At 47.7% G+C, this 144,179-nt stretch overlaps 1 protein-coding gene across 5 annotated transcripts; it reads right to left on the reverse strand.

Moving 5' to 3' along the window:
- Positions 1-3,249: 3,249 nt before the first annotated feature.
- On the reverse strand, positions 3,250-95,170 carry TMCC1 (transmembrane and coiled-coil domain family 1). 5 transcript variants are annotated; one of them, XM_040408367.1, is made up of 8 exons: positions 95,042-95,170; positions 82,746-82,788; positions 77,174-77,282; positions 76,314-77,025; positions 10,204-10,464; positions 8,826-9,520; positions 6,301-6,436; positions 3,250-4,918 (listed from the first exon to the last, which is right to left on the reverse strand). In XM_040408367.1, exons 4-8 carry the CDS (start codon positions 76,827-76,829, stop codon positions 4,604-4,606), a joined length of 1,923 nt encoding a protein of 640 aa, XP_040264301.1. In that variant the 5' UTR covers positions 76,830-77,025; positions 77,174-77,282; positions 82,746-82,788; positions 95,042-95,170; the 3' UTR covers positions 3,250-4,603. The 5 variants fall into 5 exon arrangements, with proteins under 5 accessions (XP_040264301.1, XP_040264302.1, XP_040264304.1 ...); XM_040408368.1 differs by lacking the exon at positions 82,746-82,788; XM_040408370.1 differs by lacking the exons at positions 76,314-77,025; positions 77,174-77,282; positions 82,746-82,788; positions 95,042-95,170 and adding an exon at positions 51,538-51,812.
- Positions 95,171-144,179: the final 49,009 nt, after the last annotated feature.

The following is a 144,179-nucleotide window of genomic DNA, read 5'->3' on the forward strand; positions in this document are numbered from 1 at the left end:
GTAACTGAACACTAGGTGGAGCCATACTATGTAAGTAAATGAAGACCAGGAGGAGCCATACTATGTAAGTAACTGAACACTAGGTGGAGCCATACTAAGTAAATTAACACCAGGTGGAGCCATACTATGCAAGTAACTGAACACCAGGTGGAGCCATACTATGTAAGTAAATTATCACCAGGAGCCATACTATGTAAGTAACTGAACACCAGGTGATGCTATACTATGTAAGTAAATTAACACCAGGTGGAGCCATACTATGTAAGTAAATTATCACCAGGAGCCATACTATGTAAGTAACTGAACACCAGGTGATGCTATACTATGTAAGTAACTGAACACCAGGTGGTGCCATACAGTGTAGGTAAATTAACACCAGGTGGAGCCATACTATGTAACTGAACACTAGGTGGAGCCATACTATGTAAGTAACTGAACACCAGGTGGAGCCATACTATGTAAGTAACTGAACACCAGGTGGAGCCATACTATGTAAGTAACTGAAAACGAGGTGGCGCCATACTATGTAAGTAACTGAAAACCAGGTGGAGCAATACTATGTAAGTAAATAATCACAAGGAGGAGCCATACTATGTAAGTAACTGAACACCAGGTGGTGCCATACTATGTAAGTAACTGAACACCAGGTGGAGCTATACTATGTAAGTAAATGAAGACTAGGTGGCGCCATACTATGTAAGTAAGGGCTGTTTCACACGAGCGGATGCCGTGCGTGACATCCGCTCCGTGAATGACAGCCAAGACCCGATGCAGACTGCAGAGGCACGGAGCATTAACATGATTGATAATGCTCCGTGCCTCTCTGTGATCTCTTTACTACGAAATCACAGTGAGATAAAGTTGTCACTGTGATTTCGTAGTAAAGAGATCACAGAGAGGCACGGAGCATTATCTATCATGTTAATGCTCCGTGCCTCTGCAGTCTGCATCGGGTCTTGGCTGTCATTCACGGAGCGGATGTCACGCACGGCATCCGCTCGTGTGAAACAGCCCTAACTGAAGACCAGGAGGAGTCATACTATGTAAGTAACTGAACACCAGGTGGTGCCGTACTATGTAAGTAACTGAACACCAGGTGGTGCCGTACTATGTAAGTAACTGAACACCAGGTGGCGCCATACTATGTAAGTAACTGAACACTAGGTGGAGCCATACTATGCAAGTAACTGAAAACCATGTGGAGCCATACTATGTAAGTAACTGAACACTAGGTGGAGCCATACTATTTAAGTGCTGAATACTAGGTGGAGCCATACTATGTAAGTAAATGAACACCAGGTAGAGCCATATTATGCAAGTAACTGAACACCAGGTGGAGCCATATTATGTAAGTAACTGAACACTAGGTGGAGCCATACTATGTAACTGAACACCAGGTGGCACCATACTATGTAAGTAAATGAACACCAGGTGGCGCCATACTATGTCAGCAACTGAACACCAGGTGGCGCCATACTATGTAAGTAACTGAACACTAGGTGGAGCCATACTATGCAAGTAACTGAAAACCATGTGGAGCCATACTATGTAAGTAACTGAACACTAGGTGGAGCCATACTATGTAAGTGCTGAATACTAGGTGGAGCCATACTATGTAAGTAAATGAACACCAGGTAGAGCCATATTATGCAAGTAACTGAACACCAGGTGGAGCCATATTATGTAAGTAACTGAACACTAGGTGGAGCCATACTATGTAACTGAACACCAGGTGGCACCATACTATGTAAGTAAATGAACACCAGGTGGCGCCATACTATGTCAGCAACTGAACACCAGGTGGCGCCATACTATGTAAGTAACTGAACACTAAGTGGAGCCATACTATGCAAGTAACTGAAAACCATGTGGAGCCATACTATGTAAGTAACTGAACACTAGGTGGAGCCATACTATGTAAGTGCTGAATACTAGGTGGAGCCATACTATGTAAGTAAATGAACACCAGGTAGAGCCATATTATGCAAGTAACTGAACACCAGGTGGAGCCATATTATGTAAGTAACTGAACACTAGGTGGAGCCATACTATGTAACTGAACACCAGGTGGCACCATACTATGTAAGTAAATGAACACCAGGTGGCGCCATACTATGTCAGTAACTGAACACCAGGTGGCGCCATACTATGTAAGTAACTGAATACCAAGTGGAGACATACTATGTCAGTAACTGAACACCAGGTGGAGCTATACTATGTAAGTAAATGAACACCAGGTGGAGCCATACTATGTAAGTAACTGAACACCAGTTGGCACCATACTATGTAAGTAACTGAATACCAGGTGGAACCATACTATGTAACTGAACACCAGGTGGCGCCATACTATACAAGTAACTGAACACCAGGTGGTGCCATACTATGTAAGTAACTGAACACCAGGTGATGTCATACTATGTAAGTAAATGGACACTAGGTGGAGCCATATTATGTAACTGAACACCAGGTGGCACCATACTATGTAAGTAACTGAACACTAGGTGGAGCTATACTATGCAAGTAACTGAACACCAGGTGGAGCCATACTATGTAAGTAGCTGAACACTAGGTGGCACCATACTATGTGAGTAACTGAACACTAGGTGGAGCTATACTATGCAAGTAACTGAACACCAGTTGGAGCCATACTATGTAAGTAACTGAACACCAGGTGGAGCCATACTATGTAAGTAGCTGAACACTAGGTGGAGCCATACTATGTAAGTAACTGAACACTAGGTAGAGCCAAACTATGTAAGTAACTGAACACCAGGTGGAGCCATACTATGTAAGTAAATTAACATTGTGGCAAAATTTATTGCAGAAATCCCTGCACCTACTGCAAAAAAAAAAAAACATTCATGTATGTAACTGACATTCAGTGGAAATTTCTGCAACAAATTTGCTGTGTGTGAACAGAGCTTTACGGCCCTTTCAAAAAGGGTTAATCGGCCATGCATTTGCTGGAATCATTGTTTGCAGGCCATCTTCCCATGAAAACAGGGGCTTGCTTCCGACAATACACACACTGTTTGGGGACTCCCAGCTAGTCTGCATTGGTCTGTGTATAAGGTCCTTTTGGGCTGAAGTCGTCCCCTTTGTTCAGTGCACCCCTCTCACAGGAGTGCACATACTTTATGCTAACGTCCAGCTTCATCCTTTATAGTGATGGCTGAGGTCACACACATACTTTAGTACGACGGCAGATTAAAAAGACGATTTACAAAAGACGACAAAAGGTTTGTTTAAAAACAGGACTTTTATTCATCGAGACCCCCCCTCTCCAAATAATATTAATTAAAATATGAAACAGGATATAACAATCCTCCGTACACACAGCAGAAGGGAACACTGTACCGAGCGAGTGCTGCTTCCAGACAGACCCGCTCCGCGTCTCCCACAGACACCACTAGTGCCCTCTAGTGGCTCTCAGCAGCACGGACATCTCTTTAAGAAAAAGTGCGGCAATCGATTTCATGCCTTTCTCTGCCGGAGGGGCCTAGATAGTGCTGCGGCTGCCCCTCTGGCAAACAATGGCGGCTTCACTGCTACCGTAAATATAAAAAACAAAAGAAGAGTTCAAGAAACGACAAATAAAAACAACCAGAAATACTGCGCTGACGTCTTTGTACAAGGGGTGAGGAGGGCAGATGCCGAAAAGACGACATCCTGAGCAGCTGAGGGGCGGACAGGACTTCTTTTTATCTTGTGAAGAAGCATCAGTCACCCCTCTCCTCACGCCCGCCGGAGTCATCACCACCTACCGCCTGGAGGAATGTGTAGCTGTAGGCGTTTGCAATGCATTACGTGGGGCGCTGCCTTTCGGGCTCTGCTCCAGCCAAGAAAGGTTTAATTAAGGGGGCTGAGAGTGGAAAGGCAGCTTGGACCCCCTCCCCCCCTATTGACCTCAAAGCTTTGTTGCAAGGTGCAAAAATGTACCCCACTCCCCGAGAGATGGATGTAATAAGGCACTTGGGAGAGCTGATGTTGCCCGGGTCGGGAGGATGGCAGACGTGGGTCGGAGTGCCTTTACTGCCAACACTCGGCGTCCACATCGGAAGTCCAGGCATGCCTTGCTGCAGTCAGAGCTGCCCCTGGACACAGACCCTGAAGGCACAGAACTGGGTTACAGGGGGAGGCAGGGGATGGTGCTTAGCAGAGCTAAAACATATGGCAGCCGTTGTCCTTCAGTAATAGAGCCCCCCCCCCCCCCCCCCCCCCCCCCCCCCAAAAAAAAGTAAAAACACATAAAAGTCCAAAATTCTCTTGTACAATGTAAACAGTACACTCTCACATCTGACTGCCCCCTTCCTCCCAGTCCAACCCAGAAACTACAAGTCAAACATGTTGGGGGTCGGGGTGCTGCAGAATGCCCACAGTGACCCTCCTGGATTTTAAGGCGTGAGGAGGACGGGGCAGTGTGAATTGGCAGGTATCCAACTCAAAATGGCCTCAATTTGGGGACTATCCCTATAATCAGAAAAGTTATAACCCCCTAGGCACAAGCCAGATGGGCTCTCCCAGTGTATCTAAATAAAAAGACTGTACCATCCATGTCCCAATCTTGGAGGGATTAAAAAACAAAACAAAAAAACAAGTCTGGTTATCTGGGTGGCGATAGCAGTTTCTCCAGGTACCCAGAGAATGTATCCGAGTGTTTGTAGAGGAGCGCAGCCAGCAGGACCAGGAGCAGCGTCCCCAACGTCCGGCCGCGGGTCTTCAGTAACGGGACAACGCAATTAGCCACAGTGGACACAAAGACCAGGACCACGGCCATGAGGGCCAGCAGGATGTTGATGAGCTTGCCCAGAAGGTTTCGAGCGGTTGCATTCTCCAAGCCCTCCAGCTGGACCACCTGCTGCTGCTGCTGTTGTAGCTCCATCTTGGAGATCCTGGTCTGACAAGCTTCTAGCGCCTCCTAGAAGGCGAAACATACAAAGTCAGCTCAAATGCAGAGAAGCTACAGCCGTGGTTTCCAATTGGTGGCTCTCCAGCTGCTCCAAACTGCAACTCCCACTGCCGCTGTACAGTCATGCTGGGAATTGTAGTTTGACAACAGCTGGAGAGCCACAGGTTGCAGACTATGGACCTACAGGTTCAGTTTCATTTTCTGTGTCCGTTTTTTGCTCTTTATGCGTCATCTGTGTTTCACGGGCACTGTACACTGAAAATTAATTTTCATAGCATCTCCTCCTAATGATCCGTGAAACACGGATGGCATCGCTGTTGCATCCATGTTTTTCATGGACCCATAGACTATAATAGGCATGATGGATCCGTGAACATGGACAAAATAGAGCATTCATCCGTGGTAAAACACGGATGTGTGAATATACACATTAAAATTAATGGGTATGTGTGCTTTTCGTGGAGAACACGTACAGCACACATCCGTGAAACACAGACGTGTGAGTGAGGCATTACATTGTCCAGACTGGATACATTTGTAGCAAATGCTCAGCTGTGATAAGTATTAGGTCAGGATCAATTTTCAGCCTCTGGATGTAAACAGAAATGTTTGCATTCACTGACTGGAAGCAGACTTCTTGAAAATCACAAGGAACTGACACACAAAGTCTATTAAAAATTGCAAAAACTTTCAGTCAGCAGATTTGTACCTATGACACAGGCTGACCTGTACCATGTGCGCTTGGCCGCTGAAGGCCTCTGTGTTGGTCCCATGTTCATATGTGCTCGCATTGCTGAGGAAAATGATATTTTAATATATGCAAATGAGCCTCTAGGAGCAACGGGGGCGTTGTCGTTACTCGTCAAGGCTCTGCTCTCTCTGCAACTGCCGCCCCCTCTGCACTTTGAGTGATAGAACCAGGTGTGATGATGTTTTCACTGCCCGGTCCTGTTGAAGTACAGAGGGTGCGGCAGTTGCAGAGAGATCAGAGCCTCTCGGTGTAATGGTAATGCCCCCGTTGCTCCTAGAGGTCCATTTGCATATAATAAAATCATTTTTCTCAGCAATGCGGGCACATATGAACATGGGACCAACACAGATGTCTTCAGCTGCCAAGTGCACATGTAACAGGTCAGCCAGTGTCATAGGGACAAAACTGCTGACAGATGCTAATGAAGCTTCACGTCTATAAAAAAAGAGTGAAGAGTTCTCTATATTGAATGCAATCAAGACGAGCAGCTCCCAAGCGCAGACATGGAGTGGACTGGGAATTATGGAGGAAAAGTAATGCAACAGAATGTGATGAGATAACTGCAGAGCCGGATCAGTGACATCAGATCCCTGAGACAACCTAGAGGTGTCCAGGCCCAGGATCACACAGAACCGCTCACCTGTATGTCTCGCGCCCTCTCGTAGGACTGGTAAGCGATTTTCTCTTCCATACTGGCCAATTCCTGCTTTAAGTTGAGAATCTCGTTCTGGTGGAGCTCGGTGAGGTCATTCAGTTGCTCTTCCAGCCGCTCACATCTGACAGGAAAAAGAACATACAAGATATTAGAGATGTGGTTTCTGGTAAAAAAAAAAACAAAACACAAAGGGCAAGAGCCTTCAATCCGTTTTTTTTTTTTTTTTTTTTCCGTTTTTGGAAAAAGTGGCAAATTTACTGTGTCCCAAACATACGAATGGTGGCACCCACATATCAACTTACATATCAACTTGTTCATCATTGATTTGTCATCAGTACATGCTAGGAGTTGGTTTCACAAAAGCTAGAGCCCATACCTTCTATAATGACAAATAATTGGTCATACCAATAAATCACCACTAGATGGAGCTCAAACTACACATTAACAAATCTGTCATTCCTAAACAATCACCACTAGGTGGAGCTCCCACCCATAGTATATCCTGCTGCACCGTGTAATTCACTGCATGTTCAGTCAAACGAGGATTTAATACATAAAAATAATTAAAAAAATATCTTAGCTTAAAATAAAACCCCAGGAACTTCCCATCTGTGAACCCAGGGATATTCTTTCAGTATCTACAGAAAATCTATTTGTGCATAATAAATATAGCTGAGAACTGATCCCTTTAAGCAGGACACATGACCGGCTCCTGAATCTGAGCGGGAGATACAGGACGTGTGCTGACGGGGACATCGTGTAGGATTTCTGCTCCCGGAGACTAGGTTTTTATGAACGTGGGTACAGCCCGGCACCAGATTACACAGAACATCATGTGCCGGAAGAAAAAGCATAAAAACAGGACGTTCTGTAACGTTAATGATGGATTAATCACACAGCGCAGCGTTTACTGCCTCATTACTACACCGCTGATGAGCCGCAGAGATGACGAGCGGCACCGTACACACCATGTATGATATACAGCTCATCTACTGCTAGGAATGTACAGCACACTCATCTCCTGAAATCCTCTGTGCTGATGGGGGCCCTGCTACTTCCACTATGTAACATTCAGTCTGTGACCTACTACAAGATCAGCACACTCCTCTCCTGAAATCCTCTGTTCTGATGGGGGCCCTGCTACTTCCACTATGTAACTTTCAGCCTGTGACCTCCTACAAAATCAGCACACTCCTCTCCTGAAATCCTCTGTGCTCCTGGGAACCTGTTCCTTCCACTATGTAACATTCAGTCTGTGACCTACTACAAGATCAGCACACTCCTCTCCTGAAATCCTCTGTGCTCCTGGGAACCTGTTCCCTCCACTATGTAACTCTCAGTCTGTGACCTCCCACAAGATCAGCACACTCCTCTCCTGAAATCCTCTGTGTTGCTGGGAGGACCATGCTCCTTTCACTATGTAACTCTCTGTGGCCTGCTGTCTGTCTCCTCTCCTGAAACACTCTGCGCTGCTGTGGACCCTGCTCTTTCCGCTAGGCAGCTGCTGCCAAGGCCAATAAGATGATGGGTTGCATCAAAAGGGGCATAGATGCCCGTGATGAGAACATAGTCCTGCCACTTTACACATCACTAGTCAGACCACACATGGAGGACTGTGTACAGATCTGGGCTCCTGTGAACGGGGCAGACATAGCAGAGCTGCAGAGGGTCCAGAGGAGGGCAACTAAAGTAATAACTGGAATGGGCGGACTACAGGACCCTGAAAGATTATCAGCATTAGGCTTTATTCACACATCCGCAATTCCATTCCGCATTTTGCGGAACGGAATTGCGGACCCATACAGTTCTATGGGGTCGCACGACGTGCGGCCCCGATCGGAATTGCGGACCCGCACTTCCGGGTCCGCAATTCCGTTCCTGAAAAAAATAGAACATGTCCTATTCTTGTCCGCAATAGCATATTCTCTTAGTGCCGGCAATGTGCGGTCCGCAAAACACACACAGATGTGTGAATGGACCCTTAGGGTTATTCACTTTACAAAAAAGACGACTGAGGGGAGATCTAATTACTATGTATAAATATATCAGGGGTCAGTACAGAGATCTCTCCCATCATCTATTTATCCCCAGGACTGTGACTGTGACGAGGGGACATCCTCTGCGTCTGGAGGAAAGAAGGTTTGTACACAAACATAGCAGAGGACTCTTTACGGTAAGAGCAGTGCGACTATGGAACTCTCTGCCTGAGGAGGTGGTGATGGGGAGTACAATACAGGAATTCAGGAGGGGCCTGGATGTATTTCTGGAGCGTAATAATATTACAGGCTATAGCTACTAGAGAGGGGTCGTTGGTCCAGGGAGTTATTCTGATTGGAGTCGGGAAGGAATTTTTTTCCCCTAAAGTGGGGAAAATTGGCTTCTACCTCACAGGGTGTTTTTGCCTTCCTCTGGACCAACTTGCAGGATAACAGGCCCAACTGGATGGACGGGGGGCTTTTTTCGGCCTTATATACTATGCCACCCTTTTCATCATGTGCTCCGTTACTGACCTGTACCTTTCCTCCTGCAGGGACTGGAGGATGAAGGAGTAGTCACTTTGATACTGCTTCCTGAGTCCTTCCAGAGACTCCTCCAGTTGGTTTTGGGTTTCCCGCATTTCCTGGATCTCCTGAATCACCATTTCAAACCCCATCAGTCCTTGCATATCCAAGGTGTTTGTTCGTGAGCTGCCCCCTCCACCCCCGCCAGGCCCCCCACTAGTACTGTTGGCGCCCAGTGAGCCTGAGGTGGCGCTGGAGCAGTCCTCCTCGCTTCCGTACTTGGGACTCGCCTGAAACATGTTCATAGGTGCCAGGCTCTTCCCATGCTGCGCTCCGTCCTCCCCTTGGGTTGGGGGCAGGCCGGTGCCATCGTCCAGGGAGGAAATGTTGTCACTGCTGCCAAAGCGGTTCCGTAACAAGGAGGCGATCTCCCGGGGCTTGGACACTACTGCCCCTGCGGCCGAGTGGGTGGCCTGGGAGAAGCTGGAAAGTCCACCCCTAACACTGTCCACCACCCCCTCACTGAAGCCGCTAACCCGGGCCCCCACGCCCTTCAGGCCTTGGTGCATATCCCGTAAGACGTCCTTGGGTTGACGCGCGATTCCGTTCTGTTCCACCTCGCGAAGCTTGCGGTGATAGTGCTCCAGCTTCCTCTGCAGGTGGAGGATGTTCTGAGAAGACTTCTGGTTCTTCTTCTCAAACACCTGAGGAGCACAGGAGAGAAGGTCAGGAAATGATAACGGATACATTTTACCTGCACTGATACATTGTAACAAAGCGTCAGAGATGCTGCTGATGTCATTAGCATGGTCAGGACATGGCTGAGGATGCTGGATGCCATGAACAGCCTTCAGCAACCTGCAAAACCTGCTCGACCAGCGGCCATATCCTGACGGCTCCTCTTCCATCCAGTGTTCCAGGATTCCCGCCTGGATCTATTAACCCCATCATAGACCGGATCGGATGACAATGGGCGTTGCACCTGATATGGGCTATGCATCTGATACCTGAGGGGCCCCAACTTCCAACTCATCTATAGGATCAAGGGGACACTATCTGGACATTGAGGGATCCGACAGAAAGGATTGGGCAGAGTGACTGTTCATTGGACAGGGCACAGATGTGCAGTGTGAACTGGCGCCGCGAGGGGGCGAATCCCCGACTTTTCCACAATAACCGTATACATTTTTTCGGTGATGTCAATGACGATCTGCTCAATGTTTTCTGTAACAAAATGTGACACGCCATTCACACATGTGACCGGATCTGATGTGGATGTTGGCGTGGAACATCCGTGTCAAACCTGACCGGTGTGAACAGGGCCTTCCCCAGAGAGACTAGCGGTGCCAGGGTCATGTCGGCCCGTGCCCTCCCGTCTATTCCTCACCTGCTTGATCCGTGCGCCCTGCTGCCGGTCCGCATTGTTCGCCAGCTTCAGGTACTCTGCCACATTGTCGTCTCGGGCCGTCTGCTCGATCTTGATCTGTTCCGTCAGCTTGAGGATCTTCTGCTGCAGCTGCAGGATGGCCGCCTTGGTCCGCTGGGGGTCAGGAGTTCCGTCGACCATGTCTGCGGCCAACATGCCGTCCGCCCCCGAGGCCACCATACTGGATGCCTGTGAGAGGCCTCCGCCTTCCAGCCGATCGAGCTGCAAAAGACAAAACAGTCACAATGCGTCATGTGAACGGTTTCCAAAAATGATATCCAGCCAATATGACAGCCCTGCCCGGTGATGCCGTCCGACCCCCTGCAGCCATATTGCCTTTCAGGGGCCTAGAAAAGCTGAGTGAGCCGTACTGATTGGCGTACATTCATAGATGATACGCAACTACAAATCCCAGCAACATCCGCTGGGACCTTCAGTTCCCCAGTGATTGGACAGGCCTCCGGCACTTCCAGAACATGAATACATGAGGGTGGTCATTAGCAAAAGGAAAGCATCTATTTAAAGCCGGGGCCCCTCCCCCGCAGCCAGTCATTGTCAGGAATGTGAGGGAGATTCCGCAGCCGGTGTCCAGTAGGGACGGGGTTAATAGTGCCTCGGTAATTGTATTAGTGGCCCCGGGGTAATCCTGTAAATCTCAAGAGTAGTCAGGAGGAAGCAGGGAGGATTAGAGGTGTCAGGCCCCGGGTGAACAATGGACCAGTCTTATGGTCAGGAGGGTCCCTTACAGAAGCCCCCGACAGGAGGGGCAACAAACTGTCACTTAACTCTTTGTTTGCTGTCATTACTCGCTCATTACAGTTTTTTACATCTGAAATCAATGGATATAATCAGTAATAAAACCTGCACTCAGCGCGGCATAAACTATTTTCACCCGGACACAATCACCGCACACCGATCAGCGTCACCCAGGTACAGTCACCGCACACCGATCAGCGTCACCCAGGTACAGTCACCGCACACCGATCAGCGTCACCCAGGTACAGTCACCGCACACCGATCAGCGTCACCCAGGTACAGTCACCGCACACCGATCAGCGTCACCCAGATGCAATCACCGCACACCGATCAGCGTCACCCAGATACAGTCACCGCACACCGATCAGCGTCACCCAGATACAGTCACCGCACACCGATCAGCGTCACCCAGATACAGTCACCGCACACCGATCAGCGTCACCCAGGTACAGTCACCGCACACCGATCAGCGTCACCCAGGTACAGTCACCGCACACCGATCAGCGTCACCCAGATACAGTCACCGCACACCGATCAGCGTCACCCAGATACAGTCACCGCACACCGATCAGCGTCACCCAGGTACAGTCACAGCACACCGATCAGCGTCACCCAGATACAGTCACCGCACACCGATCAGCGTCACCCAGGTACAGTCACCGCACACCGATCAGCGTCACCCAGGTACAGTCACCGCACACCGATCAGCGTCACCCAGGTACAGTCACCGCACACCGATCAGCGTCACCCAGATGCAATCACCGCACACCGATCAGCGTCACCCAGATACAGTCACCGCACACCGATCAGCGTCACCCAGATACAGTCACCGCACACCGATCAGCGTCACCCAGATACAGTCACCGCACACCGATCAGCGTCACCCAGGTACAGTCACCGCACACCGATCAGCGTCACCCAGGTACAGTCACCGCACACCGATCAGCGTCACCCAGATACAGTCACCGCATACCGATCAGCGTCACCCAGATACAGTCACCGCACACCGATCAGCGTCACCCAGGTACAGTCACAGCACACCGATCAGCGTCACCCAGATACAGTCACCGCACACCGATCAGCGTCACCCAGGTACAGTTACCGCACACCGATCAGCGTCACCCAGATGCAATCACCGCACACCGATCAGCGTCACCCAGGTACAGTCACAGCACACCGATCAGCGTCACCCAGGTACAGTCACAGCACACCGATCAGCGTCACCCAGGTACAGTCACCGCACACCGATCAGCGTCACCCAGATACAGTCACCGCACACCGATCAGCGTCACCCAGATACAGTCACCGCACACCGATCAGCGTCACCCAGATACAGTCACCGCACACCGATCAGCGTCACCCAGGTACAGTCACAGCACACCGATCAGCGTCACCCAGATACAGTCACCGCACACCGATCAGCGTCACCCAGGTACAGTTACCGCACACCGATCAGCGTCACCCAGATGCAATCACCGCACACCGATCAGCGTCACCCAGGTACAGTCACAGCACACCGATCAGCGTCACCCAGATGCAATCACCGCACACCGATCAGCGTCACCCAGGTACAGTCACAGCACACCGATCAGCGTCACCCAGATGCAATCACCGCACACCGATCAGCGTCACCCAGGTACAGTCACAGCCCATCGATCAGAGTCACCTGGACACAATGGCAGCACACTGATCAGCGTCACCCAGGTACAGTCACAGCACACCGATCAGCGTCACCCAGGTACAGTCACCGCACACCGATCAGCGTCACCCAGGTACAGTCACAGCACACCGATCAGCGTCACCCAGGTACAGTCACAGCACACCGATCAGCGTCACCCAGATACAGTCACCGCACACCGATCAGCGTCACCCAGGTACAGTCACAGCACACCGATCAGCGTCACCCAGATGCAATCACCGCACACCGATCAGCGTCACCCAGGTACAGTCACAGCACACCGATCAGCGTCACACAGGTACAGTCACCGCACACCGATAAGCGTCACCCAGATGCAATCACCACACATCGATCAGCGTCACCCAGGTACAGTCACAGCACATCGATCAGCGTCACCCGGACACAATGGCGGCAAACTGATCAACATCACCAAGGTGCAATGGTCACCCCCTGATCAGAAGCGACCTCTGTACCCGGGTGATGATGATCAGCGTCACCCGGGTACAATCCCAGCACACTGATCAGCATCACCCGGGTACAACTGTGACACTGACTGATCACTGCAATCCTGGATTGTGCCAGTGACCTGGGCACAATCACTACATAGTAGCTATTCATGCAATGCTAATTACTGCGCCCGGGGCATTAACAAGGCACAATCATCAGTAGTTACCCGGGCCGCACTCACAGACCAATACTACCTGTGGGATCCTCACACACCGGCCATGCCCTCCCATCACTGACCCCCTGTTCCCATGGCATGCTGCCCCCGCCGCTGGCACTGCCCGCTCCTCACCTCCTTTTTGTGCAGTCTCAGTATTTGGTCCCAGTGCATATCTGGTCCCTGCCGCCTCCTTCATACCCGGCGCTCCGCTGCTTGTGAGCTCAGAGGTATCTCACCACCTGAGAGTGTCAATCAGGGGATGAGCTCATGGCCCCTCCCCTATGAGGCGGGACCGCCCCCAGGCGAGAGGTGACCTAACCCTTTACTTGCCAGAGAGATTGCAGGGAGTTTCACTATCACCTATGTGTCAGATCACAGCTCATCAGAAACATCCACAGGGAACACAGGTCATTCGTCTGCGGAGCTTACATGCCAGGACACAGCACGCGTTTCAGTTGATTACCAATTTCAAGATCTCTGCTTGCTGTTTGTAAATCTGACCATTCTTGTTTCCATCCAGAGACTAAAAACCTGTGCAAGCCTAGGGGCTACCTAACTTGCGATGTGTGAATAAACCTGGAGTTGTTGGCACGTGGCCGGAAAAAAAAAAAGAACGCATGTGGTTCTTTTTGCAAAATGCGCAGCTAGCACGTGTCACTCGATAAACCGTTAGGCGCTCTATTAGGCCATAGTCAGATGCCACGATTACGCAGCTGGCACAGATAAATCTGATTACTGGTAGGGTAGCATGTTTTTGCCCCAAAATACATGTGAAATCCACAGATAAAAAACAGGGACGCTGATTTTGCCGCAACTTAAAAATCGGTTCCATTCATTTCTGCAAGCCACATCCAGGGGAATATAACGGATTTCCAGGCACAGAAATTTCTGCTATGAAGGGGGTCATTTACAAAGATCATCTTTTTATGCCTGGCTTTGTCCCTCCCCCTGCGCTGCCAGAGGAGTCGTCTGATATATGGCGAGTCGTGCACCTCAACATAAAGTAGACGGACCTCCGGCCACCCAGCCCCTGACTGGAGTAGTTTCTACTCTGCTTTATGCCTGTAAAAATTTGTAAATATGTCGGGCCCAATCTCCCCCGCCATTCCCAAGTGGTGAGGGTGGCGTAAAAACACTCATGCAACAAAATAACGTGTAATGGAGATTTAAAAAGTTGCAAAACAGGGTCTTTTTTGTGCTCGTTGCAAATGACCCCCAAAATCCGCAGAGTATAAGTGACCCTCACGCAGTGCAGCTCATATCGTGCGTCATTTTCCATAGGTGGATTTGAAGCATTCTGCGCAGAAACTGCAACAGGAAAAAAATCTGGAGCACGCAAAGTCCAAATCCGCGGAGGATTTCACCTGACGCAAAAAAAAAGTTGTAGTTTTACAATGTGTTTTTCTGTCATGTGAACAGCAGCAAGTCATGGCTCCTCAAGGGTCTCGGCGCAACTGCACCACTTGTATATGCCGTAAGGTTGTGTTCACATGCCATGCAACATAACCATGCTCACTTCAGCACAGATCGCCACCATTTCCGGATCACGCATTTTACTGGTAAAACAAATCCTTTTATCTTGTTTTACCTATAGAGGGGAAACGGCTCGAAATTCACCGAAAAAATAAAAAAAACACAATTCAGCAGAAAAAAAAAAATGTGAAAGCAGCCTAAGGCCACCTGCACATGTTGATGAATGCGTGTGGTTTTTCCGCGTGGATTCCCGTACGGAAAAACTACAGGGTATTGAAGTACCAGCAAAGTGTATAATTTCATGGAGACTTTGCAGATTTTGACCTGCAATGCGGATTTCAAATTTTGGTGCAGATACGCTGCAGGAACACACATAAATCCACACGGAAATTTGTGAGGATCTTACGTGTGTTCAAACGCACTTGTGTGCAGGTGGCCTAAGGGTATCTGGACATGGGTGAAGGTTTACAAACAGGCCTCTCATGCACATCGTTGTATCCATTTTGTGGTCCAAAAATACGTATACCGGCCGTGTTCATCCTGCACTTTCCATGGGCCACGTAGAAATAAATGGGTCCACATGAGTTCTGCAAAACATGCGGATTGATTGCGGACAGAAAATACGGTCGTGTGCATGGGGCCTATTTGCGCGTTTCCGAACCAAATCTGCACCAAAAACTGCATGTGTTACTTGCGGTTTTTGGTGCAGATTTGATGTGATTTTGCTGCAGATCTCACCCTCGCATTGAAAATGGTGAAATCCACACAAGAGATACCGCGGAGAATTGACACGCTGTACATTTCTAATCCCTCACTGCAGGTCAATTTCCGCACGGATAAGCAAAGTGTGCATGAGGTTTGTTAAGTCACATTGCTGGTACTTTATGTGCATAATCCGCTAAATGTGTGCAGGTAGCCTTAATGGTTCTCACAGCTGGGGGTTTGTTACAATTGAATCCCCTGTTAGCAGCAGCACAAACCTCTCTCCAGTCCTGACAGTTTGTTACAATGTACCAGTGCAGTTTGAAATGTATCAGTCTGGGAATTATTCTAAATATTTACCTCCAGAGGATTGTCTAAACTGGATACAATTGTATCAATCGGTCTGTGTGTTTTGGTTATGATTGCTCCCATTCACTGACAACAAGTGGAAATTTTGAAGATGCAAAACTGGGGCACAAAGTACAGTATATTAAAAAGCTTCAGAACTTTATTACACAAATCTTCTCCCACGACTGTATAACCGCTCGTGCCACCGCAGATTCCAGAAGCGTCCCTCAGTCTACGGTGCGGCCCCAGCCCTCCTCGCTCTCTCTCGATTAATCCGATCCATCTATGTTCCCGTGTGATAGCGGATTAATTCTGGGGTATAATCCAGTTACGCAAAGTGCGATAAAACAATGTCTTCTTGGTATAGGGTTATATAACGCACAGGAACAATGCGTCCAGTATCCCGAAGCCTCAGCCCATACACAATCTGCCTGCTGACCCACACAGAGCTACGGTCTGCAACCAATGGTTCTCCAGCAACCAGCATACTGGGAGTTGTAGTTTCACCAGCGCTGTTGAGTCACAGGTGGCAGATGGGGGTTATTATAAAAAAAACATTGTGGGACACATGGCTGTGCCATAAGTGGGCTGGAATTCAGAGCGTTCTGACCCCATTCACTCAAATAAAGGGTTTATTTTCATCCGGGGGGCCCTGATGTGGGCACAGACCGTCACATTCTCGTGCGTCTGCCAGCTCGCTCTCCATCCTGTATTATGCTTTTTTTTTCTTATTGCATAACTGGTCATTACAGTTTATGGACAGAAGAAAAAAAAAGAAATCCGTCTCTGGCATCCCTTCCAACCTTACATGGTGAAGTGTGAACGCTGCCCTGTGCTCACAGATTGGGACATTTAAGACGATACTACAACCCCCAGCTGTTGGGAAGTTTCGCCCTGGTTCACAATAGCTTTTTTTCATGAGAAGGCCACGAGCCTCAAGTTCTGCAGCAGCTGCCATCCCTTAAAGGGCCATGTCACCAAAAGTATTCAGCTCAGAGGTGGGGGTGGGGGGGGGGGGGATATTCACACGTGGCAGATTTGTTGCAGAAAGTTCTGTGGCTGTCCCATACTGGTCCGTGTAAATTAACCAGTGTAATAGGAGGAGCGGCTGATATCAGCGAGACATATGGCTGTAAACATTTCTGGAGGTTAATCAGCTTTTTTTTAAATTTTACATATACTTTAGCTGGAGACATGCTGAGACTTGTAGTTCAGCTGCAGCCCAGGGCCGCTTGGTCTCCAGCCTGGGGATGACCATTTCCTTTGTGTCAGCAGCAATGTGTATCATGGCAGGAGACTTCCATGTAATCAGGAATTTGCATAGCAACACAAATGAGATTAACTTCCAGGTCACTAATCACATTCTACAATATTTTCTTGTAAAGGTTGTGGATTGGAAATGGCTGGATGGGTGGTGAAGGGTTAACAGTGTCTGCCCTGAAGACAAAGGGTTAAAAGAAACTACTTCTCTCATGACATCATGGTGACAGGGCGCACAGCTCATGTTTATGGCATGAAAAGAGCAGCTTGGGGAGGGACTGGAGGACACAGCTGATACAAGGGCAGGAAGTGACTCTACCCCCAGTATACAGTACATGACGGCTCAGCGCCCCGGGCAAACAGCAGGATCCTGCCTGTGTACATCCTGGGGCCCGGACACCTACCCGAGAGTGAGCGCACCCTACACACGTGCAAAATACCTGCCCTGCCATAATACAGGGACACTGCCACAGCCCCCCCAATACACACACCAGCTCATTATCATCAGCCAGTGATAATACACAACCCCCTGCCTGAACCCCATATATACACAGATCCCCTGCCTGAACCCCATATATACACAGATCCCCTGCCTGAACCCCATATATACACAGATCCCACTGCCTGAACCCCATATATACACAGATCCCCTGCCTGAACCCCATATATACACAGATCCCACTGCCTGAACCCCATATATACACAGATTCCCTGCCTGAACCCCATATATACACAGATCCCCTGCCTGAACCCCATATATACACAGATCCCCTGCCTGAACCCCATATATACACAATCCCCTGCCTGAACCCCATATATACACAGATCCCCTGCCTGAACCCCATATATACACAGATCCCCTGCCTGAACCCCATATATACACAGCTCCCACTGCCTGAACCCCATATATACACAGCTCCCACTGCCTGAACCCCATATATACACAGATCCCCTGCCTGAACCCCATATATACACAGATCCCACTGCCTGAACCCCATATATACACAGATCCCACTGCCTGAACCCCATATATACACAGATCCCCTGCCTGAACCCCATATATACACAGCTCCCACTGCCTGAACCCCATATATACACAGCTCCCACTGCCTGAACCCCATATATACACAGCTCCCACTGCCTGAACCCCATATATACACAGCTCCAACTGCCTGAACCCCAAATATACACAATCCCCTGCCTGAACCCCAAATATACACAACCCCCTGCCTGAACCCCAAATATACACAACCCCCTGCCTGAACCCCATATATACACAGATCCCCTGCCCAAACCCCATATATACACACACACACAACTCCCTGCCTGAACCCTAAATATACACAGCTCCCCTACCTGAACCCCGAACATACACAGCTCCCCTGCCTGAACCCCAAACATACACAGCTCTCTGATCAGGAAATGCTGAGACTTGCAGTCCTACATAGGACAATAACACAGGAATAGAAGCCATGTAATCCCATTATGTACAGGAGGATGGGAGTACAGCTGGCAGTCAGGACATGCCGGCAGCGAATATTTACTTTAGAGAGTCAACACCTGAGCCAGATCCCATTACAGCCTAATCTATGGCAAACATCCAACCTCAGCGCCATAAATCACTGCAGGGCGCACAAAGCAGGTGCCGCCGTCTGACCGGACCACAAAAAAAAACCAACAAAAAAAACAAGTCCTTGAACTTTTATTTTTTAGGTGAAATATGAGTAACTACGGTGGGCTTAAGGGGCCCCAGAAAACGTGTACGGCCGATGTCTCCACTTTAAAGATGGTGCTCGCTTCACTCTGGGGTGGGCACCATCATTAAATTGCAGATATTCGCCGTACATGTTTTCTGGGACCGCGATCGTTCCACAGGAGCTCCATGGAAACGTACTGAATGTCTCATAGGCTGCAATGGTAATTTATTGCAGTCTATGGGACAAGTGATCGCATGCGATGACACGTTCAAATATAAGTGAAAAAAAAAGTGGAAAAAAGGTTTAAAAAAATATTGTTAAAGAATATATCAAAATTTCATTCAAAATCAAAAAGGCCGATTTGCTGTTTTGTCGTCGTTTCACCTCTCAAAAAAATAAAATAAAAAGCGATCAAAAAAAATCATACGCATGATATCGATAAAAACTACAGATCGCTCCGCAAAAAATAAATCAGCCCTCACACATCTCCGTAGATGTAATATAAAAAGTCAGAATAGGGCAATGTAAAGAAAAAATTATTTTATTTATTTAATTTTAGTTTTTAATATTATTAAAGGGGTTCTGCAGTTTGTTTAAACTGATAATCTATCCTCTAGATCAGGAGTCAGCAACGTTCGGCACTCCAGATGTTGTGAAACTACAATTCCCAGCATGCTCCATTCATTTCTATGATAGTTCTTAGAAGAGCAGAGCAAGTATGCATGCTGGGAGTTGTAGTTTCACAACAGCTGGAGTGCCGGAGGTTGCCTACCCCTGCTCTAGATAGATCATCAGCATCTGATCTGCGGGGGGTCCTACACCCAGGACCCCTGCCAATCATCTGCTTGAGAACGCAGCGGCGCTCCAACAGCACCGCGGCCTTCTCACTGTTTCCCGCAGGCCCAGTGACGTCACGACTAGTATCAATGGTCTGGGCGCAGCTAAGCTCCATTCAAGTGACCCCCGCCGATCAGATGCAGATTATCTATCCAGAGGATAGATCATCAGTTTAAACAAACCACAGAACCCCTTTAAGTATTAAAACACATATTAGTATAAAACTATATAAATGTGGTATCACTGTAATCGTACGGTCCTGGAGAATGACAGGTCAGTTTTAACGCATTGGTAATGGCATAAAAACAAAACTCATAAAACTATGGTGGAATTGCATTTTTTCCCCCCAATATCACCTAGTTTGTTATTTTTTCTCCAGCTTCCCACTACTTCATATGCAATATTAAATTGTGCCATTAAAAGTAAAACTTGTATTTGAAAAAACAAGCTCCTCATACGTCTATACGAATGGAAGAAAAAAATAAGTTATGGCTCCGGAAAGGCAGAGAAAATGGAAAAAACGCAAAAATGGAAAATCACTCCTGTCCTCAAGAGGTTGAAGGAATACTCCCATGTCCTATATCCACAGGATACGCCATAAATGTCTGCTAGATAAAAGTCCCAACACATCCAGAGACAGGTGGGCATCCCTGAGGTGGGAGCTGCATCCAGCAGACATCTATGCCATACCCTGGACATATTTAGGACATGGGAATTCTCCATCAATGGTTGTGGTAATTTTCACAGTAAGAAATATGAGGCCTAGGCCTGCCAAACAACAAATCTACCTCAGAAGAGACCCTGTTGCCCATAGCAACCAATCAGAGATCAGCTTTCATTTTCTAACCAGCCCTAGAAAAATGAAACTGGGGCTCTGATTGGTTGCTATGGGTTACCACATTCTCTGAGGCCTAGACTGTCAATATTGCTGACAGCTGGTCCGGCCATATTTTGTCAGCTGAGACAAACTCTATGAGAATACGTCTCAATAAACTTAAGCCTCACGCGTTCAAGTAGGGTTAGCTCCTAAAATGGCATCCTCTGCACGACAGCGCACTTTAAGAAAAGAAAATAAAGCAGAAAAAAAAAAAAAAGAACATATTCTATAAAAGCAGTGAAAGAGGAAAATGGAAGGCTACTGAGATGTGCGTTCACGGCTGGGCACATGCCTGTAATCTCACGGATGACACGTCTGTGAAGGCAAGCACAGCGAGCGGAGATGGACGCCGATGGAAAGCCTGCGGCTCTATTACTGACAAGTTAATCTATAAGAAAGTAATACCTCAGAGGATTCATGACGGAAATGAGATAGGGGGGTAATTAAAATGAGAAAAAGAAAAAAACATACTGCCTTCACTACTGTGCGGGGGAGGGGAAGTGACAACCACTAAGCACAATTCACCCAGAGCTGCTGTTGTCACTTTACCGTCACGTCCACATGGGAAAGATACGGATTTGCGACCGGTAAATCTGTAGCGTATTCCCATAATAGCAATGAGGATGAGATTTTAGCAAATCCCATCCAAACATGGCGTCGATTAACCCGTGTTGAATTTATGGTGTGGATTTCAAGTCGAATCCACCGTAAAATCACACAAGTATTTTTCTGCAAAATTCTGCCCCGTGTCGCCTTCCCCACAGGGAAATGTCAATTAAAGCATACTTACCAACATTTCAGCTGACAAAATCGGGGCATATAAGCCCTGCCTCAGGAACACCCTAAACCTCCCCAGAAACACCCACTTATGGGCGGGATTTGTGTTAGCCCAACCCATTGTCGACCCAAAACAGCGCAAATTTGGCGAGACTGTCTCTGAAAATCAGGGACAGTCCCTGCAAATTTGGGACAGCTGGAAACTATGTTAAAGACAAGAACAGTTCTGGTCAGATCTGCATGGGACCAATCAGGCGCCTCTTTTGGGGGGCAATTAGATGGTCATGTAATGCGGTTTTTGTTACCCCCTCACTGCCTATTAATAGAGGGTGCCAAATAGGAGCATTTAAAGGGGTTTTCCTATCTCGTCATTTCCATGGCTGACATGCCACTAAGTAGGGGCCACGATGGTCGGAGTTACTCTAGCCTACTGTGCTATGCTGGTTGCGAGCTTGGCTGTTTCCGTAACTCTGCTTCCCCTGGTGAGCGCTAAGTCGAAGGATGGGATGAGACCTTTAAAGGGGGTTTTCCAAGATTTTTTTTTACGGATGACCCTGCCGATCAGCTGTTCGAGAAGGCAGTGGCAGGAGCGCTCCTGTGAGTGCCGCGGCCTTCTGTCTGCTTTTCCTAGGCCGAGTGACAACACATTCATGTGAATGGGGCTGAGCGCGATACCAAGCACAGCCATTATACAACGTACGACGCCGTGTATGCTTAGCTGAGAGTAGTCCGCGGACCCCCACGATCAGATACTGATGACCTGTCCAATCAGTAAAAAAAAAAAAAAAAAAAAAAATCCTGGAAAACACTTCTGACACCCTCACGGCCGCTCTGTCAGGGGCGCCCTACAGGACAGATTTCGGCCCCATGATGCCTATCAGTTTACACTTTGGAAATTCAGTCTCGGTCTGGGAAATCTTGTAGCAGGCAGACACCGCCTGAAGCAGAGATGACTTCATTGGGTAGATCGCTGACACCTTGAAACGTACAAAGACACCTTGGTATTCAGCGCTGTCCCTATCTAAAATATAAAATATTGGAGCAGGCGCACGCCCTCAGATTATATACATTTATTAACCAGTAATACACCACAAACAGGAATAACAGGATAATGAACAATGGAATCGATTCCTAAAACGGACAATATATTAATGAAATACCAGATATTATGTAATCAATCCTTCCTAAGAAGTAATAGACCACTTATTATTATGCAATTTTCCACATAAAAAAAAAAATATATAAAAAATGATAAAATAAGTCCAGAATTGTAGATGAACATTTATATTGAATTCCATTACTGATACTATTGCTTTATCCGATATACCAGAGATCAGCGGCCTCTGGCACTCCAGCTGTTATAAACTACAACTCCCAGAATCCTCCTTTTACTTCTATGGAAGTTACAAGAACAGTGGAGTAAGTGTGCATGATGGGGGTTGTAGTTTTACAGCTGCTGGAGTGCTGAAGCTTGCTGATCCCTGCGATATACCACTGGATATGCACATGTTCTAATCATCATCATTTTTTATATACATATATTATTATTATTTTTTTTATGTGGAAAATTACATAATATCTGGTATTCCATTAATATACTGTCAGTTTTAGGAATCGATTCTATTGTTTATTATTCATTTTAGGGCTCATGCACACGACCGTTGTTGTTTTGTGGTCAGTTTTTGACTGATCCGTTGTTCCGTACCTGAGGTTTTTTTCTCTGATTTATGTCCTCTTACGTTCAGTTATTGCACAAAACATATCCGTATGGTTTCCGTATTTGATCCGTTTTTTGCGGATTGTATACAGAAATAGTAACTTATTAATCACCAAACACATGAGCAATATGGACTGGGCATAGCAATTCTACAGTATGGATCCGCAAAATACGGATGTGCTCCTTGTGCGTTCCGTATTTTTTTGCAGACCAATTGACTTGAATGGGGCCTCAGACCACGATTTGTGGACAATAATAGGACATACACTACTTTTTTGCGGAACGGCCATGCGGACAAACGGAATGCGCACGGAGTAACTTCTGTATTTTCTACAGCCCTATTGAAGTGAAAGGTTCCGCATAAAAAAACAAAAAACGAAAGCGGAAAGAAAATACGTTTGTGTGCATGAGCCCTAATCCTGTTTGTGGTGTGTATTAAATGGATACAATCTAGCTACTATTGCCTAGATCAGGGGTAGGCAACCTCCAGCAGAGTGAAACTACAACTCCCAGTATGCATCCTTGCTCTTCTAAGAACGCTCATAGAAATGAAAGGAGCAAGTTGAGAATTGTAGTTTCACAACAGCTGGCGGGCCGAAGTTTGCTGACCCCCTGGCCGAGCTCTATATTTCTATTTATCCATTATTTTACGGATAGTCTATAAGCTTCAGCGCCCACATTGTCCGCGTTTCAATCACAGTGTGCCGCTAGATATTTTAAATTCCAAAAAATAAAATACCTGGGAGGAACGTTCTCAGAGCAGTGTACAGCGACGTTACTGAACCCCAAACCTTGACGTAAACCCAAAAAGGGGCAAAAATGAAAATGGCTGCAGTCGCCTGCATTTTCTCGAAGTGTCGCACACCTGTGTGTAACAAAGGTCAGAGCGAGAGCGGCGTTATCAGTACAGAGAGGACTTGAGTCCATCAAACATCCAGGTTATTACCGTACGCAGCAACATCGGGCATAATGGAGGGCCCCCCCCCCCATGTAGACCATATTACCAATGCGGGACAGCAGCCACATACAGAGATACGTGATCAGCCGGAGACGGCGGCAATGTGGCGGGCGGCAACATCCGCGTGAAACCCCTAGAGACACAAATGAGTGCGATGAAAAGTAATCAACACTTGTCCCCAGCTCCCATCACACGCGGATCCTCCGGAGGCTCAACCATCGCCACCTACGCATTCTTATGGTTTTTAGACAAATTTAATTCGCATAACTGAAAGAGGCGGCGACTGACATTGACCCCCGCAATATCCGACAGGCGTGAGCTGCCTCATGTCAGAGATTCTGAGTGATGGAGGAGACAAAATGGCTGCTGGACTGGCCCAACAGTCCTGCTTGGTCATGTAAAAAATAAATAAAATAGAAAAGCAAATTCAGCGGCTTCTGGGAAAGTAGGGTAACGGCCATAACGGTTGTCAGCTTTGGCGTGCAACCCCTCTGGGAGCTGAAACGGTGGCCATATTGGTCATCACCCAGCTTTCCCAGAAACAGATATAACGAGGGTAAGCAGAATGTTAAAAATTTGAGGACAACTTCTGACGGTGGGCACATGGGTCCTGGCCCACTGCAACCACGTGATCGCATAAACGGCGCCCTGTCATTTCCCGCCCGCGTTCTGTGTAAACTATTATTGGAGCAGTATAAATAAGTGAACCCTCGTATAGCGTGTGCATCACCTCGGCCGATTCATTCTGAGGAATGGTGATGTGTACATGGGCCGGGTTTCTGCCAACTGCAGCGCACAGACAGGACGGGGCGGGTGAGATTCATCTCTGGTAATTGCTTTGTCAGGACACGTAATATTCAGAAGTCACTTAGGTCGTTCCTTGTAATTGGCGCTGTGAGAACCTCGACATACTGTACACAGAGTGACCGCCGTGTGCCTCACGGACAGCAGTAGACAGGTCCGGAGTGACTCCATAAGGTCCAGGTATCTGGAGCCATGCTGACTGCAGTGCATCCCACAGCTGCTGGAGGGGGTGCGGGGGGGACAGGACCATCGAGGTGGTCCCACAGATGGTTCAAGTCTGGGAAATTAAGGGGCCAGAGTAGTACTTTGAAGTCTTGGTCATGTTCTTCCAACCAACGTCGAGACATTTCTCTCCGTGTGACGTGTCGCATTGTCTTGCTGGAAGATCCCATCCACCCCATGGAGACAATCAGCATGTCTGGGTGTACGTGATCTGCAAGGAGGGATTCATACACAGATCAGTTAGCGAGCAGGGGCGGATTGGCCATAGACCTTATAGGGAAATTTCTCGGTGGGCCGATCCCCAGGGGGCCGCCTGAGCCCTCCTCACTGCCGACCAGTGGAAGTTTTTGGAATTGTGCTGCCGGCAGTATTTTGTGATGGACTGTGGTATTTGGCTCTGTTGGGGCGGTATAATGTACTGCATTATGGTATTGCTGGCCCTGCCTTCCATCAATTTGGACCCAACTACAAAACGGGGCCACTTTAAGTTCCAAGTCTGCCCCTGGTTGAGAGCGCCTTCCACATGGATGAACGGCCCAGAGAATGCCAGGAAAACCTCACCCAGACCATAACGCTGCCCCCACCAGCCTGTGTTCTTCCAGCAATGGCTGCAGGGTGTTCCCTCTCCGATGTTTCTCTCCTGACACCCCAACGTCCATCCGTTCCATGAAGCAGAAATCGTGACTCATCGGAGAAGACGGCCCTTTACCAATCAGCGGAGTCCGATACTGATGCAGCTTCTTTAGCAGAGGAGCAGTGACCGCCCGTCTGCTCCGGAGCCCCCCGTGTTGGACACACGTCTGGTGCCCCCGGGTCATTTTGGGGCGAGCTGCTCCCCTGTAGGGTGTCCTCCGCCCTCGAGCACCTTCATAGCCAACGTTCACCTCTCACATCAGTGGCACGTGGTGCTCCGCAGTCTCCATGTCGCTTATTCACAATGGCGCCATTTGTCCACTCAAGATACACTTTCACCACAGCATCAGAGAAAGGTTCACACTGCGCAGGTTCAGAAATACCGCCACCCGGGGCCCGAAAGACGATAATCAGCCCTTCCTGCATCTCTGATAAATCACCCCTTTTACCCATGACAGTAATGAGGGATATGTGTGCAGACAGCCTACCACACCTTATATACCCACCGAGCCAGCTCACACCTTATATGCCCACTGAGCCAGCTCACCACACCTTATATGCCCACCGAGCCAGCTCACAACAGCTTATATACCCACCGAGCTAGCTCACCACACCTTATATACCCACCGAGCCAGCTCACTACACCTTATATACCCACCGGGCCAGCTCACCACACCTTATATACCCACTGAGCCAGCTCACCACACCTTATATACCCACTGAGCCAGCTCACCACACCTTATATACCCACTGAGCCAGCTCACCACACCTTATATACCCACAGAGCTAGCTCACCGCACCTTATATGCCCACCAAGACAGCTCACCGCACCTTATATGCCCACCGAGCCAGCTCACCACACCTTATATACCCTCCGAGCCAGCTCACTACACCTTATATGCCCACCGAGCCAGCTCACCGCAACTTATATACCCACGAGACAGCTCACCGCAACTTATATATTGTTTCCATATTGCAGCCCACGTCATGAGGCGACACGTCACTACTTAATGCAGGAATCCACGCAAAATCCATGCAGAAAACGTAGTTGGATGGCCACAGGCGGATTCGCCCGAAAGAATGTGGCTCATCTGTGGTCAGATCCATGACATGAGAAATCCGTGGCAGAAATCAGAAGATCATCCTCTGCAGTAACACCGCAATTCCTGTAGACAGCGCTAATTATTCCCACACGTGATCGCCGCGCCCGCTCATCGCCTGTACGGGTCTATTCACGTGATGTGGTCAAATCGCAGTTTATTGCCACTAAATGCTGCAAGTTTACATTGATTTCTAAAAGCTGCCATTTGTCCGCACTGTGCGAATAGGCCCCAGTGACGGACGCAGATACTACCGCGCCTCCACATGGCAGCAGTGGGCACAGGCCGTCTACCCAATTAACGGCGCGCTGCAGATGCCTCATCCCGTCCCAGTTGTGTAAACAGATTTCTTGCCAAAGTAAGCGGCGCGATGTTTACGGACCTGGACCTGTGCGCTCAGATACTTGCTTAGGTAAAAAATACTGAAGGGGAAGGTGTAGGCAGGCATCGATGGCGTGACGCGACCTCCGCGCAATTTAAGACATGCAAGTTACCCTTCTGTCATGCTCCGTGTCCGCCACGAGCTGCTCGGACCTGTAACGGGAAGATGCTGGTAATTACAGGCTCGCTATGGCGGCCTATGGACTGGTCGCTATGGCGATAAGGCTAGTATTAAGCCTCAGACGGCCGTAATGTGGGGGCCAACCCGACCGCGGGTCTAGCGACAAGCTTCGGTATGCGAACTTGCTAGGCCCATAGTGTTCTACGGGCACAAGATTTGGATCCTAACATGGCGGCGTGCGCGGGGCTTACACCAGTTTCTGCAGGTTTATTCGAATCTTTCCGTTTCTCGTCTAATAACCGTTAACCAGGCACAATCCATATTCCAGTCAGATAGGAAAGCGGTATTCGAAGGAAAGCCGACACCGGTCATAGTTTGGGGGATTTGGGTTTAACATGCACAAAATGTTTGAGGGCTCATGTACACGAGCGCGTGTGCCCCGTGCTGCGGACCTCAAATATTGGTCCACAATGCACAGGCACCGGTGAGGTGCACGCCGTTTGCAGATGCGAACCCATAGACTTGAATGGGTCCACGATGTGCAATATACGGTCCGCACCACAAAAAAATACACGTTCTATTTCTTTGTGGTGCAAAGGCACAGACCGAAATCCCACGGATGCGCTTCATAGTGCCTCCGCACCGCAAAAAGCGGTCGTGTCTGGCAGATGCGGACCCGTTCAAGTCAATGGGGCACATTTATTAAGCTCCCATTTTTCTCCATCATTTCCTGTCTCCCCCCCCCCCCCCCCCCATATGTGCTCACATTTAGGGCTCGTTCACACAAACGTTTTTTAAAGTTCCGTATACGAAACCATTCATTTCAATGGTCCCGCAAAAAAACCTGAATGTATTCTGTATGCATTCCGTTTCCGTATTTCCGTTCAAAGATAGAACATGTCCTATTTCCTGTAAATCACGTTCCGTGGCTCCATTCAAGTCAATGGGTCAGCAAAAAAAAACGGAACACATACGGAATGTACTCCGTTTGTCTTCCGTATCTGTTCTGTTTTTGCTGAACCATCTATTGAAAATGTTATGCCCAGACCAATTTTTTCTATGTAATTACTGTATATGCCATACGGAAAAACGGGACGGAACCAGAAACACTACTGAAACTAAAAACGGATCCGTTAAAAACGACCCGCAAAACACTGAAAAAGCCATACGATCGTGTGAACGAGCCCTAAAACGTTACGTTTATTAAACAAAAAGCTGTTTGGAAAAGGTCAAACATTACATTGTAGAACACATCTGAAAAAGTGCACAAAAAAAAACACGCCGCCCCAAGGGTAGTCGTTTTAAGCCACTCTGTACACCGAAAAAAAGGACGGACAAATAGGTGCACATGTTAAATATGTCCTTAAAAAAAAAAAGACGTACATAAGTGCGCCTTAGGAATGTGTCGTCAGAAAATGGCGCAGGAATCACAAAACAGGCGCAAAAATGTTAATTATTGTGCGGACACACAAAAAACAAACAAAAACAAGGCTATCAAGGATAGAATACGACAAAAAACGTGGCGCAGACACTTTAGTAAATAGGCCCCAATGGGTCCACAGCACGGAGAGTACATGGCCAGTGCTCATATATTGTGGACCAGCCGTGTACGGTCCGCAATACGGGCACTGACCGCTTACACTCGTGTACATGATGAACCCTAAGGGCACAGCCACACAGCATGGAGTTTTTGCAGCAGAATATTTGCCAAGAATCCACAGGATGGGGGGAAAACAAAAAAAACGGGGGAGATTTATCAAAACTGCTGGAGGGGAAAACTGGCGCGGTGCCCACAGCAACCAATCAGAGTCCACCGTTCATGTTTCAGAGTTCCTTTGGAAAACGAAAGGTGGAATCTGATTGGTTTCTATGGGCAACGAAGCCAGTTCTTATCAATCTCCCCCCAACATCTTCATTTACATCCGCAGCAAAACGCAAGTGCATACAAATCCGCAGCAAAAAAACTAACTTTTGCAATCGAATTTGCAGCAAAAAAACACATCTGCGTACGAATCTGCATGTAAATCTGCAGTAAAACATTTCATCCTCCTATTGTAAAGGGTGGAAATACGCAGCATACAACGACATGATCCGCAGGCCAATTAACGCCACCCTCAATTCTGTGGTGCCCGGTCTGCAGCATTAGCGCCACGTGTGCACAGGCAGTGGCAGGGCAGTCCAGGCGTTTGTATAACGGGCAGAACACTTAAATGGACGTATATGAACCGGCTGAACATTGCTCCGAGACCTGCATGGGAATTCAGTGCAACGTACCCGAAACACAGGTGCAGCTCACAGGTGTCGGGGGAGGGGGGGCAGGATTTGTGGATCTTTCCACCGCCGAGCTGTTTGCCGACTCTTCACTGCTGAGGATTCATCCCTGCAAACAAAAGCTGGGTGCGGCCGAAATGAGGAGAAACGGTGCGGACACCTGAGCCCCTATCAGCACAGACAGGAAGCCGGGCTGCTGATCCCGCACAGTCCAGGCTCGTGGGATATGCTGGTACACGTGGTCCCAACAGTGCTGGAATTAGGCTGAAGTCACCCTCGCAGCAGTGCTATAATAAATGCTGAGGGGAGGGGGTGCGCCGGCCAGGCCTGTATCTCGGATCCGCTATATACGAGCCCCAGCTGTTTTTGCACCGCATCACGGATGCGGACCCCTTCACTTGAACAAGTCCGCAATCTGGAAGGTGCAATGCAGAATGGAGGCACGGAACCCCATGGAGGCACCACTGAGCGCTTCCGCGTGGGGCTTCACTCAGCGCCGCCGCACTGCAAAAAAATAGAACATGTTCTATTTATTTTTATTTATTTATTTATTTTTTGCGGTGCGGACGGATAACCGACCCGTTCAAGTTGAATCTGTCTGCAAAAAAGCTACGGCCATGTGCACGAGCTCTTAAGGAACGACTGCCTTAGGCCTCTTTCACACAAGCGTGACGCATTAGGTCCGGGTGCATTCGGGGAAACGCGCACCATTTTGCAAGCAAGTTCCGTTTTTTCCGCGCGGGTGCAATGCGTTTTGATGCGTTTTTCAAGCACATGATAAAAAAACTGAAGGTTTACAAACAGCATCTCTTAGCAACCATCAGTGAAAAACGCATCGCATCCGCACGTGCTTCCGCATGCAATGCGTTTTTCACTGAAGCCCCATTCACTCCTATAGGGCCAGGGCTGCGTGAAAAACGCAGAATATAGAACATGCTGCGATTTTAAAGCAACGCAGAAGTGATGCGCGAAAAACTGCGCTCATGTACACAGACCCATTGAAATGAATGGATCAGGATTTAGCGCGGATGCTATGCCTTCACATCACGCATTGCACTCGCTCGCGTTAAAGGGGTTCTCCGGGCTTTTAATGTCGATGACCTATCCTCAGGATAGGTCATCAATACCAGATCAGCGGGAAGGCACTCGCAGCATGCTTGCCATAGACGGCACGTGCGCCTTCCCTTCATACAGCTGATCGGCGGGGAGTGCCGGGTGTCGGACCCCCGCCGATCTGAGACTGATGATCTATCCTGAGGATTGTAAAAGCCCAGACAACCCCTTTAATATCAGTCTGTTATCAGAATCACCGATTGCCCCCCACGTTAGATCACATAATGCGTACCTTTTTGGGGCTGATGTGCAGAAATTTTGGGACGCACGGCCTAACATGAGCCCAGTAGATAAGGTGCTCTCGGGTCGCACTGTGAACGGTTTTCACCACCTCCAGCGAGCTGGTCCTCTATGGGTTAATGGTGCGGCATCTTGAGAACATATAAGCTCTTATCACCTGTGTGTGAGGGGCGGGGGATGGGAGCCGCAGGTGGCTGACTGCACAATTACCGGGACTTGAGAAATGTTGTCTGGCTGACACTACTGAGGTCATGGGCGTCCCCTCCGGCTTTCCTAATGTATACGTTACAGTCCATGGATGCATCCGGGGCGTATTGTCCAAAACTGGCAGTCTGTTCCAGCACTTTGACATGTCTGGAGGCGGCGAGCTGTGAGGTATAAGCCGTCCTGCCGCCGCCTCCTTATTTATTCTTTTTCCGACAGGTCAATGCCTTTAACATGCCCTGCAAGTCTGGCAGCCAAGATCTGCTGTGACCTGTAGTTCCACTAGCGGTGCCCTTATAACCGCTATAGCTTCAGAATCCCTGTGCGTGGCCATGCTCGGTTTGGCTGAGGATGCGTGCAGAGATTGCAATAACGCCATTTTACTCCCATGTGTCAATACGTAGACTCTTCCCTGCAAAGCTCCGTACGGTAAGGAGAGTGGTTACTGGTCAGTTTGGGCGGGCGGCAGCAGCAGCGCACACCATCTGCGCGGGGCAGCTCTAGCAGCAGGTGGTGCCCACACTCTACAGCCCCAGAACTGTAGCGGTGCCCGACCTCCTGCCCCACTACCAGTGAACATGGCTGCTGCGCGGTAAGTTAGCTCCCGTTCTCATGTAGTGAGGGGCACCAGCCTTCAGTGTGTGTGCGCTCTGAGGAGGGGGCATGCCCTGGCACTGCTCATATGGAGGGCAGTGGGATTTGTGCCCCATGTCTGTCTGCAGTACTATGGCTGGAAGAGAAGGCACGGTCTGGAGCTGGTTCCATGTTACAGGTCATATGTGTCGCGGGATCCGCCGGGGCGGACAAGGAGAGGGTCCCAGTGCTAATGGAGTCTCGGCGCACCCAGAGATCTCTGTGCAGCCGCATGTCACCGGTAAGGCCTCATGCACACAGCCGTTGTGCGGCCATTCCGTGCATTGGGGACCGTGAATGGGTCCGTGATCCGTCTGCACAGGAGAGGAGGCACGGAAAGAAACGCCACGGAAGCACTGCAGCTCCGGATTGTGGACCCATTCAAGTAAATGGGTCCGCATCCGTGATACGGGGAGCGCGCGGCCGGTGCATGAGGCCTAAGGCTGAGCTCGCACATCAGTTATTTCCAATATTTAGGCATCTTGCACATGAACAATACGGATTAGGTCCAGATACGTTCAGAAAAACTCGCACCATTTCGCAAGCAAGTTCAGTCAGTTTTGTCTGCGATTGCGTTCAGTTTTCTCCGCGCGGGGGCAATGCGTTTTGATGCATTTTTCACGTGCATGATAAAAAACTGAAGCAATCATCAGCGAAAAACGCATCGTATCCGCACTTGCTTGCCACTTGGAACTGAACCCGAGTTCGGGAAATAGTTTTTTACAGTACAAATACATTTCTGAAGTTATTACCCGAAGTCTCGTGAGACTCCACAAAGCAATAACTTCGGCTCATCGGAGCCAATACATTCTAGTGCTGTACGGAGCTCCTGCTGCGTACGGTATTGGAACGAAGGTTTATGCGAATCGACTTTGGATGTTTCATCCGAAGTCTATTCGCTCATCCCTACTACGGTAGTAATAGTTCCTTTGCATGAATACCCACCTCTTAGGGCACGTTCACACCACTGATATTTATTTCAAGTGCTGGATCGGGCACATAACTGACCTGTACGGAGCTAAACAGCGTCCATTAAGGCCTCATGCACACCGCCGTTGTTTTGGTCTGCAGCAGAGCCGCAGTTCGGATGCGGACCCATTCACTTGAATGGGGCCGCAAAAGATGCGGACAGCGCTCAGTGTGCTGTCCGCATCCGTTGCTCCGTTCCGTGGTCCTCCAAAAAAATATAACCTGTCCTATTCTTGTCCGTTTTGCGGACAAGAATAGGCAGTTATATCAATGGCTGTCCGTGCCGTTCCACAAATTGCAGAACGCACACAGACGGCATCCGTGTTTTGCGGATGCGCAATTTGCGGACCGCAGAACACACAACGGTCGTGTGCATGAGGCCTAACTATGATGGAGTCTGTTCAGTTTCCGTTCGAGATCTTGTCTTTTTTAACCAGACAGAAAAGTCCTGCATGCGATGCTTTTTTTTGTCAGTCTTTTTCACAGAATCTGTGACAGAGGCCCAAACACGGCCTCCAACGCGGATGTGAACAAGCCCTTAACATTACGTAGGCCTGTGAAGAATGTATTTGTATTACTGCAACTGCTCAAACATGGTAAGAGTATTTTTACTCTTCCGGAAAAAATGTAGTGCAACCTCTGCATGCCTGTGTTTTTGATGGCAAGAGCGGAAAAAGCTGCTGCGAGTAAAAAATGAAAACGCGCCATAAATCCTTGATGCATTGGAGATTGATGCAATACCCACATCTCACCAGCAGGTGGCAGCGCAGAACTGTACATTCCGATGCAGGTTACTGTATATGTTACCATCAAGAGTTAATTATCCTTCTCTGGGAAGGAATCCGTCTGATATAACCATGTAAACGTTCTGCTCTACCCTTGATCCGTCTGCCATAGGATCGAACTAAGGGCTCATGCACACGACCATATGTATTTTGCGGTCCGCAAAAAATACGTATGATGTCCGTGTGCATTCGGAACAGCTGGCCCCTAAAAGAACAGTCCTATCCTTGTCTGTAATGCAGACAATAATAGCACATACAGAAACGGAATGCACACGGAGTAACTTCCGTTTTTTTTTTTTTGCGGACCCCTTGAAATGAATGGTTACGCATACGGTCTGCAAAGGAACGGACACGGAGAGAAAATACATTCATGAGCCCTAACTGCGACCAATGCAGGGAAGGTCACGTTTAACCATTGTTCTGCCATTGACTTCTCTGTGTTTTGTAGTGTCTGTCGTTGGTTGGCACATGCCGCTGTATGAGCGTATGCCCCCCATAGGCTCCTGTGTAAAAAAACAAAAACTGGATGCCTTTGTTCCAACTTTAGGGAACAGCATGTGAAGAAAGATGGCAGCCTGTATTCCGCTGCATAGGAAGAAGCATATGCCCCCATCCTCCTCCGTATTTATGTAGCGCAGGGTACACCAGAATAAAGTGCGGTCTCTTGTGCCCTTCCTGTCACCTCGGCGCCAGCTCGCTCACCCTGCGGAGGAAATGGTGAGGTCTGCGGCAGGAAACCGCCCTGAATGTCATGAACGGCTGGATGGACACGTACGGATAAAAGTTATGGCGGCTTACAAAGCCCGATGGTTCTGCTACTTAACTGTTTCAGTGCTGAGATGCCGCCGTCCTGACTTGTAGTAGGTGGAACTATTTTTCTGCGACAAACACAAAGTTGATGTTTTTTTTTTTTCACCCCCGGTCCCTTCCGGCACCTTTTCAAAATCTACCATGCACCTCCGGAGTTAACAATACCATACTGCTCAGATATGGCATCCGGGTGTGCAAGGACGGCGGCGGCGGCGCTGTGCAGAGAGTCCTGGAGGGTCTGTGATTAGTGGGGTACGTGAGACCCCCCCACTGAGACCTGCAATATGCAGTCACCGACCCTGACTGGAATACCCCTTTAAGCCTCATTTACATAAGGCCGGCAGACCCCTGTAATCCAGGTCTGGGGTCCTGCTCTATTATACATACACACGCCGTGATAAGATTTCTGCTCCCGCCTCTCCCTGTGAGGTCGGTGCAGCTTGGCACCTCTTGTATACAGATGTCTACGAGGCGCCTGGACGGCCATGACACGTGGCGCTGGGGATAAGGCTACTTTCACACTAGCGTTTTTTGCGGATCCGTCATGGATCTGCAAAGACGCTTCCGTTACAATAATACAGCCGCATGCATCCGTCATGAACGGATCCGGTTGTATTATGTCTTCTATAGCCATGACGGATCCGTCTTGAACACCATTGAAAGTCAATGGGGGACGGATCCGTTTTCAATTGTGGCAGTGAAAACGGATCCGTCCCCATTGACTTACATTGTGTGCGTTTGGCTCCGCTTCGTCAGGTGGACACCAAAACGCTGCAGGCGGCCTCCAAAGCGGAATGGAGACGGATCGGAGGCAAACTGACGCATTCTGAGCGGATCCTTTTCCATTCAGAATGCATTAGGGCAAAACTGCTCCGTTTTGGTCGCTTGTCAGAGCCCTGAAACGGATCTCAGAAACGGAAAGCCAAAACGCCAGTGTGAAAGTGGCCTAAACAGAAGGGGGGCACAAGGAAATATTTAGGGCAGATCACACTGATTCCAATGTACGCCTGTGGCATAAGACTGCTGGTCGGTTTCACTCAGCCTTGTCATATCCATATCTGGGAAAGCTGGGTGACAACCTCTAATGGCGTGGTCATCCACCTCCTGCTCCCAGAGCTGCGGAGCTGGCACCTTAGACCTGGACGGCTCGGGGATTGATTTTTGGTGAAACTACTACCACCATCCTCCCTGCCCTCTACAAGGCTCACTGGCATGTCACTACTTTATGGGGGAAAGTGGTCGTTTTGGCAGGATTTCCCCAGTTAAGGCTACCCCCACCCTCCCATGCCCATACAGGGTCACATACGTTTTCGGCTGAGGCTTCCATCCCGTCTGTGAGCGCGGCGGCTGGTGTGGACCCGCATGCTGCCGCCCGGCTCTGCTCACTCATTCTAGAACACAGTTTGCACAATTGTGGCGGGAGGGACCAGCTGACCGGTCACATGAGATCGCAGGCAGCGCTATAAATACTGCCGGCGACTGCTGCCCTTGTGAGCGGACGGGGGTCACTTCCCGAGCCCTGCTGTCCTCTCTCAGGTCAATGAACTCTAGTTAAAGGGACAGTCTGCTGTCTCTCCGTGTGCTGTGCTACCGAAAGTTCTCTGTTATCAGCCACGGGACTACTGCCCCCATCATCATTAGGGCTCATGCACACAAACATTTTCTTTCTGTATCCGTTCCGGTTTTTTGCAGACCGTATACAGAAATATTAATTTCAATGGGTCTGCAAAAAAAAAAAAAAAAGTGTCCGGATTTCCGTTCCGCCAAAAAATAGAGCATATCCTATTATTGTCTGCATTACGGACAAGGATAATACTGTTCTTTTAGGGGCCAGCTGTTCCGTATGGAATGCACACAGACGTCATCCATATTTTTTGCGGACCGCAAAATACATAGTCGTGTGAATAAGCCCTTACTCTTATAAAGCTGTTGCACCATTAGGTTATATTCACACGCAGCAGATTTATAGCAGAACAGTCCGATTTCTGCAGCAGGTGCACAGATTTCTGCTAATCCCAATTCACATGAATACGACAGGTGCATAAACTTCTGCAACAGCCACATGTGATCTTGTGCTTGCAAGCTGCAGGTGTTAGGTGAACTGGCCCTTTAAATAGGCGACGCTCACTCCTGACATCTGTTGTGGGACTACTGCCCCCATGCAGGAACAATGCTGATGCATTCCTTTCTTAAAATGCTGCATTGTGTAGCGCCTCTGTTATCCCTCCTGGAAATGTATGAATGGACAACATCTGACAAGGAGAAGAGTAACTCCTTTCTAAGATAGTCATACGTTTTCAGAAGGAATAACGGAGGAACAGTATTGTATTCAGAGGAAAGGCCGCCATGTAAAACTGGTAAGATCAGGGGGACCATGTGGCGGCGCGCTCTCTACATGGATCCTTAGAAAAACCAAACCATAAAGTAATTCCATCATAAAACCAGTCTCAAAGTCTCTCATAACAGTTATATAACAAGCTCAGCGGCGGCGCCTGAATATACGCAAACGCTTCCTCTCTGGCCATTACAGCGGCGGGAGGAGGATTTTGACCCATTTGAGTTTCTCGTAAAACGCGCGTTATCTTTATTTCTTAGAAAAATAGAAGATAAGGACGGTAATCGCTACTTGCGCTGCTCTGCGGGTGACACGGCCGCGTGGACCTGCAGGAGGGCAGGAGTTTCACTCTTCCCAAAGGTCAAAAGGGCCGAGGATGATAATGAGCAGAGATACAGAACTGATGCAATTCCTCTGTGGAGCCGTCGTGTAGTCACAGGGTCACCCAGGCTTCGTGGACGGGCACAGTCCCTGCGGCTAAGTTAAAGGGGTTTTCCGGGATTTTAATATTGATGACCTATCTTCAGGCTATGTTATCAATATATAAGATTGGCGGGGGTACCGTCACCACCGCCGATCAGCCGGTTGAAGGAAAGGACCCGCTCCGTGCGAATGCTGCCTTCTCTTCACGATTTACCTGCTCACCGTCGGCAGTGCAGCGGTGTGCGGGTGTAACTACAAGGCGCCCCGTTCACTTCAATGGGACGGCTTCTTGTAGTTACACCCGCACACCGCTGCACTGTCGACGGTCAGCAGGTAAATCGTGAAGAGAAGGCAGCATTCGCACGGAGCGGGTCCTTTCCTTCAACCGGCTGAGCGGTGGGGGGGGGGGGGGGTCCGTCCGATCTGATATTGATGACTAGTGTTCAGCTTCGGATGCTGCATCTGAAGTCGCTTCGTTCAAAACTTTGGATTAATACTGTACGGAGATTCGTCTCCATTAGGGATCGACCGATTATTGGAAGTACCGATATTAAGGATTTTGCACATTATCGGTATCGGCATCTAACCTTGCCGATAATGTGTATAGAGAGAATACCAGTGAGCGCTTATGGAAGCATGCATCGGGTGCCGGGAGCAGGGAAGGAGTGCAGCAAGCGCTCCCGATACTCGCCCTTCCTGGTCTTCTTTGAAGGGGGCCCACGCTGCACTGTCCTGACTCCGTACAGCGTCGCGCGCACTATGACCTGACACTGCACGCTGCAGCACAGGCAGGGGAGCGCGACACCAGACCCGGAGATGAAGAGGAGCCGCGGCACAGGAGAGGTGAGGAGTTTTTTTATTTTATTCATCTGAGGTCTGATAGGGGTTAAATAATGTCTGATCTGAGGTCTGATAGGGGTTAAATAAAGTCTGATCTGAGGTCTGATAGGGGTTAAATAATGTCTGATCTGAGGTCTGATAGGGGTTAAATAAAGTCTGATCTGAGGTCTGATAGGGGTTAAATAAAGTCTGATCTGAGGTCTGATAGGGGTTAAATAATGTCTGATCTGAGGTCTGAACGGGGTTAAATAATGTCTGATCTGAGGTCTGATAGGGGTTAAATAAAGTCTGATCTGAGGTCTGAACGGGGTTAAATAATGTCTGATCTGAGGTCTGATAGGGGTTAAATAAAGTCTGATCTGAGGTCTGAACGGGGTTAAATAATGTCTGATCTGAGGTCTGATAGGGGTTAAATAATGTCTGATCTGAGGTCTGATAAGGAATAAATAAAGTCTGATAGGGGTTAATAAAGTCAGTGAGGAGGGGGGATGGTGTGGAAATTGGCATTTGGCACTAGTATATTATAAATGTAAATTATAAATTGACTACCAATTAAGGCTACTTTCACACTAGCGTTCAGAGCGGGTCCGTCTGGTATCTGCTCAGACGGATCCGCTCCGATAATGCAGACGTTTGGATCCGTTCAGAGCGGGTCCGTCTGCATTATAGTTTAAAAAAAATTCTAAGTGTGAAAGTAGCCTGAGCGGATCCGTTCAGACTTTACATTGAAACTCAATGGGGGCGGATCCGTTTGAAGATTGAGCCATATTGTGTCATCTTTAAACGGATCCGTCCCCGTTGACTTACATTGTAAGTCTGGACGGATCCGCTCGCCTCCGCACGGCCACGCGGCCACCCGAACGCTGCAAGCAGCGTTCAGGTGTCCGCTCACTGAGCGGAGCGGAGGCTGAGCGCTGCCAGACTGATGCATTCTCAGCGGATCCGCCTCCACTGAGAATGCATTAGGGCCGGACGGTTGCGTTCGGGACCGCTCGTGAGCCCCTTCAAACGGAGCGCACGAGCGGACACCCGAACGCTAGTGTGAAAGTAGCCTAAGGGATTTATTAATTTATAATTTACATTTATAATATACTAGTGCCAAATGCAAATTTCCACCACCTCAGTGACTACCAACTAATATAATATATAAATTATTGGCCTGAAAGTTCACTGATTATCGGTATCGGCTCTAAAAAAAATAACAATCGGTCGATCCCTAGTCTCCATACAGTATTAGAATGTATGGGCTCCTGTCAGACTTTTCTCATGTGGATGTGTCCCTCGCGAGGTGTGTGTGTGTCTAGGATGCTGCTGTCTTCACTAGCTTTCCTGACTGATTGCTCCTTTTACAGCTCATGAAGCATCTCCTCTCACTGAGGAGTGATGAGTCCCCCCCCTCCCTCTCCTGCAGAATCTAATGGCAAATGAAGAAAACCCACAGCACTCTCTTTTTTTTTGCAAATCCTTTGTGTGGTTTATTTCAAGACTTGTGTAAATAAGTTGTTCTCCATCTTTTCCAGGGAAGCTCAGCTCCTCCGACAGGTAAGGAATGGCATGAATAGCGATCTCCTTACATCTAGTCCATATATTAGAGAGAGGAGAGCTGCGGTCTATGGCAGTCTGACATACTCCTCCGGCCTGATTGTTTGGGCAGAAGTGCAGGTGACACAATATTAGGATCATTCTCCCGTTGGCTGAGTCTGTCCCCAAACCGGTTTCCCTTGAGATTAGTAACCAGGGTGTGGGGACACAGCTCTGTATAAACAGCTTCGCGGTCCGTGTGCCTGCGTCACAGTGAAGGAGGAGAGCGGCCGCTGCCCGAAGATCACCCCATGGACGCATCACTTCATGCAGCAAATCTGATCAAGAGCCGCGCTGGCACCATATCAAAATAGGTTGGGGTTAGACATTGGGGGGGGGGGGGGGGGGGGATGGAGCGGTTACCCATATCGGATCCGTGCGGGTTCCTCAGCTTCTTCTGCCCCTCCGCTGGTGTTGGGTTAAGGTCGGGCCGTCTGTTTGCTTCTCTCAAGGCTGATGTTTATTTTGGGGCTCTGCCAACGTAAAAAAAACTGGAGGCTCCTGATCCCCGTGAAGTATCTCCTAACAATGACTGTCACCCGGTTACCAGAGAAATGGCCGCCCGTCTGTGCGACGGACCTCAGGGTTATATGGGCTCTCTGCTTTGGATAAGGTCTTTCCATATGTTCTATTGCAGTATATGGCGGTAATGGATATGGGGGAAGGGGGGCGGTTCTGCCCTTTAAGGGCACCTGTCTTGTGTGGAGAAAAACTCTCCAAGGTATAAAGATACAGGTGAACTTAAAGGGGTACTCCCATCTTATAAAATGACGTTATGATCGGTGGGGGATGACCTCTGCAACCCCCCTCCTCCAATTCAGAGAAAGAAGGGGCCACAAGGATAATCCAGCACTGTGGCCCCTTCACTGTTTTTGATTTCCGGATCGGCATCACCTGTGAAGCGTGCGCAGCGCTGCAGTCTTCCTGGAGGTCAGACCCCCCACTTATCACTGTAATGGCCCACGGGAATACCCATTCAAAGCCAGAAACGTGCTTAGAGCAGTAGTCCGTTCCCTTCCCCCACAGTATATTATGCAACAGGGGGCAGCACTGAGCACAGGTGAAGAAACCTCTCCAAGGTCTATAGATGAACTTAAAGGGGTACTCCCATCTTATCAAATGATAGGACAGGTTTATGATCGGTGGGGTCCGACCTCTGCAAACTCATCTAAAATAACGGATCTCAGACGGAAATGGCCAAAACGGAGGCCAACTGTGCATAACTGATGCTGAGGATCCGTTTTTATCTTTATTTTTGTGTTCTTCTGATGGATCACAAGAACGCAAAATAAACTGTGATGTGGACCCGGCCTTACCTGGGTGGTCTCGGTGCGAGCGTTGTTCCGAGAGGCACCATGAATAATGGGGAGGGGGGAACACTGCTGTCAGCCATGACTGTATGAAAGTAATATAGTATTCCCCTTTAAATTTCATGGCTTCACTAATGACCTTATCATTAGCATTTGATTAAATCCAACCCGAGAGCTGCAGGAAGTGTTGCGTATATCTGTGCTCCCCGCACAATAATCATTTTTTTTTTAATCATCCGGTGCAGAACGTGTCCCTCTCGCCCGCACTCCATGCATCCTGTCCGCTCCGTCCCCCGGGGGTCCGGCCTTTCCACAAGTTCCTGATGCCGATTCTTGATGAAGCTGCTAAATAAACAACCAAATCTCGAGTGGAAAGCAACGCCCGCAGCGGCTGGAGGACTTAACCTGAATTACGATACGTCGCAGAGACGCCCCCCCCCCTTCTGATCCTTGATCCCTTCATCTGATCTGGGGTGTCAGATTGAGTTGGCGCCGCAAAGACGCACGTCTCCGGAAACTTGAGTGCAGGGGATATTGTTCTAAGGCTGAAGCTCTGCGAAATGAGGCCGAAGAAGCCAGGAGGGCATCGCCTGAGCTATCGGAATACACAAGTCATGGTGGCACGGGTTGGGTAAAGGAACAACTACTTTCGCGTTGCCAAAGCCTCGTCTATCAATGACTAAGGCTACATGCACACGACCGTTGTGTGTATTGCGGATCCGCAAAACACGGATGGCGTCCGTGTGTGTTCCGCAATTTGCAGAACAGCATGGACAGCCATTAATATAACTGCAAAACAGACAAGAATAGGACAGGTTATATATTTTTTTTTTGCTGTCCGCATCTTTTGCGGCCCCATTGAAATGAATAAGTCCGCAATCAAGCTGCAAAAACTGCGGCTCAGATGCGGACCAAAACAACGGTCGTGCGCAGGAGGCCTCATGGAGGTGCAATGTTCTGGGATGGTTTTCCAGTAGATAACTTACTTCTGGCATGGACCACTACTGCCTGCAATAGATGGAAAGTTGTCCCTTGATCCCCTAATGATCAGTTCATGGATCACTGCATTGCCCACACAGCAGTTGGTTTACATGGAGTAAGTTTCCAGCCGTTGGCATAAACATATAATTCGCTTTTAGGACTGAAAATAACATTTAATAAAATGGGTCAAAGTTGGAAGGGGGTGCAGCTGAAGTGGTTTGGACACCTGCTATACACAACCTGGCCAGTAGATGGTGCCACATGCACTAGTCTCTAGCTGTACAGTACAGGTGAACCGTACGTGGTCCCAGGTGGAAGTGACCACTTTTCATGCATCTGATTGGCTGAGAAAGCGACCATCGCTTTGTCAGTGTGGGGGCCAGAGCCATAGGATGTTTCACGGTAGGCTTGCTCCATGGACACAACATGGAGTATTATGTTTAATTCGGAATTAAGCAGTTAGGGTGCACTCACACAAACGTATGACGACCATGCCCGTTTTGTGGACCGCAAACCGCACCGACTGTGTGCACCCCGCTTTCACAGTGCGGACCCCACTGACTTCAATGGGTCCACAATCCGCAAGATGCAGCCAGAGATAGGACATGCGCGCTTACGGGTCCACGCCTTCGCGCCTTAAAAGATAGGACGTGTCCGATCTTTGGCAGTATCTTGTGGATCAAGAAGCAAGGTGCCAGTGGTCTGCAGTCCACAAAACGGGCTCAGCCATTGCACGTGTGAACTTCCATTTTTACTACACATCTGATAACATCACTGTAGAAGGGTGAATTCACACGTGGCAGATATTTCTACGACTGGTTTACTCATCTGAACGATGCTTGCAGAAATCCATAAGAATTCACCATAACGGGACGTCCCCTTTTGGGGAGGGGGGGGGGGGGGGGGCTGCATCGTTTTGGAGTAGCAGTAATAATTTAATCTACATGATGAGAAAAGCTGCAGCACAAACTGATTGCGGATTGTACATGCCGATTTACGCTGCAGATGCCACTCTTTGCGATGCACAGCATGAAATCCACAAAAATGAAGCTGTAGGAAATCTGCACCCTAACGATGCATTCATACAACTGTAATTTCGGTCTGCTCCCACTCTGTATTTTTTGTGGACCGCATGCAGCATGGGGCTGCAAAAAAATAAATAAATCAGACTCAACTGCGTCTACATCCGTGCAGTGGAGCCGAAAATTATAGCTCATGTCTTATTCTTCCCCGCTTTGTGGACAAAAATAGGCATTTTTTTCAAAGGGCCCGGAGAAAAGTGCAGGATGCACATGGACCGCAAAACGGACACGATCGCGTGAACGCCCCCGAAGGACGGCAACAAAATCCACATGAAATGACATGCAGATTTCACACCGTGCACTGCATAAATTTGCTCTGCATGTCGCTCTTTGCAGTTTTAGGCCCCTTTTACACGAGCGAGTTTTCCGCGCGGGTGCAATGCGTGACGTGAACGCATTGCACCCGCACTGAATCCGGACCCATTCCTTTCTATGGGGCTGTGCAGATGAGCGGTGATTTTCACGCATCACTTGTGCGTTGCGTGAAAATCGCAGCATGTTCTATATTCTGCGTTTTTCACGCAACGCAGGCCCCATGGAATTGAATGGGGCTGCGTGAAAATCGCAAAGCATCCGCAAGCAAGTGCGGGTGCTGTGCGATTTTCACGCACGGTTGCTAGGTGACGATCGGGACCCGATCATTATTATTTTCCCTTATAACATGGTTATAAGGGAAAATAATAGCATTCTGAATACAGAATGCATAGTACAATAGGGCTGGAGGGGTTAAAAAAAATAAAAAATAATTATACTCACCTTAATCCACTTGTTCGCGCAGCGGGCATCTCTTCTGTCTTCATCTTTGATGACCTGGGAGGAAAAGGACCTTTGGTGACGTCACTGCGCTCATCACATGGTCTGTCACATGATCCATCACCATGGTAAAAGATCATGCGATGGACCATGTGATGAGCGCAGTGACATCATCAAAGGTTCTATTTCTCAAAGAAGAAGACAGAAGAGATGTCGGCTGCGCGAACAAGTGGATTAAGGCGAGTTAAAAAAATTTTTTTTTCTTTTTTTTTTTTTTAACCCCTCCAGCCCTATTGTACTATGCATTCTGTATTCAGAATGCTATTATTTTCCCTTATAACCATGTTATAAGGGAAAATAATACAATCTACACAACCTTGAACACAAACCTGAACTTCTGTGACGAAGTTCGGGTCTGGGTACCAAATTCAGTTTTTTATCACGCGCGTGCAAAACACATTGCACCCGCGCAATAAAAACTGAACAACGGAACGCAATCGCAGTCAAAACTGACTGCAATTGCGTACCTACTCGCGCAGGTTTGCCGCAACTTATCCGGACACGCTCGTCTGCAAGGGGCCTTACACAGCACAAGATCTCCTCCACTTTGCTGCTGCTGGGGATGTTCCACTATACGATTCTGCAGCAGAGAATCCGTAGGGTAGACCGCCTGTGTGAACGTACGCTTACTCTCCGTCCGATGTGGTGGCTTGGCGGTGTTATTTTGCAGCACTGGGGTTCTAGGTTCAAAACCAACTATGTGAATGAGCAATGAGGTCTGCAAATCTTTGTCTGGTTGGACCAGATCAGTAATACGGTCCGGGGTGTAGACGCGCTCTCGCTATGAACGGCTATGTGTGACTACGAGTCTTATCTACAGCCACTCACAGCTCTGAAGCCGCAGAAAACTAAACTCTCACCCAACACTTCCTGCAAAAATATTTTATCAGTAAAAAACATGTCCGTAAGTGGCTGTGCGTATGGCAGAGAGAGGGCGGCTACGTTTAGCACATTGGCCGCATACATACCCGGGTACAGAAGCTGACCAAGGAGGCTGTATGGACGCACAAAGCCGAAGTTCGGGAGTCTGCACCAAATGCTATACAGCAAAGAGAGAGTTAAACCATCCTCTGGACATTTGAAAGGATGATGCACCCATCCATTGCACATTTAAATTGTATGTAAATGAAGCTTTGCAACTTTGTAATCTACTTTGTGCTTGCTGTCAGTGAATGGTGACATTCCAGGAGCTGAACACATCACAGCTACTGATTTGTTACAGTTGTATCCAGTGTAGACAAGGCTCTGAGGTGATACATTGTAACAAACTATGGGTAGAGGAGCAGATTTGTTGCTATTTCTTCAGCTCCCGGACTCAATTTGATAGAACCGACTTCAGTCCCAGAGCATGCTGGGAGTTGTAGTTGTGGCCACATCTATCATACCAAAATGGCAGTGTAAAAAGTGACATTACGGCGCCGCCCTTCTTACCACAAGTTTTTGGCTGACTTTTTTACCGATGAACTTTGCCCTGTTTTCGCTCTGCAGGAAGGAGCTGGTCACACAGATTAAGCAGAGCCGAGGCAGCTGATTAGGGGAACAACCAGTTATCTGGAGCTGCAGAGACATCTGTGAGGGGACGAGGGCAGAAGGGAAGGACCAAGCGATGACTTCGCGGTGAGGTCACTGACTAACAAGGTGGATGGTCAGGGAGCTGCTGGGTGTGAAAGTAATGACCCCCTCCCCCACTCAATCACAGCACCGGGCCACGGCAAGACCACAGCCCTCCAGGACAATGGTCACTTTCTATAGATGATCGGCCTATAGAAATAAAGACATGAACGCAGCCCGGCCCGACACAATAGTGACACCCTGTATCACCCCCGAGCTCCTCGCCCATCGCTGCATCCATCCCATAATCCTCCTGTGATCCAGACAATGGGGATTTATATACAGATTGTCCGGCTGGTGACAAACAATAAAAAGAAGGGGGCGATGACCGGTCTCCGCTTTCTGAGGAAAAGGGCATCTTGACCAGTTCTAGACCCGGTTTTCCCAGTTAGGATACGGACACACAGTGTGGATTTAGCGCCAGATCCACCAAAAAGCAGGGGGCAAAATCCACGTCCTACTTGCAGATTTCACTCACTGCATTGCAAAAAGCGAAATCCGTGGGGGAAATCCACAGGTTTCTATTCCACGCCTGAGGTCAGTTTATGCTGCAGATCCCTTCCGCAGCGCGGGGATAAAACTCATCCTCTTGGCTGCTGCCGTCATACGCTGCAGATTGTTCCCCTGCAATGGATATCAGCCCTGTGTGAACAGACGCCAGGGCAGTGATGGCTAACCTCCGGCACTCCAGCTGTGGTGAAACTACGACTCCCAGCATGCTCCATTCATTTCTATGGAGGTCTGAGAACAGCCAAGCAAGTGTGCATTGTGGGAGTTGTAGTTTTACCACAGCTGGAGGGCGGGAGGTTAGCCATCACAGCCCTAGGGGGTTTTCTCGGACACGCTCAGGTGTCCTCCCCTAAGGGTTCGTTCACACGGGCACCTTCCGTGGGGCAGGCGCATGGGGATCGCAGACCCATTCACTTGAATGGGTCCGCGATCCTTCCGTTCCGCAAAAAGATAGAGCAAGTTCTATCTTTTTGCGATGCAGAAGCACGGAACGGAACCCCAGAAAGCACTCCGTAGTGTTCCGTATCTCTGGATTTGTGGACCCATTGAAATGAATGATGCGGTATGGTCATGGAACGGTGCCCGTGTATTGCGGATCCACAATACGGCAACGGGTTTTACACGTTCGTGTGAACGAGCCCCAAGGTTGGTTTCAGACCTTGCATTTTTGCAGACAGTCAGACCATGGTTTGAAGACCAAAACCGCTAGGACAGTGTCACGTAGCCATAAGGATGGATTCACAAGTAGCGTAGAGCTTTCTGCATCCGTATGTCCGTTCTGCAAAAAGATAGAACATGTCCTATACACGGCTGCAACCTGTAGACCACGGAGCCACTGAAGTGAATGGGTCCACAAACCCTGCGCATGCGCCATGGGCGGGATTTGCAATTTGAGGCCTCCAGCCACCACTTTCAGGGCTCTGTTACCAGCGGTGGGATCCGCACCTATATTGGGAACAGAGCCCCGCAAAGTGGTGGCTGGAGGCCTCCGGTCCGCCACCACCAAGCGCTCTCCCTATAGAAGTGAAGTACAGCGCATGACCGGCCACCGCTCCCATTCACTTCTATGAGCCCAGTGCTCGGCTATTTTCGGCGGCCAAATATAAAATGAATGGAGGGCGGCGGCGGCTCACGCGCAGTGTACTTTTAGAACTCTGTTCTTGATATAGGTGCGGGTCCAAGTGGTGCGACCCACACCTATCAGACAATGGGGGCATATCCTAGCGATATGCCCCTATTGTCTCAGACGAGACAACCCCTTTAAGATGGATGTAAAACGCACAGCATGCTCCTTGGTTCTACTGTGATCCTAGTTCTGGTTCATTCTCTCCAATTCTACACACGGTGAGGGCTGACGACCGACCGCCCGGGGTCAGCGTGGCCCAGACGGACTATTACAGCTCTGCGAGGAAATGTTAGATCCGAATTGCAGTAATGAAGCCTTACGCTTTCTCCTGTACGGCACCAGGGCAAAGGCCATTGTGCAACAGGACAACTAGTGTCATTTAGAGGGAAAGTTCAGCTGTGCGGTCAGGCAACTGGTCTGTAAATTGCAACTTTATAAATGTTCTTTCTCCATCAATGAAACTGCTTTCTCAACAGCCTCCCTGAGTAGGAAGCTAAGAGGGTGGAGGGGCCGTCGTGCTTGGTACTCGGGCATGTTCAAGATGTTGTCCTGCTCCGGCCATTTCAGAAATGAAAGGATCATTATGTACAAAAAGGGAAATACTATGTATTGTCCGACGCTGGGGCTAAGGGGGTGGAGCATGACACCGGGGTTCTCTGGGGATGTTTGAATTTCTGGGTCCTGCACTAAATATGACCAGGGGAGCAGCAGAAGCAGTCGGGCCCCAGGCCCTGGACCCTTAGAGACCAGTATAATACATTATAAGGGTCCATTCACAGGTCCGCATCCGTTCCACAATTTTGCGGAACGGGTGCAGACCCATTCATTTTCAATGGGGCCGGAATGTGCTGTCCGTATCCGCACTTCCGCATCCGTGCTTCCGTTTCCGCAAAAAAATAGAACAAGTCCTATTCTTGTCCGCAATTGCGGACAAGATTAGGCATTCTCTATTATAGTGCCGGCGTTGTGCGGTCCGCAAATTGAGGAATGCACATTGCCGGTGTCAGTGTTTTGCGGATCCGCAGAACACTTACGGACGCGTGAAGGGACCCTAACTCTCCAGTACTAGCATAAGCTGGTAATTTTAGGGGGCGTGGCCCTTTAAAGGCAACGCCCTAATCCAGTTGTCTTGCTAATCACCTTGGCGGATGGAAATCCCACAGGGCCAGTACTGATGTCCAGGCAGAAAATGGCGACAGCCTAAAATGGCTGCACGCGCAGCAAGTCTTCAACTCCCGTTACGTGAGCAGCTTCATCCACTCCTGGGAGCAATCAGCCAAAAATACCTGATCACAAGTTTTAGGGCTTCACCCCTGGAGCCGGTGCATTGCAGCAGCACAAATCATTATGCCTCCGCCACGGGACCTGGCTCTGTGGCTCCTTAAAGGGCCGCACCAAGGCTCTATGACCCCCCTACAGATAACCAGGAGATCCCCCAATTGTACTTCCATTTCCTGCAGACCTTGGTGCACTACAGGTGGGCTATCATGTGGATGTCCTCTCTAAGCAGGTACAAGTGTGTGGACGCACAAAGGGTGACAGTGGGGGCTACTTGGAGAGAAGAGACGCTCTGGAGAGCAAACTGCTGCGCTGAAGAAGTGAAGTCCGGTACACAACAAGAGAACACAGGAAAGTTTCACTGGGTCTCATTAAAACCATACACCTTCAGCACGCATAGTTATGCCTTTTGTGTAAGGGCTCATGACCGTGTGCAGCCCGCAAACAGCAGGCCCCGGCCGTTCTGGCACTGCATCACGGATGCGGACCCATTCACTTGAATTGGGTCCGCAATCCGGATGGTTGGAACGGAAGCACTACGGAGTGCTTCCATAGTGTTTCTGTCCGTACCTCTGCCCCACACAAGAAGTAGTGCATGCACTACTTTTTTTGCAGTGCAGACCCCATTCAAGTGAGTGGGTCCACGATCCGCATGCAGCGGCCCCATAGCCGGTGCATGTGCATTGCGGACCACAATTTGGGGTCCGCAGCACGGGCCTGGCCGGCACGTGCCTGAGCCCTTAGGGTCCATTCACATGTTCGTATAGGTTTCGCGGATCCGCAAAACACGGACACCGGCAATGTGCGTTCCGCATTTCGCGGACCGCACATCGCCGGCACTCTCATAGAAAATGCTGTTTCTTGTCCGCAATTGCGGACAAGAATAGGACATGTTCTATTTTTTTGCGGAACGGAAGTGCAGATCCGCAAATGCAGATAGCACATTCCGGCCCCATTGAAAATGAATGGGTCCACACCTGTTCCGCCAAAATGGGGAACGAATGCGGACCCATTTTGCGGACGTGTGAATGGACTCTTGGGCTGATAAGCTGCTACCTGACACTGACATGGCAGCTGCTTCTCTCCTGGCACAGGAACGGATCGGGCATACGGAAATGCCGAATGTCCATTCCTTGTTTTCCTGTGTTAACAAGCATCAGGTGTTAATAGCTGAGGCTCCATGAGCATGCACTAACCATGATAGAAACCCTCCAGCCTGCTTGTTGATGGTTTCCATCTATGTTTCCACCCGTAAAAAAAAAAGGAGAAACGTTGCAGAAGTTTTTTGTTTTGTTTTTGGTTTTAAAGCTGGAGCCGCTGCTGCAGAATACCACCCTCTCACAAGGCGCGGAGCAGTAGCTCCATCATCTTAAACACAGGCTTACTTAAGGTTCGTTAGAACGGATCAGTTTCTTAATGAAAATGTCATTATCCCCGCTGGTGGCTTCCGTTTTAATTACAGCAGGACAAGGTTTGTGCCGGGTAAAATGAGGCTAAGAAAGCAGCACAGTGAATGAGGGAGGGACGCCCAACAGCCAGACACGTATGGGACATCTACAGTAACTATTCGGGGGAGGGTCGCCCCCGAGTGTGGACAAAATCCGATATTCTAGATCTATTGAAGAGGATATTCCTTATTACAAATACCACACATTGCGTTTCTCTTTTTTATTTGTATTTTTTATTATTTTTTTTATCTACTTTTGGAAAAGCTGGGGGGTGAATCGCTTCATAGGCAAACTGACCCTTCATGACTATAGAAAAGTTGGGTGACAACCTCAGTCAGAGCCATATGGCACCCAACTTTTCTATAGTCATGAAGGGTCTGTTTGCCTATGAAGGGATTCAACCCCCAGCTTTTCCAAAAGTAGATAAAAAAAATAAAAAACTACAAATAAAAAAATAAAAATAAAAAAGAGAAACGCAATGTGTGGTATTTGTAATAAGTAATATAGTCTTCAATAGATCTAGAATATCGGATTTACCCGAATATATATATATATAAATGCAGAGCTGAAAAAACGTGAAATCAAAAGACGTAAGGGTAAGAATTGACGAACAGCAAGATGAGCAGCGGAGGACGCACAAAACAAAAAAAGAGAATGTAACACAGAAAAGGTAAAGTGCATAATGCCTCTATAGAACAGCGAGGAGAAGGGCACGGAGCGTACAAGATCCAGAACAGTGAGAAGAGATCCGAGCGGATGATCTAGATCCAGCTCTGAGAAGTTGAGCAGCGATGGAGGAGGCGACATGGCTGGAAGGCACGGGACGAGCTGCGGGGGGCGACACATCGGGTCGCCCTGAGGGATGACTGCACCTCGGCTCAGCGGAGGGCAGGAAGCCGGATGATATCAGCCACTGCTGAAGGAACTGGGCAGGGCTCGGGAAACATTCCTGGCATTTGACAAAGCAGGAACTCCGCTGATGCCGGAATGTGCGCCCACCTGATGTCAGGGACCCCAAAGTCGTCCTCTCCTGTCAGACTTTCTATAGGTCTGTTTCTGGGAAAGTTGGGTGACATCCCCAGTATGGCCGCTAGTGCAGCTCCCACCCAGCTTTCTCCGACTCCGGAATGGTAACCTTACCTAGATAGGCTACATGCACACGAACGTTGTTTATTTCCGTGTCCGTTCCGTAGCCCCGCAAAAAAAAAAAGGAAAATGTCCTATTCTTGTCCGTTTTAGGCATTGTTACAATGGATCCGCAAAAAAAAAATATTAAAAAATAAAACGGATGGCATACGGTAATTTTGCGGATCAGCAATTTGCAGACCTCAAAACACATACGGTCGGGCGCATGTAGCCTTATCCTGTAATTGAGCACAAACCGGATCACTTATTTACAGGAGTCTGGGAAAGCTGGGTGACAACCAATATGGCTGCTGTTCCGGCTCACACAGGGATCACTGCCCGGCTTCCTCTAACTCCTGAATGCCGACTGTACCTAGTTATTCAGTAATACAGCACAAATAGGAATTAAAGGAGCCTGGAAAAGCTGGGTGACAACCAACATGGCTGCTTATTGTGCCAGGCACCCAGCTCTCCTGGACTCCTGAATGGCCAGACTGTCTAGTAATAAAATGACACCTTGACACTTAATTGCTGGGTGACAACCCCCATAGGAGGGGAAATGGCACGAATATTAGCGGTGATCCGGAGGAACAGAGGGCGGCGCGAGGACTTTATCGACTGGGGATTATTGTGCGAAAACTACTACTGAAATATAAAAGACAAAAAATAAAAAATAATAATAATTTTTTACAAATTGCAGGTGCTGCAGCACAGAGGTGACAAGGACAGAGAACCCAGATGCGCCCCAATCACCCTGAACGCACAGGAGGAGCGCGGCGGCGGCGACCTGCCCCGTACCCACCTTAGACAGCTGCCTCCTCAGGCTGAACCGCTGGACCATGGTGAACCCTTCTTTACACAAAGAGACAGGAGGGCGTGGTGGCTGCCGGCCACTAAAATGGCATGCTCCAGATGTCAGGGAGCAGGATAAGTCGGGGTGGGCGGAGGGGGCCCCCGGATCAGGAGCTCAGGACGGAGGAGAAGGCAGAGAGCAGCGCAGCCTGAAGTTCATGGCACCTCATTGTTCGAGTACTCCGCTGCCAGGGAGAGCAGGAGGGAGGGGCGCCGCTGCTCTCCACATTTCCTGTGAGTCAGCTGTGAAAGGGTATGAGACAGATGGACCCTGAAGACAATCCCCCTGATACACTATCCCCCTCCTCTTCCCCCGGCATCCACCTGACCCCCCCCCCACTACCACAATTTCATTAGCTGCAGAAATTAAAGCAAATGCATTTAGCCTGCGGGGTTCACTTACTTACAGCAGACCCTACGTGCAGCCGGGTGCATATAGTCCAGAAGCCCCTGCACAGCACAGTTCCTCCTCCTAGCAACTATCTACATTTCCCTGCGAACTGCATAAATAGCAATTCCATAACACACAACTTATGGGGAATCCCCCGTCCCGCAATCTCAGTAGGAGAGGCAGTTGCCGTTTTTGGCAGCCATGTCTAGGGAGGCAGCGGCAAAGACATCGCCCCCGGGGGGGGGGGGAAGAAGCAGCGTCCCTTGCACCCACTTGCTCCAGTTAGTAAAGGATGACATATGAAAATGTTGGGGAATTGTTAGTTAAGCGATTGCTGTATTCAACTTTAAAAAAAAAAAAAAAAAAACTGCCCCACTGCAGATATACGGAAGGTGTCAAGAAAAGTGCTCCAATAGCTATTCCCATTAATAGTTATTGTAAGCGGGCATGATGGGAGTTGTAGTTTCACAGCAGCTGAAGGTTGCTGATCCCTGCAGTGGAGAATACCCTCACCGCACACTTCATACCAATAGTTATATAGCATCTTATTATGGAGTTGTTACTTAAGCCATTTCCTTGCATTTTCTAAATGTTCTCCAGGGCGGGAATCAGAGTAAGAATAACACAGTGGCCGTGCTGTTGGGAATGTGCAAGACTTTCCCACCTTCTCTCTCAATAGAGATGAGCGAATTTCATATTTAGAAATTCGTTCATGCTTCGTTTGTTGGTAAAAGGTAAATTGCGTCATGGATTCCCGTTACCGCGGACCATAACGCAATTCGATGACGGAATGCCTTTAGAGGCAGGAGAGGACTCTCCTGCATAACGGAAACTGGAGGGATCCTTTTTGCAGCCCATAGACTTCTATTATGACGGAATGAATAACGGAATGCCTCTAAAGGCATGCAGTCAGAGAATTGCGTTATGGTCCGTGGTAACGGAATCCATGACGCAATATCACCTTTTACCAACAAACGAAGCGTGAACGAATTTCATAAGCAGAAATTCGCTCATCTCTAGTGACAACCGCCCTTTTTTCTTGAAGGGTTGTCACAGCCACACCCCTTTAAAGGAACATTAACCCTCAAATCTGCGACTTGCTAAAAGCGTATCAGCATTAGAAGAGCAGCAGCGGATATCAGTCACACGTATGATGTACATGTCTCTGGAGACGTGGTGTAAAGTAGTGTCCGGGAGGGGGAAGCGCGGTGCACCTCCTGAAGAACACAGCCGGCACCGGAAATGGCCGATAAAGCAGAATACAGTCTATTGCCCCCTGTTATCAGCCATTTCAGGGGAGAGGATGACTGTAGGACTGGAGAATACAGTCTATTGCTCCCTGTTATCAGCCATTTCAGGGGAGAGGATGACTGTAGGACAGGAGAATACAATCTATTGCTCCCTGTTATCAGCCATTTCAGGGGAGAGGATGGCTGTAGGACAGGAGAATACAGTCTATTGCTCCCCGTTATCATCCATTTCAGGGGAGAGGATGACTGTAGGACAGGAGAATACAGTCTATTGCCCTCTGTTATCAGCCATTTCAGGGGAGAGGATGACTGTAGGACAGGAGAATACAGTCTATTGCCCCCTGTTATCAGCCATTTCAGGGGAGAGGATGACTGTAGGACAGGAGAATACAGTCTATTGCTCTCTGTTATCAGCCATTTTAGAGGGGAGGATGACTGTAGGACAGGAAAATACAGTCTATTGCTCCCTGTTATCAGCCATTTCAGGGGAGAGGATGACTGTAGGACAGGAGAATACAGTCTATTGCCCCCTGTTATCAGTCATTTCAGGGCAGAGAATGACTGTAGGACAGGAGAATACAGTCTATTGCTCCCTGTTATCAGCCATTTCAGGGGAGAGGATGACTGTAGGACAGGAGAATACAGTCTATTGCTCCCTGTTATCAGCCATTTCAGGGGAGAGGATGACTGTAGGACAGGAGAATACAGTCTATTGCTCCCTGTTATCAGCCATTGCAGGGGAGAGGATGACTGTAGGACAGGAGAATACAGTCTATTTCCCCCTGTTATCAGCCATTTCAGGGGAGAGGATGACTGTAGGACAGGAGAATACAGTCTATTACTCCCTGTTATCAGCCATTTCAGGGGAGAGGATGACTGTAGGACAGGAGAATACAGTCTATTGCTCCCCGTTATCATCCATTTCAGGGGAGAGGATGACTGTAGGACAGGAGAATACAGTCTATTGCCCCCTGTTATCAGCCATTTCAGGGGAGAGGATGACTGTAGGACAGGAGAATACAATCTATTGTCCCCTGTTATCAGCCATTTCAGAGGAGAGGATGACTGTAGGACAGGAGAATACAGTCTATTGCCCCCTGTTATCAGCCATTTCAGGGGAGATGATGACTGTAGGACAGGAGAATACAATCTATTGCCCCCTGTTATCAGCCATTTCAGGGAAGAGGATGACTGTAGGACAGGAGAATACAGTCTATTGCCCCCTGTTATCAGCCATTTCAGGGAAGAGGATGACTGTAGGACAGGAGAATACAGTCTATTGCCCCCTGTTATCAGCCATTTCAGGGAAGAGGATGACTGTAGGACAGGAGAATACAGTCTATTGCCCCCCGTTATCAGCCATTTCAGGGGAGAGGATGACTGTAGGACAGGAGAATACAATCTATTGCCCCCCGTTATCAGCCATTTCAGGGGAGAGGATGACTGTAGGACAGGAGAATACAGTCTATTGCCCCCTGTTATCAGCCATTTCAGAGGAGAGGATGACTGTAGGACAGGAGAATACAGTCTATTGCCCCCTGTTATCAGCCATTTCAGGGGAGAGGATGACTGTAGGACAGGAGAATACAGTCTATTGCTCCCTGTTATCAGCCATTTCAGAGGAGAGGATGACTGTAGGACAGGAGAATACAGTCTATTGCCCTCTGTTATCAGCCATTTCAGGGGAGAGGATGACTGTAGGACAGGAGAATACAGTCTATTGCCCCCTGTTATCAGCCATTTCAGGGGAGAGGATGACTGTAGGACAGGAGAATACAGTCTATTGCCCCCTGTTATCAGCCATTTCAGGGAAGAGGATGACTGTAGGACAGGAGAATACAGTCTATTGCCCCCTGTTATCAGCCATTTCAGGGGAGAGGATGACTGTAGGACAGGAGAATACAGTCTATTGCTCCCTGTTATCAGCCATTTCAGGGAGAGGATGACTGTAGGACAGGAGAATACAGTCTATTGCCCCCTGTTATCAGCCATTTCAGGGGAGAGGATGACTGTAGGACAGGAGAATACAGTCTATTGCCCCCTGTTATCAGCCATTTCAGGGGAGAGGATGACTGTAGGACAGGAGAATACAGTCTATTGCCCCCTGTTATCAGCCATTTCAGGGAAGAGGATGACTGTAGGACAGGAGAATACAGTCTATTGCCCCCTGTTATCAGCCATTTCAGGGGAGAGGATGACTGTAGGACAGGAGAATACAGTCTATTGCTCCCTGTTATCAGCCATTTCAGGGGAGAGGATGACTGTAGGACAGGAGAATACAGTCTATTGCCCCCTGTTATCAGCCATTTCAGGGGAGAGGATGACTGTAGGACAGGAGAATACAGTCTATTGCCCCCTGTTATCAGCCATTTCAGGGAAGAGGATGACTGTAGGACAGGAGAATACAGTCTATTGCCCCCCGTTATCAGCCATTTCAGGGGAGAGGATGACTGTAGGACAGGAGAATACAGTCTATTGCTCTCTGTTATCAGTCATTTCAGAGGAGAGGATGACTGTAGGACAGGAGAATACAATCTATTGCTCCCTGTTATCAGCCATTTCAGGGGAGAGGATGACTGTAGGACAGGAGAATACAGTCTATTGCTCCCTGTTATCAGCCATTTCAGGGGAGAGGATGACTGTAGGACAGGAGAATACAGTCTAATGCTTTCTGTTATCAGACATTTCAGGGGAGAGGATGACTGTAGGACAGGAGAATACAGTCTATTGCCCCCTGTTATCAGCCATTTCAGGGGAGAGGATGACTGTAGGACAGGAGAATACAATCTATTGCCCCCTGTTATCAGCCATTTCAGGGGAGAGGATGACTGTAGGACAGGAGAATACAGTCTATTGCTCTCTGTTATCAGTCATTTCAGAGGAGAGGATGACTGTAGGACAGGAGAATACAATCTATTGCTCCCTGTTATCAGCCATTTCAGGGGAGAGGATGACTGTAGGACAGGAGAATACAGTCTATTGCTCCCTGTTATCAGCCATTTCAGGGGAGAGGATGACTGTAGGACAGGAGAATACAGTCTATTGCCCCCTGTTATCAGCCATTTCAGGGGAGATGATGACTGTAGGACAGGAGAATACAATCTATTGCCCCCTGTTATCAGCCATTTCAGGGGAGATGATGACTGTAGGACAGGAGAATACAGTCTATTGCCCCCTGTTATCAGCCATTTCAGGGGAGAGGATGACTGTAGGACAGGAGAATACAATCTATTGCTCTCTGTTATCAGACATTTCAGGGGAGAGGATGACTGTAGGACAGGAGAATACAATCTATTGCCCCCTGTTATCAGCCATTTCAGGGGAGAGGATGACTGTAGGACAGGAGAATACAATCTATTGCTTCCTGTTATCAGACATTTCAGGGGAGAGGATGACTGTAGGACAGGAGAATAGAGTCTATTGCCCCCTGTTATCAGTCATTTCAGAGGAGAGGATGACTGTAGGACAGGAGAATACAGTCTTTTGCCCCCTGTTATCAGCCATTTCAGGGGAGAGGATGACTGTAGGACAGGAGAATACAGTCTATTGCCCCCTGTTATCAGCCATTTCAGAGGAGAGGATGACTGTAGGACAGGAGAATACAATCTATTACCTCCTGTTATCAGCCATTTCAGGGGGGAGGATGACTGTAGGACAGGAGAATACAGTCTTTTGCCCCCTGTTATCAGCCATTTCAGGGGAGAGGATGACTGTAGGACAGGAGAATACAGTCTATTGCTCCCTGTTATCAGCCATTTCAGAGGAGAGGGTGACTGTAGGACAGGAGAATACAGTCTATTGCTCCCTGTTATCAGCCATTTAAGGGGAGAGGATGACTGTAGGACTGGAGAATACAGTCTATTGCCCCCTGTTATCAGCCATTTCAGGGGGAGGATGACTGTAGGACAGGAGAATACAATCTATTACCTCCTGTTATCAGCCATTTCAGGGGGGAGGATGACTGTAGGACATGAGAATACAGTCTATTGCCCCCTGTTATCAGCCATTTCAGGGGAGAGGATGACTGTAGGACAGGAGAATACAGTCTATTGCCCCCTGTTATCAGCCATTTCAGGGGAGAGGATGACTGTAGGACAGGAGAATACAGTCTATTGCCCCCTGTTATCAGCCATTTCAGGGGATAGGATGACTGTAGGACAGGAGAATACAGTGTATTGCTCCCTGTTAGCAGCCATTTCAGGGGAGAGGATGACTGTAGGACAGGAGAATACAGTCTATTGCTCCCTGTTATCAGTCATTTCAGGGGGGAGGATGACTGTAGGACAGGAGAATACAATCTATTGCCCCCTGTTATCAGCCATTTCAGGGGAGAGGATGACTGTAGGACAGGAGAATACAGTCTATTGCTCCCTGTTATCAGCCATTTCAGGGGAGAGGATGACTGTAGGACAGGAGAATACAGTCTATTGCTCCCTGTTATCAGCCATTTAAGGGGAGAGGATGACTGTAGGACAGGAGAATACAGTCTATTGCCCCCTGTTATCAGCCATTTCAGGGGAGGATGACTGTAGGACAGGAGAATACAGTCTATTGCCCCCTGTTATCAGACATTTCAGGGGAGAGGATGACTGTAGGACTGGAGAATACAGTCTATTGCCCCCTGTTATCAGCCATTTCAGGGGGAGGATGACTGTAGGACAGGAGAATACAGTCTATTGCCCCCTGTTATCAGCCACTTCAGAGGAGAGGATGACTGTAGGACAGGAGAATACAATCTATTGCCCCCTGTTATCAGCCATTTCAGGGGAGAGGATGACTGTAGGACAGGAGAATACAGTCTATTGCTCCCTGTTATCAGCCATTTCAGGGGAGAGGATGACTGTAGGACAGGAGAATACAGTCTATTGCCCCCTGTTATCAGCCATTTCAGGGGAGATGATGACTGTAGGACAGGAGAATACAGTCTATTGCTCCCTGTTATCAGCCATTTCAGGGGAGAGGATGACTGTAGGACAGGAGAATACAGTCTATTGCTCCCTGTTATCAGCCATTTCAGGGGAGAGGATGACTGTAGGACAGGAGAATACAGTCTATTGCCCCCTGTTATCAGCCATTTCAGGGGAGAGGATGACTGTAGGACAAGAGAATACAGTCTATTGCCCCCTGTTATCAGCCACTTCAGAGGAGAGGATGACTGTAGGACAGGAGAATACAATCTATTGCCACCTGTTATCAGTTCTGACATGGTTGATAGAGCCATAGTCTGCACTCCTCAGTCCTACAGCCTCCGGCCATTCTTCTCTCTGCACCTTTCAGTTCACAAAGCAGCAGATTTCACACTAGACAAACCATGTAGAATTTATTTTTTAAGCTATTAAAAATCCACAACTGAACATGCCCTAAGAGCCACAATTTGTGACAGCATGCTGGGAGTTGTAGTTTCAGAACAGCTGGAGAGTCATGCAGCATTAATAGCTCAACGCAAAACATACTGATCCAGTTATCAGCCTAGAAAAATGGCGCAATCCTGGCACAGATCTAAACTAAAGCGCCGGATGTATAATGAACGGGCGCCATCACATGCAAAGGAGGGAGACGTCTGTTATGCCGCAATCTGCTCCCACCGTATCACACTGCAACATTTTGAGGAATGTGGCGATCGTTGTTCTAGCCATGAACTCGGCGCGAAGTTTCCAAGGTGAAATAATCAGATAATCAATAGGAAACCTTTTTTTGGCAGCTCGGGGCAGGAGAGGTTAAGTGCGATGTGGAACCGGTTGGAGCGGGGAGCGGCTGCACAGTCAGTGACTAAAGCTTATTGTTCTCCTGCGCTGATATTCAACTGCTCAGATTTCTATAGAGAAGGAGTCTCCAGCCAGTGGCAAAACTACAACTCCCAGCATGCAGGCTGTCAGAGCATGCTGGGAGTTGTAGGCTAGAAACATACAGAAAGCCACAAGTTAGAAATCATTGCGAGACAGAGACGTCTCATTGCTAGGGGTGCAGTAAAGGCCTCGGGCTGCGCAGGAGGTGACACAAGATGATCTCCGGAGGGAGGTGCAAAAAAAATCATTTAAGGCCCGACTCACGACGTCATCGCACAGGACGACACAGACGACCTTAACGATTCCGCTGCTCCGGTGACGTCTCGAGTGGAGGTTCTGAGATCTGCTCAATGACTGACGGGTTTCTCGCAGGTCGCATCGTTTTGTGTGATTCCTGACTGAAGACTGCATGCACTCGACCATTTTTTTGATGGTCATCACACCACCAGTTTCAAAACCACTGGAGTCTATGGAGCTATTCACACGGGTGTTTTTTTAACAGCCAGTGAATAGAGGCTGTCAAAAAATAAATAAAAATAGGACTCGTCCGATTTTTGGCCGTTTTCACGGCCAAATGGAGCCCATTGAAGTCAATGTGACCGTTTTTAACAGCCGTATAGACAGGACTGCAGCTGTCTTAACGGCCATTAAAAAATAAGTACGCTGGTGCAATATGGCCTTTTAGGGGTTAAAAAATAAATAACTCACCTCATCCACAAAAAAAGAAACCACGCTCAGTTTTTCATGACCACTTTTCAACAATTTGTGCATCCATTTTCTGGCTGGCTGTCTTTAATGCCTGTTTTGCATCCGTTTTTCATGCATGTTAAAAACGGATGAATTTCATAGCTTTTTTTTATAAAATCCCCTCCCCTGCAGTATACATAATGTCCCCCATAGTGGTCCTGTAAGGTTTGTTTTTAGCAGTTGGGGGGCATCTCATCCACTTGCACACACAAAGGCGGTAGCTTCTCCCACGCGATCACGATGGGTGGACGTGATGACATCACCACACTCTGCGCAGGTCCTTCGGAATCACGAGAAGAGTGACTGCCTCTACGCGTGCAAGTGGATGAGGCAAGTGATTATATTATATTTTTTTCGTGCTAAAAACAAACATAACAGGATCACTATAGGAAATGTATACTGCGGGGGATGGGATTTTATTTATATATAAAAAAAAAAAGCAAATGAAATTCACCCATTTTTAACGTCCATGGAAAACGGCCATTAAAAACGGACAGCCAGCCATAAAATGGATGCACAAATGGTTGAAAAAATGGTCATGAAAAACAGAGTGTTTCCGTTTTTAACTGCGTCGTAAGGTTTACACTTTTCCTTGTATGTGAATGGTCCTATTCACTGAACGCAAGCAGGTATTTAAAAAATGGTGAAAAGCAACGCAGCCTTGTGGAAAAGACAAACAACGGGTCAGATTTTGTAGCTAGAAGTTGATGCCTTTTTATGACTGATCCAAGTCCTTTCCCATCGCCTCTGCAGGACGCAGCGTCTCTACGGAGAACCCCTTTAAACCCAGTCCTGAAAACATCTGGGTGACACCCACCATGGCTGCCATTCCAGCTCTGACAGTGGACGCCACCAACAGCCTGGCATACACCCCTCTGCTGTTTTATCTAGACAGATTTGCCGCCCAGAACAGCTGTGTGATCTTTATTAGCGGACATATTGATTGTTTTCCCAGGGACAGATTAGAGCTATTTCACGAAATAGAAAAACACGGATGCCTTTTTCCAAAAAACAGCGCCACACCTGTCCAGAGGCGGTAGGTGGTATTGCAGTTCATCCCCTTTCCCTTCCATGTGTCTGAGCTGCGATACCAGATCCTGCACTGGGGTGGCGCTGTTTGTTTTACTGCTGTAGATTCCGTTACGGTCCTAAGAGCAGCGCAGACCGGGCACGAGCCGCTCCGGCATCCAGGCGGGAGGCAGCAAATAGCCAGGATTCTTGGCATGTCTTGGGTATTAAGAGACGCCCGGTTTAATCAGCCAGGATAACAGGCCTTAAACAAGGCGGACATCTGGAACAGATTAATCTTTTGGGCAGATCAGGTCATCATACCCCTTCCCCCCAACCAGTTGTAGAGGGCATCTCAGTATATGCCACCAGACGCAGGCAGCTGCCGTTATTTACAGTCATTTTAGGCGCAAAACATAAATAAAAAGTATTCAGAACGATTTCTGCCCCTGAGGGCATCCTTTCACGACAAGGCCCCTTCCATTCTGTGACAGCAAGCAGGGATCTTGAAAAGGTAGTAAAGCGCTTTAACCACCTGTGGCCAGTTGATATCACTCCACTAGGGGGCACAAGAGCTGGCACAGGCTACGCCACCGTCTGGCAGACTCTGCCTTGAAAGACCAGGGCAAGTTTCTCCAGCAAGGAACTGGTTAACCTCTAAATCAACACCAATTATGGTGGAAAATACCCACTTTAACGTTAATCGCGGCTTCTCTGGTGACCGCGACCTGACAAATCTCCTCCAAATCGTCTGGGGTTTCAGTGAAACACAAACATTTGGAGGGGGATGGGGGTCGTGTGACACGTCTGGGCGCAGAGGAGCGGGCGCACTGCCAGGGGGAGCAGAGCAGGCGCCGCGGGGTGTAACCAGGAGTTATGGGACAATGATGATGCAGCGGCTCGTGTGAGGGTTGTAGTACGGTCTGATCCACACTGCTCGCATAAATAGCAACTCCCTAAACGACAGGCCTGATGGCTTTCAAGAATAAAAGAAAAAGAATTAATAAAATCCCTATTGAAATCAGTGTCACACACCCAGAGCAATTTAACTTTTACTTTAGTCGCATTCAGAGCTGCATGCACAATTCTGCCTCACATGACCTAAAAGGGGTTCTCTCACTTCAGCAAATGGCATTTATCATATAGATATTGTGAAAACAAGGCCCTTACTGAATGTATTGGGATTCTCCATATTGCTTCCTTTGCTGGCGGGATTCCTTTTTCCATCAGGGTTGGTTTCCATGGTTACGACCACCCTGGAATCCAGCACTGGTGGATGTGTTTGCACACTACAGGAAAATCCAATGTCCACTTTAATGGACTCGACCAACAGAGAAACCGACGCTTTTTCCTATAGTGTGCAAGCACGACCACCGCTGCTGAATTGCAGGGTGGTCGTTACCATGGAAACGAGCGGTGTATAGTATGATGGAAAAAAGGAACCCAGCCAGCAAAGGAGGCAATATGGAGAATCACAATACATTAGGAAGGGCCTTGTATTAACTTTCTCTACATGATCAATGCCCTTTGCTGAAGTGAGAGGACCCCTTTAAGCAATAGGCAGTGTGCAGCTTAGGCTACTTTCACACTAGCGGTTTTGCTGGATTCGGCAGGGTCCAGCAAAAACGCTGCCATTACTGATAATACAACCGCCTGCATCCGTTATGAACGGATCCGATTGTATTATCTGTAACATTGCCAAGACAGATTCGTCATGAACTCCATTGAAAGTCAATGGAGGACGGATCCGTTTTCTATTGTGTCGGAGAAAACGGATCCGTCCCCATTGACTTGCATTGACGGATCAGTCTTGCTCCGCATCCCAGGACGGAAAGTAAACAGCAGCATGCTGCTCTCCGGTATGGGAACAGAACATAATGCATTTTGGAGCGTTCTGTTCAGTTACATTTTGTCACCATTGACAATGAATGGGGACAAAACTAAGGATTTTTTTCCGGTATTGAGACCCTATGATGGATCTAAATACCGGAAAATATTAAGGCTGGTGTGAAAGTAGCCTTAGGCTGTCAGTAACAGACTTCTGAAACTTCATTCCAGTTCTAAATGCAGCTCTGGACGTGACTGGAGTACAAGACGCCATTCTAAGGTAAGAATTATTGGGGTGCAGATAGGTGTACCCCCACGATCAATCATAAGCTAGCCATACACATAAGGCCTCATGCACACGACAGTATCAATTTTGTAACATAGTATATAAGGCCTAAAAAATCCCTCCGTCCAGTTATCCTGCAGGTTCCTCCAGAGGAAGGCAAAAAAAAAAAAAAACTGAGGTAGAAGCCAATTTTCCTCACAAAATTCCTTCCCGACTCCAATCAGGCATCAGACTAACTCCCTGGATCACCGACCCCTCTCTAGTAGCTATAGCCTGTAATATTATTACACTCCAGAAATACATCCAGGCCCCTCTTGAATTCCTTTATTGTACTCACCATCACCACCTCCTCAGGCAGAGAGCTCCATAGTCTCACTGCTCTTACCGTAAAGAATCCTCTTCTATGTCTGTGTACAAACCTTCTTTCCTCCAGACGCAGAGGATGTCCCCTCGTCACAGTCACAGTCTGAGGATAAATAGATGATGGGATAGATCTCTGTACTGACCCCTGATATATTTATACATAGTAATTAGATCTCCCCTCAGTCATCTTTTTTCTAAAGTGAATAACCCTAATGTTGATAATCTTTCAGGGTACTGTAGTTGCCCCATTCCAGTTATTACTTTAGTTGCCCTTCTCTGGACCCTCTCCAGCTCTGCTATGTCTGCCTTGTTTACAGGAGCCCAGAACTGTACACAGTCCTCCATGTGTGGTCTGACTAGAGATGTGTAAAGTAGTAGGACTATGTTCTTATCACGGACATCTATGCCCCTTTTGATGTAACCCTTTATCTTATTGGCTTTGGCAGCAGCTGCCTGACACTGGTTTCTACAGCTTAGTTTGAAGTTCACCAAAAATCCTAGATCCTTTTCCATGTCAGTGTTACCCAGTGTTTTACCATTTAGTATGTACGGGTGACTTGCATTATTCCTACCCATATGCATAACCTTACAATTGTCAGTGTTAAACCTCATCTGCCACTTATCTGCCCAAGCATCCAATCTATCCAGATCCCTCTGTAGCAGTATACTGTCCTCTGTAGTATATATACAGTATACTGTCCTCTGTAGTATATATACAGTATACTGTCCTCTGTAGTACACACACAGTATACTGTCCTCTGTAGTATATATACACACAGTATACTGTCCTCTGTAGTATATGTACACACACAGTATACTGTCCTCTGTAGTATATATACACACACAGTATACTGTCCTCTGTAGTATATATACACACACAGTATACTGTCCTCTGTAGTATATATACACACACAGTATACTGTCCTCTGTAGTATATATACACACACAGTATACTGTCCTCTGTAGTATATATACACACAGTATACTGTCCTCTGTAGTATATATACACACACAGTATACTGTCCTCTGTAGTATATATACACACAGTATACTGTCCTTTTCAGTGTTAATTGATATTTTACTATGCAAGCTTTCTACAAGATCATTAATAAATATATTGAAGAGAATAGGGCCCAATACTGACCCCTGAGGTACCCCACTAGTGACAGTGACCCAATCTGAGTGTGTACCGTTAATAACCACCCTCTGTTTTCTATCCCTCAGCCAGTTACTTACCCACATACAGACGTTTTCTCCCAGTCCGAGCGTTCTCATTTTATATACTAACCTTTTATGTTGTACAGTGTCAAATGCTTTGGAGAAGTCCAGATATACGACATCCATTGATTCGCCGCTGTCAAGTCTAGAACTTACCTCCTCATAGAAACTGATTAAATTAGTTTGACATGACCGATCCCTCACGAAGCCATGCTGATATGGCGTTATTTGCTTGTTTTCATTGAGATCCTCCAAGATAGCATCTCTACGGCCTCTTTCAGACGGGCGTTGCGGGAAAATGTGCGGGTGCGTTGCGGGAACAGGCGCCATTTTTCCGCGCGAGTGCCAAACATTGTAATGCGTTTTGCACTCGCGTGAGAAAAATCGCGCATGTTTGGTTCCCAAACCCGAACTTCTTCACAGAAGTTCGGGCTTGGGATCGGTGTTCTGTAGAGTGTATTATTTTCCCTTATAACATGGTTATAAGGGAAAATAATAGCATTCTGGATACAGAATGCATAGTACAATAGGGCTGGAGGGGTTAAAAAAATAAAATAAAAGATTATTTAACTCACCTTAGTCCACTTGATCGTGCTGCCGGCATCTCCTTCTGTCTCCTCCTTTGCCGATGGTAGGAACAGGACCTGTGGTGACGTCACTCCGGTCATCACATGATCTTTTACCATGGTTTACCATGGATCATGTGACGACCGGAGTGACATCACCACAGGTCCTGTTCCTACCATCAGCAAAGAAGGAGACAGAAGGAGATGACGGCAGCGCGATCAAGTGGACTAAGGCGAGTTAAATTATTATTTATTTATTTTTTAACCCCTCCAGCGCTATTGTACTATGCATTCTGTATTCAGAATGCTATTATTTTCCCTTATAACCATGTTACAAGGGAAAATAATAATGATCGGGTCTCCATCCCGATAGTCTCCTAGCAACCATGCGTGAAAATCGCACCGCAGCCGCACTTGCTTGCGATTTTCACGCAACCCCATTCACTTCTATGGGGCCTGCGTTGCATGAAAAACGCAGAATATAGAGCATGCTGCAATTTTCACGCAACGCACAAGTGATGCATGAAAATCACTGCTCATGTGAACAGCCCCATAGAAATGAATGGGTCGGGATTCAGTGCGGGTGCAATGCGTTCAACTCGCGCATCGCATCCGCGCGGAATACTCGCCCATGTGAAAGGGGCCTTAGAAAACCTTCAGTTTACCCACGACAGATGTTAAACTTACTGGCCTATAGTTTTCGGACCCTTTTTGAATATTGGCACCACATTTGCTATGCACCAATCCTGTGGGCAGAGGTCGCAATAACGCCTGTACAAGCGTCATAGACACCTGTTCAGGCCATTTTACTCCCTAGAAAAAGTCTAAGGCGTACCGATACGCCTTAGACTTTTCCCTGCCATTCATAAGTGTAGTGAATGCTGTGAACGGCGCGGGCAGCGCAGCGATGCTGCCTGAGACAACCAATAACAAGGCTCTTTACATTAAGGAGCTTTGTTATTGGTCAGTTTGAGCGGGCTGCCGGAGCTTAGGACACACCGCTCTGAAGAGGGAGGAAGGATGCGCGCGATCCTTACTGGCGGGGTAAGTGGTGGTCTGAGCACCTACCCTATAGTGATGAGTCTGAAGCGCTCAGCCGAGCGCTCCTCCCTGCTGAGCGCGGTACTGAAGACGGCCTCAATAGAAGGTCTAGGGGACCGTCTCCACTACCGCAGTCAGCAGTGAGGAAAAGTGGCTGAGCGCTTCAGACTCCTGCTTATAGAAGTCAGCGGGGGTCCCAGCTCTGGACACGCCAGCAGGAGACCTCCATAACGACAGACCTGTCACCCGTAGACCTCTGTCGCCTGTCAGCTTTCTTATGAATCCATCAAGGATTCATTGCAGCATGTTCCATCAGACGCTTATAAGGATCTCTTCTGTAATGCGGTGCTGCATGTGGCCATTTACAGCCTCCAGGACATAGTCCCTCTGCCAAGTGCATGAAGTCCTCACTGTAAAACTGTATAATCCAATAACCACAGCGGTGGTGGCTTTTTTGTGGAATGAGATAGGGCAATGGGTCATGGAAGACAAACTCCCCTTTATAGCAAGATCAAGCATAACACAAAAAGATAAGCCTCTAGACCAGGGATCAGCAACCTCCGGCACTCCAGCTGTGCTGAAACTACAACTCCCAGTATCCTCCTTTCACTTCTTTGGGAGTTACAAGAACAGCTGAGTAAGTGTGCATGCTGGGAGTTGTAGTTTCACAGCAGCGCTGGAGTGCCAAAGGTTGCTGCTCCCTAGATCAGTGGTTATCACTGCGTGATGTCATCATCCAGATCCACAACATGTGCCCGGGTCTTTCGCTTGTGCCCTTGGCACCAGCATGCACCACCATCCAGCCATGTCTCACCATCCATTGTGCCTGTGTCCTGCTCCGCCAGTGCCTCAGGTCTCTTCAGAGTCTACCAACAGCCCCGGTGGCACGACATACTCACCTGAGAGCTCATCTACAAGGACGTAACTTTGGTGGGCAGCAATGGCCACGTTATGGATGGCAAACCCCAGTGACCACCGGCACAGAAACAGCAGCAAAAATTAAAGGGATTGTCCCAAGATCAACACTATTTACCTATCCATACTTGACCCAGAGAACACTAGAACCTGGTAACCAAGGTGGGACCCCCAGCGATCATGTACTTTAAGGGGACATGTCTGTTTTAGTAACTACTTGCATTTCCCATACAATAACAATTCTGGGGAGTCAATTCTTGTGACTCTATATTGTACCATTACTCTATTATTCCTACTAGAACTTATGAACTAATTGCTAGTAGTCTGCAATAAAGGTCCAGCTGGATGTTACCAGTTGACAGCACTGATTGAATAATATCAGGCTGTGCGGTGACACCCCCATCTGGACCTTCACTGCAAACTACCAGCAAGTCATTCATAACTAATAACAGGAATAACAGCGGAATGGTGCAACATAAAAAGTCATAAGAATAGATCCTCCAGGATTGTTATTACATGTGGGGGTGCAAGTAGTTACCAAAACAGACAAATCAGGAGAGGTGAGGGGTCCTCTATAACGACAGGTGATAAATATCGATCTTAGGAAAAACCCTTAACCTCATAAAATCACTGCAACAGGGACCTCAGCGGTGCCGACCCCCTCAGAGCAACAGGGACCTCAGCGGTGCCGACCCCCTCAGAGCAACAGGGACCTCAGCGGTGCCGACCCCCTCAGAGCAACAGGGACCTCAGCGGTGCCGACCCCCTCAGAGCAACAGGGACCTCAGCGGTGCCGACCCCCTCAGAGCAACAGGGACCTCAGCGGTGCCGACCCCCTCAGAGCAACAGGGACCTCAGCGGTGCCGACCCCCTCAGAGCAACAGGGACCTCAGCGGTGCCGACCCCCTCAGAGCAACAGGGACCTCAGCTAAATGTATAATGGTCTAAATTTGCCATTTATGCATGGAAGACAGTTCTAGAGTACTAGTTTTCATGCATAAATAGCAACCCCTTAATGTTATGTAGGCCTTCGTATTAACCATTTGAATTACTGTAACTTTCGTACTCCTCATCGGCTGAAAATACTCCTCAAAAATGGTAAGAGGAGTATTTTTACTCTTCCAGAAAAAATGTAGCGCAACCTCTGCCTGTGGGACATTCCCTGTCAGTATAGAGTCCTTAAAGGGGTTATCCCATCATAATGATCACTGTTAAATCTGTTAATGATTTGACAGTGATCATTTTTGTAAATATACTTTATTAACAAATTCCCACCGATTAGGAGAAAATTCATCCCCACTTACCTCATTGTTGTGACTCGGTCTCCCCTGGTTACGACCACCGCTCTTCCGCAAAATCCCGATGGTCGCGCTTGCCCAGAAGACTTCTTCTTTTCTCCCGGCCGGGCCACTCGCTGTCCTGAACGCGCACGCTGCCGCGCATGCACGACGGTGACTTCTTCCCGGCCAGAATAGTACAGAGCTGCGAACGCGCACGCCGGCTCTGTACTATACTGGCCAGAAATAAGTCACATTGCGCATGCGCGGCAGCGTGCGCGTTCAGTCCAGCGCGCGGCCCGGCCGGGAGAAGACTTCAATCAAGATGAAGCCCGCCCCCAGCCAGAATCCAGGAAGTGAACGCGCGGTGGCAGCAGGTAAGTATGAAACTGCTAAGTGGGATAACCCCTTTAAATATCAGAAAAAGGGTCTGGCTATGACATTACTTAATTCTCTTAGGATACGGGGGTATATGCCATCTGGTCCTGGCAATTTGTCTATTTTAATCTATTTAAAGGGAGCCTGTCACCGGGATTTTGGGTATAGAGCTGAGGACATGGGTTGCTAGATGGCCGCTAGCACATCCGCAATACCCAGTCCCCATAGCTCTGTGTGCTTTTATTGTGTAAAAAAAACGATCTGATACATATGCAAATTAACCTGAGATGAGTCTTGTCCCTGACTCATCTCACGTACAGGACTCATCTCAGGTTAATTTTCATATGTATCAGATCGTTTTTTTTACACAATAAAAGCACACAGAGCTATGGGGACTGGGTATTGCGGATGTGATAGTGGCCATCTAGCAACCCATGTCCTCAGCTCTATACAAAAAATCCCGGTGACAGGTTCCCTTTAAAAGGGAGTCTCATCAGCATTTCACTTTTTTAACCCTTCCCATAGCTCCCTAGCATGCTTACATTTAATAAAAACGTTACCTCTGGCATCAATCCTGGACTTATAGAACCATCAAAAACGATCTTTATAACTTATGCAAATGAGGGCTCGCAAGTGCCCAGGGGCGGCGTTACTCTCGTAGGTGCCCTGCTTGCTCAGCCTTTTCATTGCGTCCCCCCGCCCTTTCCTTTCCCTCTGACCGCCTTTCTACTAACTTGTTATTCCGCCAAGATCCCGCGCCTGTGCAGTCAGTCCGTCGGTTGCATGCGCACTGCGATGCCCATTCCTTCTATGGCATCACAGTAATTAATGCGCATGCGCCGGCTTCGCGCCGTTAGTAACTATTGCGCATGCGCCGGCTAACAGCGCGAAGCCGGTGCATGCGCATTAATTACTGTGATGCCATACAAGGAATGGGCATCGCAGTGCGCATGCGCCTGACGGACTGACTGCGCAGGCGCAGGATCTCAGCGTAATAACAAGTTAGTAGAAAGGCGGTCAGAGGGAAAGGATGGGCGGGCGGAGGGTAGGAAGGGGCGGGGGGATGCAAAGAAAAGGCTGAGCAAGCAGGGCACCTACGAGTGTAACGCCGCCCCTGGGCACTTGCGAGCCCTCATTTGCATAAGTTAAAGATCATTTTTGATGGTTCTATAAGTCCAGGATTGATGCCAGAGGTAACGTTTTTATTAAATGTAAGCATGCTAGGGAGCTATAGGAAGGGTTAAAAAAGTGAAATGCTGATGACAGACTCCCTTTAAGTCGCTGTTGTACTTCTTCCTGGGTCAGACAGGGCACTTTTAATGGGGAATTTACCTTTACATTCTGCATGTCATTTTTTTTTATAGCTTTGCTTTCTCCTCGTCGCTCTCTGCGACTCCCCCCTCATTGCTCTGTAGAGGGCCGACACCTTCAGATTTATACTTTTTACCATTTATATAAATGAAGAACATTTTAGGGTTAGTTTTGCTCTCTTTGGCAATTAATCTCTCGGTCTCTAGTTTGGCTGCATTTATTTGTTTTTTACATATTCTATTTTTTTTTCCTTATAGTTTTTCAGTGCTTCCTCGCTACCCTCCCGTTTTAGTGATTTACGGTAAATGCTTTCTTTGTCATTTATTGCCTTCTTTACAATTCTATTTATCTACACTGGTTTCTTCTTGTTCCTTAACCTTTTATTCCCATAAGGTATGTTCCTCTCACAATTAGATTTAGGATGCTCTTAAAAATATCCCATTTTGTGGCTGTATTTTTATTTTTGAGCACTTTGTCCCAGTTAGTTAGGCCGATGGCCTCTCTTAGTTGGCTAAATTTAGCTTTTTTGAAGTTAGTTATTTTTATTCCTCGCTGTAGAAACGCTCTTTTGAATGATAATTGGAAGGTCATTACTTTATGGTCACTTTTTTCCAGGTGTCCCCCGACCTGCACGTCTGTTCTGTAGATTTTCTGTGGACTCCGGTATATTAGGTGGTTTATAGTAAACTCCTATTAGTAATTTTTTATTGTTTTTAGCTCCATGTATCCCTACCCACAGTGACTCCACGTGTGAATGTCCCTCACTTATATCCAGGGCTGTGGAGTCGGAGTCGGGGGAAATTTTGGGTACCTGGAGTCGGAGTCGGCAAACAATGCACCGACTCCGACTAAATTTAGATTGGAATAAAAAAAAAAAAATGTTTAAATGTCCCAATTCACAAAAAGTTATAATTAATGACTTCTCTACTGTAAGAATAAAGACCAATGCATGCAGTGCCTCACGTAACCGCAAAACGAACACGTTAAGTGACCGTGAAGAAGCATGCTTTTCATGTGCTTCACTATATGGCACGCAACGCACAATTAGGAGCTGCAATACTTATACTTTCCATAGTGTTGTGTTCTGCTTTTACAGGGAACGCAGCGTCCATGTGTAACCTCGCCTCTCACTGATAAGGGAATAAATAAATATGTTTTTTGCAGGACTAGAGAGTGAGACACTTGTATAAGTGAAGGGAATGGAGGGCCAATAGCTCAAGACTGAAGCTGTAAACCATTGGAAAAACTGCTGTCATTTAGCTAAGGCTATAAAAACTTGTAAACTCTGATTGTTAGCTTAAACTTTAAACATGACTATGGGATTCTCCTAGGAAAATCATGTTTTAGAATAAATGCCCCTTCCTGGATCCTCCTTTGTTTTCACTGTGTTTGTCTTTTGCTTAAACTGTGCAATACAGTAGACTGTTGGCTTCCCGGCCAGTAGTCCTGTGGTAGGTTGCGTTTCTTTCCCTCAAGGAATGTATAAAATACATTCGCATATTAATACAGAGGAGTCGGAAGTACATAAAACTGAGGAGTCGGAGTATTTATCTACCGACTCCACAGCCCTGCTTATATCTTCTCGGACTGTGGGCTTTAGACAGGACTTTACATAAAGGCAGACCCCTCCCCCTCTCCGGTTTTGACGATCCTTTCTAAACAGACTGTAACCTTGTACATTAACTGCCCAGTCATAGCTATCATCCAGCCGTGTCTCAGTTATTCCCACTGTCATAGCTATCATCCAGCCATGTCTCAGTTATTCCCACTGTCATAGCTATCATCCAGCCATGTCTCAGTTATTCCCACTGTCATAGCTATCATCCAGCAGTGTCTCAGTTATTCCCACTGTCATAGCTATCATCCAGCCATGTCTCAGTTATTCCCACTGTCATAGCTATCATCCAGCCATGTCTCAGTTATTCCCACTGTCATAGCCATCATCCAGCAGTGTCTCAGTTTTTCCCACTGTCATAGCTATCATCCAGCAGTGTCTCAGTTATTCCCACTGTCATAGCTATCATCCAGCCATGTCTCAGTTATTCCCACTATGTCATAGCTATCATCCAGCCGTGTCTCAGTTATTCCCACTATGTCATAGCCATCATCCAGCTGTGTCTGTTATTACCACTGTCATAGCCATCATCCAGCAGTGTCAGTTATTCCCACTGTCATAGCCATCATCCAGCAGTGTCAGTTATTCCCACTGTCATAGCTATCATCCAGCTGTCTGTTATTGCCAAAGTCATAGCTATCATCCAGCCATGTCTCAGTTATTCCCACTGTCATAGCTATCCTCCAGCCGTGTCAGTTATTCCCACCGTCATAGCTATCATCCAGCCGTGTCTCAGTTATTCCCACTGTCATAGCTATCATCCAGCCGTGTCTCAGTTATTCCCACTATGTCATAGCCATCATCCAGCAGTGTCATTTATTCCCACTGTCATAGCTATCATCCAGCCATGTCTCAGTTATTCCCACTGTCATAGTCCTCCTCACTCATCACTAATTCCAGTTCCCCAGTTTTATTAGTCAGGCTTCTGGCATTAGTATACATACAAGAGGTTTATGTATATTTTTTACCCTACACCTTTCCTTCTGAACTGTCCTAGTCCCTCCTTCCATTCCTCCCCCAGTCCCACTACCTGCCCCCAGTCTCTATCTTCCCCTTCTATAGTGTAATTACCCTCCCCCCCCAGTCTAAAGACTCCTCCAACCTTCTAGCCATCTCCTTCCCCAATGATCGTGCCTGTACAGAGAAGATCACGGCCGTTCGCGCCCCGCACTTTTCCGTTCCATACCATTGTAAAAAATGTCTATTCTTATCCGCAAAACAGACAATAGGACATGTTCTATCTTTTTCTGCGGGACTGCGGAAGACACATACAATGCGGACAGCAAGCCGTGCTCTGTGGGCATTTTTTTCAGCCCCACTAAAATGAATAGGTCCGCATCAGATGCAGACCACAAATACGGTCATGTACCTGAGGCCTTAGATCAGGGATGGCCAACCTGCGGCCCTGACTACCATCAGCCAACAGCAGGGCATGGTGGGAGTTGTAGTTTTACAACAGCTGCAGAGCTGTAGGTTGGCCATCCCCGCCTTAGATAAATGATTTCGGCAGGTGCGGCTGACCATCTAATGCGTACGGCGACCTCCAAATGCTCCCCCATGGCCGACGCTGGCAAGATGTTAGATTTCTACTGCCCGATCCCTTCGTTCTCAGGGAGATGAGCTACTGCCAGTGGTGCAACAGCGACTTTCTTGGTTGGCTCATGTGTATGGGGGGGGGGGCACACAACACTGTTCACTTGAATGGGACTGTGCTGAACTTACGAATTGCCGGGAAGACCATAGAAGGAATGGCCGGGGACTATGGATTAAAAGGTCAGCTGGGTTCACAGATGTTGGACCCTCACAATTAGAAGGTCTCGAAGATATACCAACACCTTCAATGCAGGGAATGGCCCTTTAATACAACATATTCAAAGTATCTGCAAACTTTCTGAAACTAAATTAAGATTTCAACAATTTCTGCTTCAACCGGGAAGTAAAAATCTGACAATTCTGTTCCTTTTTTTAAAGGGGTTGTCCGGGTTCAGAGCTGAACCCGGACATACCTCCATTTTCACCCAGGCAGCCCCCCTGACATGAGTATCGGAGTAGTTCATGCTCCGATGCTCTTTTTTGCCCTGCGCTAAATCGCGCAGGGCAAAGGCATTTTCAGGAGATCCGGTGACATATTGGGCTCTCCACTGGGCTGCCAGGAAGCCCGGGGACATCACCGGCACTGATGGGCGGGACTTAGCGCTGCCCTAGCCAGTAAAACGGCTAGGGCAGCACTAAAGCCCTCCGCCCATTAGAGCCGGTGACGTCACCGAACACACTGCCGTGTGGAAGCCTACCCCGTGAAAATACCATACCCCACATGACTTCCGGTGAAGCAATTAGCTGGAGAAGGGGGAGTGTGCCTCAGCGCAAGGGATCCCTCGCACAGCGAACCACCATCCAAACTCCCTACCCCTCAGTGCGCACGAGTGGACTCACGGACACCGCGCGTGCGCCCTTAGGGGTAAGGAGATCTGATGGTGCGCAGAGGGGTAGGGAGTTCGAATGATGGTTCTCGGTTCGCTGTGCGAGCGATCCCTGGCCCATATTGCACTTGCGCACCCGTGGTAGTGCGCTTGCGCTGAGGCACACGCCCCCTTCTCCAGATAATCGCTTCACCGGAAGTCACGTGGGGTATGGTATTTTCACAGGGTAGGGATTTTTTGATAGAACACCGGCAGTGTGTTATGATAAACCAAGAGCCCATGCCCTGCGTGATTTAGCACAGGTCAAGGGAGCGCATGAGATACACCGATGCTAGCCTCAGGGGGGCTTCCTGGGTGAAAATAAGGGTATGTCCAGGTTCAGCTCTGAACCCAGACAACCCCTTTAATGTTTCTGTAATAGGATGACGCTGCAGTGCTGGTGGACGGAACAGGCAGAACGTGAGCAACACCTAGTGGTGAAACTGTAACACGACAGCGACACATGGAAAGATTACGCTGGTGTCTTGTCCTAATGTAACACCGCATGCATCGATCAGCTTAACCTAAGCCAAATATGGCGCAACTCATCACAGCTGTACAAACCCGGCGGGTGTTACAACCATCACAAGTTACCACAGTAACATGTCGTCAGGTGCCCAGACTGGCAAAGCGCGACAACCCACAGAACAGGGGCGGCGGGGGCGGCACTTTCTGCTATAACAAGCAGATCATGAGGTGACGAGGTGTAATCTGATCAGGAATTGGGAACGCAGCGTCCAGCGCCAAGCATGGGTGGCAAGACGTGGAGCCAGGAGCTGGCAGTACCAGACACCGAGCGTCCCTGAACTTTGTACAGACTTGTCTCAGGAACCCTTATCAGATCTGCATTAACCCCTTGTCTTACAAGGTGGCTTGCATGTGAAGTCCACGTTCCAGCTGGGTCAGTAACGGCTCGCGGCCACTAGCATTATCTGATGTCCTTGGCATCGGCACAGAGACCGTACGCTTTACGTTCTTAAAGAGACAATGACCCGAAAAGTGCAAGAAAGGTCGGACATCTATTAGGAGACTCAGAGGCGAAAGCTGCGGCGGGCGATATATTACACGGAATCATTAGGTCTCTTGACTGCAACAGGACAGCTGCTGATGTCCTCTATTGACCTACATAGGATCGGTGTATTGATCACCCCCTAGTGGTGGCAACAGGAAGCTGAGGGTTTTTTGCTGCTGGTTTCTTTAACCCTTTCAGCACCAACCTATTTCAAGCCATCTGGACAGGGCATTTCTATTGTTTTTTTTTTTTTATTGCCGTATTCCAAAAGTGTAGACTTTATTATACAGTGTTGCCATACAAGGGTTTTGTTTTTTTTGCGAGACAAGTTGTGTTTTTCTAAGGCGCTATAATATATTTTTAAAGGGGTTCTGCAGATGCTGATGATCAGTAAAAAGAACTGCATTTCCTATTTACACCATTGGTTGCATGGCGTACACACATGTTGGCACGATTACTCCGATACCCAATACGTATAGGATTTTAAGTTTTTTTTATTTTGCATGTCCTAATAGCCATTTAGCAGGCCCAGATGCCACCATTGGGTCCCCAATAACCATAACTGTAGCAAAGGAAACAAAAGCTTCCCTTCTCTGCCGAACCCCTTCAGCTGTCCACACACCCCGAATGTATGGCAGCCAAACCAGACCGTGCTGGGACCAGCTGACCACTGAACGTCTATTGGGACCCCCCTGGCCCTCCACATAAAGGATGTCAGAGACCAGAGTCAAGCAGGTTGGTTACCAACATGCCCAATCTTTTTGTTCTGGCAGACACTTAGCCTCCTACCACTATTCTGAACACATGCATGCTCAGCAGCACAGTGTGCATGCGTGTGGGGTAGTTGAGCCATCAGCTATCCAATATGTAGGGTCTGGCTTAGATATGCAGTCGCTACTAGCTGCAGCATCTAAGGGGCTAAAGGGGTTCCCTGGAAGGAAAACACTGATGGCTAATCCTCAGGTCATCAATATCTGATGGGTGGCACCCTCGCCGTTCAAGTTGTATACTGGCTGTGCTTGGCGTTGCAGCCCAGGCCCATTCATATGAATAGAACTGAGCTGCAAATTGGGCATGTGACCGATGAACATGGCGTCACCGGCCTAGGAAGAGGTCATGGTGAGGTGCAGAAAGGGTTAATGAGCAAATTCAAAGCGTCATGAGACCCGAGGGTCCAGAAGGGACAAGATGGAGACAATCACAAGAATCTACAATTGAAGATCCACACTCTGTAGAAACGCCGTTCATACGATTGTTCGGAGTCAAAGCCTCTCACCTTTTCTGACGATTCCTCTCCAGACAGATAGGAGGCGCTGGACATCTCCAGGGCAGCAGAAGCCATGTAGGCATCTGTGGTGGACGAGGACCGTGGGCGACCTGGATGGGAAAGGACGGCCATGATATCCTGAGCAGAACGCCGGCCGATCTGCGGACTCCCCCGCGTCTTGCCTTTGCGGTTCTGCTGCAGGCTGCTCCCCCTCCTCACTTTTGGAGGGGCGCGGATCTGCTGCAGGACGCGATTCAGGGCTGTGGGCTGACCACTCCCATCGGATTCTTGCGCCTGATCCGGTTCTGGTTCCGGCTCGGGCTGGACTTGCTGCACATCGTGGGGGGAGACGGAGGAGCGACGTCTCTGATGCTGAAACAAGTGCTTCAGGCCCTGGCCAATCACGTTGATGTTGTCGAAGTGCGAGCCTTTGGGGGCCTTCTGCTCCCCGTCCACCAGCCTCTTGTATTCGTTACCCCCAGGGTCATTGTCATCGCAGAGGCTGTCGCTGCCAGGCGCCTCCATCAGAAAACATCAACCATGCCCCCCTCTCCCCCGAATCTTCAGTGCACAGATCACTGCAGAAGTTATTTTAACTTGAAATGGATAGAGTAGGCCCCCGAAACGCGCTGGGATGGGCGTAGGTAAGTCATAAGAGTGGAGAGGCAGTGGCAGGAGGTCAGTGCTCCTCAGTGCGACGTCCTTTTAGATCCTCAAAAACCTGCAAAAAGAGATGAAAATACATGTTAGAAGGTGGGAGTGGGAGTGGGGGGCAGACCCCCAGAATTCCCCAAATTCTACCTGACCCACCCTATAACATCCTTTTCACCCCACCCACCTTCCACAACATGTTCTTGCGCGTCTCTCACATATGGCCGGTGACTGCGGCTGGGCGTCTAGTATCGCTCCTGCTGACGGTTTCCTTCCCAGACATCAGTAGTGATGAAGTTTGCAGCCATCACTGACTTGACAGGTGAGCTGTGTACGAAAGAATCATAAGCTGGCGTGAGAAAAGCGACCCTATGACAACACTTCCTGTCTTGCCACCACTGTCCACTTCCCAGCAGGCAGGAAATGTAGAAATTAGGTTGTGGCCGCTGACACGGAGGGCGATTTGAACGCACACGATGTCCCTGTGACAAGGGCGCATGGTCAGGGCACAGGACAGGAAGTGTTGTCACAGGGACAGTTTGTTTTTATAAAAACCCTTAAATGTAACCCAACCATTTCTAATGACCGTTCTCATGAAGGATTAGTCAGCGACTAATGAGTACTGCAGCAGTGGGAGCAGCAGCGATAGTCGGGCGCCGCTTATTCCAAGGGCACTGCTTTCCCTGCCTGCTATATGGAGCTAATAACACAGGACAGATCTGGCACACTCCTCCGGGCGATGCTCACATGCATATTTTATGCTATATTTATACCCTTTATTACGTGACCACCGTTCTGCCAACAGTTAACCCTAAACTGGCCAGGAGCTGACGCCTTAAAAGGTGGGCAGAGACCTATGCTGCCAAATTGAGTCTGCAGCGGAATGACCTGCTCCACTTTTTCACAAACCTAGTACACACCAGCCTCTAGTTGGGGAAGGGGGGGGGGACTTTCTACCAGTGTACTGCAGCGCCACTCTCGTGCACAGGCTGCGACTGGTACTGCAGCACAGGTCACTTGAATCCCGGACACGGCCATGAACAAGAGCGACGCTGTTTCCGTAATCCTGTCCGCCTCCTTTAAGTCAGCATGTTAAGGAGGTGCTCTTACACCACGGGTTCTGTTCCTTCATGAAGTAACCGGGGTGCAAAGCAGGACAAAGCACTCACTGTAATTAACAGAAGTCACACCTAATGATGTAAGAGGGGGAGGGGCACATGTACGGTATATACAGGCAAGGCAGAGTTCACACTTCCGTTATTGTCAGCCAAAACCAGTAGTGAAGCCTCCGCAGAGATCAGGTGTAATGGAAAGATCTGCACCTGTTCTGGGTTTTTGACCCGCACCTGGTTTTGGCTCTGACGGAAATAACAGAAGTGTGAACTCAGCCTAAGGCCTCATGCACACGACCATTGTGTGTTTTGCGATCCGCAAAACATGAATGGCATCAGTGTGCGTTCCGCAATTTGTGGAACGGCGCAGAAAGCCATTACTATAACTGCCTATTCTCGTCCGCAAAATGGACAAGAATAGGACAAGTTATATTTTTTTTTGCGGACCACGGAACGGAGCAACAGATGCAGACAACACACGGAGTGCTGCCCGCATCTTTTGCGGCCCCTTTGAAGTGAATGGGTCTGCATCCAAGCCGAAATACTGCGGTTCGGATGCGGCCAAAACAACGGTCATGTGCATGAGGCCTAAGGCTCCATTCAGACGTCCGCACTTTGGGTCCGGATCAGTTCAGCAGTTATGCGGAACGGGCGCGGACCCATTCTTTTTTAATGGGGATGGAAAATATGTCCACATCTGCATTTCTGGTCCGCAACGCCGCAAAAAAAATAGAACATGTCCTATTCTTGTCCGCAGCTGCGGACAAGAATAGGCATTTCTATTGGGGTGCCAGCAGACCCGCAAAACACTGCGGACGTGTGAATGGACCCTAACCTTGTTACAGCTGTACTGACAATGACACAGGAACTTCCCAACATCCTTCTAATCCAATTCTGTAGGACGGAGATTTCCTCTGCACACGCCGAGCACCGTAACGTAATAAGCAGAGGTTTATCAGATATAATGTAGCAGCATGTCATCAGACGGAGGCATCGGCTTCAGGGCTACGGGCGCCTCTGCTTTACCTTTTATTGTTCACTTTCCTCCTAGATGCAGAATGAAGCAGCCTGCTAAATCTTCATTAAAAGGGGTTGTCCAATTATTTTCTATTGATGACCAATCCTCAGGATGGGTCATCAATATCAGATCGGTGGGGGTCCGACACACGGCACGATCAGCTGGTTGAAGAGAAGGCACTCACCGTGGCCTGCGAGCAGGTAAACAATGAAGGGAAGACTGCGCTGGCACGGCGTGTGCTTTCTCTTCAACCAGCTGATCGGCAGGGGAGTCGGACCCCGCCAATCATATATTGATGACCCATCCTGAGGATATATGATCAAGATAAATAACTTTGATAACCCTTTTAATAATTTCCTATTGTTTTACTTTTGCAGAGTGCATGCAAGTCCTTCACTTAGCTGCTGGTGCTGCTGAACCGGACACAGAATCCATCAGAGCTCTGAACCTCTTTCCGACAGCTCTGCTCCTCTTTCTGTGTTACAGAAGCAGCAGGGATGGGGAGGAGGCGATGCATGACAGAGAGGGGGGGGGGGGGGAATATCCAAAGAGGAGGCCAAATCACACAGGCTGTAGATAGGGAGGAATGCACACACATGGCAGTCTGCAGGGATAGAATCACAACGATCTTACAATACAGAGCAGGAACTGGCCAGATGGGAGACGGACTGGAGCGCAATGTGTCAGTATACCACCAGAGGTTATGTGGACGCAGTGGGCACCCCCCCCCACTATAGACCCATACATAGTCATCAGTCACAATATTAAGAGGAGTACTCCGTTTTATTCTCCATTATGGCTGACTGACCCCACCTACTACATGAGGCCACCTTAAGATTTTCTATTCCTCCCTCCAGGGTAACTAAGTTCCTAAGGCCTCTTGCACAGGAACATGTGAGCCCCGTGGGGCAGCCGCAGCGGATCGCAGACCGATTCACTTTAACGGGTCCGCGATCCGGCCGTTCCGCCAAAAAATAGGACGTGTTCTATCTTTTTGCAGAACGGAAGTACGGGACGAAACCCCACGGAAGCACTCCGTAGTGCTCCTGTAGGGTTCCGCATCTCCGATTTGCGGACCCATACGTGATGCGGAATGCCCAAGGAAACCGTGCCCGTGTATTGCGGGTCCGCAATACGGCCACGGAATGCACACGTTCGTGTGAAAGAGGCCTAATTCGCAATCGCTGGACACAGAGACCTCACCTCCAGGATGTATTATGGGAGGCACACCCCCACATCCCGATCCTCCTGTTTCATGAACGCAATGCAAAACTACAGTAAAGCCTGACACACAGGCAGGGGAGTGGGTGACACTAAAGCGGCCACTATGCCAGAAATGATCTCAGCCATAAGATACACATTACATACGTCTCTATAGATACAGTAGCAAATCCGTGTAGATGGATGGAGGCCTCACCTCGGCATCAGGCGGCGCGCACAAAGACTCTGCTGCAAGCTTTACCAGCCAGGGTGTTAAAATGAAAGAAAACCGTAAATTAAAAAGGACACAAAAAAAAAGGGTTTTGTGCCAGTTGAGTGGGCCTGCAGCTCCAGCGTCCCCCTCCCCCCCCCCCGCCGTGGAGCAGTGAGTAGGAGAGAATGATTAGAGGAATGTGGAGGCAGGAACAGACGTTGCCTGAGCATCAGTAAGGAGGCAGCGGGATCCGTGCGGCTCATGAAAGGCAGGAGAAGAGAGCGAGCAGGAGAAGAGAGCGAGCGGGAGAAGAGAGCGAGCGGGAGACGCCAGAAAAACAAGGCGATGAGGAGTAACACCATCAGCCGGCAGGTGTATGAGAGGGCGGCACTACAAGTCCCAGGATGACTAGTCAGACCCCAGTACACAGCCAAGCACAGACTGATGATTTATTACGACATCCAGCAGTGCGATAGTTACGGAGGCTTCACACAGATAAGTTCTGTGACTTTCTAATCTGCTTTGCCTTTCAATTACTGACTTTTTTTTTTTTTTCGATCTCTGCTGGCTGTCAGTGAATAGGAACATTCTTGCTTGCATTTAGAGGCTGAACACCATAGCTGATGATTTGTTACATCTGTATCAATCTGTGGACTTCAATACACTTTAAGTGTACCGATACATTTTTACTTGTGCAGATAGTTTGTTACAATGTATCATTCTGGAGTGGAGCCTATTTAGCTCAGAGGACTGTTGAGACTGGATACAACTGTAACAAACCCTAAGGGCTCTTTCACACTTGCGTTCTTGTCTTCCGGCATAGAGTTCCGTCGTCGGGGCTCTATGCCGGAAGAATCCTGATCAGTTTTATCCCAATGCATTCTGAATGGAGAGAAATCCGTTCAGGATGCATCAGGATGTCTTCAGTTCCGGAACGGAACGTTTTTTGGCCGGAGAAAATACCGCAGCATGCTGCGCTTTTTGCTCCGGCCAAAAATCCGGAACACTTGCCGCAAGGCCGGATCCGGAATTAATGCCCATTGAAAGGCATTGATCCGGATCCGGCCTTAAGCTAAACGTCGTTTCGGCGTATTACCGGATCCGACGTTTAGCTTTTTCAGAGTGGTTACCATGGCTGCCAAGACGCTAAAGTCCTGGCAGCCATGGTAAAGTGTAGCGGGGAGCAGTATACTTACCGTCCGTGCGGCTCCCGGGCGCTCCAGAGTGACGTCAGGGCGCCCCAAGCGCATGGATCATGTGATCACATGGATCACGTCATCCATGCGCATGGGGCGCTCTGACGTCACTCTGGAGCGCCCCGGGAGCCGCACGGACTGTAAGTATACCGCTCCCCCGCTCCTACTATGGCAACCAGGACTTTAATAGCGTCCTGGGTGCCATAGTAACACTGAACGCATTTGGAAGACGGTTCCGTCTTCAAATGCTTTCAGTACACTTGCGTTTTTCCGGATCCGGCGTGTAATTCCGGCAAGTGGAGTACACGCCGGATCCGGACAACGCAAGTGTGAAAGAGGCCTAAGCTGTAAGACTCCAGCTGCCTCCCTGCAAGTGTCAGTGTTCACTGCAGCTCTGGCATTTTATTCACAAGACTGAAAGATCAGTATGATCAGAGTTAAATGCTTAACCATGGTGGAGGATCATAACTGGGTATAAAGGGGTGGCATGATACAGATACCTCCATTAGGGTCCGTTCACACGTCTGTGGAACGGATCCCCATCCATTCCGCAATATCCGGAACGGGTGCGGAGCCATTCATTCTCAATGGGGCAGGAATGGATGCGGAGAGCACACTATGTGCTCTCCACATCCGCATTTTTTTTATTTTTTTTAACATGTCCTATTCTTGTTCTATAGGGGTACCGGCCAGGTGTATTGCAATATCCGCAATACACTACGGACGTGTAACTGGACCCTTATGTCCGTTTATATAGAGTGGCCTCCTGCAACTGCTGCACAGCTACAATGTCTGAATATCACTTCCTGACTGATCAGAGGCATCCCCTATGCTTTACAGTGCAGCGCTACTCTCTCACACTGGCCACTATACATAAAGCACAAACTCAGCAGGAAATCTGTTCTTGGAGAGATGATTTTCTATTACCAGGCAGAATGATTAAAAACAACTAAACCAACGGGGAAAGAACTCGGAGGTCCACTTTAAACAATGGAGCATCGGCCGCTGACGTCTGGAATGAAAAAATTAAAATAATAGAAAGTCTCTCACCTGAAGAGCGCGCGGCCTGGAGACGCAGACGACGTGGAGACACCTGCAGAAACAACAGGAACATCGCGTCACCAACAGCACTAAATAAAGTCAACTCCACCTGACAACCACCGCTGGCAGGAACTGCTCTGACCCGGGTCAAAGTCAACAGATGGTTCCGGGAAACAGATGATTTAGAGAAGCAGAAGGCGGTCCGACGAATTATTCCAGCACCGGGGAGCCCGCCAAAAAAATTAAATAAATAAAAAATAATCTAATGGAGTGGCAGATGCCCTCAGATGGTGTCGCCATGTGGAGGGTGAGCGCAGACCTCCAGAACCAGGCGGGATGTGACTAAACCTCCACACAAAGCCCGGGAGAAGCAGCAGCGCCTCTCATGGTACGCGGAGTACGGAGCCTATGAGCTCTGTAGGGATCTGCACTCCGCATGCTGCAAGAGCAGAGGCGATGCAAGCACAAGGTGCAGATTGGTGCAAAGGTGCTTTGGGTGAAGGTTTAGGTACCCTGTAGTGTGAACCAGGCTGGTCAGCAAGGAAAGGGTTAAAGAGAACCAGAAGACCAAAGGGGTTTCACAGGAATTTATGCAGTAGGAGACGACGCAGCACTGTCTGCAGCATGTCCGACTTGGGAGACACGTGGACGGAACGTTCAAGTGCAATACAGTTTTGCTGCTCTTTAACTCCTTAGGCTGGGTTCACACGGGCGTTGCGGGAAAATGTGCGGGTGCGTTGCGGGAACACCCGCGATTTTTCCGCGCGAGTGCAAAACATTGTAATGCGTTTTGCACTCGCGTAAGAAAAATTGCATATGTTTGGTACCCAAACCCGAACTTCTTCACAGAAGTTCGGGCTTGGGTTAGGTGTTCTGTAGATTGCATTATTTCCCCTTATAACATGGTTATAAGGGAAAATAATAGCATTCTGAATACAGAATGCATAGTAAACTAGCGCTGGAGGGGTTAAAAAAATAAAAAATTTAACTCACCTTAGTCCACTTGATCGCAGCCCGGCATCTCCTTCTGTCTCCTTTGCTGAACAGGACCTGTGGTGAGCATTAATTACAGGTAAAGGACCTTTGGTGACGTCACTCCAGTCATCACATGATCCATCACATGATCTTTCACCATGGTGATGGATCATGTGATGACCGGAGTGACGTCACCAAAGGTCCTTTACCTGTAATTAATGCTCAACACAGGTCCTGTTCAGCAAAGGAGACAGAAGGAGATGCCGGGCCGCGATCAAGTGGACTAAGGTGAGTTAATTTATTATTTGTTTATTTTTTTAACCCCTCCAGCCCTATTGTACTATGTATTCTGTATTCAGAATGCTATTATTTTCCCTTATAACCATGTTATAAGGGAAAATAATAATGATCGGGTCTCCATCCCGATTGTCTCCTAGCAACCGTGCGTGAAAAATCGCACCGCATCCGCACTTGCTTGCGATTTTCACGCAACCCTATTCACTTCTATGGGGCCTGCGTTGCGTGAAAAACGCAGAATATAGAGCATGCTGTGATTTTCACGCAACGCACAAGTGATGCGTGAAAATCACCGCTCATCTGAACAGCCCCATTGAAATGAATGGGTCGGGATTCAGTGCGGGTGCAATACGTTCACCTACCGCATTGCACCCGCGCGGAAATATCGCCCGTGTGAATGCAGCCTTATGGGCATACTGTATGTCAGAGGTCGCAATAACGCCTGTTCAGGCCATTTTCCTCCCTGCCCCACATGCATCACACCCTGCACCCCATACACCTCACCCTGATGTATGGAGTGAATGCAGGCTATCATGGCCAAGTGATAACGTACAGGGAAGACCCAGTATATTGGACTGGACTTCATCCCTTAGCTAGAATTGCCTGCTGTTATTTAGGTTAGTAATGGTTCCCCCACATAAATACCCACCTCTTAGGCCACGTTCACACCACCACTATATATTTCTGTTGTTCTGCTCTGTTAGATGAGCAGAACCACGAATATAATGGAAGTGCTGGATCGGGCACGTAAGGCTGGGTTTTTGTCATAAGTTCAACATACAGAAAAACCGTAGATGGTAACGGACGCCTCAGACAGACGCCGTACTGTGGAATCCGTTACCATAGAGTTCCATTGTAAAAATAAAAAATAAAGTTTTTTTTTTTTTTTGCAGGACTCTGCAGGATGGGAAAGTGTAGTGTACCATGTTCTTCCATCTTGTAAAGTCCAGCAAAAAAATGTATAGGCCAACACATGGATGCCCAACACATGGATGCCCAACACATGGATGCCCAACACATGGATGCCCAACACATGGATGCCCAACACATGGATGCCCAACACATGGATGCCCAACACATGGATGCCCAACACATGGATGCCCAACACATGGATGCCCAACACATGGATGCCCAACACATGGATGCCCAACACATGGATGCCCAACACATGGATGCCCAACACATGGATGCCCAACACATGGATGCCCAACACATGGATGCCCAACACATGGATGCCCAACACATGGATGCCCAACACATGGATGCCCAACACATGGATGCCCAACACATGGATGCCCAACACATGGATGCCCAACACATGGATGCCCAACACATGGATGCCCAACACATGGATGCCCAACACATGGATGCCCAACACATGGATGCCCAACACATGGATGCCCAACACATGGATGCCCAACACATGGATGCCCAACACATGGATGCCCAACACATGGATGCCCAACACATGGATGCCCAACACATGGATGCCCAACACATGGATGCCCAACACATGGATGCCCAACACATGGATGCCCAACACATGGATGCCCAACCTGCGACCCTCCAGCTGTTGCAAAACTACAACTCCCAGCATGCCTGAACAGCCTACAGAAGGGCATGGTGGGAGTTTTACAACAGCTGGAGGGCCGCAGGTTGAGCATCCCTGGGCTAACAATGGAATTCTATGGTGACAGATGCCACAGTATGGCGGCGGCTGTTAACATATATACGTTTTGTGTGTGTACATTAGTCTACACTGGCGTTTTGGGCTTTCCGTTTGTAAGATCCGTTCAGGGCTCTCCGCTCAGAATGTATCAGTTCCGTCTCCGTTCCGCTCTGGAGGCCGCTTGCAGCGTTTGTGTCCGTCTGATGAAACTGAGCAAAACGGATCCGTCCTAGCACACAATGTCAGTCAATGGGGACGGATCCGTTTTCTCTGACACAATAGAAAACGGATCCATCCTCCATTGACTTTCAATGGTGTTCAAGATGGATCCGTCTTGGCGATTGTTACAGATAATACAAACGGATCCGCTCTGAACAGATGCAGACGTTGTATTATCTCAACGGATGACGCATCCGCACAAAACGTGAGTTATGACAAAAACTTGATGTGAACCCAGCCTAGCTGACAGGGAAGAAGCTGAACAGACCCCCCCCCCCCCCATGATGGGATCCGTTCAGTTTCCGTTTTGGATCCGTCTTTTTACAAGACATAAAAGTGCTGCATATCAGGCTTTTTTCTCTGGTCTTTTTAACAGAATCTGGAGGCCTATATATTATGTATCTGAATTACTGCAAATTTCATACTCCTCCTCGGGTAAAAATACTCCTCAATAATGGTAAGAGGCGTATTTTTACTCTTCCGGAAAAAATGTAATGCGACCTCTGCAGTATGTAGAAGCTTTAGGTGACGACCTTTCTTCCCTTCACCAAATGCATAAATCAAACATCTGCCCGGACACGTGTTCCATTAAATAAAATGGAAAGTGTCATAAGATGATTAGCCGTTAACCCCGCGGTGATTGGAAGGGGGGGGGGGGGGGGGTGTCCTGGCAGCTTTTGCTGTAGATCTGGACACGGAGGATGCACAACATGTGCCGATACCGCAATCCCACGCTCTACCACGGAGCCGTCTGCTCCTGGCGGGTCCCGTCACTCTTCGCTGCGCCCGAGCTCTGCCATCTACTGAGAATGGAAGGACATGTGCTTGGCTGGAGCTGCAGATCCCACATACCACCGGCTGTCCACCTACTGCTCTCTGCGCCGCTTGTCCTCACAGAGAGGAATGTTCCGTTTTTTTAGGCAGCGCAGTTACGATCCCTTTGCACTAATCAATGTTTTATAACGATGACATCACATCCACTGCTACATACCGGGCTGTAGGCAAGGCCTAGTACAGCGATTGCTTACCTCCGGCACTCCAGCTGTGGTGAAACTACAACTCCCAGCATGCTCCATTCATATCTATGGAGTTCTGAGAACAGCCAAGCAAGTGTGCATTGTGGGAGTGCAACTGACAACTCCTAGCGGTCACCATTACAGCGGCAAACGGCGTTGTCACCCAGGTTCCCAAAGAGCCCAGAGGACATATACTACTGCGCTATGAACCAGCACTCCGGCTGTTGGGAAAGTGCGACTCCCTGCAAGCTCCATTCACATCTATAGAAGTTGCCAAGCAAGTTTCCATGCTGAGGGTTGTAGTTTCACAACAGCTGGAATGCTGTTACATAGCCCAAAGCCCTGACTCTACCCTTACGCCTTTGTAAGCTGTGACAATAGTTCTGGGATGAGCTTTGTGAAGCGGGAGGATCAGGATGAACAAGGCTTTAGGTTTCTGCATTTGTAGCAGGAAACAGGAAAAATGACAGCAATAACAGCGACCGCAGAGCAGGAGCTTCATTACACCGCCGGCTAATAATGGCACAAACGACCCTGGAGGAAACGCGGAGGAGAAGGAAGAGCAAATATTATCCAGGTCTGGAGGATAATGACCCGAGGAGTCTAAGAACGTCACTGCACCCAAGGAAAGACGGCCGAACCTTTAAAGGGCATCTGTCAGCAGTTTTGTACCTATGACACCGGCTGACCTGTTCTATGTGCACTTGGCAGCTGAAGACATCTGTGTTGGTCCCATATTTATATGTGCCGTCATTGCTGAAAAAAGGGATGTTTTATTATATGCAAATGAGCCTCTAGGAGCAACGGGGGCGTTACCGTTACACCTAGAGGCTCTGCTCTCTCTGCAACTGCCGCTCCCTCTGCACTTTGACAGGGCCAGACATGATGATGTTTTCACTGCCTGGCCCTGTCAAAGTGCAGAGGACGCGGCAGTTGCAGAGAGAGCAGAGCTTCCAGGTGTAACGGTAACGCCCCCATTTCTCCTAGAGGCTCATTTGCATATTTCAAAACATCAGTTCTCTCAGCAACGCAGGGACATAGGAACACGGGACCAACACGGATGCCTTCAGCTGCCAAGCGCACATGGAACAGGTCAGCCGGTGTCATAGGTACAAAACTGCTGACAGATGCCCTTTAAAGGGCTTGTCTATAATAAAGAAAACCCCAATTTCTACACATCTGTAATGCGTGTGGGCGGGGGGGGGGGGGGGGGAATCCTTATCTTTTACAAAGGGCCTGTATTGCACAGACATCGAAATTTGCCCTGTGGAGGCGCAACAGAGAAACTGAACACTTACATTATAGGAGATTGCTGGGATTTTCTCTAGGGCCCTCCTAACAAGCAAGGACAGTCAAAAGCAGACAACCCCCTTTAAGGCCATGTTCATCTTAACATTTCATATAGGCAGACAGACTACCCTGATCATGGGTCCTGAATGGGTTCTCTTTACATATTGATTACTTATCCTCCGGACACCCGGCACTCCTGCCAAGCAGCTGTTTGCGGAGGCTGCAGGGCTCCCGTAAGTGCTGCACCCTCCTCGCTGCATACTAAGCACAGCGCCATCCATTTTATAGTGGCTGTGCTTGATATTGCAACCCAGGCCCATTCACCTCAGTGGGACTGCGCTCCTCCCCGATGAGGGTGACGTCACCGGCCTAGGAAAAGGACGCAGCGTTCATAGAATACCACAGCCTCTTCGTACCGCTGATCAGTAGGGGTCCCAGGAATCCGATCGCCACTGATCTCATATTGATGACCTATCCTGAGGATAGGCCATTGATACGTAAATCTTTGAGAACCCCTTTAATAGGAGAGACTCCCATTTTCAACTATTTCCACAAGACTATTTGCCGGCATAAAGTCATAACGTTTGAGAAATCCTCCAAGAGCTACAGCAGATAATTTGCTACAATGCATCAGTGCAGGTAAAATGTTAGCAAATCAAGTGCTATAAGTAGTATACGATCTCTACAGGATCTGGATGTAAATAAGGATGTTCCCCTTCACGGACAGCAAGCAGGGGTCTTGACGATCATGAGGAATCAACACATGAGGTCTATGCAGATGGTTTCATTAATTTACTTTAAGTAAAACCAATCAGGGAAAGATATACGGAAGAACTGGAAATCAATCTCATCAGCAGTAGTCCCCGGATCACACCCTCATCATCCGTCATGAAGGTCCTTGTGTTAATCAATAGATTAAGAGGAGAGTTTATGGAACATTAAAAGGAAGGAGAACCCCGGGGAGAGGTTTGGCCCCAACTAATTGAATGCTAGAGGGTCGGAGAGTGCGCCGATGTCAAGGAGGCGCAACACTCAAGGCTTTATGGGAAACACAAGTCTTCGTTTAAAGGGCCAGCACCTCGAGAATTAGCAGAAAATTCCTGAGCTCTCCTCTGACGTCAAACTCCTAAGTTTGTTTAGAGGAAAGCTGGGTGACCACCTACCGAGCTCTGACAGAAGGGGACGCCCATACGCAGGGTCTGCGAGACATAGAACTCCGAAAAAATAGGCAGGCTTGGAATTGAGGAGTCTAGAAAAGCTGCATGACGCTCCCAGTGAGATCCTTGGCTGCCATACAGGAGCCTGGGAAAGCTGGGTGATGCTTCAAGTAAGAGCACTGTGTGCCATATAGGAGCCTGGGAAAGCTGTGTGACGCTCCTAGGGAGACCCTTACGGGCCATACTGGTGCCTGAGAAAGCTGGGTAATGCGCCCAGAGAGATCCTTGGCTGCCGTACAGGAGCCCGGGAAAGCTGGGTGACGCTCCTAGTGAGACCTTTAGGGGCCATACTGGTGCCTGAGAAAGCTGGGTAATGCGCCCAGAGAGATCCTTGGCTGCCGTACAGGAGCCCGGGAAAGCTGGGTGACGCTCCTAGTGAGACCTTTAGGGGCCATACTGGTGCCTGAGAAAGCTGGGTAATGCGCCCAGAGAGATCCTTGGCTGCCGTACAGGAGCCCGGGAAAGCTGGGTGACGCTCCTAGTGAGACCTTTAGGGGCCATACTGGTGCCTGAGAAAGCTGGGTAATGCGCCCAGAGAGATCCTTGGCTGCCGTACAGGAGCCCGGGAAAGCTGGGTGAAGCTCCTAGTGAGACCTTTAGGGGCCATACTGGTGCCTGAGAAAGCTGGGTAATGCGCCCAGAGAGATCCTTGGCTGCCGTACAGGAGCCCGGGAAAGATGGGTGGACCCCCCCCCCCCCCCTTCCAGGTGACCACAAAGGCTGTACTGAGCAATAGAATATTCCAAGGGCAGCTTTAGTATTTTGCAGTTTTTCACACCGGACCCGGCAGGACGAGATCCGGGTTTATAATAATCCTGTTTACACAGCAATTTATCTTCCTGGACCTGAAGAACAGATATAAACTTAAATCAATCCCTGGCAGGCGCGCTGCCAGCCGCCGGCTATTAGACGGCCTGGTAAAATGGAAACAGCTGGAAGCCAGACTGGGAAAGCAGGTGAAGCGGTAGCAGATTGGATGCGGGGTCGTCAGGACCCTGCAATGATAGATGGCAGTGCAGGGGTTAACAAAACCTGCCCATTCGCCATTACATAGAGGTTACCTGCGCGCCTCTGACATATCCAGCCACGTGGCACTGCTCTGACATATCTGTAGCAGAAGTCTCTGCGTGGTGCCAAAGGGGCAGGGAATCGGGGGTGGTCCGGGATCACATCATCTCTCATGTAGCTATGATATGTCAGGGGATCATTCTGCTTTTAAGGAGTACACGTCAAATTGACATGGTCATATTCCCACGTTGCGCCAGCCGTGCACAAGATGCTCTTCTTACAGGGACGGTGGCGAGCTATCAGAGCACACAGAGGGTGGCGCTGTTTCTGGATGAAAGTAGCCACGTCTTGCACATCGCCCCTCAACAAGCAGCACGTGTCCGTCCACATCCATCAATGCACAAAAGAGAAAAACGCGTCCAACCTCCATGGCCGCGTCCGCTCCCACAGGGCCCGCCACCCGGATTCTCAGGCATTCCATAGTCAGCATCGCTGTATACTGGTAGAACTGCTTTCCTGATCTCTAGGAACGCTGGGTGACAGTGGCTATGAGAGCTGCCATGATGGACATACTGGAAATGTTTCTCGTTCGCGTCGCTTGGCGGCGCGGACTCCTACGGGGCTCGGGCGTGATAACGGATCTGCAAAATATGAAACCTCCTTTGAGGAGGTAAATGGATTTTCCGTCCAGGGCAACAGTAAATCTGCCGTTATCTGCTCTGTGAACGCGGATTTAATGGCTCTCGCTGCAAGACAGGAGATGGATAAAAATAGACCAGAGCGAGCGTCCTTCACGCTGGGAGACGAGAAAGCGCTGGGAAAATGCAGCTAAAAGCAGGCAGCAGCCCAGGGACATGGAGGAGCGTGACCCCAGCGAGGCACACCTACCGGACTCCCTTTCGAAAATCCATCCTACATGCAATCTACCCACAGCGGGCACCGGGGGGGCAAGAGGTCTTTGGCAGCGATGCGGTAGCGCGTTACAGATTTCTGACAGGTTTACCTTCACGCTGAATTTTTCACACTCCCAGATTGCTGACAGGTGACCACATTAAGACAGTGAGGGGTCCGTCTTCTGGGACCCCAGTGACCCCACAGCACTACTACTGCTCAGGATCAGTGGGGGTCCCAGAAGTCGACCCTCCACCGATTATAATCTGACCAAATATGGTAATAGGGACACCCCTTTAATTACTGTACAATTAAAAGATTTCCAACTGTCTAGTAGAATTTTTGCTTCCTTTTCTGCCTATTTTCAAGACCTTTGCTTGCCTTCAGTGAATGGGACCCATAACCGACCTAATCCTCACAGCTGATGATTTGCTATAATTGTATCCAATGCAGACAATCCTCTGTGAACTAAAGGGTGCAGATGGTTACATTGCCCTGATACATTGTAGCAAACTATAAGCACAGGAGACACAAGTGTTCAGTTCACAGTGGATTGTCTGGACTGAATACAACAGTAACAAACCTTCAGCTGTGAGTAGTAGCAGCTCAGGACAGATTATTGACCATTGGATGTAAAGAAAACTGGTCCCATTCACTGACAGGAAGCATAGTCAGGACTAGAACACAAGAATCTATGACTACATAGTGACATTAGCATCAGATACTGTAGGAGGGTGAGTGGTGCATCATGAAACATTTGGGGGGGGGGGGGAACATTTAAGCTACAATTTTAGAATAAAAATAGTTAAATTTAAACTTTTTATATAAATCCACTTCCCATTTTCCCTTCCTGCTGTAAATCCCTCGGCTGAAAAAGCCGCACAGATGGGTATTAATAATTATGCAACATACTTGAAGGGGGAGAAGTGCAAAGACCCCCAGCTGGTGCACATGAGCCGAGACCACGGGCTCCCCCGGGCACATGGCCCCTGATGATTTGCACCGTGCAGCCGTAACGAGAAGCCGCTAATTTATACAAAGGAGAAAGGAAACGTTAATACAGAAACAAACTAACGTTGCAGACCTCAGCGGCCGATTTATTAAAGAGTCACATTTAGCGGATGACCCCCACCCCGTCCCCAAAAGCTAGTGCTGAGAAAGAAGAAGGGGGGGGGGGGCACATACAGCCACTAAAAGTTACTAAACTTTCTAGCAGACTATGTTCCAGTTCCTCAAGATCTCTGCTGGCAGTCAGTGAATTGTTCCCAATCTTGCCGACATCCAGATGCTGACTGGATCCTGCTCCTACCGCTCTATAAGTCAGCTCCTGGGAAAGATTGAGGACAACGTGAACGGTCCCTATGACAGTTCTGGCGGCACTGACATGCAGCTGTTCTGGGATCCTGAATAGCAGGTCAGTCTAGTTATGCTCAGCAGGAACTCCTGCGTACCTGGGTCAGCAACCTCCGGCACTCCAGCTGTTGGAAAACTACAACTCTCAGCATGCCCACTTGCTCTTCTATTCTCGGCAGTCCCATAGAAGTGCATGGAGCATGCTGGGAGTTGTAGTTTCACAACAGCTGGTGCCATACGAAGCTCAATGCTATCCTGTACCATACCTAGCTCTGCTGTCCTGTTAGGGGGCGCATGGGAAGGAAGCAGGGTACGGGTGCAACGGCTAGCTCTGCTGCCCCTAAAAGCTGTGATGGTTAACCTCCGCCACCCCAGCTGTGGTAAAACTACAACTCCCAAGATGGACACTTGCCTGGCTGTTTTTAGAACTCCACAGAAATGAATGGAGCATGCTGGGAGTTGTAGTTTCACATCAGCTGGAGTGCCGGAGGTTAGCCATCACTGCCAAGCAATCCGATAGTGTGCTATGGGCAACGGCGCCAGTCCAGTCATTACCTACTCCACTGATTTATGGACAATGCCTTTTAAAAAAAGTTGCTAAATAAACAGTCTTCAAGTTTCTTAGTCACATGACCACTGTGTCCCACCCCCTCTTTTACCAAAACCAGTGACTCCCGCACCCCTATAATGTAAACCATAACCAAATAAAAAAAGCCGCACATGCCAACGTGTGCCACCGCGCAGCTACCAGCCCCTTGAGAAAGGCAGCTAACGTGTCTCTAAGAGACGGATCCTGGCGAAGTCCCAGATCTCAATTTGTCATCTGAGCAGATTCGGTGAGAGGAGGAGGAAGAAGGGATCTACAGAACAAAAGAAGAAAACTGCGGTGACAACCGGGCGCCGCTCACAGCGAGAGGATGGCGGAAGAGAAAACGCAGAGACGTTTATTTCATTAGTGCAGATCCGGACCGAGGGAGCATGCAAGATTAACCCCTCCATTCCGACAGCCCGGGCAGAAAGTTTGTTTTTCGCACCTCTGGACGAGGCTCCTGGGAGAACCACCTGCCGCTCCCAGCCGGGCATGCACGGATCTGCCAGCACCCAGCCCGTGACCAGTGACATGCCAACCTGCGGGGGCACGGGAATATTAATATAAACCCCCTGCAGGATAGATACATCGCTACAGGGGGGCCCTGCGGTGAGCATCACTTATATAACTTCCGGAGAGCCCCCGCCCCCTTAAAGGTGTCACCCTAACAGGCTTTGCTTTTCAATCCTGCAGCATTACAAAATCTCTGCTTGCTGTTAATGAAGGAGGAAAAAAAATGCTTGTTAACATCCAGAGACAGAAAAATCAGTACAGAACTAATACCTCTCATGGCCCGGGCGGCAGACTGATACATTGGAGCAAAATGCAGATGTGTTAGGTGACACACAACTGGATGCAATGGTAACAAACCCTCTGCTGTCAGAAGTATTAAGACCGCCAGCCTTTTCCCATGTTAACAGAACCCTTTGGAGAGGAGATGGTTCAAATATGGGACACTGGGAGCTCCCCAATACAGGGGTATGAATAGTTTTGCTGGGGACACTGGGAGCTCCCCAATACAGGGGTATGAATAGTTTTGCTGGGGACACTGGGAGCTCCCCAATACTGGGGTGTGAATACTTTTGCTGGGGGCACTGGGAGCTCCCCAATACAGGGGTATGAATACTTTTGCTGGGGACACTGGGAGCTCCCCAATACAGGGGTGTGAATACTTTTGCTGGGGGCACTGCGAGCTCCCCAATACAGGGGTGTGAATACTTTTGCTGGGGGCACTGGGAGCTCCCCAATACTGGGGTGTGAATACTTTTGCTGGGGGCACTGGGAGCTCCCCAATACTGGGGTGTGAATACTTTTGCTGGGGGCACTGCGAGCTCCCCAATACTGGGGTGTGAATACTTTTGCTGGGGCAATCACATCCCATCCCAATGATCCCTATTATACAACACCCCAAGATCCGATCACCCCCACATCTGTACCCTATAACTACACTAAGAGGTAACCAAGCAACAATAATAATAATGGCTCACCATGGTGGTCACCAAATGTCGCAGCCAGCGTTGTCACCCCCCGAAGTGAATGGAAGCCCCTGACGCCCACAGAACTCGTCTCTGAGGTCTCTACCAACAATCCAGAACCGCACAAATATCGCATCATTCACACGGCACTGCACACCACAGGCTCCAGCCTTACAGCCACAAACTACAAGCCCCAGCATGTCTTCCTAGGTCATTCAATGGCGGGCATGCTGGGACTTGAAGTCCCACAACAGCTGAGGAGCCTCATCTTTGCCTGGACACGCCGGTCATTCACAGAGCCGTTACCTCCGGATCTTGGTACCGCAGCTGACGGGCCGCGCGGCTCCTCACAGCGGCGACACCCGCCGGGCTGACAGAGAGCACCGAGCGGCTCCTCACCCACGGCTCCTGCCGGGAGAAATCACACCCGCTCTCCCTTCAGCCGGCGTCTGCGTCATGACGTAAAGGCGTGGCCTGCAGCAACGGGGCTTTCCTTTCAGAAACGCCACACCCAGTAAGAAGATAAACACGCCCTTTCTCAGTCAAACAATCGGAGAAAGGGCGGGGCTTAGAGCTTGGTACAAAAACAAGCAGCACAGCGCTGCAATACCAAGAAATACCGCTAGAGGCAGTGGTAGTTATCTTGTGTGTTGCACCTGCAGTCACCGATATAGAAGACGCAGCCATCCATATGTTACATGATGTGACACCTCCAGACTCCAGTATCTGCTCTGCACCCCTATAGTATATGATGTGACACCTCTAGACCCCAGTATCTGCTCTGCACCCCTATAGTATATGATGTGACACCTCCAGACCCCAGTATCTGCTCTGCACCCCTATAGTATATGATGTGACACCTCCAGACCCCAGTATCTGCTCTGCACCCCTATAATATATGATGTGACACCTCCAGACCCCAGTATCTGCTCTGCACCCCTATAATATATGATGTGATACTTCCAGACCCCAGTATCTGCTCTGCACCCCTATAGTATATGATGTGACAACTCCAGACCCCAGTATCTTCTCTGCACCCCTATAGTATATGATGTGACTCCTCCAGACCCCAGTATCTGCTCTGCACCCCTATAGTATATGATGTGACACCTCCAGACCCCAGTATCTGCTCTGCACCCCTATAGTATATGATGTGACACCTCCAGACCCCAGTATCTGCTCTGCACCCCTATAGTATATGATGTGACACCTCCAGACCCCAGTATCTGCTCTGCACCCCTATAATATATGATGTGACACCTCCAGACCCCAGTATCTGCTCTGCACCCCTATAGTATATGATGTGACACCTCCAGACCCCAGTATCTGCTCTGCACCCCTATAGTATATGATGTGACACCTCCAGACCCCAGTATCTGCTCTGCACCCCTATAGCATATGATGTGACACCTTCAGACCCCAGTATCTGCTCTGCACCCCTATAGTATATGATGTGACACCTCCAGACCCCAGTATCTGCTCTGCACCCCTATAGTATATGATGTGACACCTCCAGACCCCAGTATCTGCTCTGCACCCCTATAATATATGATGTGACACCTCCAGACCCCAGTATCTGCTCTGCACCCCTATAATATATGATGTGACACCTCCAGACCCCAGTATCTGCTCTGCACCCCTATAATATATGATGTGACACCTTCAGACCCCAGTATCTGCTCTGCACCCCTATAGTATATGATGTGACATCTCTAGACCCCAGTATCTGCTCTGCACCCCTATAGTATATGATGTGACACCTCCAGACCCCAGTATCTGCTCTGCACCCCTATAATATATGATGTGACACCTCCAGACCCCAGTATCTGCTCTGCACCCCTATAATATATGATGTGACACCTCCAGACCCCAGTATCTGCTCTGCACCCCTATAGCATATGATGTGACACCTTCAGACCCCAGTATCTGCTCTGCACCCCTATAGTATATGATGTGACACCTCTAGACCCCAGTATCTGCTCTGCACCCCTATAGTATATGATGTGACACCTCCAGACCTCAGTATCTGCTCTGCACCCCTATAATATATGATGTGACACCTCCAGACCCCAGTATCTGCTCTGCACCCCTATAGTATATGATGTGACACCTCCAGACCCCAGTATCTGCTCTGCGCCCCTATAGTATATGATGTGACACCTCCAGACCCCAGTATCTGCTCTGCACCCCTATAGTATATGATATGACACCTCCAGACCCCAGTATCTGCTCTGCACCCCTATAATATATGATGTGACACCTCCAGACCCCAGTATCTGCTCTGCACCCCTATAGTATATGATGTGACACCTCCAGACCCCAGTATCTGCTCTGCACCCCTATAGTATATGATGTGACACCTCTAGACCCCGGTATCTGCTCTGCACCCCTATAGTATATGATGTGACACCTCCAGACCCCAGTATCTGCTCTGCACCCCTACAGTATATGATGTGACACCTCCAGACCCCAGTATCTGCTCTGCACCCCTACAGTATATGATGTGACACCTCCAGACCCCAGTATCTGCTCTGCACCCCTATAGTATATGATGTGACACCTCCAGACTCCAGTATCTGCTCTGCACCCCTATAATATATGATTTGACACCTCCAGACCCCAGTATCTGCTCTACACCCCTATAGTATATGATGTGACACCTCCAGACCCCAGTATCTGCTCTGCACCCCTATAGTATATGATGTGACACTTCCAGACCCCAGTATCTGCTCTGCACCCCTATTATAGGGGTGCAGAGCAGATACTGGGGTCTGGAAGTGTCACATCATATACTATAGGGGTGCAGAGCAGATACTGGGGTCTGGAGGTGTCACATCATATACTATAGGGGTGCAGAGCAGATACTGGGGTCTGGAGGTGTCAAATCATATATTATAGGGGTGCAGAGCAGATACCGGAGTCTGGAGGTGTCACATCATATACTATAGGGGTGCAGAGCAGATACTGGGGTCTGGAAGTGTCACATCATATACTATAGGGGTGCAGAGCAGATACTGGGGTCTGGAGGTGTCACATCATATACTATAGGGGTGCAGAGCAGATACTGGGGTCTGGAGGTGTCAAATCATATATTATAGGGGTACAGAGCAGATACCGGAGTCTGGAGGTGTCACATCATATACTATAGGGGTGCAGAGCAGATACTGGGGTCTGGAAGTATCACATCATATACTATTGGGTGCAGAGCAGATACTGGGGTCTGGAGGTGTCACATCACATACTATAGGGGTGCAGAGCAGATACTGGGGTCTGGAGGTGTCACATCATATACTATAGGGGTGCAGAGCAGATACTGGGGTCTAGAGGTGTCACATCATATACTATTGGGGCGCAGAGCAGATACTGGGGTCTGGAGGTGTCACATCATATACTATAGGGGTGCAGAGCAGATACTGGGGTCTGGAGGTGTCACATCATATACTATAGGGGTGCAGAGCAGATACTGGGGTCTGGAGGTGTCACATCATATCCTATAGGGGTGCAGAGAAGATACTGGGGTCTGGAGTTGTCACATCATATACTATAGGGGTGCAGAGCAGATACTGGGGTCTGGAGGTGTCACATCATATATTATAGGGGTGCAGAGCAGATACTGGGGTCTGGAGGTGTCACATCATATACTATAGGGGTGCAGAGCAGATACCGGGGTCTGGAGGTGTCACATCATATATTATAGGGGTGCAGAGCAGATACTGGGGTCTGGAGGTGTCACATCATATACTATTGGGGCGCAGAGCAGATACTGGGGTCTGGAGGTGTCACATCATATACTATAGGGGTGCAGAGCAGATACTGGGGTCTGGAGGTGTCACATCATATCCTATAGGGGTGCAGAGAAGATACTGGGGTCTGGAGTTGTCACATCATATACTATAGGGGTGCAGAGCAGATACTGGGGTCTGGAGGTGTCACATCATATATTATAGGGGTGCAGAGCAGATACTGGGGTCTGGAGGTGTCACATCATATACTATAGGGGTGCAGAGCAGATACCGGGGTCTGGAGGTGTCACATCATATATTATAGGGGTGCAGAGCAGATACTGGGGTCTGGAGGTGTCACATCATATATTATAGGGGTGCAGAGCAGATACTGGGGTCTGGAGGTGTCACATCATATACTATAGGGGTGCAGAGCAGATACTGGGGTCTGGAGGTGTCACATCATATATTATAGGGGCCCTATAATATATGATGTGACACCTCCAGACCCCAGTATCTGCTCTGCACCCCTATAGTATATGATGTGACACCTCCAGACCCCAGTATCTGCTCTGCACCCCTATAATATATGATGTGACACCTCCAGACCCCGGTATCTGCTCTGCACCCCTATAGTATATGATGTGACACCTCCAGACCCCAGTATCTGCTCTGCACCCCTATCATATATGATGTGACACCTCCAGACCCCAGTATCTGCTCTGCACCCCTATAGTATATGATGTGACACCTCCAGACCCCAGTATCTGCTCTGCACCCCTATAGTATATGATGTGACAACTCCAGACCCCAGTATCTTCTCTGCGCCCCTATAGGATATGATGTGACACCTCCAGACCCCAGTATCTGCTCTGCACCCCTATAGTATATGATGTGACACCTCCAGACCCCAGTATCTGCTCTGCGCCCCAATAGTATATGATGTGACACCTCCAGACCCCAGTATCTGCTCTGCACCCCTATAATATATGATGTGACACCTCCAGACCCCGGTATCTGCTCTGTACCCCTATAGTATATGATGTGACACCTCCAGACCCCAGTATCTGCTCTGCACCCCTATAATATATGATGTGACACCTCCAGACCCCAGTATCTGCTCTGCACCCCTATAGTATATGATGTGACAACTCCAGACCCCAGTATCTTCTCTGCACCCCTATAGGATATGATGTGACACCTCCAGACCCCAGTATCTGCTCTGCACCCCTATAGTATATGATGTGACACCTCCAGACCCCAGTATCTGCTCTGCACCCCTATAGTATATGATGTGACACCTCCAGACCCCAGTATCTGCTCTGCGCCCCAATAGTATATGATGTGACACCTCCAGACTCCAGTATCTGCTCTGCACCCCTATAGCATATGATGTGACACCTCTAGACCCCAGTATCTGCTCTGCACCCCTATAGTATATGATGTGACACCTCCAGACCCCAGTATCTGCTCTGCACCCCTATAGTATGTGATGTGACACCTCCAGACCCCAGTATCTGCTCTGCACCCCAATAGTATATGATGTGATACTTCCAGACCCCAGTATCTGCTCTGCACCCCTATAGTATATGATGTGACACCTCCAGACTCCGGTATCTGCTCTGCACCCCTATAGTATATAATGTGACACCTCTAGACCCCGGTATCTGCTCTGCACCCCTATCGTATATAATGTGACACCTCCAGACTCCAGTATCTGCTCTGCACCCCTATAGTATATGATGTGACACCTCCAGACCCCAGTATCTGCTCTGCACTCCTATAGTATATGATGTGACACCTCCAGACCCCAGTATCTGCTCTGCCCCCCTATAGTATATGATGTGACACCTCCAGACCCCAGTATCTGCTCTGCACCCCTATAGTATATGATGTGACACCTCCAGACCCCGGTATCTGCTCTGCATCCCTATAATATATGATATGACACCTCCAGACCCCGGTATCTGCTCTGCACCCCTATAGTATATGATGTGACTCCTCCAGACCCCAGTATCTGCTCTGCACCCCTATAGTATATGATGTGACACCTCCAGACCCCAGTATCTGCTCTGCACCCCTATAGTATATGATGTGACACCTCCAGACCCCAGTATCTGCTCTGCACCCCTATAGTATATGATGTGACACCTCCAGACCCCAGTATCTGCTCTGCACCCCTATAATATATGATGTGACACCTCCAGACCCCAGTATCTGCTCTGCACCCCTATAGTATATGATGTGACACCTCCAGACCGCAGTATCTGCTCTGCACCCCTATAATATATGATGTGACACCTCCAGACCCCAGTATCTGCTCTGCACCCCTATAGTATATGATGTGACACCTCCAGACCCCAGTATCTGCTCTGCACCCCTATAATATATGATGTGACACCTCCAGACCCCAGTATCTGCTCTGCCCCCCTATAGTATATGATGTGACACCTCCAGACCCCAGTATCTGCTCTGCACCCCTATAGTATATGATGTGACACCTCCAGACCCCAGTATCTGCTCTGCACCCCTATAGTATATGATGTGACACCTCCAGACCCCAGTATCTGCTCTGCACCCCTATAGTATATGATGTGACACCTCCAGACCCCAGTATCTGCTCTGCACCCCTATAGTATATGATGTGACACCTCCAGACCCCAGTATCTGCTCTGCACCCCTATAGTATATGATGTGATACTTCCAGACTCCAGTATCTGCTCTGCACCCCTATAGTATATGATGTGACATCTCCAGACTCCAGTATCTGCTCTGCACCCCTATAGTATATAATGTGACACCTCTAGACCCCGGTATCTGCTCTGCACCCCTATCGTATATAATGTGACACCTCCAGACCCCAGTATCTGCTCTGCACCCCTATAGTATATGATGTGACACCTCCAGACTTCAGTATCTGCTCTGCACCCCTATAGTATATGATGTGACACCTCCAGACCCCAGTATCTGCTCTGCACCCCTATAGTATATGATGTGACACCTCCAGACCCCAGTATCTGCTCTGCCCCCCTATAGTATATGATGTGACACCTCCAGACCCCAGTATCTGCTCTGCACCCCTATAGTATATGATGTGACACCTCCAGACCCCAGTATCTGCTCTGCATCCCTATAATATATGATGTGACACCTCCAGACCCCAGTATCTGCTCTGCACCCCTATAGTATATGATGTGACACCTCTAGACCCCGGTATCTGCTCTGCACCCCTATAGTATATGATGTGACACCTCCAGACCCCAGTATCTGCTCTGCACCCCTATAGTATATGATGTGACACCTCCAGACCCCAGTATCTGCTCTGCACCCCTATAGTATATGATGTGACACCTCCAGACCCCAGTATCTGCTCTGCACCCCTATAGTATATGATGTGACACCTCCAGACCCCAGTATCTGCTCTGCACCCCTATAGTATATGATGTGACACCTCCAGACCCCGGTATCTGCTCTGCACCCCTATAGTATATGATGTGACACCTCCAGACCCCAGTATCTGCTCTGCACCCCTATAATATATGATGTGACACCTCCAGACCCCAGTTTCTGCTCTTCACCCCTATAGCATATGATGTGACACCTCCAGACTCCAGTTTCTGCTCTGCACCCCTATAGCATATGATGTGACACCTCCAGACCCCAGTATCTGCTCTGCACCCCTATAGTATATGATGTGACACCTCCAGACCCCAGTATCTGCTCTGCACCCCTATAGTATATGATGTGACACCTCCAGACCCCAGTATCTGCTCTGCACCCCTATAGTATATGATGTGACACCTCCAGACCCCAGTATCTGCTCTCCATCCCTATAGTATATGATGTGACACCTCCAGACCCCAGTATCTGCTCTGCACCCCTATAGTATATGATGTGACACCTCCAGACCCCAGTATCTTCTCTGCACCCCTATAATATATGATGTGACACCTTCAGACCCCAGTATCTGCTCTGCACCCCTATAATATATGATGTGACAACTCCAGACCCCAGTATCTTCTCTGCACCCCTACAGTATATTATGTGACACCTCCAGACCCCAGGATCTGCTCTGCACCCCTACAGTATATGATGTGACACCTCCAGACCCCAGTATCTGCTCTGCACCCCTATAGTATATGATGTGACACCTCCAGACCCCAGTATCTGCTCTGCACCCCTATAGTATATGATGTGACAACTCCAGACCCCAGTATCTTCTCTGCACCCCTATAGGATATGATGTGACACCTCCAGACCCCAGTATCTGCTCTGCACCCCAATAGTATATGATGTGATACTTCCAGACTCCAGTATCTGCTCTGCACCCCTATAGTATATGATGTGACACCTCCAGACTCCAGTATCTGCTCTGCACCCCTATAGTATATACTGTGACACCTCCAGACCCCAGTATCTGCTCTGCACCCCTATAGTATATGATGTGACACCTCCAGACTCTAGTATCTGCTCTGCACCCCTATCATATATAATGTGACACTTCCAGACCTTAGTATCTGCTCTGCACCTCTATAGTATATGATGTGACACCTCCAGACCCCAGTACCTGCTCTGCGCCCCTATAGTATATGATGTGACACCTCCAGACTCCAGTATCTTCTCTGCACCCCTATAGCATATGATGTGACACCTCCAGACCCCAGTATCTGCTCTGCACCCCTATAGTATATGATGTGACACCTCCAGACTCCAGTATCTGCTCTGCACCCCTATCGTATATAATGTGACACCTCCAGACCCCGGTATCTGCTCTGCACCCCTATAGTATATGATGTGACACCTCCAGACCCCAGTATCTGCTCTGCACCCCTATAGCATATGATGTGACACCTCCAGACTCCAGTATCTGCTCTGCACCCCTATAGTATATGATGTGACACCTCCAGACCCCAGTATCTGCTCTGCACCCCTATAGTATATGATGTGACACCTCCAGACCCCAGTATCTGCTCTCCATCCCTATAGTATATGTGACACCTCCAGACCCCAGTATCTGCTCTGCACCCCTATAATATATGATGTGACACCTCCAGACACCAGTATCTGCTCTGCACCCCTATAGTATATGATGTGACACCTCCAGACCCCAGTATCTGCTCTGCACCCCTATAATATATGATGCGACACCTCCAGACCCCAGTATCTGCTCTGCACCCCTATCGTATATAATGTGACACCTCCAGACCCCGGTATCTGCTCTGCACCCCTATAGTATATGATGTGACACCTCCAGACCCCAGTATCTGCTCTGCACCCCTATAGCATATGATGTGACACCTCCAGACTCCAGTATCTGCTCTGCACCCCTATAGTATATGATGTGACACCTCCAGACCCCAGTATCTGCTCTGCACCCCTATAGTATATGATGTGACACCTCCAGACCCCAGTATCTGCTCTCCATCCCTATAGTATATGTGACACCTCCAGACCCCAGTATCTGCTCTGCACCCCTATAATATATGATGTGACACCTCCAGACCCCAGTATCTGCTCTGCACCCCTATAGTATATGATGTGACACCTCCAGACCCCAGTATCTGCTCTGCACCCCTATAATATATGATGTGACACCTCCAGACCCCGGTATCTGCTCTGCCCCCCTATAGTATATGATGTGACACCTCCAGACCCCAGTATCTGCTCTGCACCCCTATAGTATATGATGTGACACCTCCAGACCCCAGTATCTGCTCTGCACCCCTATAGTATATGATGTGACACCTCCAGACCCCAGTATCTGCTCTGCACCCCTATAGTATATGATGTGACACCTCCAGACCCCAGTATCTGCTCTGCATCCCTATAATATATGATGTGACACCTCCAGACCCCGGTATCTGCTCTGCACCCCTATAGTATATGATGTGACACCTCCAGACCCCAGTATCTGCTCTGCACCCCTATAGTATATGATGTGACACCTCCAGACCCCAGTATCTGCTCTGCACCCCTATAGTATATGATGTGACACCTCCAGACCCCAGTATCTGCTCTGCACCCCTATAGTATATGATGTGACACCTCCAGACCCCAGTATCTGCTCTGCACCCCTATAGTATATGATGTGACACCTCCAGACCCCAGTATCTGCTCTGCACCCCTATAGTATATGATGTGACACCTCCAGACCCCAGTATCTGCTCTGCACCCCTATAGTATATGATGTGACACCTCCAGACCCCAGTATCTGCTCTGCACCCCTATAATATATGATGTGACACCTCCAGACCCCGGTATCTGCTCTGCACCCCTATAGTATATGATGTGACAACTCCAGACCCCAGTATCTTCTCTGCACCCCTATAGTATATGATGTGACAACTCCAGACCCCAGTATCTTCTCTGCACCCCTATAGGATATGATGTGACACCTCCAGACCCCAGTATCTGCTCTGCACCCCAATAGTATATGATGTGATACTTCCAGACTCCAGTATCTGCTCTGCACCCCTATAGTATATGATGTGACATCTCCAGACTCCAGTATCTGCTCTGCACCCCTATAGTATATAATGTGACACCTCTAGACCCCGGTATCTGCTCTGCACCCCTATAGTATATGATGTGACATCTCCAGACTCCAGTATCTGCTCTGCACCCCTATAGTATATAATGTGACACCTCTAGACCCCGGTATCTGCTCTGCACCCCTATCGTATATAATGTGACACCTCCAGACCCCAGTATCTGCTCTGCACCCCTATAGCATATGATGTGACACCTCCAGACCCCGGTATCTGCTCTGCACCCCTATCGTATATAATGTGACACCTCTAGACCCCGGTATCTGCTCTGCACCCCTATCGTATATAATGTGACACCTCCAGACTCCAGTATCTTCTCTGCGCCCCTATAGCATATGATGTGACACCTCCAGACCCCAGTATCTGCTCTGCACCCCTATAGTATATGATGTGACACCTCCAGACCCCAGTATCTGCTCTGCCCCCCTATAGTATATGATGTGACACCTCCAGACCCCAGTATCTGCTCTGCACCCCTATAGTATATGATGTGACACCTCCAGACCCCAGTATCTGCTCTGCATCCCTATAATATATGATGTGACACCTCCAGACCCTGGTATCTGCTCTGCACCCCTATAGTATATGATGTGACACCTCCAGACCCCAGTATCTGCTCTGCACCCCTATAGTATATGATGTGACACCTCCAGACCCCAGTATCTGCTCTGCACCCCTATAGTATATGATGTGACACCTCCAGACCCCAGTATCTGCTCTGCACCCCTATAGTATATGATGTGACACCTCCAGACCCCGGTATCTGCTCTGCACCCCTATAGTATATGATGTGACACCTCCAGACCCCAGTATCTGCTCTGCACCCCTATAATATATGATGTGACACCTCCAGACCCCAGTATCTGCTCTGCACCCCTATAATATATGATGTGACAACTCCAGACCCCAGTATCTTCTCTGCACCCCTATAGGATATGATGTGACACCTCCAGACCCCAGTATCTGCTCTGCACCCCTATAGTATATGATGTGACACCTCCAGACCCCGGTATCTGCTCTGCACCCCTATAGTATATGATGTGACACCTCCAGACCCCAGTATCTGCTCTGCACCCCTATAATATATGATGTGACACCTCCAGACCCCAGTATCTGCTCTGCACCCCTATAATATATGATGTGACAACTCCAGACCCCAGTATCTTCTCTGCACCCCTATAGGATATGATGTGACACCTCCAGACCCCAGTATCTGCTCTGCACCCCAATAGTATATGATGTGATACTTCCAGACTCCAGTATCTGCTCTGCACCCCTATAGTATATGATGTGACACCTCCAGACTCCAGTATCTGCAATGCACCCCTATAGTATATGATGTGACACCTCCAGACTCCAGTATCTGCTCTGCACCCCTATCGTATATAATGTGACACCTCCAGACCCCAGTATCTGCTCTGCACCCCTATAGTATATGATGACACCTCCAGACCCCAGTATCTGCTCTGCGCCCCTATAGTATATGATGTGACACCTCCAGACTCCAGTATCTGCTCTGCACCCCTATAGTATATGATGTGACACCTCCAGACCCCAGTATCTGCTCTGCACCCCTATAGCATATGATGTGACACCTTCAGACCCCAGTATCTGCTCTGCACCCCTATAGTATATGATGTGACACCTCCAGACTCCAGTATCTGCTCTGCACCCCTATAGTATATGATGTGACACCTCCAGACCCCAGTATCTGCTCTGCGCCCCTATAGTATATGATGTGACACCTCCAGACTCCAGTATCTGCTCTGCACCCCTATCGTATATAATGTGACACCTCCAGACCCCAGTATCTGCTCTGCACCCCTATAGTATATGATGTGACACCTCCAGACCCCAGTATCTGCTCTGCGCCCCTATAGTATATGATGTGACACCTCCAGACTCCAGTATCTGCTCTGCACCCCAATAGTATATGATGTGATACTTCCAGACTCCAGTATCTGCTCTGCACCCCTATCGTATATAATGTGACACCTCCAGACCCCAGTATCTGCTCTGCACCCCTATAGTATATGATGTGACACCTCCAGACCCCAGTATCTGCTCTGCACCCCTATAGCATATGATGTGACACCTCCAGACTCCAGTATCTGCTCTGCACCCCTATAGTATATGATGTGACACCTCCAGACCCCAGTATCTGCTCTCCATCCCTATAGTATATGATGTGACACCTCCAGACCCCAGTATCTGCTCTGCACCCCTATAGTATATGATGTGACACCTCCAGACCCCAGTATCTGCTCTGCACCCCTATAGTATATGATGTGACACCTCCAGACCCCAGTATCTGCTCTGCACCCCTATAGTATATGATGTGACACCTCCAGACCCCAGTATCTGCTCTGCACCCCTATAGTATGTGATGTGACACCTCCAGACCCCAGTATCTGCTCTGCACCCCTATAGTATATGATGTGACACCTCCAGACCCCAGTATCTGCTCTGCACCCCTATAGTATATGATGTGACACCTCCAGACCCCGGTATCTGCTCTGCACCCCTATAGTATATGATGTGACACCTCCAGACCCCAGTATCTGCTCTGCACCCCTATAATATATGATGTGACACCTCCAGACCCCAGTATCTGCTCTCCATCCCTATAGTATATGTGACACCCAGGGCTGGGACAAGGCCATTTGGTGCCCAGGGCGAAGATGGCAAACTGCGCCCCCCCCCCCCCCCCCCCGTCCCCCCCCCCCCCCGTTTTTAAGAAAGAATCAATGTTGTTTCAAAACAAGAATATACTTAAAGCAATAGAACAAAGGACTGTGGGACTTTGAAAGTCACAGACACTATAAAGTTCCCCCCCATCATCATGTGCCAGTTTTGTAATAAGCCCCCCCAATGTGCCAGTAACACTATTGTAAAAAAAAAACAAAAAAAAAACACTTATACTTACCTAAGTGTCAGCGATGCGATGCAGCCTCTTCCTGTGTCCCACGCTGTAATGTAAGGCTCAGGCGGCACGATGACGTCATTGCGCCGGCCTCTGATAGGCTGCCGGCCTAGTGCCTGCAGCCAGGGGCGTACATAAAAATCACTGGGCCCCATAGCAGGAATCTAAATTGGGCCCCCATTCCCCTTTTATAGCCCCTCCCTTTGTTCCATGAACTATTCTTGCTGCTGCGTTTTATAATTTATGCCATCAGGGCCGGAATGGGATTACAAAACAGCCCTGGCACACAAAAGAGGTATAATAGATGCAGATGTATATTATATACAGCAGTGTACAGTTATGTGAGGTACGCGGTATAATAGATGCAGTGTGTACAGGTATATAGTATATTCCCTAGTGTTCTGATATGTGAGGTACAGGGTATAATAGATGCAGTGTGTACAGGTATATAGTATATACAGCAGTGTACTGATATGTGAGGTACGGGGTATAATATATGCAGTGTATACAGTATATACAGTAGTGTAATATGTGAGGTACGAGGTATAATAGATGCAGTGGGTACAGGTATATAGTAAATACAGCAGTGTATTGACACCTCGTACCTCACATATCAGTACACTGCTGTATATACTATATATCTGTACACACTGCATCTATTATACCTCGTACCTCACATATATAGTATATACAGAAGTGTACTGATATCTGTACACACAGCATCTCATATACCTTGTACCTCACATATCAGTGCACTGCGGTATATACTATATATCTGTACATATTGCATGTATAATACTGTGTAATATATGCAGTGTGTGTGCATGTATGTGTGTGTATATATATATATATACAGAGCAGTGTATTGATGTGACACATAGAAGGTATAATACTGTAGATGCAGTGTTTATAGAAATATGTGGTCAGTTATGCATTATAGTCACTGTGAGGTACATGAGGTAGTGGTAACTGTCTGAAGTAGTATACATGAGTGAGCAATGAGTAAAAACAGGGCATGGAGGGGGGGGGGGGGGTAAATGATGAAAAGTGGAGGACCTCCTCTTACCTCTCCATTCCAGTCTGTATGGATCAATACAGAGCTGCTTGTGAACTTTTAATACTTGCTGTTAGGGGTTGAAGGACCTGTGATGATGTCATCACAGGTCCTGGCAGATGTACCTTTGAAACCTAGGAACTACACCATTTTTGGTGCAGTTCCTTTGCTAGATTCTGCAGGACCTGTGATGTTGAAGATGATGTCATCACAGGTCCTGGCAGATGCACTGTTCTAACCTGGGAACTACACTTTACACTGTGCAGTTCCCTTACAGGACCTGTGATGACATCATCAAAGGTCCTTTAGCTTTAGAAAGGTAAACAGGAGTAATTAGGGGGCGGGGCCTCTCCTCCACTTCGGTGCCTGCCTGCAGCCTATCAGAGGAAAGGGAAGGGACACGCCTCTCCCTCCCCTGCACCTCCGCTGGCACAGACAGTTTACAATGGAGATGAGCGCAATGGAAGCGCTCATCTCCCTGTGCCCGGCGGCGGCTGCTCACTTGGGGGGGGGGGGGTCATTTTAGTTGGGGGGGCACATGGGGGGGCACAGCATGATGTAGGGGGGGCCGTGGCTGGAACTTCACCTGCGCCCCCCTCCTGTCCGCAAATGGTAGCGCCCAGGGCACCCGCTCCTTCGGCCCCTGCCTTGTACCGGCCCTGGTGACACCTCCAGACCCCAGTATCTGCTCTGCACCCCTATAATATATGATGTGACACCTCCAGACACCAGTATCTGCTCTGCACCCCTATAGTATATGATGTGACACCTCCAGACCCCAGTATCTGCTCTGCACCCCTATAGTATATGATGTGACACCTCCAGACACCAGTATCTGCTCTGCACCCCTATAGTATATGATGTGACACCTCCAGACCCCAGTATCTGCTCTGCACCCCTATAGTATATGATGCGACACCTCTAGACTCCAGTATCTGCTCTGCGCCCCAATAGTATATGATGTGACACCTCCAGACCCCAGTATCTGCTCTGCACCCCTATAGTATATGATGTGACACCTCCAGACCCCGGTATCTGCTCTGCACCCCTATAATATATGATGTGACACCTCCAGACACCAGTATCTGCTCTGCACCCCTATAGTATATGATGTGACACCTCCAGACCCCAGTATCTGCTCTGCACCCCTATAGTATATGATGTGACACCTCCAGACACCAGTATCTGCTCTGCACCCCTATAGTATATGATGTGACACCTCCAGACCCCAGTATCTGCTCTGCACCCCTATAGTATATGATGCGACACCTCTAGACCCCAGTATCTGCTCTGCGCCCCAATAGTATATGATGTGACACCTCCAGACTCCAGTATCTGCTCTGCACCCCTATAGTATATGATGTGACACCTCCAGACCCCGGTATCTGCTCTGCACCCCTATAGGATATGATGTGACACCTCCAGACACCAGTATCTGCTCTGCACCCCTATAGGATATGATGTGACACCTCCAGACACCAGTATCTGCTCTGCACCCCTATAGTATATGATGTGACACCTCCAGACCCCAGTATCTGCTCTGCCCCCCTATAGTATATGATGTGACACCTCCAGACCCCAGTATCTGCTCTGCGCCCCAATAGTATATGATGTGACACCTCCAGACCCCGGTATCTGCTCTGCACCCCTATAATATATGATGTGACACCTCCAGACCCCAGTATCTGCTCTGCACCCCTATAGTATATGATGTGACACCTCCAGACCCCGGTATCTGCTCTGCACCCCTATAGTATATGATGTGACACCTCCAGACCCCAGTATCTTCTCTGCACCCCTATAGTATATGATGTGACAACTCCAGACCCCAGTATCTGCTCTGCACCCCTATAGTATGTGATGCGACACCTCCAGACACCAGTATCTGCTCTGCACCCCTATAGTATATGATGTGACACCTCCAGACCTCAGTATCTGCTCTGCACCCCTATAATATATGATGTGACACCTCCAGACCCCAGTATCTGCTCTGCACCCCTATAGTATATGATGCGACACCTCCAGACACCAGTATCTGCTCTGCACCCCTATAGTATATGATGTGACACCTCCAGACCTCAGTATCTGCTCTGCACCCCTATAATATATGATGTGACACCTCCAGACCCCAGTATCTGCTCTGCACCCCTATAGTATATGATGCGACACCTCCAGACCCCAGTATCTGCTCTGCACCCCTATAGTATATGATGCGACACCTCTAGACACTGCGTCTGCCATGAGGAGAAAGAAACAGATGACTGCACTATTGTTCCTCACGCTGACTCCCCGCAACAGGTAAGGCAGTTAACACATCCCATCCCTTTTATAAACTACCCAGCTCCACCCCCCCCCCCTTTAACTTAAACAGCGGGAAAAGAAGGGTGCAAATCCTCCAATGACCTTCTTTCCTTCTCCCCTGCAGTTCCTGGCCCTTTCATTAACCATTTCATGGCCTTCTAATCTGCTTTGCACCCCTATAGTGTATGATGTTACACCTCCAGACTCCATTATCTGCTCTGCACCCCTATAGTATATGATGAGACACCTGCAGAGACGGTGGTGCACCTCTATATTATATGATTCACTTTACACGTCCAGCCACCAGTTCAGACAGTGCACCGATCTACACTCACCTAAAGAATTATTAGTGCCCCCATACTAATACGGTGTTGGACCCCCTTTTGCCTTCAGAACTGCCTTAATTCTACGTGGCATTGATTCCACAAGGTGCTGATAGCATTCTTTAGAAATGTTGGCCCATATTGATAGGATAGCATCTTGCAGTTGATGGAGATTTGAGGGATGCACATCCAGGGCACGAAGCTCCCGTTCCACCACATCCCAAAGATGCTATATTGGGTTGAGATCTGGTGACTGTGGGGCCATTTTAGTGCAGTGAACTCATTGTCATGTTCAAGAAACCAATGTGAAATGATTGGAGCTTTGTGACATGGTGCATTATCCTGCTGGAAGTAGCCATCAGAGGATGGAGACATGTTCTCATTCTGTTTACACCAAATTCAGACTCTACCATTTGAATGTCTCAACAGAAATCGAGACTCATCAGACCAGGCAACATTTTTCCAGTCTTCAACAGTCCAATTTTGGTGAGCTCGTGCAAATTGTAGCCTCTTTTCTCTATTTGTAGTGGAGATGAGTGGTACCCGGTGGGGTCTTCTGCTGTTGTAGCCCATCCGCCTCAAGGTTGTGCGTGTTGTGGCATCACAAATGCTTTGCTGCATACCTCGGTTGTAACGAGTGGTTATTTCAGCCAACGTTGCTCTTCTATCAGCTTGAATCAGTCGGCCCATTCTCCTCGGACCTCTAGCATCCACAAGGCATTTTCGCCCACAGGACGGCCGCATACTGGATGTTTTTCCCTTTTCACACCATTCTTTGTAAACCCTAGAAATGGTTGTGCGTGAAAATCCCAGTAACTGAGCAGATTGTGAAATACTCAGACCGGCCCGTCTGGCACCAACAACCATGCCACGCTCAAAACTGCTTAAATCACCTTTCTTTCCCATTCTGACATTCAGTTTGGAGTTCAGGAGATTGTCTTGACCAGGACCACCCCCCTAAATGCATTGAAGCAACTGCCATGTGATTGGTTGACTAGATAATTGCATTAATGAGAAATAGAACAGGTGTTCCTAATAATTCTTTAGGTGAGTGTATGTTGTCAGCAGTATAGGCAGTGCACCTGTATATTATATGATATTCATTACACCGGCCATTACCATATATTATTACACAACAAGGTCTTAATTAGACGAATCTAACGTGACCGGAATACTCAACAATTCAATTCAACAACAACACGAAAAGACTATATGTAATTCCTTGAATAAAAATATTACATATACTCTTTTCGTGTTGTTGTTGACCTGCCATTACCAGTATATTATATGTCTTACCAGTATATTACATGATTATATTACATCTCATTCCACCAGTACAGGCAGTGCTTCAGTATATTATATTATGCCTGCTTACACCAGTAACAGGTGGTACAGTGGTATGAGTATTACACCTGCCGCCAACAGTGTAGGCGGTGCACCTCTATATTATATTATGCACATTACACCTCTAGCCACCAGTACAGATGGTGCACCGATATACAGTATGTTGTATATCACCCCTTGCCAATTATAGTATTTTTTACTTTATAAGATGCAATGCATCTTATAAAGCGAATATTAGTGAGGGCATCCATTATGGAGACGCTCACTGGTATCCAGGAGGTGTAAGGAGCAGTGTGTGAAGCGCTGCACTCACCGCTCTCTGGTCTGCTCTGGGCCCCGCGCTCCACTGTCCTGACTGCGTACAGTGTCAGAATGTAGAGTGCTGAATTTATTTATTTTGGGTTTGATCTGAGGTCTGATATGGGGGTCTCAAAATAATCTATCGAAATGGAAATTAGTCGGCACTCGACTCAAAAACTGGTCGAAATATATCTAGACCGTGTGCAATAAATCTCAGCGGACGTTCTTCTTATTTCGATATGCTTGTTTTAATTCATCAATTCAAAGGATACAGTATCATAACGCGTTGCGGCTCACATAGCCTTCATCAGCTCAGTGTATCATACATTCTTACACATATTTATAACAAGTCAATTAAGCGTGTGGCGTGACGTCAGACGCCATGGGCGGTGCTTAGACATACAGTACAGACCAAAAGTTTGGACACACCTTCTCATTCAGAGTTTTCTTTATTTTCATGACTATGAAGGCATCAAAACTATGAATTAACACATGTGGAATTATCTACATAACAAACAAGTGTGAAACAACTGAAAAAATGTCATATTCTAGGTTCTTCAAAGTAGCCACCTTTTGCTTTGATTACTGCTTTGCACACTCTTGGCATTCTCTTGATGAGCTTCAAGAGGTAGTCCCCTGAAATGGTCTTCACTTCATAGGTGTGCCCTGTCAGGTTTAATAAGTGGGATTTCTTGCCTTATAAATGGGGTTGGGACCATCAGTTGCGTTGAGGAGAAGTCAGGTGGATACACAGCTGATAGTCCTACTGAATAGACTGTTAGAATTTGTATTATGGCAAGAAAAACGAGTGGCCATCATTACTTTAAGAAATGGAGGTCAGTCAGTCAGCCGAAAAATTGGGAAAACTTTGAAAGTAAGGGCTATTTGACCATGAAGGAGAGTGATGGGGTGCTGCGCCAGATGACCTGGCCTCCACAGTCACCGGACCTGAACCCAATCGAGATGGTTTGGGGTGAGCTGGACCGCAGAGTGAAGGCAAAAGGGCCAACAAGTGCTAAGCATCTCTGGGAACTCCTTCAAGACTGTTGGAAGACCATTTCAGGGGACTACCTCTTGAAGCTCATCAAGAGAATGCCAAGAGTGTGCAAAGCAGTAATCAAAGCAAAAGGTGGCTACTTTGAAGAACCTAGAATATGACATATTTTCAGTTGTTTCACACTTGTTTGTTATGTATATAATTCCACATGTGTTAATTCATAGTTTTGATGCCTTCATAGTCATGAAAACAAAGAAAACTCTTTGAATGAGAAGGTGTGTCCAAACTTTTGGTCTGTACTGTATGTGTCAATCAAATGGCTACATAGATACAAATAGTAACAAAAAATGACAAACAGAATTAGAACAGTGAAGAGATTGACTCTACCACTCAGAAGACCAGTCACCTGCGACTCCCAGTCTGTAAAGAAGAAATATTCATTTAGTTGCATGTATCAAACAAATGACACTGTTACAACTGAGTGATCTCATAGTCTCTATTCAACCCCCGGCTGTAATGTGCTCAAGGTGTGGATCCGGTAAGCTTCCCTACGGAGCAGCCCTTTTTTAATATCACCCCCTCTTCTAGGTCTTTTGACCAGTTCGATCACCTGAAATCGCGGCTGTGCGATCGAATGCTGAGAATCATGACAGTGTGCTGGTAGGGGAAGCAACAAATTGCCCGTCCGTATTGTCGCTTTATGTTTGCAAATGCGATCTCTCCCAGTTTGCATCGTTTCCCCAACATGAATTAAACCACAAGAGTCCCTCTTGGCCTTCCATGAGCATTTGAATGATTCAGTGGACGGTTTAAAATTTACTATGACCTACCTATGATCAGGTGAGGGTCAGTTTTTTTGGATACTGTGTGGATTAAGGATGAAGAAGGGTCTATAGACACTGACATTTTTAGGAAGGAAACCGATAAGAATAGTGTATTGCATTTTCATAGTGCTCACCCTTTACCGCTAAAAAAGGTGATTCCGAAATCACAGATTCAGCGAGTGAGACGGATAGTCTGGAATCCAGAGATATAGGGACTAGTGATGGACGAACATCTGCCGGGACGGTTTGCGAACGCGATCAAATGTTCGTGAATCGCAATTTCGCGGCGGGTCCCATTCATTTTAATGGCAGGCGAACCTGAAAAACCTTCAGCTCATATTTGCAGCCAAGAAATAATTACTAGAAGTGCACAAACAGTCCCACAACATGGACAGTGACATACAGATGTATTATTCAAATTTGCGATCTCCATTTATTATTTTTTTCAATGCAAAATATCGGCAATATAATTTTCGCGTACGCGCATGCGCAAATGCACTATACAGTACCCAAATGCACTATAAAGAAAGTATATTGGTATATCACACCAGTAGAAAATATTTGTCCCAATAACGCTTATCCCTCTATATACCTGCAGTATCGCAGCAGAACCGCACACGACTGCCGCACAATACAAATGCGCTATAATATACCGTCTAACATAGAACGTATATTATAACATCGTACAAGGAAGGCAATCCATTAGAATATACATCAAGATAAAACGCAACCTTTAATAATGTTACTATGAGGGTCCATTCACAAGTCCGTAAGCGTTTTGTGGATCCGCAAAACACGGACACTGGCAATGTGCATTCCGCAATTTGTGGACCGCACATCGCCGGCACTATAATAGAAAATGTCTAATCTTGTCTGCAATTGCGAACAAGAATAGGACATGAAAAATAAGGGGTTGGGTCAGCACAACCTGCTGCAGGTGCAGATCACTATGGCGAAATACATATACAAACGGAAATTGCAAATGTGATCGCACACTACATCCAGCACTCTGCCCTCCATGCTGGATGAGACATTGGTTTATATTTTGGCCAAAGCATAGTAAGCCACTCACCGCGTCAAGGCTGTCTCATGAGTGGTCCCTAACTCCTGTTCCTACCTGCTCATGGGCCATGACAGCCACATAAAATCCAGGGAATGCAGGTCAGCATGCAAGCCAAGTACACTTTGCTTGTAACCCCGTCCGGTGCCATTACAGCTTTCATCGGATCCAGGGATGCAAGTACCAACATGCATGCTGAACCCACCATATACCTCTCCTGGAGCCAGATGGCCAATGGTAGGTTCTATACAAGCAGACTCAGTTTTATACTGACTTTAAAACCAGCCTCAAGGACAGATTAACTGGTCAGGTGTGCATGACTCCAAGGAGATCGCCACGCCTCCAATATATACTACAAAGAAAAAAATAAGGGGTTGGGTCAGCACAACCTGCTGCAGGTGCAGATCACTATGGCGAAATACATATACAAACGGAAATTGCAAATGTGATCGCACACTACATCCAGCACTCTGCCCTCCATGCTGGATGAGACATTGGTTTATATTTTGGCCAAAGCATAGTAAGCCACTCACCGCGTCAAGGCTGTCTCATGAGTGGTCCCTAACTCTTGTTCCTACCTGTTCATGGGCCATGACGCGGTGAGTGGCTTACTATGCTTTGGCCAAAATATAAACCAATGTCTCATCCAGCATGGAGGGCAGAGTGCTGGATGTAGTGTGCGATCACATTTGCAATTTCCGTTTGTATATGTATTTCGCCATAGTGATCTGCACCTGCAGCAGGTTGTGCTGACCCAACCCCTTATTTTTTTCTTTGTAGTATATATTGGAGGCGTGGCGATCTCCTTGGAGTCATTGCACACCTGACCAGTTAATCTGTCCTTGAGGCTGGTTTTAAAGTCAGTATAAAACTGAGTCTGCTTGTATAGAACCTACCATTGGCCATCTGGCTCCAGGAGAGGTATATGGTGGGTTCAGCATGCATGTTGGTACTTGCATCCCTGGATCCGATGAAAGCTGTAATGGCACCGGACGGGGTTACAAGCAAAGTGTACTTGGCTTGCATGCTGACCTGCATTCCCTGGATTTTATGTGGCTGTCATGGCCCATGAACAGGTAGGAACAAGAGTTAGGGACCACTCATGAGACAGCCTTGACGCGGTGAGTGGCTTACTATGCTTTGGCCAAAATATAAACCAATGTCTCATCCAGCATGGAGGGCAGAGTGCTGGATGTAGTGTGCGATCACATTTGCAATTTCCGTTTGTATAAGAATAGGACATGTTCTATATTTTTGCGGAAACGGAAGCACAGATGCGGAAGTGCGGATCCGCAAATGCGGATGCGGACAGCACATTCCGGCCTCATTGAACATGAATGGGTCTGCACCCGTTTCGCAAAATTGCGGAACGGATGTGGACCCATTTTGCGGACGTGTGAATGGAAAAGATATCCCTCAAAATGAAAATAAATTAAATTATTAAAGTTAAAGGGGTTCTGCAGTTTGTTTTAACTGATGATCTATCCTCTGGATAGATCATCAGCATCTGATCGGCGGGGGTCCGACACCCAGGACCCCCGCCGATCAGCTGTTTGAGAAGGCAGCGGCGCTCCAGCAGCGGTGCGACCTTCTAACGGTTTAACGCTGGCCCAGTGACGTCACGACTAGTATCAACTAGCGTGGGCGGGGCTAAGCTCCATTCAAGTGAACAGAGCTTAGCCCCGCCCACGCTAGTGACGTCACTGGGCCAGCGGTAAACAGCGAGAAGGCCGCGGCGCTGTGGAAGGACAGATCATCAGTTAAAACAAAGTGCAGAACCCCTTTAAGCAAAAAGCATAGATGTGGTCGGCAATAACAAGTGCTCGGCGGCACCAAATCAGAACCCATATGTCCTACCACAATCCGGGGGGTTCCAGTGCACATCGATGAATCCCGGAGGGAAAGCAAAAACCATCCAACCCTGGGCTAGATGATGATGTGGTATTGAAGGACAGGGTGGGCAAAGAACTGTCCCTGATATTGCCCTACAGGGGGGGCTATTCTGGCCCTGATAGCCTAACCACAGACCACCTGCCCTGATCAGAGCGACCCCGTCCGGAACCTTACCCTATATAATAATGGCCCTAGTGAGCCCCTAGGCCCTAGCCCCCTGACTTCCAGGTGATCACTATATAGATCTATGTGTTTTAGACTCATTATAAAAGTATAAGTATTTAACACCCCTCTGTGTATCACACCTATCGATAGCACACCTATACTAGTGCTTACAAGGACTTTTGTGGCCCTATTAGCCAGCGTTTGGTGTCCCTGCTCCACAGGGCAACCTCTCCCTACACTGGCGAAACACTGAATGTAAAATGGCGGCCAGATCGGGTTTATTTATAGGGTAGGGGGTGTGTCCATGTGCTGAAACGTCTCAATTGGCTGTCCTGTCCCACCTGATGGATGTGTCATGGGTCAAAGTTCTTCACAATGTAAAAGAATATGGCGGGCGCGAATATCTCCATATGTTCGCATGTTCGGCGAATCGCGAACACGCAAAGTTCACCGCGAAACGACCGCCGGGCGAACCACAAGGCCATCTCTAATAGGGACAAAGGATAGGTGAAATGGTAGAGAGATTTAGAGCGAGGGGCTATCCTGAGAGAATTCTGAATGAGGCAGTGAATAGTCTTCTCACATGAATGTCACCCTGTTAATAAACGGTTTGATGACATGATCCGCAGACACTGGCCGCTGCTGAGAAAATCTTATCCACAAATTGTGGAATTCAATAACCCTCCATTGATTTGCAATAACCGTAATAAGACCTATCGTGATCAGCTAGTGCATGCAGATATTGGCCCCCTGAGGGATGTTTCGCGACAGACCTTGTTAAAAAATCGGAAGACGGGGACGTACCCCTGTTTACATTGTGCACAGCGTTCACATGTTATCAAAGGAGAAACTTTTTACCATCCATATACAGGTAGGGCCTTCCGTGTTCAGGGGTATTTTACGCGCGATTCCATGAACGTTATTTATCTAATAAAATGCCCTTGTGGTTTAATTCATGTTGGGGAAACGATGCAAACTGGGAGAGATCGCAAACATAAAGCGACAATACGGACGGGCAATTTGTTGCTTCCCCTACCAGCACACTGTCATGATTCTTAGCATTCGATCGCACAGCCGCGATTTCAGGTGATCGAACTGGTCAAAAGACCTAGAAGAGGGGGCGATATTAAAAAAGGGCTGCTCCGTAGGGAAGCTTACCGGATTCACACCTTGAGCACATTACAGCCGGGGGTTGAATAGAGACTATGAGATCACTCAGTTGTAACAGTGTCATTTGTTTGATACATGCAACTAAATGGATATTTCTTCTTTACAGACTGGGAGTCGCAGGTGACTGGTCTTCTGAGTGGTAGAGTCAATCTCTTCACTGTTCTAATTCTGTTTGTCATTTTTTGTTACTATTTGTATCTATGTAGCCATTTGATTGACATGTATGTCTAAGCACCGCCCATGGCGTCTGACGTCACTCCACGCACTTAATTGATTTGTTATAAATATGTGTAAGTATGTATGATACACCGAGCTGATGAAGGCTATGTAAGCCGCAACGCCTTCTGATACTGGATCCTTTGAATTGATGAATTAAAACAAGCATATCGAAATAAGAAGAACGTCCGCTGAGATTTATTGCACACGGTCAAAATAATCTATGGCACACCAAAGATTTGGGTTGTTTTTAATACATCTTGTATATCTTTACATAATCAGTTGTCATCCAGATATAGAGATTAGATAAGTCAATTATTGGCCGTATAGAAAAGTCCCAACGTTTCGGTCAAAACTGACCTTTTGCAAAAGATCTGTGGCCGGTGCATAATGGAGGCAGTCTGGATGTGTGACATGGGGGTCTAACATGGAAGTCTCATAGATGTCTCATCTGAGTTTTTAGTTTTTTTTAGAGAAAAACAAAAGCATACAAATTTATTTTCTATACAATTCAGCCTTCAACCTTAAAAAATCTCTCATTTTTACCCCAACACTTCCCCCCTCCCTCCCCAATCCTTGCGATGCGTCTCCTATCCCGTCCGTCAATCAAGGCGGAATAGAGATAACAGTGGGATGAGGGCAGGAAAATTTAGGATCCCCAAATCCCCCATACCTTATTCCATTTCTCCTCAATATTTCTTTGATTATATAAGACTCCTTCATATTTCTTAATCCCATTGACAAGATTTAACCACGTATGTACACTAGGAATACTAGATGAAAACCAAACTCGTGTGATTAAGAGTCTTGCCAAAAAAAGAGTATTTTAAAAAGAAGGAGTCTTCTGTACTTATCACAACTAATTCGAGAAAAGTCCCCCAGAATCCAACATTCCACCATATATGGAATCACTATTTTCAGTTTTTGAGTAATAATTTTGGCGATTGCCTCCCAATATTCTGTTGTATACAAAACTAAAACATGTGTAAAAATCAGCCCCAAGTGAATCGCACCGTGGGCCATCAGCCACCCTTCTCAATCCACATTTATTAAGCCACACTGGTGTGACATATAGTCTGTGTAAAATATTAAATTCAACCAAAACATGATTCAAATTATGTGACACTAGCCTTAAATTAGTCATTTTTTCGCCCCAATCATCAGGTTGGGTCCTTAAAACAGATTCCCAAACCTTTTGTCCGGAGGAGCGTATACTATTAAACAGTGCTCCAAGAAGCAATTTATAAAGTTGAGAAATTTTGAATTTCTGCCCCAACTTTCCCATTAAATCATTCAAAGGTGTAACAGTGTCTATATGTCACAGAAATCTCTCCTTCACACTAGAAAGTGCCGAACATAACTGTAAATTTCTAAACCAAGATAGATTGTTTATATGTTCTCTTTGTGTCAACTCCAAAAAAGGGAGTATATCTCCATTATTTACCCCTTGTGCAACATACAGAATATTGTTTTTCTGCCAGTACTTATCTTCAGCTAAACCATCCAACTCCTGAAGATAATAATTATGCCAAAGAGGCGTACATGGGAAGGATCCCTTAATTCCCAACCAACCTCTCACAGTGCTCCACGTCTTACTGAATAATTATCTGGATTCCTTATAATCCTGTTGGACTCTGGCTAATGGCCCAGACTCTGATAGTGTAAACATATTATCATATGTCGATCTTCTCAGCAAATTCCTACAGAGTGGACTTTCCTCCCAATTATTATAAAGCCATAGCTGTGAAGCTATGAAATAACCCTTAAAATAGGGAAGGTTCAACCCTCCCTGTTCAATTGACTTATAGAGATTTTCTAATTTGAGCCTTCCCCACAGTAGATCAATAATAATTCTCTCAATTAACTTAAAAAACGTATCCTCAATCCACACAGGGTAATTCCTAAGAATATATAGGAGTTGGGGTAATATCACCATCTTAACCAGGGATATTCTATAGTTAATGCCTTTGGTGCAGTCTCGGGTTTCGACATTAATTGGTCAAAGACGATATGTATGCCGGTGGATAGACCTGATTATTCTATTGAGGGACCTTTGAGTGTACTGAGGCTCTCTGATTCATTCGAGTACTTGGGTATGATTATATCCCCTTAAGTTGAAGATTTCTTATAGTTAAACCTGATTCCATTGATAAGTAAGTTGAGGTCCAAAGTGACTAAATGGCTTGGACTTCCCTTATCTAGAGCCTACAGAATATCCCTGGTTAAGATGGTGATATTACCCCAACTCTTCTATATTCTTAGGAATTCCCTATTTTAAGGGTTCACAGCTATGGCTTTATAATCATTGGGAGGAAAGTCCACTCTGTAGGAATTTGCTGAGTAGATCGACATATGATAATATGTTTACACTATCAGAGTCTGGGCCATTAGCCAGAGTCCAACAGGATAATAAGGAATCCAGATAATTATTCAGTAAGACGTGGAGCACTGTGAGAGGTTGGTTGGGAATTAAGGGATCCTTCCCATGTACGCCTCTTTGGCATAATTATTATCTACAGGAGTTGGATGGTTTAGCTGAAGATAAGTACTGGCAGAAAAACAATATTCTGTATGTTGCACAAGGGGTAAATAATGGAGATATACTCCCTTTTTTGGAGTTGACACAAAGAGAACATATAAACAATCTATCTTGGTTTAGAAATTTACAGTTATGTTCGGCACTTTCTAGTGTGAAGGAGAGATTTCTGTGACATATAGACACTGTTACACCTTTGAATGATTTAATGGGAAAGTTGGGGCAGAAATTCAAAATTTCTCAACTGTATAAATGGCTTCTTGGAGCACTGTTTAATAGTATACGCTCCTCCGGACAAAAGGTTTGGGAATCTGTTTTAAGGACCCAACCTGATGATTGGGATGGGGGGGGAATGACTAATTTAAGGTTAGTGTCACATAATTTGAATCATGTTTTGGTTGAATTTAATATTTTACACAGACTATATGTCACACCAGTGTGGCTTAATAAATGTGGATTGAGAAGGATGGCTGATGGCCCACGGTGCGATTCACTTGGGGCTGATTTGTTACACATGTTTTGGTTTTGTATACAACTAACAGAATATTGGGAGGCAATCGCCAAAATTATTACTCAAAAACTGAAAATAGTGATTCCATATATGGTGGAATGTTGGATTCTGGGGGATTTTTCTCGAATTAGTTGGCAGTGCACCGGTATATTATATGCTGTACATTACAACTGCACACTGTAGTACAGGCGGTTCATCGGTATATTATATGATGTACATTACACCTGCACACTGTAGTACAGGCGGTGCACCGGTATATTATATGCTGTACATTACACCTGCACACTGTAGTACAGGCGGTGCACCGGTATATTATATGCTGTACATTATAACTGCACACTGTAGTACAGGCGGTGCACCGGTATATTATATGCTGTACATTACAACTGCACACTGTATTACAGGCGGTGCACCGGTATATTATATGATGTACATTACAACTGCACACTGTAGTACAGGCGGTGCACCGGTATATTATATGATGTACATTACACCTGCACACTGTAGTACAGGCGGTGCACCGGTATATTATATGCTGTACATTACAACTGTACACTGTAGTACAGGCGGTGCACCGGTATATTATATGATGTACATTACAACTGCACACTGTATTACAGGCGGTGCACCGGTATATTATATGATGTACATTACAACTGCACACTGTAGTACAGTCGGTGCACCGGTATATTATATGATGTACATTACAACTGCACACTGTATTACAGGCGGTCTACCGGTATATTATATGATGTACATTACAACTGCACACTGTAGTACAGTCGGTGCACCGGTATATTATATGATGTACATTACAACTGCACACTGTAGTACAGGCGGTGCACCGGTATATTATATGCTGTACATTACAACTGCACACTGTAGTACAGTCGGTGCACCGGTATATTATATGATGTACATTACAACTGCACACTGTATTACAGGCGGTGCACCGGTATATTATATGATGTACATTACAACTGCACACTGTAGTACAGTCGGTGCACCGGTATATTATATGATGTACATTACAACTGCACACTGTATTACAGGCGGTGCACCGGTATATTATATGATGTACATTACAACTGCACACTGTATTACAGGCGGTGCACCAGTATATTATATGCTGTACATTACAACTGCACACTGTAGTACAGGCAGTGCACCGGTATATTATATGATGTACATTACAACTGCACACTGTAGTACAGGCGGTGCACCGGTATATTATATGCTGTACATTACAACTGCACACTGTAGTACAGGCGGTGCAGCGGTATATTATATGATGTACATTACAACTGCACACTGTAGTACAGGCGGTGCACCGGTATATTATATGATGTACATTACAACTGCACACTGTAGTACAGGCGGTGCACCGGTATATTATATGATGTACATTACAACTGCACACTGTATTACAGGCGGTCTACCGGTATATTATATGATGTACATTACAACTGCACACTGTAGTACAGGCGGTGCACCGGTATATTATATGATGTACATTACAACTGCACACTGTAGTACAGGCGGTGCACCGGTATATTATATGATGTACATTACAACTGCACACTGTAGTACAGTCGGTGCACCGGTATATTATATGATGTACATTACAACTGCACACTGTAGTACAGGCGGTGCACCGGTATATTATATGCTGTACATTACAACTGCACACTGTAGTACAGGCGGTGCACCGGTATATTATATGCTGTACATTATAACTGCACACTGTAGTACAGGCGGTGCACCGGTATATTATATGATGTACATTACAACTGCACACTGTATTACAGGCGGTGCACCAGTATATTATATGATGTACATTACAACTGCACACTGTAGTACAGGCGGTGCACCGGTATATTATATGATGTACATTACAACTGCACACTGTAGTACAGGCGGTGCACCGGTATATTATATGTTGTACATTACAACTGCACACTGTAGTACAGGCAGTGCACCGGTATATTATATGATGTACATTACAACTGCACAATGTATTACAGGCGGTGCACTGGTAAATTATATGATGTGCATTACAACTGCACACTGTAGTACAGGCGGTGCACCGGTATATTATATTCTGTACATTACAACTGCACACTATAGTACAGGCGGTGCACCGGTATATTATATTCTGTACATTACAACTGCACACTGTAGTACAGGCGGTGCACCGGTATATTATATGCTGTACATTACAACTGCACACTGTAGTACAGGCGGTGCACCGGTATATTATATGATGTACATTACACCTGCACACTGTAGTACAGGCGGTGCACCGGTATATTATATGATGTACATTACACCTGCACACTGTAGTACAGGCGGTGCACCGGTATATTATATGCTGTACATTACAACTGCACACTGTAGTACAGGCGGTGCACCGGTATATTATATGCTGTACATTACAACTGCACACTGTAGTACAGGCGGTGCACCGGTATATTATATGTTGTACATTACAACTGCACACTGTATTACAGGCGGTGCACCGGTATATTATATGATGTACATTACAACTGCACACTGTAGTAACATAGTAACATAGTACATAAAGCCGAAAAAAGACATTTGTCCATCCAGTTCGGCCTGTTATCCTGCAAGTTGATCCAGAGGAAGGCAAAAAAAACTGTGAGGTAGAAGCCAATTTTCCTCACTTTAGGGGAATAAAAAATTCCTTCCCGACTCCAATCAGGCAATCAGAATAAGGCCTCATGCACACGACCGTTGTGTGCATCCGCGGCCGTTGTTCCGTTTTCCGTTTTTTTTCGCGGACCCATTGACTTTCAATAGGTCCGTGGAAAAATCGGAAAATGCACCGTTTGGCTTCCGCGTCCGTGATCCGTTTTTCCAGTCCGTGAAAAACCTGTCCTATTTTTTTCACGGACAACGGTTCACGGACCCATTCAAGTCAATGGGTCCGTGAAAAATCACGGATGCACACAAGATAGTCATCCGCGTCCGTGATCCGTGTCCGTGATCCGTGTCCATTTTTCCTATCATTTTCAATGCAAACTTGATTTAGTTTTTTTTTTCACTTTTCATGTCCGTGGATCCTCCAAAAATCAAGGAAGACCCACGGAAGAAAAAACGGTCACGGATCACGGAACAACGGAAATCCGTTTTGCGGACCGTGTGCATGAGGCCTAATTCCCTGGATCAACGACCCCTCTCTAGTAGTAGTACAGGCAGTGCACCGGTATATTATATGATGTACATTACACCTGCACACTACAGTACAGGTGGTGCAGTGGTATATTATATGCTGTACATTACACCTGCACACTATAGTACAGGCGGTGCAGCGGTATATTATATGCTGCACATTACACCTGCACACTATAGTACAGGCGGTGCAGCGGTATATTATATGCTGCACATTACACCTGCACACTATAGTACAGGCGGTGCTCCGGTATATTATATGCTGCACATTACACCTGCACACTATAGTACAGGCGGTGCTCCGGTATATTATATGCTGCACATTACACCTGCACACTATAGTACAGGCGGTGCAGCGGTATATTATATGCTGCACATTACACCTGCACACTATAGTACAGGCGGTGCTCCGGTATATTATATGATGTACATTACACCTGCACACTATAGTACAGTCGGTGCACCGTTATATTATATGATGTACATTACACCTGCACACTATAGTACAGTCGGTGCACCGGTATATTATATGATGTACATTAATCGGCACACTATAGTACAGGCGGTGCAGTGGTATATTATATGCTGTACATTACACCTGCACACTATAGTACAGGCGGTTAACTGGTATATTATATGCTGTATTTTACACCTGCACACTATAGTACAGGCGGTGCACCGGTATATTATATGATGTGTATGACATCTTCACACTATAGTGCAGGCGGTGCACCGATATATTATTTTCTGTACATTACACCAGCACACTATTGTACAGGCAGTATATGCTGTACATTACACCTGCACACTATAGTACAGGCGGTGCAGTGGTATATTATATGCTGTACATTACACCTGCACACTATAGTATAAGAGGTGCACCGGTATATTATATGCTGTACATTACACCTGCACACTATAGTACAGGCGGTGCACTGGTATATTATATGCTGTACATTACACCTGCACACTATAGTATAAGAGGTGCACCGGTATATTATATGCTGTACATTACACCTGCACACTATAGTACAGGCTGTGCACCAGTATATTATATAATGTACATTAATCTGCACACTATAGTACAGGCGGTGCACCGGTATATTATATGCTGTACATTACACCTGCACACTATAGTACAGGCGGTGCAGTGGTATATTATATGCTGTTCATTACACCTGCACACTATAGTACAGGCGGTTCACCGGAATATTTTATGCTGTATATTACACCTGCACACTATAGTACGGGCTGTGCACCGGTATATTATATGATGTACATTACACCTGCACAATATAGTACAGGCGGTGTACTGGTATATTATATGCTGTACATTACACCTGCACACTATAGTACAGGCTGTGCACCAGTATATTATATGATGTACATTAATCTGCACACTATAGTACAGGCGGTGCACCGGTATATTATATGCTGTACATTACACCTGCACACTATAGTACAGGCGGTGCACGGGTATATTATATGATGTACATTACACCTGCACACTATAGTACAGGCGGTTCACCGGAATATTTTATGCTGTATATTACACCTGCACACTATAGTACGGGCTGTGCACCGGTATATTATATGATGTACATTACACCCGCACACTATAGTACAGGCGGTGCACAGGTATATTATATGCTGTACATTACACCTGCACACTATAGTACAGGCGGTGCATCGGTATATTATATGTTGTACATTACAACTGCACACTATAGTGCAGGCGGTGCACCAGTATATTATATGGTGTACATTACACCCGCACACTATAGTACAAGCGGTGCTCCGGTATATTATATTCTGTACATTACACCTGCACACTATTGTACTGGCGGTGCACCGGTATATGATATGCTGTACATTACACCCGCACACTATAGTACAGGCGGTGCACCTGTATATTATATGCTGCACATTACACCTGCACACTATAGTGCAGGCGGTGCAACTGTATATTATATGGTGTACATTACACCCGCACACTATAGTACAGGCGGTGCTCCGGTATATGATATGCTGTACATTACACCTGCACTCTATAGTACAGGTGGTGCACCAGTATATTATATGATGTACATTACACCTGCACACTACAGTACAGGTGGTGCAGTGGTATATTATATGCTGTACATTACACCTGCACACTATAGTACAGGCGGTGCACCAGTATATTATATGCTGTACATTACACCCACACACTATAGTACAGGCGGTGCACCGGTATATTATATTCTGTACATTACACCTGCACACTATTGTACTGGCGGTGCACCAGTATATTATATGGTGTACATTACACCTGCACACTATAGTACAGGCGGTGCACCAGTATATTATATGATGTACATTACACCTGCACAATACAGTACAGGCGGTGCACCGGTATATTATATGCTGTACATTACACCTGCACACTATAGCACAGGTAGTTCACCGGTATATTATATGATGTACATTACAGTACAGGCGGTGCACCGGTATATTATATGCTGTACATTACACCTGCACACTATAGCACAGGCAGTTCACCAGTATATTATATGCTGCACATTACAGTACAGGCGGTGCACCGGTATATTATATGCTGTACATTACACCTGCACACTATAGCACAGTCGGTTCACCAGTATATTATATGCTGCACATTACAGGGCCACCGGTGATGATACGATTGCACCCAGTGTGCCCTGCATGTCCCTCACTCTGTATAAGAAATTGAAAATGACAGGCTACCCCTGCCCCAGTCATCTGACCCCCCCCCCAACTCATGGCCGCATAGTTTACCACGCTGACACATTCCAGAAAACAAGAAGCTGCTTTGTTTTGTGACAGAACTTGCACATTCAGCCCCACAGGCTGACAATGGCCGACCCTTTAGCATCTGTCAGTCACCGGCTGACACACAGCAGCGCGGCCATCATCTGTCTGCACTCTGTACACTGGCACCCTGTGATGCTGGGCCATTCATAATGTTGCTGTCTTCCCATTTGGCAGAGGGACCTTTCATTCTCCTTAGTCACCAAAGGTCTCTGCTTGCTGGTAGTGAATGGAAATATCCTTGTTAAAATCCCACCTGACCTGTTCACACAGCTGCAGTGTTTTGGCAGTTATTAGCGCAGGTGATGCTGTCTTAGGGTATAGTTAGATGGAGATTTTTTTTACCATCCACCAAAAATTGCATGTGGTACTGCCACGATTCTGGTTGGAAATGCGCACTGCCCCTCCATTCATTTCTATGGGAGTGCCGGAGATAGCCGAGTACAGCACTCCACTATATCCGATGCTCCCATAGCAATGAATGGAGCAGCGGCTTGCCTTTCCGACCAGCCACTCCGTGCATTTAAGGGGGGCTCCATGGGGTATGGGGTCCAACGTCCTCGTGACCAGTGCGGGTCCCAGCTGTATGACCCCCGCTGATCTAATAGTTATCCTCTAACTGGAATACCTCTCCTGGGCTCTAGGTTGATAGCTCTTCCCTGTGCTAATGCATTGTAACAGCCCCTGCAGCTGCACAAAGTATCAGGTCCCTAGGGGGGTTTTCAAAATGTTTTCATTTACTGAAGGTCCAGAAATGGTGAGAAATAGAAACACAAATAATACTGGAACCATGATTCACTGGAAAGGCCTTTACAAGGGCAGTTCCCTTTTACTACTGCCAAGCCTGCGCAGTAGGAGGCGGGGGCGCTGTTGCATTGTTCTCTATGGAAGAGATGCTTCACCTAGGGTAGTGGTAGAAAGTGGTACTGCAAGTGATAAAAGATTAAATCCAAAGGGGCACTCCCATGTTTTATCTCTGGGATGCAGCCGGCCCCATTCACTTTCATGAAAGGTCACTGTTCCCTCTTTGTGGACAACCTTGCATCTGTAGCGACTAACAGTGAAGCGTCGATCGGATGTGTCTATATACGGGCAAGAAAGATTTAATTACAGTGAAACCTCTTAGTTCCCCTTTCCATTTAACCACAAAGCAGGAAATAATTCTGCACATGACATCATTCCAACCTTCACCAAACAACATGAGCAGAGTCAATAGGTTTATATCAGCCACTTCCCTGGGGCTGTTTATCAGACTCAGGGACAACGGCTTATTCATCAGTTTACATTAGCGTCATATAATGTTATATAATATAATATGATACACAGCAGTCATTGTCCCATTGAGTGAGAAAGATGTCATTCAACAAGTAGCATTTATTCTGGAAGTGAATGTCCACCTTTTAACAGAGTGTAATGATAGCATTCGCACTACCTTCAGCCACCACTAGAGGGAGCTTGTATGTGATTTGTAAGCTCATAAGCTCCATCTAGTGGTGGCTGTAGGTAGTGTGAATATTATCATCTAAAGTTGTTTTTTTTTGCCAACTGCATATGTTGGCAGTATGTATCACACCGCCAGAGACTGGCTGCGATGGTCACGTACTTTAAGGGTTAAAGCTAAAAGCCCCTTTAGGTGTTTATATAAAGAGTATGGAGCTCTGTGTCAGAAAAACTGAGCTCCAACCACTACTGGTATATCCTCTCTGATCTCTTGGTATATAGATTTTTTATTTCTGGCCCATGGACGGCCGTACTTCAGTTACAGGGGTTTTCCTGGAGTTTTATACTGATGACCTATTCTTTGGATAGGTCATCAGTATCTGATTGGTGGGGGTCCGACATATGGGGACCCCTGGTGATCAGCTGTTGAAGCAGGCACCGAAACTTGCAGTAGCGCCCCAGACTTCTCTCAGCTCACCAAGCACAGCGCCACACATTGTATAGTGGCTGTGCTTGGTATTGCAGCTCAGCCTTATTTACTTCAATGTGCAGTGACGTCACTTTCAATGGTCATATGGCCTAGAGAAAGCCGAGAGAAGGCTGGGGCGCTACTGCGAGCGTCGGTGCCTTCTCAAAACAGATTATCGGGAGGGGTCCCGGGTGTCAGACCTCCACTGATCAGATACTGATGACCTATCCTGAGGATCGGTCATAAGTGTAAGGGCTCATGCACACCGTGCAAACCAGCCGTGTGCACTCTGTGCTGTGGATGTGGACCCATTGACTTGGATGGGTCCGCCATCCGCCAGATACGACCGAAGATATGACGTCACCTATCTTTTACGGAGCGGGGGCACTGATCGGAAGCACTATGAAGCACTACGAAGCACCTCTGCACTGCAAAAAGATAGAAAATGTCCTATCTTTGGCTGCATCTTGCGGATCGCTGACCCATTCAAGTCAATGGGTCTGCATCTGCAAATGGAGTGCACACAGCCAGTGCCCGTGCATTGTGGACCACTACTTGCAGTCCGCAGCAGAGGCACTGAGCCATTACGCCTGTGTGTATGAGCCCTAAAACCTCCAGAAAACCCCTTTAATAAATGTGGTGTATCTTATTCCAACATATTGGCGCATGAAATGCCAGTCTAAGTGCATTTCTTATGGTCTATGCTGAGATCATTCCCTGGTGATCTTGTGGGATATTTTGGGCTTTTGTCCCTGGTGACCTAGTGGTGTAGTGATTCTCCGTTGACCTAATGGTATACACTGAGCTTAATCCCTGGTGATCTAGTGGTATATAGTGATGGCAGTCCCTGGTGACCTAGTGGTATATAGTGAGGTCAATCCCTGGTGACCTAGTGGTATATAGTGATGGCAGTCCCTGGTGACCTAGTGGTATATAGTAATGGCAGTCCCTGGTGACCTAGTGGTATATAGTGATGGCAGTCCCTGGTGATCTAGTGGTATATAATGATTTCTTTCCATTGTTATCTGATGGTATATAGTGGTCCCTGTCAATCTAGTGGTATACACTGAGATTAATCCCTGGTGATCTAGTGGTATATAGTGAGGTCAATCCCTGGTGATCTAGTGGTATATAGTGAGGTCAATCCCTGGTGATCTAGTGGTATATAGTGAGGTCAATCCCTGGTGGTCTAGTGGTATATAGTGAGGTCAATCCCTGGTGGTCTAGTGGTATATAGCAATGGCAGTCCCTGGTGACCTAGTGACATATAATGATTTCTTTCCATTGTTATCTGATGGTATATAGTGGTCCCTGGCAATCTAGTGGTATATAGTGAGGTCAATCCCTGGTGGTCTAGTGGTATATAGCGATAGCAGTCCCTGGTGACCTAGTGGTATATAGTGAGGTCAATCCCTGGTGGTCTAGTGGTATACAGTGATGGAAGTCCCTGGTGACCTAGTGGCGTATAATGATTTCTTTCCATTGTTATCTGATGGTATATAGTGGTCCCTGGCAATCTAGTGGTATATAGTGAGATCAATCCCTGGTGATCTTGTCAGTGATTCTCTGCTGCCCTGGCAGTATGCACTAAGTCCTCTCCCTAGGGATCTAGTATTATACACAAGTGAATTTAAAGATGAAAGAATTCCAGCAGGAATAAAGAAATCGTCACTCAAAGATTATAGGTGCTGGAATTCTTTCATCTTTCCACTCGCTGAGGTCTCACCTACACTACCGTGCACCAAGGGTGGATCATTTGGAATTTGAGCGGGTGAGCTGGATTTTCCTAATTCCTACAGTATATACCAGTGTCCGTTCCTGGAGATCTAGTGGTGTATACTAAGGTGACTCCCTGGTGATCTCATGGGTTATACTGGTTTTTGCCCCTGGTGATCTAGTGGTCTAGTGACTCTCTATTAACCTAGTGTTTTTTCTGAGGTCACTTCTTTGTGATCTAGTGGTATATAGCGATGGCAGTCCCTGGTGATCTGGTGGCGTATGCTGAGGTCTTTCTATTTGTGTCTGGTAGTATATAGTGATCTATGGCAATCTAGTGGTGTATACTGAAAAAGGGATTTAGTGGGGCTTTTGTCCCTGGTGATCTAGAGATCTAGTGATTCTCTGTTGACCTAACAGTATGCACTCCCTAGTGATCTAGTGGTATATACTGGTGTTGGTCCCAGGTGATCTAGTGGGATGTATTGATGTTGACTCCAGGTGATCTAGCGGGACATACTGGGCTTTTGTCCCTTGGTGATCTAGTAGTCCAGTGATTCTCTGTTGACCTAGTCGTAGGCACTAAGATAATTCCCTAGTGATCTAGTGTCATATACTGGTGTTGGTCCCTGGTCATTAGGTACTGAGGTCTTACTATTGTTATCTGGTTGTGTCATGGTCCCTGGTGATCTAGTGGCATAAAAGTTTTGTACCTAGTGATCTGCTGGCATATATTCGGATTGGTCCATGGTGTTTTTTTCATATACACTGAGGTCATTTCCCTGTTAAAGGGGTTGTCCACTTTTTTATATTGATGACCTAACCTCAGGATAGAAGTAGATAAAGTAATACACGATACACTAGTTTGCATTACCATAAACGGAACAAATTTACAGTCACTGCGCGGCGTGCAGTCCTACTCTTGTGTGAGCGCTGCTAACACGTCATATATATAGGCGGGCAGTGCTCACTGTACCCGATATAATACTGCTATGCTCTGAGTTTAAGGGGGCGCGCAGTTACCCTACGCTGCTCCTGATGACATGCTATTTAAACAAGTATAGAAACGCGCCGAGCAGATGCAATATAGAATAGAAGGGTTTTAAACAAACCAAGATTAGTGCGCTCATGAGGTGTATGGGGAAATGGCGAGCGCTGGGCTTGTTAATAATGCAATGTATGATCAGAGCCCAGCTGTTTACCTCTGCAGCAGATCAGCTAGTTTTATATGTAGCAGATGGAGAGCAATATGCTTCATAATGATACATAGTGTCCGCTGATAAGACTCGGAAGTGGTAACATGTATCTGGATTTGCCTCCATATTAGGTATAGCTCCAATTACTGGTGGACAAAGTCAGGTTTATCTATATATGTCAATAAGAGACAAAAACACGAACGTGTGCGCCCCGTGGTCGTGCTGTGGGCCGCAATGCACAAACACCGTCCGTGGGGCAGCCGCAGCGGATCGCGGACCCATTCACTTTAATGGGTTCACGATCCGGCCGTTCTGCAAAAAGATAGGACATGTTCTATCTTTTTGCGGAACGGAAGTACGGGACGAAACCCCACGGAAGCACTCCGTAGGGTTCAGTTCCGTACTTCCGTTCCGCACCATTCCGCATCTCCGGATTTGCGGACCCATTGAAGTGAATGGGTCCTCATCCGTGATGCGGAATGCACACGTAACTGGGCCCGTGTATTGCGGATCCGCGAATGCGGTCCGCAATACAGCAACGGGACACCTACGGTCGTGTGCAGGAGGCCTAAGTCTGATTGAGATACAATGGTGGCGAGCCACACATTAGTTTTAATAAGTGTATTTATTAAAGTATATATTTTTAGGCGTTCCGTTTTTCAGACAGTAAAAATACAAGTGGACAAACCCTTTAACTGGTAGTATAAGGCCGCTTGCACATAAACTTTTTTTTTCCCTGTTTCGTTCCGTTTTTGCGGGTTCCGTTTGTGGTCCATATGCGGAACCATTCACTTCAATGGGTCCGCAAAAACAACGGAAGGTACTCCGTGTGCATTCCATTTCCGTTCCGTTCAAAGATAGAACATGTCTTATTATTGCCCGCAAATCATGTTCCGTGGCTCCATTCAAGTCAATGGTTCCGCAAAAAAAAAATGGAATGCATCCGTATGTCTTCCATATCCGTTCCGTTTTTGCTTAACCATCTATTGTAAAATGGTATGCCCAGCCCAATTTTTTTATGTACTTACTGTTTCAACATTATTGTTTGCTTCCGTCTCCGTTTGCGATCCGTAAAAAAACGGATCACAAACGGAAACCAAACGGAGAAAACGGAATGGCGGAACGTAAACGCTACTGAAACAAAAAACTGAACAACGGATCCGTGAAAAGCGGACCGCAAAATACAGAAAAAGCCATACGGTCGTGTTCAAGAGGCCTAAACCGGGTCAGTCTCTGGCGATCTAGTCCCTGGTGATCTACTGGTATAATTTGGACGAGATTCTTGAGGTTTCACTTTCCAGAACTGTTTATGTTCATGTCCAGATACAGAACCAGAACATCAGATGGTGGACTGTCTGCAAAGTACAGCCGAGCATGATGAGCTTTATGATCTGTCCGCGCGCTTCACAGGAAACATGTAATTACTCCATGATTATGGGTTCAGACAGATGGGCAGCGCGCGGCATTGCCATGGATCAGCGCTGCCTGGAATCCCCGTGTCTCCTGCCAGAGGACAATTTAATAGCAGCTTTCTAATAATAAGCCGGTGGGACCTCAGGTACAATCCGAGGAATCTCGGCAGGAAAATAAAATGACAGATAAGAGACAAGACCTCTTAGTCTGTCCTCTCCTACTCTTTAATTTGGTTTCTTCCTGCACTTCTCAGAATCTTGGACACCTTCCAGCAGGTGAGTGATAAGAGCTGAGACAGAGGAGTTCACTGCGCCACCTGCTGGACGATATTAGAATTACATCCCCAATACAGTCCAGGCTGAGAGCTTTTACCTAAATAAGGCTGGTTTCACACGGGCGTTGCGGGAAAAGGTGCGGGTGCGTTGCGGGAACATGCGCGATTTTTCCGCACGAGTGCAAAACATTGTAATGCGTTTTTCACTCGCGTGAGAAAAATCAAGCATGTTTGGTACCCAAACCCGAACTTCTTCACAGAAGTTCGGGCTTGGGATCGGTGTTCTGTAGATTGTATTATTTTCCCTTATAACATGGTTATAAGGGAAAATAATAGCATTCTGAATACAGACTGCATAGTAAAATAGCGCTGGAGGGGTTAAAAAAAAAAAAAAAAAATTAAACTCACCTTAATCCAGTTGATCGCGGAGCCGGCATCTCTTCTGTCTCCTTCTTTGCTGATTGCAGGAAAAGGACCTGTGGTGACGTCACTCCGGTCATCACATGGTCCATCACATGATCCATCACCATGGTAAAAGATCATGTGATGGATCATGTGATGACCGGAGTGACATCACCACAGGTCCTTTTCCTGCAATCAGCAAAGAAGAAGACAGAAGGAGATGCCGGCTGCATGATCAAGTGGACTAAGGTGAGTTTAATTTATTTAATTTTTTTTTAACCCCTCCAGCGCTATTGTACTATGCATTCTGTATTCAGAATGCTATTATTTTCCCTTATAACCATGTTATAAGGGAAAATAATAATGATCGGGTCTCCATCCCAATCGTCTCCTAGCAACCGTGCGTGAAAATCGCACCGCATCCGCACTTGCTTGCGGATGCTTGCGATTTTCACGCAGCCCCATTCACTTCTATGAGGCCTGCGTTGCGTGGAAAACAATATAGAGCATGCTGCGATTTTCACGCAACGCATAAGTGATGTGTGAAAATCACAGCTTGTGTGCACAGCCCCATAGAAATGAATGGGTCAGGATTCAGTGCGGGTGCAATGCGTTCACCTCCCGCATTGCACCCGCGCGGAATACTCGCCCGTGTGAAAGGGGCCTAAAAGCGAGAGAACACATGATAACAATACGGCAGATGTGTGAGCAGGACCAGGGCAAGAAGTTCTGCAGCTGCTCAGTGTAAATAAGGATGTTTCGTTAGCCGAAGGCAAGCAGTGATCTTCAAAATGGTGAGGAACTGATACATAATGTAAGTTACAAAATTGTACAGCTTTTCTGTATACAATGTTTAAGGCCTCATTCATACGACTGTATCCATTTTGTGGTCCTCAATCCGCAGATCCGTAAAATATGAATACCGGCCGTGTGAGGAATATGGATTACAATTTTATGTCAGCCATGTTCCCACACCAGCCATCTGCTGTCAGATAGCAGAGGTAGTGAACTGCACAGGAGAGCCCTGCTTCAAAGCCCAGCCAAATGGCAGAGAGCTTCTAGCAGGCCACCTGTGTTTACATCTCACACCTCCATCCAGCCAGCCAGGAACCCAGCTAACGGAACAGGATAGGCCATTCCCCAGTTCAATGAACATTATCAGACATCATGGAACCGGCGGTTCATAAGGAATTATGAATCGCCCGTCCATCACAGACATAAACCAGATACACATTTGTGTCCCTGTGGCCATGATGAACAGGCTCGTGGTCAAAGTTTGGTGGTGGGATGCCAGGGAGGGAAGATATACATATCTCACCACAGAAACCAGATAACGGTACCATGCTTGGACTCTACTGGTAGCCGGAACCCAGGCGGATCCATCAGTCCCAGAACCACCTCCCTGCGACATTCTGGTCTAGAGCCATGAGCCCTAATCGGTTTTGGGGCTCATTTGCTGCCAGCCACAGCAGAGTGGGAGTGGACCTCTCCGTGAACATAAGACTGGACCAGGATAACAGACCGGTAACAGATGGGCTGAAATGCAGCCGATCCATGGCTATTATCTTGTAGATGCGTGTACAGTGCGATGTGCATTACCCGCTAGTGACATCACCAAGGGATGAGTGATATCAAAACTGTGTTCTCAAATGAGCAACGTCCTGCTGGTCTAGTGGTCAACATTGGGATCAGTCCTCGGTGGCCTTCTAGTAAATTCTGCAATCAGTCCATGATAGCTGTGTAGTAAATCTGTCTCTGATACACAGTGGTAAATACTGGAATCAGTCGGTGGCCGCCTGGTGGTAAATACTAGAATACGTTCCTGGTGGCCCACTGGTTAATACTGGAATACATCCCTGATGGCCTAGTGGTAAATATTGGAATCAGTCAGTGGTCGCCTAATGGTAAATACTGGAATTAGTTCCTGGTGGCCTAGTGGTTAATAGTAGAATATATCACCGATGGTCTAGTGATAAATAATGTAATCAGTTCCTGGTGGCCTAGTGGTATATACTGTAATAAGTCCCTGGTGGCCTAGTGGTAAATGCTGGAATCAGTCCCTGGTGGCCTAGTGGTAAATATAGTAATCAGTTCCTGGTAGCTTAGTGGTATATAGTGTGTGGGGATTCGCTCTGGTAGTTAGGATAAGCGGGCGCAGTACAGAGGCAAAATACAAGTTCGTAATTCAAGCTTCAGTGTTTATTCACACATGATGCCAAAAACAAAACATCACTTTTGCAGTGTTGGTGTTACTTCACACCCAATGGCAAATTCTTAAAACAAAAGTCACCTTGGTGGCAGTTCTGCCTCTGAAAGTTCAAATACAGGCGTTAGGCGGCCTGTTCCCCTGACACACGGGTCTCTGCTCTCCAGCCCAGCACAGGCCTCAGATCCCAGCACACAGACCTCCTGAGCTCCACTGTCAGACGGAGGTAATCCTCCTCACCTGGCAGCGCTGGCTGGTTTTTATTCCTGGCAAAACCCGGCCTGCAACGTGGGGAGTAGTCACCCACCCAGCACTTTGACTACTCCCAGTAAAAGCCATCCCGGATCAACTATTACAGCCATGCTAAGTACCAAGGTGTCAAACAGCAACTGCTGCTGACACATAAAAACCGTCTCTTACTCCACTGAGGCCAGGACCCTCGGAGACACGTACCTATCATCCACGATGATTCCTTGTACCTTCTTACAACTGTAATAAGTCCCTTGTATCTAGTGGCCTAGTGGTAGATACTGTAATAAGTCCCTGATGCCTAGTGGTAAATACTGGAATCGGTCAGTGGTCGTCTAATGGTAAATACTGGAATTAGTTCCTGGTGGCCCAGTGGTTAATACTGGAATATATCACCGATGGTCTAGTGATAAAAAATGTAATCAGCTCCTGGTGGCCTAGTGGTATATACTGTAGTAAGTCCCTGGTGGCCTAGTGGTATATACTGTAGTAAGTCCCTGGTGGCCTAGTGGTATATACTGTAGTAAGTCCCTGGTGGCCTAGTGGTAAACACTGTAATCTGTTCCTGGTAACCCACTAGAATATGCAAATGTCACTGTGATATACTGACTGTCAACAAAAATGCTGGGAGTTGTAGTTCTGCAAAAACAGTTGAGGATCAGTATTTGTAACTCAGATCTGCACATCTTTCACGTTTTGCAGCCACTCGAGGTTTTGGCCCTCAGATCCTGAGCAGAACCCTGGTGTGAACATGGCTTGACGCCGCGCTGGCCTGAATGGGTTTGTTATCCAGTACCTCCCAAAGTGTAACACGTGTGGTACAGGTTGTAGCAGAGCTGAGCGCACACTATATCATTATCCCTGATTAATCTACGTCTGGCTGTTTACAAAGGAAAACACAAAGCCAATAATTAGTGTTTCCCGGCGATGATTAACATGAAGGCTCCACATAATGAAGGTGACTGCGACGTCCTGAGCCTCACATGAGTCAAATGAGCAGGGAATGAGGCAAAACCGCTTAAAGGGAAACTCCACCTGTAAATAACATTGCACAGCAAACATACAGCCCACGATGTTAGGGCTCGTTCACACGACCGTATGTCTTTTTCAGAGTTTTGCGCGCCGTTTTTCGTGGATCCGTTGTTCCGTTTTTTGTTTTTGCTGTGTCTCCGTTTCTGTTCCATTTTTCCGTTCCGTTTTTCCGTATGGCATATACAGTATACAGTTAACACATAGAAAAAATTGGGCAGGGCATAAAATTTTCAATAGATGGCTCCGCAAAAACGCATTTCTGTATGTGTTCAGTTTTTTTTGTGGACCCATTGACTTGAATGGAGCCATGTTCTATCTTTCAACGGAACGGAAAAATGAAAATACAGAGACGAAATGCATACGGAGTAGATTCCGTTTTTTTTTGCGGAACCATTGAAATGAATGGTTCCGTATACGGAACGCAAAAAAACGGCCCATATACCGAACGCAAAAAGCTTTCGTGTGAATGAGCCATGTTTGTCTAATCCTGGACATCCCCTTTAATATCTACTGTGGCTGGTCATGTGTAGGTAGGGCAGGCGTGTAGAGAGTATTAAAGGGTTAATGAGCCTGGCCGATGGCGATAAAAAGAGGTGAATCATTATGCATTCAAAATACTGAACAGAGACACAAAGGGATAACAAATCTGTCAAATCTGCTGACAGCTTCCAGTGGCAACAATTTTTTTAAAAACTAGCTGAAAAATAAGCAAAATGGGGAGGAATGATATATTATAGAAATGCTTGTATTTGCTTAGGAAGTTGGATATATGTGAGAATTTGCAAGCTTTGTTATTTGAGCTTCTTAGAAGGATTTACAACCCCCCCCCCCCCCAGCTGCTCCTGTACTTGTTTTAGTAACTAACTGCATTGCCCAAGTAATAACAATTCTGACTGTAATATGTGCATTCCTCTATTATTCCTACGAGGCATTTGCAATAGTTTGAATTAAAGGACCAACTGGGTGTGTAAGGAGTTGGGGGGGGTCCCTGCACAGTCCGGCACAGGCACAACTAATTGCTAATTGGATAGTGTCAGACTGTGCAGGGAGACTCGCTTATTGCAGACTGCTTCTAGTGGGAATAAAAGAGGAATGACACAACATAGAGCTATAAGAAAATATGCTCCAGAATTGTTATTACATGTGGGAAGCAAGTAGTTAATAAAACAGATCTGTGGGGAGAGGCTACAGGTCCTCTTTAAAGGGGTTGTCCATATGTCCTATGGGGGGGGGGGGGGTAAATGGACATGACAGAAGGTGGTCCCCCCATCAGGACGCTCCTCTGTAGGTCAGAATGGAGACCCTTCTATGTGTTATATGGACGGCCATTCAGGGCACATGCCTGGCTGGGCATGGAGTCAGATCAGCAGCCGCCTTGTGAAAGGGAGATAAGCCCCTAAGGCCTCCTGCACACGACCGTTTTTCCCCCCGCTGTTTTTTCCGCTCCGTATTTCAATGGTTCCGCAAAAAGAACGGAATGTACTCCGTATGTCTTCCGTATCCGTTCCGTTTTTGCGGAACCATCTATGGAAAATGTTATGCCCAGCCCAATTTTTTCTATGTAATTACTGTATACTGTATACGCCATACGGAAAAACGGAACGGAAACACAACGTAAACAAAAAACGGAACAACGGATCTGTAGAAAACGGACCGCAAAACACTGAAAAAGGCCTCATGCACACGACCGTTGTGTGTTTTGCGGTCCGCAAATCACGGATCCGCAAAACACGGATGGCGTTTGTGTGCGTTCCGCAATTTGTGGAACGGCACGTACAGCCTTTAATATAACTGCCTATTCTTGTCCGCAAAGCGCGGAAAAGAACAGGACATGTTATATTTTTTTTCCGGACCACAGAACGGAGCAACGGATGCGAACAGTGCACGCGGAGTGCTGTCCGTATCTTTTGCGGCCCCATTGAAGTGAATGGGGTCCGCATCCGAACTGCGGCTCGGATGCGGACCAAAACAACGGCCGTGTGCATGAGGCCAAAGCCATACGGTCGTGTGCAGGAGGCCTGGACCTCGTTCACATTTCCGTTTTTCACTGACATTTTCTGTGGAGAACACGCGTACCCATTGATTTTAATGTGTTAGTTCACCATGGGTCAGTGAAAAATCATGGAGACGTGCGCTTCTTGGGTCTGTGATGCGGACCAAATATGCCCATTATAGTTTATGGGTCCGTGAAAAATCACGTGGATAGCATCCGTGTCGTGTCCGTGTTTGGTCCGTTTTCCACTGACCACTGATAGGAGATGGTCTGGAAATTAATTTTCAGTTGAGCAGTGTCCGTGGAATACGGATGATATACAGGGACTGTTCTTTTTAATGGATGTCAAGTGGACACGGAAATGTGATTGAGGCCTAAGGTCCATGTACCATCTGTATTCAACGGACACTGCTAGGCCGCAAATTAATTTCCAGAGCATCTCCTATCAGCAGTCAGTGAAAAACAGATCAAATACGGATGCAAGTGTGCTGTCAGCATCCGCATTTGCGGAGCGCGGCCCCGATCTTCAGGTCCGCAGCTCCGCAAAAGATAGAACATGTCCTATTCTTGTCCGCAGCTTGCGGACAAGAATAGGCATTTCTATAGGGGTGCCGGGCGGGTGTGTTGCGGATCCACAATTTGCGGGTCCACAACACACCATGGACGTGTGAATGGAGCCTGATTCTGAGTAAAAATGTTGCAAAAAAAACAGGTTGACGAACTAACAACCAGCCATATTGCGCTGGAAAGTTTCCTTTTCCTTTTAACTACAATTTCAATAGAAGTCACCAGATGGCGCTGCAGGCCGCGCCCAGGAGCCGAAAACCTGGCGGTGCACCGATTGTGTCACCCTTGCAGATCGCCAGTGTTGCCAAGTAACAGGATAAAAGTGGTAGAAATTAGGAAAATGCTAAAAGTTTGTCCACCATGTTGCTCTCATTTCCGGGAATCGGACATAAAGTATGTTTTTTTGGGAAGTTGATGTTGAGGGGCGAATACGTTGGATAATATTTGCAGAAGATAAATCTATTGTCACTCTCACACCTGGATGATGGGCACCCTGCTCCAGTTTTTGTGATTTTGGTGCATTTTTGCTCTGCTGTTAGAGGCAATCTTTTATTTTTGTTGCAAATTTGCAACATTGAAAAACCAATGAAACCTCCATTGAAGGGGTTGCCCAGAATGAGAAAAACATGGCTGCTTTCTTCCAGAAACAGCGCCACTCCTGTCCATTGAACTGAATGCGGCTGAGCTGCAATACCAGACACAACCTGTGGACAGGAGCAGTGCTGCTCTAGAAGAAAGCAGTCATGTTTTGTTTCATTCTTGACAACCCCTTTAATTTCATCAAACATAGGTTTATCATATTTTATGTCTACATGCAAGACATACACAGATATAGCAGAGCTGAGTCTGTAATTTAGTGCAACCTCCTGCTGTTATCACATTGTTACTATTACAGCACTGTGTCTGCACTCTGCTACATTTGTAACTATATTTTGAAATTCGTTCACGCTTCGTTTGGTGGTAAAAGCAGAATTGCGTTATGGATTCTGTTACCACGGACCATAACGCAAATCTATGACAGAATGCATAACGGAATGTCTTTAGAGACATTTCGTTATTCATTCCGTCATAATAGAAGTCTATGGGCTGAAAGACTGATCCGTCCCGTTTCCGTTATGCAGGGGAGTCCTCTCCGGATCCTGAGTCCTCTCCTGATCCCGAGTCCTCTCCTGACATGTTATATTTTTTTCCGGACCACAGAACGTTATTCATTCCGTCATAATAGAAGTCTATGGGTTGAAAGACTGATCCGTCCCGTTTCCGTTATGCAGGGGAGTCCTCTCCTGATCCCGAGTCCTCTCCTGATCCCGAGTCCTCTCCTGATCCCGAGTCCTCTCCTGATCCCGAGTCCTCTCCTGATCCCGAGTCCTCTCCTGATCCCGAGTCCTCTCCTGATCCCGAGTCCTCTCCTGATCCCGAGTCCTCTCTTGATCCCGAGTCCTCTCTTGATCCCGAGTCCTCTCTTGATCCCGAGTCCTCTTCTAATCCTGAGTCCTCTCCTGATCCCGTCCTCTCCTGCATAACATAAACGGGACGGATCAGTCTTGCAGCCCATAGACTTCTATTATGACGGAATGAATAATGAAAGGCATTCCGTTATGCATTCTGTCATAGATTTGCGTTATGGTCCGTGGTAACGGAATCCATAACGCAATTCTGCTTTTACCACCAAACGAAGCGTGAACGAATTTCATAACATGAAATCCACTCATCTCTATTTGTAACTCATGTAGCAGCAAGCTGTAATTCCCATGTTTCACCAGGAGGGGTCACAACTGCAGCAGGTTTTGCTCTGCCTTCACACAACCAACAAGTGTTATATACATTGTTTTTTTTTTTTTTAAAGAATGTTTATAAAAATAAATTTAAAATTAAAACAATGACATAATTAATCAACAGCATTATAATTCTTGTCCCTCTTTTTTTTCTCTCTATTCCCAACCCACTCACCCAAACCTACCCTCCCTCTCTTGCAATGAGTCTCTAAACCCTCCTCAAAAAAAGGGAGTAAGAAAAAAGGAAATGGAAAGTGAAAAATGAAAAGGGGGGGGAACAATACAAAAGACCTACCACTTCCAACCTCCTCATATCGTCGACCATTTTTTCTCAGAATTTCTTTGTTTGCATAAAACATTCTCATATCTCTTAACCTTGTTAACCAAATATAACCACTCATTGAGGTTTGGAATATTTTGTGAGAACAAGACTCGAATGATCAAAGGTCTGGCTAGAAACAAAATTCTAATCAAAATAATCTTTTTTGTACTTACGGCAGTTTTTACCGTAGATAAGTCACTCAGTTTCCAGCACTCAGGTGCAAACGGAAGTACTACCCTCAATTTTTGGGTGATAAAACTCTGAATTGAACCCCAGTAGGCTTTTAGATCTGGACAGCAAAAAAACAGCCGACTGTGAGTCACAACGCGGGCAATTCGAGGTTTCTCTTAAACCGCATTTATTAGGCCAATCATCGGCGTGATCTGCACTCTGTGTGGAATATAACACTGCACCAATATGCGATTCCAGTTGTGCGATACTAATCTCAAATAAGCAAATATATTTCCCCATTCCTGTAACGT

The sequence above is a fragment of the Bufo bufo genome, chromosome 9, assembly GCF_905171765.1.
Source record: "Bufo bufo chromosome 9, aBufBuf1.1, whole genome shotgun sequence".
Taxonomy (NCBI): Eukaryota; Metazoa; Chordata; class Amphibia; order Anura; family Bufonidae; genus Bufo; species Bufo bufo.

What these genes read in the sequence shown, in the direction of transcription:
- TMCC1 (XM_040408368.1), bottom strand. Translation starts at nt 76,829, where the DNA reads ATGGAGGCGCCTGGCAGCGACAGCCTCTGCGATGACAATGACCCTGGG. An exon ending in AGGGCGCACGGATCAAGCAG is followed by an intron (nt 9,521 to 10,203) that starts GTGAGGAATAGA and finishes TGTGCTCCTCAG; the next exon opens with GTGTTTGAGAAGAAGAACCA. An exon ending in CTGCAGGAGGAAAGGTACAG is followed by an intron (nt 6,437 to 8,825) that starts GTCAGTAACGGA and finishes TTTTCCTGTCAG; the next exon opens with ATGTGAGCGGCTGGAAGAGC.